Source organism: Myiozetetes cayanensis, unplaced genomic scaffold (assembly GCF_022539395.1).
Source record: "Myiozetetes cayanensis isolate MyiCay16 unplaced genomic scaffold, myiCay2020 scf1, whole genome shotgun sequence".
Taxonomy (NCBI): domain Eukaryota; kingdom Metazoa; phylum Chordata; class Aves; order Passeriformes; family Tyrannidae; genus Myiozetetes; species Myiozetetes cayanensis.
Window position 1 is genome coordinate 46,259,054 of NW_026086604.1, and position 139,364 is coordinate 46,398,417.

Consider the following 139,364-nt stretch of genomic DNA (forward strand, 5'->3'; position numbering starts at 1 on the left):
CTCCCTGATATCCTTCTCAGCCCCTTGGAATAACACACGTTTCGTGGTGGAGGGAGAAGCTCACCCCAGCCTGTACCTGAGGAGCAGTGAAAGACTATCCTAGGGCATCTGAAACTGGCATGAAAAGGCACATTTCCTATCTTTATCTACAAAATTAGTCCAGGATCAGCTCAAAGCTGGATCCTGGCCCCACATTCCTAATGCAGCATCGCTCCCAGAGGTACAGTCACAGAGCCACCTGGCCAGGTGCACCCTGCAGTTCAGTGACTGTCTGCTGTACTTTAATCAAAGAAGGTTGCTTTGGGTTTCACCAGCATTTTTGTGAAAAAATATTTGGTCTGCAAGACGTGCATGTAGTCCTCTGGCAGCTGTCAGCTCTGTGTAATGCCCGGCTTTTACTGACTTATGTGCAGAACTCGGCAAGGACCTGAGCTCTTATCCAAGGGCAGCGAAGCAGGAGCTAGCTTTAGAGACGTGGTGATAAAATAGAAAATTATGTACAAAGTAAAAGGGTCAAACCCCTAATCTGAAGTGTTCTAGTCAGCTTGCCATGTTGGGTTTTCCTCCCGGATCAGAGATAACCCCATTTCCAAAGAGTTTGGGAGACGTTGTTCGGCAGAGAGGAAAAAAAACCTTTAAAAAAGCCACTCATGAACCAAAAAGATCCCCCAACCCATAAAAACAAAAACAGAGTCAGTGACTCCAGAAAACAGCTCTCAGTCTGTCTGTTCCAGTCTGAAATAAAGTCATCCCTCTTAATTCCCAGCGCATATTGTTCCTACCAAAGAGCAAAACCTTAGGAGGAAATCACATCAGTGAAGGGAACGCCAGCTCCTTTGTACTATTTTTCAACCCTGCCTTGGGAGCCAATAATCTGTCATCCCTTGAATAAACAAGCACCTTATCATATCACAAACATTTATTTAACCCTTTTCTCCTGAGCTTTTACCAGCCAAGCAAAGTGGCTGGGGAGGGGTGTGGGTAGCCCTATCCCTAGACTGCTCTGGCAGAAAGGACAAATTTCCTGTGTATTACACCCAATCTGTAAAGTGTCAGGCTGCCCTTCTTCAGCCTCCATGAAAAGCAGCAGCTTGAATCCCTGCATTTCACATAGCACAATCAAATTTTCCTGTCCCTCCACTGTTCCATCCCTCCCCCGGTACATTAACGCCTCCCTCCCTGGAGACATACTCTTGATTCCATCTTAGGGTCCATCCAAATGGAGACAGATTTAATTTCTTGGAGGCTGGGGGGAGGAGGGGGGTGGCAAAGAGAGTGTTTACATTTCTTCTTTTAACAAGAGGCTGTGATGAACAGAGCTTTTGATTCCAAGTTGCAGAGGGTTTTTTTTTTTTTTTTTAAGAGATATTCTTTGACTCTGACATCATCAGAAAATGGAATCAGCAAAGTATGTGCATTTCCTCAGCTCCCACAATATCCATTTTCTCTCAGTGGATGTTTCTTGTTTTTCTTTTCCAGTGTTGCTCCCACACAATGGGGCCAATTTCTGTTCAGGACAAAGAAAATATAAACAGAGCATGGATTTGGAATATGAGCAAGGCCTCCAAGCTTACAGAAATTTTCAGCCATGGGGAAGAGCCATGCTATGTTAACCATCTGCCAATAAAGCCTGGTTAATCAAGTGTCCCCATTCACTTTGCTGGTGCCTCCAGAAGGCTGCAAATGCTGATGGGCAGGATTGGCACTACCTGTGAAATTCTTGATGTAGACTCTGTGGAGTCCCTGAGCATCTGAAGAGCATGCCTTGCAGGTGAGGTTGGCTGACTAAAGCATGCGGACAGGGAAAGCCTTTTCTCCTCTCTGCTGTAGGGTTTCATAAACATTGAGTTCACCAGGCAAAGTCTGGCCATCAGAGGAGAATAGCCCCACATGGAAGAGAGTCTTTTACTCCCCTTCCCGTGGGGCTTGGCATATTTGCCTAGAAGTTTGTGAACTAGTACATGATATGAAAAAAAATTACATTACTCTCCTCATGAAATAGAAGCTTCTCTTCCAAACAACTTGAGAAACATGTGCCTTGAGAGGTAGATAGTATTTTAGGAATATTATCTATGTTTGCTGCTTATGGGTAAACCACAGTTTGTGAGAGTGTCTCCTCATGCAGGTCCCCCAAGTGACCTGCTCGCACTGACCAGGACATCAGCCAGTCCCTGGAAGAGAAAGGCAGTTCACTGGGGGATGCCAGAGCCAAGCTCTGGGGTGTGCACCCTTGGGACAGGGCCAGGAGTAGGTCCCTGAGCAACCAGGGCATCTGAATTCTCATGGGTGAGTCTCTGTGACAGCAAGTCACCCAGGTCTGCATAAATGACAGCATCGAGCTGTGACAAACTGATTTACCCCAGAAGAGTTGATTTATGATGGGTGATAAAAAACAACTCCAATAAGGGCCTCATATCTCTGGACTCACTGACTGTAGCTCAGAAGCTGGTGGGAAATGCCCTGTGAAACATTTATCTAGATAAAATAATGTTCAGCCATCAGCAGATGAAATTCATTGACATCCTCTGAATCCACGGCCTGACACACCTTGTACCGAGTAGCAGACACACAAGTTGGCTTGTTAAGAGGCTGAAGTCTACAGACCAACTACTTTGCCCCCACCAAAATTACTTGGACTATGGTTCGGTTGGTCTACTCTGGATCTTCTCTGATATTACAAACTTGTCTGCTGAGATCAACAGTCTGGCATGAGAACCAACCCAGGGCAAAAGGAATAAACATAAGCAATCAACAACTTAACTTCCAAAGGGTGCTTTTATTAACAATATTGAAAAGGTGTCTTTTAGCTCTTCCCACTGCCTGACAACTAGCCTGTCCTCATGAACTATTTGAAAATTTTAGTTTTGCCTGGAGATTTTTGATTCAGATGCTTCCACTCATTAGCAAAATTAATGCCCTTGCAGTCAAGCAACATCCAGAGGAACCCTCAGCAAAGAGGGCAAACAAAAGCTTCACTTGAATGAAGTTGGGAGACGCCTACAGAGTGGATCCATTCATTCCAAGACTGTTTTCCATGATTTTAACACCATGGTAGCATTTACATTCATCATTGCTTTCAAGTCAGCTGGCTCAAATATCTGATTGGCAAATGCAAACATGGAGAGGAATTCTTAAAAAATATCCTGTGAGGTCACCAGATGACACCAAAAATTAATTCTAAAGAAAAGAAAAGAAAGCCTAGGATGGAGTGAGGATTTGGGCCTGGAGAAGAAATGGTAGACAGAAGCTGCAGAAAGATTGGGTGGAGTCTATCAAAGCTGGGTTCTGCTCCTGAAATGCTGGCAATTTAAAGGAGAAATGTTCTTCTTTTTCCATTGGAAGCTCCTCAGCCTCAAAACTCCAGAGTGGTTCATGATCACTAAACACTGCAACAGAATCAGTTCCAGAGCCAAATTCATGCTTAGCAAAATGCAAATTAACTTAACCTGATACTCTTAGGAAAAAAGTCAGCACTTATCAGAAGCTGAAGACATGCATTGGCTTGTCAAAGTCCTTCTCCCACCTGCAGCAGGGAGAAGCCAGGGAAAAGTTTTGATGCTAAAAGGAAAGCAGAGGGGAGTGCCTGGCTGGTGGACTGTGGTTTTACTTCAATTCTCACAGCCGTGCCTGCAGAGCCCCAGGATATACAGCACAGCTTCTTGCAACTACAGGGAGAAAGGATAAATGGATTATTTTGGAGTGATATGCATGTAGAACTCATGCCACTGGAGAATGCAGCCAGGCTATTTTTAATGTACTGCTTCATTTTGCACCTGCTACCATTACAGAGTTGGTTTTGTTCCATTAGAGCCACTTGTCTTGAGGAGTTTATAACTCCTATGAAATGTGTAGTTCTGGGCTGGATGCTCGTCCTTAGTTAAGGAACAAAGATTCTTATCATTAAAAACCAAAAGGTTAGCATGACAGCATTAAGAGTGTATGGAGGACAATTTTGAATAATTTTATGGGGTTTTCATAACTGTAATTCCTGAAGGTCAGTTTAATATAGCCTCCTTTATTCATACTGAAATGGAGAACACAGGCTGCAAGGACCTGCCCCTTAGGAGCTTGCAAAACCAAAATTGCGTGAAAAGTCATTCTCAAGTACTTAATCAGCCACAATATTTCAATAAAATTATGAAATAAGAGATAAGGAACCTCAGCCCTTTTTCCCCACTCCCACCGTGCAGAGGGCCAAGTGGAGCTCAGCATCTCTTTGAGAGGTAGGAGGCTGGTGCCTGGCGCGGAGCTGCATTGCCTTAGATCACACACTCCCAAATACCATCCTGGTGCAGTGCTGGGGAGGAAACTCACACCAGCAGCTTGCCAGGGCCTGCAAGGAAGGCAGATGTAGAAACACCATATTGCTTGCTGCTTGCCTTCTGCCACCATCTCTGACAAACACCAAAATTGTTATGGCTTAATTGTGCTCATATTGCAGCATGATCCCACTGAGAACACCTGGGGGCACACCAAAGCCCCTAAGACCCGGATGTTTGCAGCCTTCCGTGGTGTCTCCCCAGCTAATGCCAAGGCAAAGGCTCTGCAAATGCTGCCTGTGGCCCAGTCCTGTGCCACAAGTGTTCCTGTGTTCAAACAACAGCCATTTGAGTAGAGCTGTGCTCTCTCCACAAAGCATAGGTAGCAGTAAGATTACTATTTGCAGGTGTTTTCTTCCTGTCACGGAAAAGCTGCTAAATGGCTTTGAGACATGGGATACTTTACATTGCTATACCAGCAATGATCAGTTTGGGGAGAGTGGCCAGCACCTGCAAGTCACCTGCAGCACTGCAAAACACCCACCAAACCTGTTGGATATCTGGGCTTTTCAGACTCAGCTCCCCAGAGACCCTTCTCAGCCTAAACCCTGGCAATCTCAACGCTGTTTGCCTGCTTTCCTTTCCATGTTCAATCTCTTGACCAGGTTGTTTTGCAGTCAGGATAATAATGGTGAAGGTCTTATATATCACCTCCATTATTAATAGTCCTTATGAAGTCTCCCCATCCCACACATTCTTGTGTAAAACGAGGAACCAGGGAAGGCATGAAGGAGGGTAACAGTTTGGAGAGGCTGCTCAGCCCTGCACCTATGTCAACCAACTTCAGGGGGGAACCACACCCTAGATTCCCATGAAAACAAGGTCTGGGAGTGTTTTTGGCTCTGTGAGGTGCAGGAGAAGTCAGAAATAATGATGCAAAACTTCGGTGTTAAATATATTCAAGATGATGGGCCCAATGTCTTCATAAATCAAACCAAATCCCTAAATCCAGAGTTTTCTGAATTGAAGTAATGGGTTTGGGTCCTTTATCTATATTCACTTGGTCAGTAAAAGTGCATAATTTCCCCCCTGAATATTAATTCAATTAATTCAGACTCCTGGACCAAATTTATTTTGACAGCCTTTGCACACTTTCTCCTTGGCTTTCTGCAAATTCCTGACCAGTGGCTTTGCCAGCAGTCATCTCGCCTGGAGCAGAAGCACAAGTGCTTAACCAACTAATTGTAACTGTTTCTGTCAGGAAATCACAACTAATTACGCCAGCGATTGCAAGTTTGCACACATTTGAAGTTTGCAAACATTTCATCCAAAAAGTGTTAACCTAACGAGATGCCATGGACGCCTGCCAAAGGGGGCTGCAGGCTGCACTCCCACTGTATCCTAGTAAGGGAATCCTCACACTGCAGCAGTCCCGCTGGGAGGATCAGACACGGGCCACTGAGTCCTTCTTATCACGGCTGCCTGCCAAATTCTTCTTACGAATAAGTGTCACTTTGTGGTACCTCTATTTTCCTTCCCAATAAAATAATAATTTGGCAGTGCCTGAGATGATGATAGTAAATCAGTGTTAGACAGCAGAGGTTACCGATAAAATTCAACCTATTTATCAAGCCACGTCATTTTGCTATGTTAGCTGCAAGCGGGTGTAGGCTACTGTGCTCTTAAAGTAGTTTGTTTCAGAAAATGAAGTAGGTAATGTTCACATAAAAAGAGGGAAACATGACCTCTTTTCATCTCAGAAGGGAATTGCTGAGGGCTGATCTGCCTCTGTTGTGTTAACATTGCACACCAGGCTGAACCACAGCTACCTTGCCTTGTGTATCAGTGGGACCATCACCTGGACCAGCTACAGCCCACAGCAAGATAACGCAGACGGATATCCATTTCTCTTTCTATTATAGCAACACACTTTGCACCCCCCTGACATGAGCTGTTGCCCAGCACACTGGGGCATTTCGAGTCTTTCAGAATTTCAGGGACAAATCAGTATGGAGACCAGACAGTCCTGCCCAGGATCATCCTGCACATTTGCACTAGCAGCAGGTTTCTCTGTTGTGCTACTGAAGGACTGCAAGGATGAGTGTCCCCAAAGGTCTTGATCTCCATCTCCTTTCATCCGGTAGTGACATCCACCGGGTTGCTGCTGAACCCCCATCTTCATTATGGGATAACAACACCATGATGAAGATCCTATAAAAATTAACACATCAAGTCTAAATAATATGTGAAAATCATCCCCTCTGTGTGGATTTTAGGGTGTGGAAAAGAATGATTTTCCTTGAATTTGGGATTACAATTTTAATATGTATTCCCTCCTCTTCCGGTTATACCTTTATTTCACTTTTCCTTGCATTTTCCCACTGTATTGCAGTGCTTTTCAAAGATAGAACTTACAGGTTATCTTGAGAACAGACCACAGACTTGAAATCTGCCCTCTGTTTTCATAAAAGAGAAAATTTTTTAAGGAGGATAATCATATTCGGAAATGATGTGACTAAATGTTATCAGGTTGTCATGGTGATTGCAGTCTTTTAAAAAATGTCTGTATTGTGGTTCACTAATGAGCCATATATTAACTAAACCAAACAATATTTGTCTTTTCAAGTGTTACTCATATGCACTACTGAATTAAGTCTCCTTTTTTTCTGCTTTTGGAATACTGTTCTTTGTCTTATAAACACTGGAACTGAATTCAGGCAATAAACAAGGGCAGAGATAACTTTGTCACCTTTGCTATATTTCATATCACTGTGTCAAGCTGAGCCTCACATTAACCAGTCTGCAGCTGCACATATTGAGCATCACATTTCCAGCAAAATTACTTGTGTAAGGTAGAACTTCAGGCTTATAGTTTCTGACACTTGAAATTTAGTCAGTCTCAATTATAGTGCAATTCCCACCACATATCTCACCACCGCTGGGGTTTATGTTTTTTGTGTGACATGCAGAAGACAAGTTGGAACACTGAAGCAATGCCCGAGTCAGAATGGTTCTGAGTTCACCCCATCCCTACTAGGTCAAACCTTTAAATTTCACCTTTCAAGTCCCCTAGACTTCATGAGGCATCTGAAGGATCTTTCCTTCTTGTAAGTGGACATGGAAATGGCAGAGGTTAAAGTACATTTTGCACTCATGTACATGTCAAGGCATGGTTTGCATTTCAGAAACTCTTTGGACTTTAGTGTTCTTCCCAGCAGCTCTATTAAAACCTCTCACAGAGGGAATCTACCACAGTTCAGGAGGACGTGTTGGTTTTAGAGGGTCAGTGAGGTCACACCAGAGGGGAGATGTATGAAGGTAGATACCCTAAGAGAGACACTGAAAACCTTTGGGAGTCTGGAGGTCTTCCAGTCCTGAAACTGTGCCATCACAGGTTCAGGTTTGACCAAGACCTTCACTACCCTCTGAGCACTCTCCAAACCCTGCACTGACACTGGAAGTAGCTCCAAATGATGCATAGTATTAGGCGGAGCTGAGTCCTATCAACATGAATATCAATCATAAATCACATATTTGCAAAATTATTTCAGGTGGTACTCCATTATTTTACTGAAATGAAAGTCGTTTTTATGTTCCTGATTCTTTTGACACAAGCTAAGATGAAAATCCGAAGTCCTTCAGACTTTCCTGGAGCCTGTTCCTGCCCAAGATCTGCAGGAAATCCATGATTTTGGTTATGTCTCCTTGCAAAGCAAGTTTGTGTAGGGAATGAGAGAGGTAAAACCACATGACTCAGATGTTCTGTGCGGAAAAATGATATTATCATGCCCACTTAGCCCATACATTACATGTTCTTCCTCTGCAGTTCACACTAAGGTCTCACTGGCATTCCATTAGTTTTTCAAGTCTGCTAGAGAAAGACTACAGAAGTGGAGCCTAATGCCTAGCCATCGAATTAGTTAAGTCTTCCCAGGCATTTTGCAACTTTTGTTTATGGAGTTGTTTTATATGACTCATTCGCTTTATTTTTGTTCAATGAGTAATATTTGGTACTTGCACGTGCTTTTTATTTTTTGTAATGTGCACAGTTTGCTAACGCATCTTTTGAACACAGAATCTCCTGTTTCAGTTTTACTTAGACAGAAGCTAAACACATAAACCCTGCTATTAAAACTCATCATTAATTAATTATGCCTAACTACTCTCAACACAAGTTTTGTGTGTCGAAAGAGTATTCCTGGCTCTCCCCCTCTCCGCCATATTTCCCCTCCTTCCCCCCACCACTGCAAGCCTATATTTAGTTGGAGATTTCGGTCGATCTGCAATTCCCACTGCAAATTCCTTTCCATCATCAACTACAGCCAGAAGGTCCGAATAAGGGAAAGGTTTGTGCCTCAAGAGGCTTCCTGTTTCCCTGGATTTTCAGGTTTGCTACTGTTTGTAAAATGAGGCTGGTACTAGACTTTTCAGACTAAGTGGCTGCTAACCCATTCCTGTTCTGGCACTGGCATCAGGCTCGGGTGCAAAGCATTGTCTGGTTGATGGACCTTCCAGAAATATAGGCAGCGAAAGCAAGGAAAGCATGTCTGATCCTGAAATATTTCCAAAGCAAAGTGTCAGAGAGGATAATGCTGACAGGACTGGCAATCTCTCCAAGAAGGAGAATGAAGTAGAGGAGAGCAGCTTGTAAATCACTGCAAAGGAAAGTACAGCGTGGGGAGGGCTCTGTGCGTAGAGGACTGAAATGCTCAACCCTGCTTCAAATGCAGGCGGGGAAAACAGGAAGAAAAATATTGCATACTTGTGCTAGGTTTTCTCTAAGCTTTCCAGTAGTTCTTTTTCCATAATGCTTGCCCTCCTGGCCTTGGTCGTGTCCTACCCTGCAAGCTCCTTCTCCCTTGGCTTTAACCTAAAGTACAAAGAAGCAGTGGGACACAGCCTTTGCTTTTTCCAGGATCTGCGCTGCCCGGTCTAGGACGAGAGCCTTGCCTGGGGGCTCCGGAGACCAGGGTTCAACCACAAACACCCTGGGCAAAGCCTGCCACCTGCATGTCTTTTACTCACCTGGCTCCTAGGCATGTTGAGAGGACAAATAGTTTAAAGCTCATGAGATGCTGAAATATTATGGTCCCGGGAAGCTTGTTGTACTGGGATTAGTTGGGTTTGCCATTGAATTCCTCTCCTAAGATCTCCATTTTGCTAACTGATTTCACTGCAGTTCACATTCACGTTTTTACCCGCTGTTGAACTGTCAAAACATAACCAGTCTGGATACTTTCAGTTTCAGCTGTGTTTTAACACTCCAACATTTCTTAAAATGAAGCCAAACACTTGCCTACCTAGTTTGGATGATGTCAATGCATGTGTAAAATGAACGTGATAAGGAGTGTAATATGGTGTATGTCCAATAGCTGATTTTTTTTGCCAACCAAGAGAAACTAGATGACGGCATAGGAAAGTTATCCCTAGAAGAAGAATCAAAGTTGAGATGCAGCATAAAGATTAGCTGCACTTGCTCGCCTATAAAATGTTGCTTAGTGGTATTACATTCTTGTCACTAATTGTAATAATGACTCTAAGCCTGAACAGAAGCCAGAATATGTTGATGAAGTCTTTCATGGAATTCAGTAGGCTCAAGAACATACTCTATGTTTGTAATTTTTTTTTTGCCTTTGCCTAATATTTGTAGGCTTGAGGCCAGACTTCTCAGGTGTCTATCACAAGAAGCCAAATTCTCTATGAATGTCCCCGAAGGCTGACCCCAAGGGCTGCCATTCCACTGGCTCTAGCAGGAAAGGCCCTTTGAAATGATGATTCCAACTGTCAGACTTGTATTTTATTTTCACAGTGTGTACTGACTAAACAGGGCTGCCACTGGCTTCCATTTGTCTTCATATTTTCTACTTTCTGTCACAGTTCTGTTGTCTCTTGTGTCACCTGATGTTGCATAATCTATACCTCAGCGATGTGGTGTTGCCACATATAGATATATATATATGTGTATATACACAGAATATATATTTTCTGTTACATTTATTAAACTAAACAAACAGTTTTGAGATACATCTTATTTTTTAATTACATACTTGCAAATATCAAGCAATATTTTATCAAATGTCTTGTAACAGTAACAAGTATAGCTAATTGCCTTTGCTCTTGTTTTTGCCCCAAAGTTCCTGCTTTAGCAGAATATATTTATAGCAGATATGTAATAAGTGCACTGTGCTGATTGAAATATTGGATGTGTTTCAGTTGTTGTTAATGCTTTACTATTTATTTTCTTTATAAATTAGTGTCTCTGGAATTGGAGATATTGGAGATTCAGGCTGATGCAGCTACAGTGACTTCCTAATGTTCATTTCTCTTTTTATTATGTCTATATCTGCTGTGAAGGTTAAAAGACCTAGTATGAGGGATGGGCCCTTTCCAAAACGATGCAGCCAAACACTTTCAAATCATGGAGAAATTTGGTCCAGATTCAAATTTCACAGCTTGGACTTACCTCCACACTGAACTGAACCAACATCCAAGATACAAACAGCCTTGAACTCAGATCCCAGATAAGGATGTCATGTACAAATTCTTCCCTTAAATCTCAGATTCATGATCTTTTCAAAAAGGGGCTTTCCTAAATTTAGATATTATTTCCTATCTCCTTTCTGCAACTGCCTTTGGGTGGGAGGTTGCCATGTCCTCAGCTAAGCCAAGTGAACAGACCTGGTGCTAATCAGCTTCAGCACCAAGTCAGCAAAGTCACTTTGAGCTGCAGCAGAAGGTTAGTTGAGCCAGGTTGGTGGTTTTCCCGGTCGTGCTTTCCATTTGCCCGACCGGATGCTGATGTGGAAAGGGTAACCCCCAGTGCAGGGGCAGAGGATAAGGGCTTGTTTCATTAACTGCTTCAGCTAGACCTGCAAGAACGCCTCCACCTCCATGGTGCTCAAAACTATGCCACTGACTTACTCCAAAGCAGAGTTTTGTCCCGTCTGTAACTGACAGGGGACTGATTGACAAAGCCCAGTCTATTTGTATCCCTAAGTATATTCACATGGTTCCTTTGAGGATACTTTTTACATGAGTCAGTTTCTGCAAAAGGAAAAGCACTGGTTTCACCAAGAAAATACAAAAGTTTGTTTTTAATACCATAAAATGTCTCTCCACTTAATTATTTCTGAAGAGCTCAGACTTATTAATAAAGGGCCTAATGAGGAGCTGCCATAGCTGGCATGTCCCTGGGATCTCTCTTCACTTACAATTAAGTGGGTGGGATCAGGATGTGAGCTGATGGCATGACTGCCAGCATTGCTGTAAATTCCAGTTGCAATTTCTCTTTGACTTGTAACATTGCTTTTCCCAAAGAAGCCTGTCTGCTGTTTTGTTTTGTGTTTGGGCAGACTGGGGTGCTGTCTCTGGCTTTATGAGGAATGCTGAGGTGAAACAGACAGAACATCAGCTCCAGGGGAAAAAGAAATGGCCATTGCTTTGGCATAAGTCTCCTGCCTTTCATCAGCTAATGTCCTACCTCTGGTAAAGGGGCATTTTTTCCCACCCACTTTGGTCTTGATGGAAGCTGAAGGAAAACAAAACAGCTTGGTATATACCTGGTCTGTAGATCATTGTGTCCTTCTCCTACTTAGTAAATGTTTCTTTAATTGGCTTAGTTGGCCCTTCTCACCTTTCAGCACTTCAGGAATGACTCTTTGAAGAGAGCCATGTACAGAGATTTAGTTGACATTTAGTGACACCAGGCTCTGCAGTCTCCAAAATATGACTGATGTCACTTGTTATGTTCCCTTGGGTCTCTGGGGACAAAGTCACTCTTACCCTGAAGCATGCATTGACAATCTCAAGATAACACTTCTTTGACAGAGTCAGGGGCCCTGTTCCAGGGTCTAATGTAATCTCTAGAAAGTTTCCAATCTGGGTATTGTTTGTTATTTATATTCCTTATCTGGGGTTTGTGTTTGACTTTGTGTGATTTTAGTATGAAAAGCTGGTAATAAGAATAAAAATTCCTACCTTTTTCCGCTGGACGGGTGTGCTGGCAGGTCTGTGCCCAGATGCAAGAAACCTTGCTCAAGGTGAACAAATTCAAACAAACCTAGGAAAAATAATCAGAGCCTGTATTCTTATTTTGCAAACAAAGCCACTGGCACCAAGAAGACTGTGAATGAAACTGAGTTTTACTCTAACTACATGAATTTATCAAGACCACCTTATTGTGTAGATACCCTTCACAGGACCGGGAGAGGAGTTTGTAAGCAGACCAAGATGCTCTTTGGTTTGTCTTTCACCCTGAAGGGAGGACCAGTTTCATTGCCGCTTTATTTTGCTTTGATCCTTTACTAACTTCACTTTTGCTCGCCCGGACACAGACCAACAGTCCTGACTCGGACTCGCCTGTCGGGAGGGCACCCGAAGGAGCCGAGGGGCAGAGGGCGGCGGGGATGCCGCGGGCGCCCACCCGCGGCACGGCCCCGCGGGGCGAGGAGCGGAGGGGCAGCCGGCACACGGGGGCGCTCGGCCCCGGCATCCCCCGGCATCCGTATCGCTAGGCATCGCCAGGCATCGCCAGGCATCGTCCCGGCCCCGGTTGCCCCGCCCGAGCCGCCACGCTTCTCTGCCACCGACGACTTCGGTCTGATTTGTAAAGAGGAGTGAAATAATGGCCTGCCTCTTGAAGACCAAAGGTGCTTTTAAAGCACCTGATAAAATTCGGCTTCTATGCTGCATAGATGCAGCTGGAACTGCCCAGACGAGCCTGACCTTCCTCCCTGCCCGTGCGCACCGAAGGGCTTCGCCGGGAAGTCAGCGCTCAGGGCTGGCACTGCGGGAAGGAGGGGATGTGCAATGAGGAAACCCGGGAGAAGGAGGGGATGCGCAATGAGGAAGTTGTACTACAACAACAAGCCCATTTTTACTGCTTTAGTGCACTCTTTTAAATGTTAATTTAATCATCGAGGTTAATAATTTGTTGGTGGCAGTGAGAACTTGAAGAGGCAACACTATAGAAGTTTTTTATTCTTTTTTTCCCCTGTTTTACCTTTGATGAAACTGCAGGTTTCTAACTGCCATGCCCTGTCACTCTCTCCTCTGGGCTGTACCACAGCCTGAGTGCTCCCCTGTGGAAGCACGGCATTGGGCTCCAGTTCATGAGGAGCAATTAGTACCCCAAAACCACCAACCTCTCACCAAAACACCAGGAAGCAGCTGGAGGTCACTGTGAATCCACAGAACAGAAACCTAACTTTCTGTTTGAGAGCTTTCTCAAACAAAGTATTGGAGCAGCCTGGGATGAAAAGAAGGAAAAGGAAAGGAAATGGAAAAGGAAGACATTAAACAAAGTGATTTCCTGCCTCTCTTGGAAGACAGTTTAAAACTGGTTCTGTGTTGTAAAGTTTAAAATTGCCCTATTTTTTGTCTCTTGTGCAGAAGCCCAAGGTCTGCCTAAGTCAGAATATGAAGTAGTCTAGGTAATCTGGGTAATCTGAGGTAGCACTGACAACTGAGAGCAAGTATTAAAAATGGTTCTTGTGCCTGCTGCCCAGTGGGGCTCAGGTGGAATATTGTAAGGCAAGGGCACCTGGGTCATTGCTGTAAAGCAACATCATCTGAGCAGACATCCTTCCAAGTGAGTATCAGTTATACCTGGGAATGGTAATAAAAGCTTTCTATGTAAACACAAACCGTTCACACACACTCGTTCCTCACTCAGCCCACAGGAGATTTTGGGAAAGACAGGAGCAACTTGTTCCTGCCACCTTTGCTTGGGTGCTCCTCAGATCCAGGCAGCAACTCAGGCTGCAAGCAAGGAGATACCTGTGCCATACCATATGCTCAGGGTAAGGTCAAGGTTCCCAAGATATTCTGGGTCTCCAGCATATGGGCAGGCTATTGTACTGTTCGTGGGATGGAGGTCTGGACAGGATCTCTGACCTGCCCTGCCAGTGGATGTGGAGAAGTTGATCACCACTGATTTAAAGTCACGTGTCAGGTGTGAAAAATATGTCATGTGCATTGGATGACACGAAAACAAAGGAAATTGGTGCAGAATCAGAGGCACTGCAGTGCTTGTTTATGCTTGAGTCATGAATCAGTGCTCAGTGTCCCTGTGTAAAAAAAAGGAAGTACACATATATGCAATAACGAGATTTTGAAACAGACATGAGTGTGGACCTAAGCAAAAAGTAAAATGAAGTAAGAAGCAGGACCTGAGAGTGTGATGTTGTTTACTTAGTCAGAGATGGCATCTCCCCCATATTGAATTTCCAAGGCAAAAATCCTGCTGCAGTCTAAGTCTGGTCAGCTGCTTGTATATGACATTCCTCTTTTCCCCCCTGTGAAACAGAAATGGAAGGACTAGTGTCACTGGATGAACTGGTTGAGAATACAGAAATTACCACCAATTTCTTAGAGTTTTTTGTGGGGTGTCTTTTTCATGAACGTGCTTTTGTGTCACCTGAAATGGAGCAAGGCGGAGGACATAATAGTCATCAAGGCATTTAAGGAATCCAGACATTTGCAGGATTTACCAGCTGCTGGGATGTCTGTTGAGGTGCCAACGTATTGCCCACGGGTACAGAAGAGGCAGGTGGGCGTGTCAATACTTTTGCAGCTCAAGGTCTTAACTTCCCAAGTAAGTAGTCCAATAATAATTCTGTCACAGAAGCAGTTTGTATCCACTTAGGACAAGTCTGTGTGCCTAGTATAACTTACTTCTTGGTATTGCCCTGGCTGTCCATTCCCTGTCAATTCACAAGCATTAGGTTTGCATCTTCTTTCTTCCCAAAGCACCCAAGCTCAACATCTGGAGCTGATGTTGCACATGCAGTGCATAACTGGCCATGGTAGGTGAAAGTCCCTCTATTCCATATGAGTGTTAGACCTTTGTGTGCATGAGATGGACAGAAAATCCAGGCAAAGAAAATTTAATAGTGTCTTGGAGAAAAAGGAATTCCCACCGCTAAAACAGACTTTTTTCACAAGGAATTCAGGGTTGCCTCTCCCAGAGATAAACACATAAACTGGGAACATTCTTTCACTTGCCTATTGCCACATCAAAGAAGCAGCAGGAATGAATTCCTAGTTTAGTTCATGTTAAATTAAAATACATTCCAGTAAGGTGTCTCTGTGTGTAGTTTTAAAGTTGCAGTAATTCCACTGTTACTACAAAGACACTTCACTCATAAATAAACAAATTCCCAGCCTTGCTCCATTGCTTTCTATGGACACAACTGCCAAGGGTTGCATTTCCATCAGAAACACTCCTTATTACACTCTGTGATTGTTTCTGAAGAAATCTATTACTTATAGGATGTTGATCTTAGAAGGATTCTTTGCATTTTCTGGTAAACATAGCACATCATTCTTGTATGATCCTGCAATTAATGCTTGTAAATTGTTTGGGAGACAAACCAAGCTATCATTTTTAGGTGTTGTCACAATAACAATCTGTCATGTCAAAACACCATCAATTCCTCATCATGTACAAAGGGAAACTATGGAATTAATGTTAACACTGTTTGCTGAGCAGACCACCATCTTGATAGTTCATGAAGGGATGCTTTAAAGAAGCCTTTTAACATTGGCTTTTACAACATGGGATATGCCAGGAGGATTTACATTAGGGCTGAAGAAGCAGAGGGATCAGTTGTCCTCAGTGCCATATCTAGAATACGACAGCAGGCTGCATTGGTTAGTCTGGAAGCCATATATTTATTCAGGTTATAAAGGTTTAGTGAGGTCAGGAGCAGTCACCATTACTCATAGTGGAGGGAAGAAATGGGATGCTGAAGGGCCAGAAGTAAGTAGCAAAGAGATGTTGACTACTGCTTATGGGTTTTCTGTGTGTTAAGTCTACCATACACAGAGATGGATGGGCAGGCAGGGAAGTGAGGAGAAGCAGGACTCACTTCATACTGGTAGGTTCAGCTGAGACTCAAGCACTCAGCACATCCAGACTTAACGATGACTCTGAAGTTGACCTTATGATGCTGGCCTAGTCTGAGGTACTCAGGATCTGGTACTACTTCAGGGAAAACCATCAGAAGTAGCATTACCACTTATTCAAAATAGGTGTTCCTCTGTAATGGTACTTACCTCATGCATTTGTTATGTAGATGTTCCTTGTCTCAGAGTTCTCCTGCTTGTCTAAGTAGGCTCTTTCAGTCTTTCCTCAGATGAAGAGTACTCTATTCACTGATTGCCCTCCTTGCCTTTCTTGACCTTCCTTACTTTCAGTTCATCTTTCTGGGCTAGGAGAGGCAAAATGCATAGAAGGACTTTTTACTGAATTCCTACAAATGACTTGTTCAATAACAGGTGAAGGTTAATTTCAGTTAATACTTTATGATCTTGACCGTGAAATATGTCCCCAGTTGCAATTTAGAGGGGCAGTTATGTTTTCGCATCTCCACCACAATCTCAAAGCACTATCATCCTGGAAAACCTACCATCTTTGTCACTAAAACAGTCCTTTAGATGCAGCATTTGAAAGGCACTTACACACACTTAGGGGAAAATCATCAGTTCTGTTAGACATCTGGTGCTAAAGATGTAGAAGTCCTGTTTCCCTCTCTGTCCTCCTGGAGGAGGGGAGAAGGAACACGAGAGCATTGGATTAAGAAAGAGAGGTGAGCAGAAGGCCAGGGAAGCTTCAGTAACCTTCTGAAACTCCTGTAGGAAGCTCCCTGCCTATGGTCAGAATGAAAATATCAGAAGTGTTGGTGTCTCACCTGTCTGCTTTGTTCTCCATGTTGTGGAATTATATATGAAACTGCAGCCATGGGTCCAGAAAACCAGTGTATGGCAAGAGAGAAATGTGGTGAGTACTTCTGGGTACTGTCCCCTGCAGCAAGCAAATCCTTTCAGGTGTTAACTCTATATTGAATGGAGGACTGACCTGTATTTGTCCCACAGTCACTTTCTAAATATACAGTGCTGACAAGATTTTATTTTCAGTGTCTTATCTATGAGTAATTCATTTTCTGTGTCTTGGAAAAAGCATATTATTAATAGGCAACAATAGTGAGGGAGTGAATCATAGGGCACCAGACTAGGGCCAAGTTTGGACTATCAGCAGTCTAGTTTCTGCTCTTAGTTTCTACTCTACCCCAACATAGTCATGTAGGCAGTCGGGGTATCACCAAAAGAGTGATGCTGACAGCTAGCTAAGGCATACTGAAAAGTGTCAGCTGTAGAAGTGGTGAGGGTGGGCTTCAGCAGGAGCCAGAGCTTGTCATACCCACTTGCTTTTCATTCTTGTTGCTGTCTGTAGCCTGCGTCCACTCCATGTCACAGCATTTTTGCTGGGCTTAGCAGCAGCTGAGGACAAGGCTGTAAAGCCTGGTGCAGCTAAGCCGTTTGAGAAAGGGTCACTCCATCCCTTATACATCAAGCAGACCTGGGCTTTTTCATTTGCAGACTTCAAAAGTTGGTGGTTTCTTAGCATAACCTTGAAGACTCACAATGCTAGGGGTTGTTGAATCTGATGTTGAGAATGAGTTTAGAAACACAGCAAGCTAAAAAGATAGATGCATTCTGGCAGTTTATTTTGCTGGGGACCAAAATTATAACTGATGTGGACCCATAAAATTCTGTATCCTTCAGATGGGGAAGGGTTTCAAAATTATACAAGGATATATAGTTCTCCTAATGTGTTTTTAATCATCCAACTTTAAAGTCTTGGCAAATGGAAGACTGTTTGCCTGACAAACTATCAGATCTGTGACATCAGTAGGACTGAAGATATTCAATGAACTGGTCTATCAAACACATTTATAGAGTTACGAATAACATGCTATATATTACTTGGCAGGTTGAGAAGCAGAGTATAAAACCATGGGGGAGTGTCAGCTCTTGAGGAAAAGCAACCAATGAGCAGGAGCCAGCAGAGACCTCCATATGTGAGATAAGATAAACTTAGTCTCGGGAGCAAGAAGCGGAGCCAATTGAGAACCCAAGCAAGAGCTTAGGAAAGAAAGGAATTGCTCCATTAGGAGCTGTGCATACAAACTTTTAGATCCAGAAAGCTTTGAAAGGTCCCCAGGAACACAGGGTGAAGCCATGGAATTTTGATGTAGTTTTAAGCTTGAAGAAGGGTCAGCTGAACCAAGGAAGAATTTCAAATTTCCTGTTAACTGAATGGTTAACCAGATGCTAAGATCCAGAAATGCTGAGAATTTTTCAGAATCTCTGCTTTCTTTGCTTTGGGATTTCTTTGTGTTTTGGTGTGGGTTTTTTTGTTTGTTTGGGTTTTTTTTGTTTGTTTGTTTTTTTGTTTGTTTTTAAGGTCCTGGAAGTGTAGCTTTGGTTCATTTTAAGGCTCCAAAACACTAAATTAAAAGCTCATTATATTCCTCAAGTAAGCATCATGACTACGGAGTGAAACGGAGCTGGAAGCATGTGCCTCATGATACTTTTTTTTGTCATTTAGAGCTGACAGTCCTGACATTGAGACAGGCACTGCAGGTAATTGAAAATTATCAAAGCTTTTCAAATGCATGTTAAAAAAAGACTGGGTGCATTTGAGTCATCAGGGAGCTAAACTTTCAGGTCAGAAAAAAAAGAAGAGCTTAAGCCATCTGGGAATTTCAGATTCGGGGTCAGAACTGCATGAACCGTGGTGTGTTGTTGGGAATTTCTAGCTCAGCAAACTGTCTGGAGCCTGGAGGGAGTATCGGGGCCCGGCAGCAGAGAGGGCGTGAGGAGAGTGTGAGTCATCTGGGACTGCAGACAGGAGAGGGCAGCTGCCAAGTGAGTGGGTGCCCCTGGGGAGGTTTGCATTTTGCAGGTCTCCCACAGCTGAACTCAGCGGTGCTTGGTACAAGCAAGAGCACTTTCCTCTGCCTGAATGTTAATATTTCCCAGACACACAATGGGAACTGCACAGAAAAGTCCCCCACCTTGCCAGTTCTTAGGGCTTCATCCTGCAAACATTTATGTCAAAGTCACTGTTTATTGAGGTTGCTGGGTTTAACAAAGCTACTCCCTTGTCCATAGGAGGTGAGTTCTCCCAGCAAACCATATTCATTCCTGGTGGACTGACCTGGCTTCATGGCTGTTTAAATCAGAGATAAATGTTCCCTCTCCCTTCTGTGCTAAAAGATGTTTGTGATCATCTGGAACAACTGCATCCATTAAAGACAGCATAAGCCTCAGCTTTGAATATTTTCACCTTGTTTTCTATTATAACAATTTATCATCTTTGCCTGACTGTCACCACAATAACAGTATACCAGTTTATTCAATAAATATCTTCTCATTTTCCCGATGAGCACTCATTATTTAAGACTAGCAAGAAAACCTTTGCCTCCAATGACCGAAGGAGAATGTCTCCTTGTTTAATTACCATGTATAGTTAGCTGCATGGTGATTGGGATAAAATAATTCACTTTCTATTCCCAAAAGAGTTTTCCTAAGTGCCTTGACAGGCGAGGGGGAGGATGGCAGATGAGTGCAATCTCAAGAAGCACACTGTAGTGGAATCCAGCACTAGGAGCCAGATGGCAAGTTTGCACTGAATAGCACATTTTTTTTTAATAGCTGTGAAAGTTCTCTGTCTGCACGTGGCTTTGCTGAATGACAGCCGAGAGCACTTCTAATTTATCTGGTGTTACACTTAGGTTATTCCTTTAGAAGGTTTCCCTTCTTTTTCCCATAAGATCTGGGCCCAGTGTCAGTACCAAAGCTAATGTTTAAGTATCTGTGAGAGTTCAGAAAGCAAACAGGGCAAAGCTGTGGGAAGAGAAATGCTAAAAAAAATGAGAAGAGGAAAAATTAATTTAGGAGAGTGCTAACAGCAAGCAGCACCCCAGTCTTGCTCTGTACAACCCTCTGCAACATGGTTCTCTTGTGCGTGTCTCTTGCAACATCTGTTGTGTCTGTTGGGATTTGCATACACATTTCAAAGGATGGGAATGAGAACCTGAGATAGTCAATGATTTCTCACTATGCTTTAAAATTCAGTTCCACTAATAAACGCTGTGTAAAGAATGTTACCCTAGCAGTATACATAAGAATTTTATGTTAGCATGGTTCTCAGAGTTTCACTGTAGTATTAGAGTCCACTTGGAATCTAATGATTTCCATCCATAAAATGATGATTGCACCCCAGATTTTTAGTTTTCTGACTCCATTAAGACATAAAAACTCTCAAAACCCCTGTGAATTAACACGATCTGTACAAGTACAGTACGTTTGCAAATGCCCCTTTGAGTATGTAGAATCAAGTGTGGTGACAAATGGAAGACAACACAAACCTTGCTGCTGTCTTCAGGCAATCATCTGACTGGTAATGCTCTTCTGGGCAGGGGTGATGGCAGCATTTGTAAAGACTATGAAGAAAACACACAATTTAAGAAGCATGGGCTTATGCACTGTTCTATAAAGCAGTGAAGAAGGACTAGACTGAGACTTTCTTAGAACCAACAGATGCACTAAATCTCCCCTGGAGTGGGCATACATGTCACACATCCCTGGAAACTTGGCCTGTTGTGATAGTTGTGTATTGCTCTGAATGCTTCTGGTACATTCGTGGAGTTCCTCTGCCTGAAGTCAGACTTCCCATGCAGCTCCTGTGTCTTTGACCACAGAAGTCTGTGACACTTCTTTCAGTGGAGCAGAACCATGTGTTCCATCTTGCTCATGTAACCTGTCTGCACCTGGGAAATGAAGGCATGAATCCATCTTTGATAGCTGTTGTGCTTGGAGACCTGGTAACAGAGGTGTGACTCTAAATCACATCTCTTACCATGTGCCAAGCACATTTGTCAGCATGAACTACTAAGACTGGGAGAATTCAGAAACTTCTGGAATACAGTTTTGGAGTTACACCAACCAAAACAAAGTCCATGTGTCTCCTATTGTCTATCTCTGCAGCTTTGTATTCTCTCATTGAATACTGACTGCCCTGTTGTTACAGAAATTGGCACTAAAAGCAGATGGCATTCTTCTAAGCTGCCTACATATTTAAAACTTTATAAATGTAAAGGCCACTAAAAACCTGCAAGCAAAGCTTTGTCTTGTTGGTATAGTTGACACTGTACCTAGCCCAGCGGACCCCAAATCAAACCCGTGACATGCATCCAAAAATAGGAAAGAGCATCTTCAGACATAGCACTTCTGCTAAGATGTCTGTCTCATCTTAGATAGGGATACCTGCATCTATTTAAACAGTAGAATTCATCTTTTGCAAAAGGCTACCTTCAAAACAGGACTGCTAGTGTCATATCTGAGCCTCAGACATTGCTTTGGATTTCTGGGGGTCATCAATTCTACAAAGTCATCGCTATAACAGGCTGAAATAATTTTGCATTGCTTTTGCAGAATAATGCCTGTGGATAATGGGAGGTAAAAGATCTGTTTCTTCCAACATTTCAGGGTATATTTCAATGACACAAATCACTTCTGTTTCTCTTTTCACTTTTTTTTCAAGTTCTGTGTATTGTTCAAATTTTTGCTTCTCATCTTTACACATTTCCCATGGCAATGTGGATGAAAGAATTAAATAACAGGAATAATTTACTTTCTGTGCCCTTTCCAGCAGTCCTTTTCCTTATCTGTATCAACATTTTATTTTCCAGAATGATATTTAATTCTTCTAAGATGGGATTAGTTTTTCTTAAAAATAAAACAACTTTAACAACAACAGAAGAGATAATTGGATCAGCTCAGTGCAGATACACATGGTGATAGCCAGACTGATGATGACTTAAAATCATCTTTTTACTCTTCTTTTTGAAGACTGCATTTTTAAACTATTCTTCATTGACAATCAATAAATGATTTTCAGGTTGCTTGTCAAACATTCCCAATACAGATGTAGAAACAATCCCAAGCTGAGCCCAATAATTTTTCATGTCTGACACAAAACTTTCCTGAAGGATGTCCAGCCTTGATCTGGTGACATCAAACTTTGGAGTACTCACCATTTCCCAGAGTAAAGCATTCCCAGTGACTACTCACCCATGCTCTTGATAATTTGTTTCACTAACTCCAGATGATTTTAAAGCACTTTTTTTTTCTGATTTCCCAGATCAGCACAAAACCAATAGCCCAGCTCTTTCTGAGGCCTGACTTGATTCTCCTCTTGCACGTCTGAAATTTTGCATTTGAGACATAATTTATCATTTATAAATTGTCAGCTTCTTAACTAGTTGATTACACCTACAGCTCAGGTCTAACTACTTCTATTCTTGTTCAGGGGCACAAAAAAACCGCATCAAGATAAGTACCTTTGGAAATGTTTAAATGATCCTAATGTGTACGGCCAGAACTGCTCCACTTGCAGACAGAGATAATCTAGCTGTCATGGACTAATGAACTGTAACCTGGAATTCTGGTTGATCCTGTCACCCTTGGCCAAAATAGTCCAAGGAGGGACGTGACGCATGTTGAAATCTTGTTTTGAGAACTGGACATTCGGATATCTTCCAGGACTGCTCTCAAGGTTGTGTTGTACTCACAGTAGAATTGTTTGGAAGAATTTAGAAAAACTTAATGATGGAGGACTATTGCCTGGACTCTGATGTGAAAAAAACCCCACAACCTGTCCTAACTGCAGAGGCATTTCATACCCTTTGCAAAGAATCCCCTTGTGCCTGGGCTTCACTTGCTACAGCGTGAGATACCCTGTGGTTTACAGCTTACAGCCCTTCTACAGGATTACTTTTTTGCGTAAAATTAAGTATATACTTTTGCTTCATTTCCTTTTTCTGTTGTCTGTGTAACTGAATGTGGCAGGTTTTAGTGTTTGTTTGCCTGAAACTGTTTTTTAAAGAAGTGTTTTCTATTTATTTTAGTATTTCTTCCCCCAGGAAACAGTATTTGGAACCATCTGGCAAATAATATTTTAACAAGCATTAAGTTGCCGTCATTAAGACCACAGAGAGAAGCTGATGGAGGAGGGAAAAAAAGTGGCTGCAATGTGCCATCCTCTAATGCCATTTGTAACAACATGTATCCTGTCCTCGCTGAAAGGGTAATTCTCATGCTTCTCCACATGAAAACACAGGGAACGATGAGTTCAAATCAAACAAACTGTCATTGAATCACTGTAAGCCACTTAAAATTAGTGAAAACCGAGTTTAAGTCTAAATTCCCACCTGTTTGTTCTGGCACATCGCACAGAGAAGCGGCAGTGTGCCGTGCTTTTATCAGACCTCACTTTTTGCCAGCTTGCCTTACATGGAAGGTTGTCTGCAGCTGAAAAAACCATGCTGTGAAGCTGAGACAGGAGCTCTCAGTTTGGTAGGAAATGGCCCAAGAGTCAGCTCTAGGGCAATTTTGCTGCTTCCCGTGGCTGTAGGTACCTTCTGCTGCACAGACTACCTGTCATGTCAGGGAAGTTCACTAGCAGGAGACATCACCTCGGAGTACAGCTGATATGATATTTCCTTGCTTTCCACGAAGGAACGAAAATGTTTTAGCCAGTTAAAATGTTAAAACCAGCTTTAGACGTGAACAAAATTTTACAGGGAAAAATCAATGAGCTTGGGAGAAGAAGGATGCCATGCTCCGTGTGCTGGCATCTGTGGCCAACAGCCCAGATAACAACTTGGACAGAAATCTGGGTAGGAGCAGTTTCAGTGAGTAACTTACCATTTCTGGCAGGCCAGCTAAATCAAAAGTCACACCTCTTCAAGTAGGATTGTCGTTCAGAGAGATTGGAGCAACCCCGCGTTTAGCGCTGCCTGGGGCTGTTGTGGACATGCCAATCACTGCACACAGAGAGTATCAGCCAGCAGCTGTTTTTCTAGGTGCTTGAGAGCTGCCTGCCCTGAAAAGTACCAATTATCACCATTTAATGGGGCAATCTGGGGTGTCTAAAAAATACTGCACCAGTGATTAGGTCCTGCCAGACATTTCAAAGTAAAGACCCAGACCAGGGCACAAACGACTCACTTCAGACAATGCTGTCAGCAATCCCAAGTAACGATTGCCCTGACAAATGTTGCCAATGACAATAAAAGCAACCCGTTTGCCACCTCCAAAGTGCACAGGAGTTTTGTCGCCACCAACAATGGTACAACCGCTTTATGTTTCCATTCCGAGCCTAATGACACTGACAGCAGAGTAAAGAGTGATTAGGGTTAAGACAAAGTGTAAATGGTACAAAGAGAATTTTATTTAGCAATTTCACCAAAGCAATTAATTCATCAATTCATCAAAAAGTCAAGCTGAAGTTAATGCCTGAGCGTGCTTCTCAGCATCTTTTGGAAGTGGGAGTAAGTAAGCACGTCTATCTTTGAGGAAAACACTCCCATTTGTGGGATATGATCTCTGCAGAGAGCTCCCGAGCATGGAGTATGTGGCTGTCATTTCAAGGGATCTTTGTGCAACTGAGAGCTTCTCCACTTTCCAGCTGAGCACTCAGACTGGCTGTGCATCTGCAGGATGAAACACGGAGAAAATCTCTCACCCAGATCTGCAAAGGTGCCAGTACGCACTGGTATTGTGGATGCTGTTTTCTCCTACTTACAGCAGAACATACTTTATCTCAGCTACTGCTCTGAGATGTTGGTAGGCAGACGTGGAAAAGCGCAGTTTTTCTCTCCCTGTCTTTTGTGGGTTTTACCTTACAAAAGAGATGTGCCACACCGTATTTCTAAGGTTTGATTTTGATATGTGCTCAGTAAACACAGCGCAGTGATGTCATTTCAGCAACATAGAAGGCCATTATCACCCGTGCCGATTGCATATGATGACGTTATACATTACATAGCCTATCAGTGTCTTGCTGTGTGGTTTCTTCTGTCCTTAAATTCTATACACAGTTTGAATTGCATTCTCCCCTTCCCTGTTAGGAAGGAAATGCTCTAGGAGTCTTCAAAGCAAACATTTCCTAACCACTTCTGGCTGCCCTTCAGCAGCCGTTGAGTCAGGCCTTCAGTCCTTGAGCATCCGTACCTCACGTGGCACTTACAGGTCTGTGATTCTGCCACAGAGCTGCTCAAGGGGTGCTGCCCTGGGCTGTCTGCCAGCTCCACAGCCACAGGATACACAGTGCTGGGGATTCCAGCCTAGAGATACCCCCACCTCTGGATGCCAGGCAGTGCAGATGCAAAGGGACACAAAGGCTTATGCATCCTCAGGGAGCATGATTTTAGAACATCCAGGGCTGCAGAAAAGGCAGAGTTTTCTGTCTGTAAATTAATGCTCCCAGTGACCTTGCTATGCCAAGCAAGCTGTTAAACAGTGCATGATTTCACTTTCTGGTCTAAAGCACACATGCTGGTAGAACTGAGGCTGCATGTGGGCAGATCCCACTTGAATCAACACAAAGGAAGAAGAGGGAGGTGGGATCGCAGTGTAGGCATGGCTGGCAACGATGGGGATGCTCAGCAGTTCATCCTAAAGCTTAGTGAAACCATTGGATTGTTTACGTGGTAAAACTTTTTTTTTTGTTGGGTTACTGTGAAACACTCCCAACAATGTGAATAGCAGTTCCAAGCCAATAGTTATATTGAATAGCTTCGTGCCAGGGGAAAAAACAACGCGAAACTAAACAGTTTATACAGTTGTAATCAGGAAACGTTAAAATAAAATGGACACACAACAAACCTCAAGTTAGCTAGTGATTTTGCAATTGCCAAAGAATAAATTCAAACAATATAAAGGGGAAACGGTACGACAGCCCCTCTGCATCTGGCATTGATGTAAAGGAATGTGTTACTGGAAGGCAACTCTCTAAATGAGAGTTCGTACTTTTTCACTTATGCATTGAAAAGTTTATCATATTTCATATTTGACATATATTCACCTAATTTCAAAAAAAAATCACATCTAAAATGCTCCATTTTAATTTTTGATTGTCCTGTAATTTTTGTGTTCCATAAGCTATGTGCTGGTAGCTAGCCTTGGGAAAAGCCTTCTTAGTTCTTTACAATTTGCTTTGTGGCCAGCACAATAAGTCTGCCCACAAGACTTTCCACTGCCTGAAGAGTTCACACTAGTGACCCTTTCAGGAGAAACAGCCAGTAATTCCTAATCTAAGGACAGAAGTGATAGATGATCTGCTTGATGAGCCCAGTTCAATCACAATTTATTATATTGGAATTCACAATAACATACAAAATTAGGAGGAGGAAAAATGCACTCATTTATGTGAACTCTTCTTCCAAAACTCTAGAGATTAAAAACCAACAAATCTGTGGTTGTTCACTTTAAAAATACTGCTTGAGGAGGAGGAGGAAGATGAGTATTAGATCCAAGCAAAGAATTCATTGCAAATAATTTTTCCAGAAGGTCTGGCTAATTCTCTTTGCCAGTTTTGAGATTTTTAAGAACCTTTTTTCAAAATTATTTTCTTAAGAAACTTTGGTCTCTACAAATATTAGCAAACAGATAGTTATATGTGATTCCACTGCAGATCTGCCACTAGATTTTATTAGTTCTGGCTAGAGATTTGCTGCTGATTTCTCTGAGCCCAGGTTAGGAAAAAACTAAATATAGTCTTATTTTCATGTGATGGTCAGCCTAAGTAAATTAAAAATTGTCTTTCCATCAATAGCATCTTAAAAAATTTACTGTTTCAGACTTCTACTAATTAACTATTTGTTAAGCTATTAACATTGAATAAATACAAAAGCCACAAAAAAAGGTGAACACTTCTTATTTACCCAAGATAATTTTTAGGTATTCAGGCATCTCTGGTGATAAAAAAGAGGGCACATTGTTTCTGCACGATGTCATTCATGGATGCCCGGCATTGAAAAACTGACACCTTATCACTGCTGCAAAGGTATTTCGACTGTGGGATCACTCAGTGGGCTGAACAGTCTGACACCAAGAGTGGGATGTGCAGTAGCCAGGTTAGTAAAGTCACTCTCCATGCCCTGGAAGGGAAGGAAACCGTCTGGTCTTATAAAACAGATGTTTTAAAATCATACAATCTAGAAATTTCAGTATTAACAATTAATGTATTAGGGATGCTGGAATGACTGTTTATCCTTTAGGAAATCCTTCCATCAAAGGAATCACAAGTTTGGCCAGATGAGAACAGATCCTCCAAACTTGGAAATGGGCATTTCCTCCTGCACAGTTAGAGGACTACATTTTGAGATCTCCATTTATACTTATTTGGATAAAGGGAATAACATGAATTCAATAAAGACTTTTGGATTCCTGACTTTGTTCTGCCTAATTGATGAATTTTTTTCATAATTTATTTTTCTACGCAGATTGAAAGAATCCAGCTTTTCATCTATGGCTGAGAAATGTGGATTCCTAACTCCCTCACTACTTGATCATGATTTGGGCTCCAGGCCTGTTGGTCCCACGACTGCCATCACATTGCATACAAATGTATCTGAAGAATGAGGGCTAGATTCTCAGACACTGGAAAAATGATAACTTCATTTGACCTCTGACTTTTGACACCTACCAAGCAAAATTCTCTCTTTAGTTAAACAGCTGACTCCCTAAAATGGAGGCCTTGAAGACTATGAAATAACTCCAGATACACAGGTAGAACTGAAAGCAAAACTCCTTTGCAGTAGTAGCCTGCTATCTCACAGCCATGGATTTTCCACTTCTCACAACTGCATTATGTATGGAGACCAGTTAGAAACCTCTCAAGATTTGCTCTTGATACAAATTACTTCAGTTTGTCTGGGAAAAGACAGCATTCGAGATGAATAAAGCTCCCTGATTGAGCTCTCAGTGATTAATCACTGCAAGAGTGTGTGGGAGGAAGGAGCTGAATACTCTGACACAACCCTACCCAGCTACTGAGACGAACCGGGGGAACTGGAAAGAAAACAAGGGAACAAGGGGGTTTCTGCCCAAACTCTCATCCTGGAGATTTACGGAGAGGAGGTTTGAGGTATGAAAATGCCGAAGGACAAATAGGAAAGATTAGCCAACGCAATCTGGCTAATGTGTTTGCACTGTGGCACATGCCGTGTGTGCTCTTGGAAGGAGATCAGTTTTGCGGAGGGGAAGAGGCTGATGTTTGGTGTTTGCCAGCTTTGTATTAGCATATGAGCCAGCACCACTCAGCCCAGCAGCCTGACAGCAGGGCTGCTTGTCCCCACAGGTGGGAAAAAAGGAGTCCAGACCAGCGTCCATACACTTGGCCTCTGGGAATGGCCTTGATTACACCGACTGTGGCTGTTCCAGTGGCTTGGTGCACAGGAACCACTAGGAAGAGACAAAAGTAAACATTACCAAAGGCAAATAGAATAAGCCTGGGAGGCCTAAGATTTGGGTGGATGTCTGGAACAAAACAGCCTTTGGGACGTGGGATGTAGCAAAATTGGCTGAAGTCTCACCACAAAGGTTTGCGAGAACTCCCACTGCTGTATGGAGATTGCTGCCTTCTCCTGGTGAGCTGGGCAAAGCACAGCTGGAGAAACTAGCCCAGCAAAGCTGAGAGTCTTGTTCTGAAAGGCCTGGCTCTCTCAAACTCCTGTGCCCTTAACATTATCCATTTTCATATTTTGTATAAAAAAAGGATGACCTGCAAACCCACAGTGCTAAAATCAGTTGCAAGGACCTCACTGATTCTATTATTGCTACACAGAGAATATCCCATGAAGCTTCCTCCTCCCCCCTGCAAAAAATGACTAAGGAGAGGGAAACAACTAATACCTTCCAAGGCATCAAGGCAAGCAAAATGAAGAGGACTTTGGAAGAAGAAGGGTGTGGACATCTCTTGGTTACTAAAGTGCTGTTTTTCTGCCAGGGCAAACAGACAGAAGGGGGAAGTGGACGAGGGAAGTTTCTCTGCTGGAGCTCCCTGCTTGCTACAACTGCTCCCGGAGATAAGACGTGGATCAAGGGAGATAGCAGGCTTGGCTTGCCTCTGCTGGGCTCTGCGGGGCTCTGCTCTGCTGTACGGAGCCTGGCCAAGCTGAGCGCGTGCACAGCTCCTTGCGAGGAGTAACCCCACTGGCAGATGGACACCCTAGAGGATTTAAGAAAAAAAGTTGTAGCCATCTTTCCCAGATGTATTCTGGAGACGAGTGTTTTCCACAAACAGCCTTGCCTCACTCGGACTATCTGGGCTCCTCTGGAGAGCCCTGTTGAAGGCCAGGGCCTATCAGCTGTCCTGGCAGGAGTTTGGAATTGTGCTCCCAGGCAGTGCCGAGCCCCACACCTCTGGCTCATCATACTGTGCCCCTGGCGAGTCCGCCGGACCTGCCCTCACAACACAGCCCTCAGGCTGCCCAGTGCCCTCTGGGAGACTCTCACCCTCTCCCGTCTCCAGTGGTATTCTTCTACTGAGACTGTTTTTTGCTTTGTGAGAGATCAAAGGAGAATAAACATCTCCATCTTCCCTCCGAATATATCCAGCCTAATATGCATGGTATTTTTATTGTGGAAGGGAGCGATTTGTAAGAAGAAATGAAAATCTCCAGCGTGTCAGCTCATAGGAGCTAATGATGTTTACACAGACATACCACACTGATGGAATAGTCCCAACATCCCCTTCTCTGGGAGGGGGGAGGGGAGGAAAAAAAAAGGGGGGGGCGAGGGGAAAAAAAAAGGGGGGGGGCCAAAAAAAAAAGGAAAAAGAGAAAGGGAGAGACAGCGGAGAGAGGAGTGACCCACACTCCCCTCCCCCGGCTCTTTCCTGCGCAGCAACCTGTACTTGACCCTCCCGAGCCTGGCTCTGCTCAGCCTCCATCCCGCCCCGCCGGAGCCGCAGCGCTGATACCAGGCAGCTGATGCGCCGCCTCATCCAAAACACACACTTGGGGGAGGCGCACGCCCACGCCAAGCTTCGGGGGGGCTTGGGGGCCGGGGAGGGACGGCACCCACCTTCCCCAGTCCCGCCTGGCCGGGCCGGGGTGTGCTGGGCCGCCGCCGCTGTTTGCCAAGCACTACAAGTGGCGCGAGAAACGGGTCCACTTCAGGGTGGAAATATTTCAAATGCTTCGTGGGATGGAGTTGGGGGAGAGCCTGCCGGGCCAAAATTTGTGGGAGGAGGGACCGCCTGCCCCCGCGCCCTGCTCCCTCAGCCCCTCCCGGCCTGTCACCCCCGCTCCCTTCTGAAGTCCAAATTGACGCGCATTTGGGTGGGCTGGCTGGCGCACCTCGGGGACCGGGAGCTCTGGGCTCCACCGGTCCCTTTGCTTTCTCATCCCTTCGGCCCTCCATGCACCCATGGGTGCGTTAGATTATCTCTGTGAGGGCACATCCCAGTGGCTGTCAGCTTTCTTGGGCAAGGAGCATGGAAAGGGGTCCCTAAAAAACCGTACGTGCTTATAAAAGGCAAAGGAAACAGAAGGTGAAAGGTCTCAGAGTTTAAAAAAAAGTCCTCTATGAGTCAAATTTTCACATTCAGTCTTTCAGCCTTGCTAGTTCCAAGTTGTTGCTGTGTTGTCTAATCCCCGACATCCATATTTCTGCTGCTGCTCAAGGGTGAAGCAGAGAGCAGCTGATTAGCCTCTCTCTACCTGCCCTGTGTGTTTCCCTCTGTTTTTGTGTCGGGGAAGAACTATTACAATACATTTCTGTAAATCAAAAATTCTACTGTTAAATATATTTCTTTTATAATGCCTGTAATGTACACAGTTTCCTTGAGTTTTGCCACAGATTTTATAGAAAATCTTAATAGCAAAGCCTTTTTTTTCTCCTTATTTCTTGCTTTCTAGTTTGTGATTATTTTTTTTTCCCCAGTGCCTTTGTTTCCTGAAGTACAGGCTTGCTTCTAGGAACAGACCAGGTTGCTCTGGACTGACCTATTTCCCTCGGAGCTGATATGAAGACCCTGGCTGGGTCAGGGCACCAATGGAAATTTCAGGCTGTGCACAAAACAGCGAGGCTGCAGGAAAGCCAAAGTGACGATTTATTTTAAAAAAACACTATGGATAAAAGTGTGTGGAATAGCTCCTCAGCTGTGGAACTGCCAAACACTTACACAACTAAGGTAGCACTGATCAGTTTGTAAACCCCTGTCCCTGTTCACACGGTCACTTTTTGAATGGTGCTGCTGGTAGAGAAACTGATCCCAGAGCAGCTGGGGACTGGAGGGGATGTGTTTATACCCAAAGCCATGATGATTTTGTCTAGAAAGCACCTTTTATCTGAGCCTGCTCACAGTATGCATCGCAGTGTGGTTGTGAGATTAGCTGCTTTTCCACACTGAGAGCTGAGAAGGTTGCCAGTCTCCTAAGCTTTGGAGCTAGGTGTTAGTTATTTTTTTTTCTCTCTGGCAGCTTCTATAGAAAACACAGGTTTTAAACCCAGTCTCTGTCTTGAGTTTACTATTGTCTTAGTGCATCTCTAAAGATAGGACAAGTGAAATATGATGGAACAAATGGCCACAGAGGATCTTGCCGTGGTGTACCCAGTCGGTCCCCTCATATGGCCGAGTGCAAGCAGCTGTGAAAATAGATATTGAGGGAAACAAGTATTACCCAATTCACCTTATTTTCAGGATAAGGCTGAATGATTTTCTCTGAAATCAAGAAACTGTTCTCAGCATTCTGTGCTATATTTTTAAAACAGTGTTGCTGAAGGCTGGAAACCACATATCGTCATTTAATTCTGAAACATCACAGAATCACGGGGTGCTGAGTTTCAGCTGTGTGGGGGATGCAGCTGTGGCACCTTTAGTAGGCTGTCCAGTACTTTCTCTAATTTACCTGAACCAGTGCCTCTGCACGTATTTGCTGAGGAAAAGCTCCAGTCCCTGTCTCGGGACAAAAGACCAAACTCATCTGGTACTGCAAAAGAATGGAACTATTATTTTTCTGCTTGGGAAATATAAGCAAATGTGTGCCAAATACCCAGTTCTGTGATTCTAAGCATTATACTCATGAATGCCCTTACAGAAATAATGTGGTTACTGGTGTCCAGACCTCTGTCTGTGATTTAGTGTCCTGTAGCTGGGCTTTGCACTTCTCTACAGTTCCCCTTATCCATAAGCCTTCCAGTTTTTCAGATTTCTAAGCAAATACACTCCAGAGTGAAAAAATGTCGAGTAGTCCTATTTTGAAGGCAGCCCATCAGTAAAACCCACTCAACGTCAGATAATTTGAAGTGTGTTGATTTAAATCAGCTTCCAAGGCTCCTCATTCTCCCATCCTTAGATACACCACAGGGCATCTGTTTGTGTGCAGTGTCCCAGTGTTGTTCACCTCAACAGTGAATAGCCTTGATTTTGTGCTCCACTTTGAAGCTGGTAAAATCACTTACCTTTTCTCGTGTAAGACGACATCATCCTGAACAAGGTATAAGGAAACAAACAGACAGAAAGCTCCTTATTAGAGAAAAATGCTCATGCATCAAGTTTCTCTCCCATTTAAGACCTTATTTTCAGCGTGTAACCTGATGCTGGATGCTGCTTGGATTATTGTAATGGTTGCATACAAGATTGAGGAGTACTTTGTTTCTGCCCTCCCTCTTCCTAATTTTTCCCCATTTTTACCTCTCTCTTCTTTTTCTTTCAATGCAAGTTCAGAAGCTCAGTTGTAACTTATGTTGTTGACATTACATGTTTGCCAAGTTTGGGTATTACAGCACTCATGCAGCTCCAGTTTCATTCAGTTTTCCCTCTGTGCTTTATCCCTTTTATCTTTGGCCCTATTAATGTGATTGCCCTATGACAACAGTTGCTGGAAGACGTACAGGAGGGCTGGATCAACCCGTGTTTCCCGGTAGCTGCTGAATGAATGCTGCCTTCACATTGGTGCTGTATCCCTGCAGGAGAGAGCAGGGGAGCCTGTGCAGCTCTGCTCCTGGCAGGGAGATGTGTGTCTTCCTCAGGGAACTCAGCTGGTCTTGCTAAGGATACCCCAAAGCAGCCCGGCAAAGCAGACTTTTGCAGTTCATTGAATAGCAAATGGGCAGGTTTGTCTTCTATTTATTTCTCCTTTTATCCTGCTAGTGAGGGATCATCAACATGCAGACAGTATCTAACACTCCCAGATAAACTGCATCTGTACAGACTCATTCAGACACAGGCTATAAATACTCGCCGCCTGTGCACAGACTGCCGCCACGCTCCCTGGGTGCCTCTTCCAGGGCAGGCTTTCCAAAAGGTTTTTGGAAAGATCCTTCTGCAGTGCCCAGACCATGCTGCGATGAGACCTGAGAGCTGTGATTAGCAGCATGTGAATGCTGCTATGGCAGAGGCACCAACCACTTACCTTCTCCATTTTATACCTATATGGTGTCAGTGCTGTGATTTAAATAGGTTCCCTGTCAACTGGGACATAAATTACAGCCAGCACTCTGGCGCAGGACTCTGGGAGCCATTCAGGGCATTTCCCTTTCCAGAGATTTGTTTCCTCCAGAGCAACTCACTAAAGTAATGCCTTCCTCCTTCCCACTGCCCTCAACTTCATGTTAAAGACACTGTTAACCTGGTGCTGCCCTTCTCTTAACCCTGACATAGAAAAACGGAGCAGGATGCTAAGGAAGAGTTAAATAATTAATTCAGAGGTATCTAATTTTCCAAATCTTGCCTAATCCGGCTTTCCAGTTTAGCATTCATTTTCCCCACCCTTTGTATATACCAGTTTCAGCCCTTTATCTCTCCTACTTCTAAATATTTTACTGGGGTTTTGTTTTATACAGCTGAGAGGAATGCTGTTCTGATAAAACAGGGCTATAATCTCCTCAGGCTGCATTTCCTTAGTTCCCACTCTTCATCTGTAGCTTTTAAACAAAAAATCTTTACTAGATGAAAATAAAGACGGTGAATTTCAGTGGTACATTTAATAATTCATAAATCAAATGAAGTTCAAACAGGTTCAAAGTTTAAAAGTTTAAAAGTTTTGCTGAAGCTTTAAAGTTTAAACTGTCAGAGACTTTGACAAAAAACTTTTCCTGTCTGGAATATTTAAGATTGTTAAACCGTATTACATGCATGGCTATTGCTACATCTTTTCAACCATAAGTTGTCTTCTAAAAGAATATTAATTTTATGGGTTTTTTTAAACAACTAATACATATGCAGTATAAAGGATCATATTATTAAGGTAAAGAAGATCACAACTTTATAACCTGCATATTATACGAAGTTTTTTCAGGCCAACTTACTTTGGCCAGCAAGAAATCACTTGATTTATTAATGCTGCTATGAGCTAGAGGGGTAGGAAAGGTCTCCTTTTAATGGCTTGGCCATTAGAAAAGAAGAATTCAGGCGAGTGTACACAACTACAAAGTCTGAAAAGCATTAAGTTTTATGCATGATGTCCTTCCAAACTTTGGAAAACATTGAGGATCTGTTTCTGTTCTTGCTTACACCAGTATCAATATCAAAGTCTGAATGCCACCGAAAACAGAATGCCACTGAAACTAGTGAACTTGTATGTGATCTTGTTTATACTAACTTAATTTCCATAATGTATTCAAAGATCCCTTTATTCATGTTTTTATCATTCCCAAAGCATTTAAAATATTTTCAGAAATATATTAATTTCATTCATTGCATTTCTGAATGCAATTGCAGCTCTAAATGAGATTCTGTGAAAAAAATATGTTATAAATAGCACACTAGGCAGATGCTTGTACCTAAAAGGAGGAACAAATTTCCCTTGGGGAAAAACTGGCATGGCATCAGAGGAACCCCACCAACATCCAGTGGCTGAGCCCCAGGCTCAGCTGAGATGTAAGCACCATCAGTAAGCCTAGAATTTGACATCCTTCCTTCAGTAAAAATAACACACACTCTATCTGTCATTATTAACCTCTAAAATTAATTTAGTTTTCATGAATGAGCTCATGAAGTAAGCTGTTTGTTATGGTAAAAGCAGAAACATTAATGGCTCTAAATGGTTTTAACTGATAATAGTCTGATAGACGGGGCAAATGGAAATAGGCATCATAAGTTGCTTGGTTCCTAAAGGAATTAAGGATTGGAGAGAATAAAGTGAAGGAGAAAGGCAATCCATGGTTCTTCATGTAGCATACAGTGGCAGTAAGAAAGGTATGTCTCAGAGTTATTTTTGAGTCTCTAAAGCAGACCAGTTGCAATACTAAAAGTTCAGCAGAGAGCAGAGTCATGTTCTTCCATCAGTCAGGAATCCCGTACTCCTTCTAATAAGCACAGATTTTTTCCAGCGAGCAGTACGGAATGTTATGCACATGTTACAAGACTTGTCTTCGGCCTCTCAGACTGCCTTACCCTCACTGAAGTTAACAGTGAATAAAGGACAGTTTCCCAGCATCCTACTCCAGTGGATTTTCTGTCCCCTCCCACGCCCCCGGGCTCATTGGAATAGCATGTGAATTGTGGTGTGAATGAACTGCGATGAAGGCTTACAGTGTCATGTCATGTCTCATTTTTCCTGCCAGGAGATCAGTTACAAAAAGTCAACAAAGGGGAGATACAAAACCTGCCAAATAAAGTTATTTAAAAACATATTTGTGGTATAGTGTTCACACAATGGAATTAACAAACCTTAGCAAGCACTCAGGGCTAGGTGCCCACAAGTATATTTAACGGGTAGTAGTGGCAGAACCAAGAATGCAGCAGTTGGGGATTAAAACTGAACATATCATGAGGGAAGATGACTAGAACTTCCAAAGTACTGTCCAAAAATCCCTCCATCCTGAGCTGGAAGATGCCTGTAAGCAGAAGGTACTTGCATAAGGTGGATCCAAACCCTAACCCACCACCTTCCCCCTGCATCTAGAAGGTTTAGGTATCTGACTTCAGGTCAACTATAAGGTGCTGCTACCCCCACAGGGGACCTGTTGAACCTGTGTGCCTGCAGATTTTCAGTTATGAGTCTCTAGGATTAAGCAGCTGAATACATGTTTTCCCTTTCAAGATTTCAGGCTTAAAAGCTTCAGATCCTCCTGTTCATTTTGGAGATGTCACTTAAGCGTAATAACATGACTTGGCAGTGTCTTGCCCATAGTGAGCTTGATCTCATTTCTGTGATAGTTTAGCATCATCAACTTGGAACTGACTCACTTTGTTATCCTAAATGGCAAAGAATTGCTGAATGACCCTTTTATAACTTGCTGGGAAGAGGCAGTGGTCATCTTATGACAAGATTATAAATGAATTGCAAGTCATGATTTCTGTTACCTTAAGCACACAATGTAAACAGGTTGTATGGAGTTTTTATTTCAGGGACTGCTAACTGGTATGGCCAATGCTCCAGATGCTCCTTGCTCATTGTGCTAAATGGAAAGCCTCCACAAGCCCTGCAGCGAAGGGAAATCCAGCAGCCATACCAAGCAAACAATGCTACAAGATATTTATCCTCTGCTTAATTTTCAGGCCACAGCTCTTTGGGGACTGCTCCGCATTCTTCTGATGGCTTGCCTCTTTAGTACCCTCCCTGCTTGGCTCATCTAGGATGAAAAAGGGTTTTTTACTAAACAAAAACATGGGTAGGGCCACAGAGAAGGGACGTTTTCACCAAGTAGCGCTAAGATATCCTCTCTTGGTGGAAAAGGGAACCCTCATATTCATCTCTCAGATTACATCTTATTTGATTCCTGTGTTTAAAATTTTAGGCAACTTGTGTCCAAGGCTGAACCACTGTGGCAGATACAGTGCCAGAAAGCGTAGAAAGCATGGAAATAGCTCTACCTGTGAAGAAGTTCTGGCAACATCATTTGCAATTGTTACCAGCCTGGACGGGCATCTCAGACAGGTCAGGATACAGATCCAGTGAGGTCAGTGTTAACAGTTTAGGGATGAGTAAAAGGCTGACCCCAAGAACTGTTACACAAATGACTTTCTTTCAGCATGTTGGATGAGGAGACTAATCTTATCAATCTTGGAAGAACAAAGAAAGAAAGTAGCTTCCCTATGTGCTAGCCAGCACCCTGCTACCAGGCTGCAGAAAAGGGAAAGCAAACACCTGTTTGCTAGCCTTCAGGAGCACTCAGTTTCCTCTGGGAGGTGTTTTTCAAAGCCTGAAAGCTCCTTCTTCACATACTCCCTGCTTTTAATGATGGACTTGTCCATCTAACACGTGTGATGTTGCAGGGCATGCAGGAGGACAGGATCTAGCCCCCTCCTACTGGTATACTGTTCACTGCCTATTTGCAAAGCTTACCAGATCTGACAGATTTCAGCAGATCCTTTGCCTACATGCAGCAGTGGTTTTGCAATTGTTCCCAGTCACGGATGTAGAGAGAGCAGTGGGAGACTGAGAAGCCGAAGTGGCTCTTGAGCGGGTGTTTTGAGGAATTCTCCTCAAAGCTACTCTACTCACAGTCGCCGCCACTGGAGTGAGTCTGGGAATGTTCCCTGCGCCCAGGTAAGGAGCAGGAGGAGCTCAGCTTCGCACTTGATGCTGGAAAACTTCACAACGCTCAAATTTCAGCTGACTGCATGCGTTTAAAAGGGTTTCAGGATGGGACAGTTCAGAACTAATGAGGCTACTTTGGATGTCCCATGAACGGGTCCCATTACTCTAATGACCTAGCAGATATTGTCAATTAACTAAGAGGTATATGTGGTGCAGGCTTTGGAGTATTATAGTCTTTTCTGCATCACATCCCAAGCCAGAGCTGTGCCTTCTGACTACTTTTAATGAAGAGAATGTCTGAGGTCTTGTTTTGCAAATGTTTAGCCTGTTTTAATATAGGGGACCTTTGGGTTTTGAAGACAAAAGGAGAGAGGTTTCCTGGGAAGAGTTTTGATTTTACTGGCCTTCTGAAAGAAATTAAAAAAGGAAAAGAAATAAAGGAAATAAATTCTGCATTTTGTAACCACTGTACTTATGTGACAAAACCAAACAAAAACAAACCCCCCAAAATATTGAGAAAAAGCCATCAAATCTGAGACAAAGAAGAATGGATAGACATAGTTTTCTGGATCTGGCCCTCAACCACAATACAGCTTGGAGTGCCTTATTATACCAACTTATACTGTTGTATTTTAGCAAGGAAATTTACTGTAATGACATTAGGTTAGGGAGTTTTCTTATGGTATATTAATACTGTAGCAGAAACCTGCTCACACCCAAAGACCTCAATGTCACCAGATATAGGATGAAGCTGAATTAAGGAGGAAAAAACTGCAGAAAAAGGACCCACAGAACTTTTGTGTGTGCCTTACTAGACTGAGCCATCAGAGTGAATAAGGAGAAGGTGCCAATAATTAGGGCAAGTGTCTGAACTGTCCCACCAGAAACACCCTGGCCTGTTACCAAAGGGACTGATGCACAAGGAACAGCAGATATCTTGCTAATATCTTATGAAACCATCCTTTCTCAGCACAACATATCAGCTTTCAGAAATTGGCTACTGGACACCTCCTCCCTGAATTTCTCTAACCCTGCCCAGACCTGTAGACTTCATGCCTTCATTACATTCTCAGAGAAACAAGTGCCACCATTGCATTAAGGGTTTCTATAGGAGAAAAGGAATTCCTTTTGTTTGTTTGTTGATGAACTTTACACCGGATGTGTTTGACAAGGGGTTTGCACTGCCATCTGCCCAGGAGGTTTTGCTGACATGGAAGGGTGGGCAGGTCTCATCAGCGGCAGGGGGAGGCACCAGGACTGTGATATTCTGCCATTCTCCCTGTCCCCAGCCTTGGCCTCACACAAGCTCAGGAGGTGCTCCTCCAGCTCTCTGATAAGCTGCTTCGTGGAGCTGAACCAGCAGGATACTATTCAATTGATTTCATTTCTAACCTGGGAGAAGACTGGATGACCAAGGCCATCCAGTCTTAGGTCACAGTTTAGGCTGCTGTGGACATGTAACTTCATTTTAGAAACATGATAGCTGTTCCCATTTCACTTTTTTTATATCAGTCACTTTTCTGTAAACTAGTATCATCTCTCTCACGCTTGCCTGTGTTCCCACTGGGTGCAAATAGATTTCAAAACACAATTCTTCTGAAGATTGCTGGTTTAATCTCAGTGCAGTGCTGCCAATTATAATGACCTTTAGTCCCACATACTGAAGATAACCTCCTGAAATCAATGGGGTTCCCTGCAAAGTTATGCTCTCTACAGCATTATCAGGATCTTGCTTGCAAATTACACCAGCAACCCCAGGGTCCAGCTACCTTAGCTTGCTAAAGCAGGTGACACAAAACCAGGGACAAACCCTGGAGCTTATTGCAGCCTTTTCTGCCATCATCTACCACGTTCCCGATTTCCCCTCTGAGGAAAATCTGAAGGTGGGATGACAGCATGTGTAAGAAGATTTGAGGCAGTAGACTGTCCATTTCTGAGGGTAGGAAATAAAAAGCAGATAGTTCTCAGTCTGATTTTGAACCTGTAATGACATTCTTATCCTTTTCTCCATCTTCTAAATTATAAAAAGATAAAATCTGCTTTGGAGATAATCCCTTTTCCAAGCCACAGGGTGATTTCCTGTATCTTGGAATCTTTCTCTGCACTAACTTTGTGTCCTGGTGTTCAGGGCAGCTGAGTGGAGAGGAACTTCATGGACTCCAGGTATCAGAGATCCCTGCAAGCCTGTGTGTCCCAATAATCTGTCTCCTGCTTTTTGCAGGAGAGTTTTACCAGACCTTCTGGACCAGGGCCTGTGGTTTTGGAAGAGGAAACGTTATTTGTCTCATAATACAGACATCAAATACAAATAAGGGAGCTGCAGTTCCTGGCATGAGAGCTTTTTGTAGCAATTTACTATCCAACATCCTTATAATTAATGAGGGCTATAACCACTATTTTTAGTACAGCTAAAATGAGCTATAAGTTATTAGAGGGAGACGTGTTGTGTAATATGTGACTAATGTACCATTTTACCAAGAATTTGTATTACATTGCTGAAAATTGCAGGAAATGTCTTCCAGAGTATTCCAACTGCTCTGGATGCTCTTTGAAAGTACAGTAGAAAGCAATATTCAGCTTTGCTGGCCTGACTGGCTAATTAAGTCAAGACCTTCAGAAAATTAAATTACTATAATGTAAATTCAGTCCACATATTGCAAGAAAGAAGAGGCCAAATGTATTTCAGGTGTGATGAAATTGAAGTCATTGAAATTAATTGGGGCAAGAGGTGGAAAACGGAAATGGGAGAAGATTACCAAAGGCAGAATTGATGAAATAAGATGTTTCATTTAATGGGGTAATTAGCCTAGCCATTAAAGCCTGTCTAGGGAACAGAGGCCACAGGCCCCTGAGCCTGCGAGGTTAGGGCAGAAGTGGAGGAGGATGACACGATGGGCCATGAGGGGGAGGTAGTTGAAACCCATGCATGTAGTAGGAGAAAGTCACCATCTCAGAGTAGGGTTTTGTCTCTGCCACTGCTGAGGTAGCCAAGTATCTTATGTGATTTGCTTCTTATCTACCTTTGCTTAATTGCACTGTCACACATTATCCAGCATCAAAATCCTGTCTTGGAAAATGGAGATCCAGAATCTCTGTGTATTTGACACATCGTTTCAGTGTGCCAGTTTCCCAGATACATGCCCAAAAACCCTCAACAAAAACCTCCCTCTCACGCCCCCACACCCTCTCCACCAAGTAACAACCCCAAGTAACACCCTTCTTTCAAAAGAAGTAGTATAAAACTTTTTTTTCCCTTCTCTGGAATTGGGGCACATTCTTCCCTGCATAATGATGTTGTTTTCTTGTCTGGCAATGTTGTACACACTGTCACATCTATTTGCTATGCAATTCAATTCATAAAAGTCAGCAACCTGTTGAAGTGATTACCCATATTTGCTCAAGAGACGCCCAGTACTGGAATTGCAGGGAGAGTGCATTACAGGTTGGAGTTACAATATTGACCAGGATCTGGGGGGAAGCTTGTACAATCACATTAGCCATTCCTATTTATGACTCCTAAGCTAGTTAACCTTAATACAGCTACTCTTAAGAGATACAGATGGGAAGTAACTCTGTAAAAACTGCATACTGTATAAAGTTTATGTGCAATCAAGTTGAAGATGGAAAGATGGGGGAGTGGATCCTTGAGATGCAGATTACTTCAGCTGCTAGGCAGAAGCACTGGCGTTGGCTGGAACATCAAGTGTTCCAGCCCAGACAGCGACATGTTCTTGAGAGAGTGCTCCAGCAAGGAGTATAAGGTCACCAGCACTGGCTTGGTGCCTCACTGCCTGAAGGATTTTTGTCTGTGCCTGGAGAATTTTCATCTGCATCTTCTAGGCACTTCCCAGCAAAGTGGCATGATGTGAGGCACGTTGAGCACAGATGCAAGAGGCAAAACAGACAGGGAACCTATGTGACTTTTTCTTCACCAGAAAGTGAGACAAAGGTAAAAAGAGCCTGTATTCATTATGGAAGAAAAAAAAATTTCCCTGTGATGGAGCACAGCCCTCAGAACACAAAATGGACAATGGAAATGGCAGTGGGATTTTTCAAAGCACAAAAGTAACTTAGCAACATGTATTTATTTCCTGTTTTAGAAAAGGTGCTATGAAGGCATGAATTCCTGGGGGATGAATCATATATAAAAGACACACATTGTTTAGCTTTGAAATTGCGTGAGGAATGCCAATGAGATAATGCAGCACATGTTGTCCTCCATTCACAAAGACCTCACCTGTTGATCACCTAGCAGGTGTGCATCCAAATAGAAGATGAAGCTGGAAAGTCCTTGTGAAAGACCATTTTTTGTCTTTCCCCTCACACTTCTGTTAGTGGCACAAGTAGCAGGTATAGATACATCTTACAGAAAAGTAACTCCTGTCCAAGAGGTTATATTAGTACGTTAGAAAACTGAAGTTAGAGAGCTCCTCAGTGTTCCTAGTTTAATAAGCAATCATGTAATAACTTATTTCCGGGAGTCCAAAATCTAAAGAAGATGCTTTCTCTTTTCGTGGTAACTTTCAATTTTCAAAGCTGGCAATGCTTTTTCTGAAAAAAATTGAGTCCGAATGGGCATAGTTTTATGAGTTGCATTGATGACATTTATTGGTCAGCTATAAATGTGAGATCTTTAATGGTCCTGAGCAAGCTAAACTCTATAGCTCTGTCCATAAGCGTACAAATATTGTTCCACCTGTGTTGAAAGTTATTTATTGACACTTAGCAATTTATATGAGGTCATTGACCTTTAAAACGGGTCTCTTTTTGAAAATTTTATGGCCATGTTACATTGCATGACTAAAAATAATTAACTATCTACATTGTTTAATGACACTGCCAAACTACCAACAATAAGGTGAAACAGAAATATGAGACCTTGGAAAATTCTTCCTCCTGGTTACTGACCTTTTTTTTTTCTATTCCTGAGGGATTTGTATGGTCTAATAACTGAAGCACCCATGTTGCCTTCTAGTCTTTAATATATTTGTCCTCTGAACACCTTTATGAGAGAGCAAAAGGAGTTTTTTTTTCTTTCAACAAATGGATATCTGAGACATGGAGCAAATAGGAGTGGACATGACATGGCATGGATTGAATCATGAAATGCTGCTGGGGTTAGTATAGACAAGTAGGAAAACATTTTGGAAAACAGTTCTTGCAGCAAAATGGTCAAGTATGTAACTAGTTTTTCACCCCATAGGCAACACTCAAGCAACTGTTGATAATTCCTTATTGCTAAGTGTCTTGCTTTTCCTGTTGCAGTGATCATTAACACAAACAAATAAAAATCACCTGTCTACTCCTGCAGCTGTCTATAACTGGGAGTATCTGGGCACACCTTTAATTCTCTCCCATCATGTTGTCTATGGTATCATGATGGGAAAGTTCCCTGTGGCAAGCACTTGTAGGAGATTTCTGGAATAACCAAACACTGCCTGATGGATGAATTATGAAGGATGGAAGCACAGACAGGAATAAGGCTACGCTCAAGAATTTTAGCAATTGATAATGAATAAATATGATATCTGACAGTTGAGTGAGGGTGTGGAATAATACTCATTTCAATATCTCACAGATGGTTCAGCCTCATTAGCTGTCTTGAAATGCATGAGAAAGTGGGATCTTTTCATGTCCTCCCTTTCTCAGAGCTTTCTTTTATAAACTTGTCCTTAAAATAAAAATAGTAATTTGGTCTGTCTTTTTGATTTACCTTTTCACAGAATAAATAACCCGATCTCAAGTAACAAAGATTTATCCCTTCCCAACAGCTTCAGTCTCCCTATGTCTGGTGGAAGATGGGAGATGGTTCAGCCCAGGACAGGGCCACAAGCCAGGGCTTGGGAAAGAGGACTGAGAGTTTCCCTTGTGTCTTTTTTTTGCCTCAGATCCCAGGTCAGCCATATGACCATTTGTCAGTGGCTCTGTATCCAGTAAAAGAGCTCTGCAGCCATTTAGAAAATCAATTCTGAGGGTTTCTGGCTTGCTTAGTTCTCTGCAAGTTAATGTGTATGCAATTTCACAGCTGATTTCAACCCAAACCACTAATGATGGTAATAAATATCTTCCAATTTTATTAAGTCAGACATAATTAATTTTTCAAAGAAACAAGAGGAATGGGACAGATTAGATCTATGAATATATGAGATTAAATTCCTCTTTCACTTGTGGCTGTCCTGTTTGAGTATCAGAATTGGTGCCTGTGTACTACTGATTTAAGTGTACCTATTTATCAGTAAATTGAATACCTGTGCACATATATAATAGACCTCAGTACTTTTAAAAGCAGAGTTTGCCTTGTTCTCTCTCAGAGGAAATGGGAATTCATCACTCTGTTAGCACACGTCCCAGAGGCAGAGGCAAGCACTTTGCTTGGGGGCCACTCCTTGTTCTGCCTGTGCCCTTCAGCTGGAAAACACTTGCAAACTGAAACTTGCTCTTTCTGAGTTTAAGGGGAAGAAAATCCAGCCACAGGCTTTGCACATGTTCACAAGAAAAGCACAGCATTGCTCTGCCTGTAAAGCATGCTCTGAAGACAGCGTGTGTATGTTGTGGTGGGTATTAAAACTGAGTTTTGGATATTCTGGAGACACTCTGTGCCCCTGCCCTGCCAATGCCAGGAGTCTTTTCCCAGTGACTAGACACTACCTTACCTTAACCAAGAATGCTGTGTGGCAGTGTTGCAGATATCATACTCTCCTCCACACCAGCGTCCTGCCCAGGTCTGAGATTCCACTGCCTGCAAGAAATACATGAAATATTAAAATGCATAAGCAAATTCCTAGTGTAACTGTTGAAGCAGTCTGCATGACAGTAAGTTGGACCAACTGCTTTCAGATGAACTGGCGCTCTTATCATAAGTCATAACGTCACCAAGATATTTCATGGTCAAGATGATAATCATTTGAGCGTCACAGAAGAATGTGAGGCTTCTACAGTGGAGTCTAGACCATCCCCTGTCAAATCCATTTTGTCATCCCGAGTTGGAAGGACTTTTCATCCGCTTGCATTTTCCTTCAAACAATGACACTGTCTGAAGACTCTAGGTTGAGACCTTGAGCAGAAAAAAAAAAAAAAAAAAGGATGCCTCTAAAGGAAACTTATCCCAAGGGAGTTTGGTAGCAGATAAATATCATATTCTGAATATCTGCCCAGCCTCTTATAAGTTTTTATTATTTCAAATGTATTGAACTTACAGGAAGAAATGTTAGAAATTGTACAACTATTGGGGTCTTTTTCTATCTGTCTTCTTTTTAACTATTTTTTTGAAGTGACATATGCACAGTTTTGTATTACTGAAGTCCAAGAGTGCACTGATCCATTTGTGCCTGAGAATCCTTCAAGGTACTGTGCTGAATGCAGACTAGGTAACATTTGTGCAGCATGAGAAAAAAAAATGCAACTGTAAGGCTGATCACTCAAAAGACTGAATGTTTTGATCCTCTTCCTTCAGCATGAGCTGCTCTAGCCAAGAATATTAACCGAATAACAAAAGGGATGGCTGAAGGGGAAGTGCAAGATGAGGCTTAACATCCTCCAGACCTGAACGTACTTTCTGCAGCCGAAGCTATTGTTGCTAAAGTGACTGTTGTCAGTTCAGGGACTCAGGAGCCTTTATCTATGTTGCTTTGACTATATTGCTTGAAATTCAAGGCGAGTAAATTACTGGAGTTACAGTATGAAAAGAGTGTCTTGTAGTATGGGAACACTCCGAAGATGTTGTCATATGCATCCTAGTGAAGGTCCATATTTTTCTAGTTGTTAAGGATTCATTCCTTAACAGTGAGTGTCCCCTGAAAGCCCTGAATTTCACCCAGTCAGGCCATCAGACAGCCGTGCTGTTTGGAGGGGGGGAAGGAGCAGAGCAGCCAGCCTCACTGGCTTGTAGTGCCTGGGTCAGCTGAGCCTCAGGAGACTGCAGAGCAGAGAAAGTGTCTCTGCTTGCACACCCCACCATCACCATGGCACAACTGCATCTTTCTGCTTTCTGTGGGTAAACTCAAAGCCTTTGCTCAGGCCCAGATGCAAGTTCATCAGTGTTAGATGAAGTACCGAGTCAATGACTGGCCAGAGATCTGCCTGGTGTAATTGCCCTGGCATTGGACCACTCGGGTATTTGTCCCGGGGTGCACACATGACTGGCAGGCAGGGACCCGCTGGGACCCTGACTGTGATGTTGAATGCTCCTGGGGCTGCTCACAGACATGCTGAAATGGGAAAAAATGGTGACTCATTCAAATAATAGCTGGCCCTTTAGTCAGAAGAACCAGTTACCAGACACAAATAGGCAACCTAATGCATACACTTTTTTTTCACTACCCCCTTGCACAAAAGAAGCCATTTAAGGCTCAGAGAGTGTTTCCCACAAAGGCAGAGGGCAGTGGGTTAGTGGCTTCCTTCCTTAATGGGACGTGGACTGTGGGGCTCCTTCGGCTGTGTCGTGGCAGGGGGCAATGAAGGAAGGAAGCGGATAACACACAGCCATCCTGCACGCACCAAAGGGGCATGGGAGGAAGAGTTAGAGGTTGTGAGCTGGGAATATCTGGGTTGAAGAATAAAAGCCAGGTGATCTCCAGAAGGGGCTAGAGGTCCCCCCCACCACTGGTGCCACATCTGTGAGAATACACAGCAGCTGAGTGCCTCCTGCACCTCTTAGGCAGCACCTATCATCCTGCCATCCGGCCATCCTGCCTTCCAGCCATCCTGCTACCCTGTCACCCTGCCTCTGACATGAGCCAAAGGGACAGGCTGTTCAGTGAGTGGCAAGTGTGTTGTGATCAGAACAATCCAAACAGGAGATAGAGGGAGAAACTTCAAAATGAAGCTAAGTAGTCAACTGATACCCTCCTCCCTCCCAAAAATCTTTAAGGAAATAGTTGTATCCACACTGTTTTTCACCCTATCTGTGATTTTATACCCATTATCTGTCTTAAAAACAAGTAGTGGTGTCAGGTCAATGTATCATTTATTATCTTCTATACATAAACTTCTCTGTTCAGACTTACTATCAGATGAGCAGGAAGGAAGAAACAGTGGCTGGTTTTGGTGGGAATTTCCCAATATTACAGTTTGGTTTGTATTTTAATAATACAGAGACTTGGAAAAGTACTGTGCCTACAAAAACTGCAGTGAAAATCACAAATTGAGTATTATACCGGTATCTAATTACACTGAAATCTGAAGGAAATGATAGAACATCTAAGTAAGATGAAATCAACAATAAAACTCTCATTCACTCCTGTGGTATGCCTTTCTGAAAAAAATATACCAGATTAACTAAAGGATTAAAAGCAAAGATGAGGAAAAAAAAGAAAGTGGGTGAAAGTGGCAGCAAATGAACAAAAAAAAGGAAAGACAGTAAGCTCTTGTGCTTAAATAGAACCTTCCACTAGGCTACAGACTGGTGTAAGGTAGACCGAGAATACTTTTTTTTTTTTTTTAATTCATGTGTCTCATGGTTCAAAGACGAAACACTGGAAGCATCTGTGCTCTTTTCTGCCCTATTTAAATCACTTCGGGACAAATCCATTCCTGTTGTAAGTGGGTGTAACTCTGTACAAGCCAGTGGAGTTGCACCTGCTTACACTAAGGCAAAGTTTGACTCAGTTTGGATCCAAATTAACTCAGCATTTGGAAATAAAAATGAGAGGCTTGGCATATTCCTGTATTTCATCTGGAATCTCATAAAGCCTGAGATTAGTTTATCTAATAGATTTACAGCTTGAAAAATATTTTATTCTGCTATCAACTCAGTCCAAAACTCTCCCTTTCCCTGCTCCCTTCATCCTTCCTCCCTCCTCTCCCTGGTGGGGAGGATCGGTCCTGCCTTGGCCCATGTTGTCCTGTTGCAGCTGGGGAGCACAGCTAACAACAGCACATCCTTTATGATCTCCAAAGTGCTCCACAGGAGATGGTTCCTGTTGGTAAAGCTGGCCCTGCTGCACTCATCTGCCAGCTTCTCCTCAGACCATAAGGATGTGAGTGCCTGAGGAAAAGGAATGTTTCCTGTACCAGCACTGCCAATGACTGGGCCTGCAATATCTGGCATTACCAGGAAGGAGGAAGTCTGGTTTCCTCCCTTAATTACTAAAGAAGTGGTATAGAGTCTCACGTGGGGAGGACAGTTACATCTTTTTAATTTTTTTTTTTATTATTATTTTTGCAACTTAGTACACCTACATTTCTTTAGGAGTCATCAGGGACAAGTAGTTAAGCCTGAGAACTGATAAGTATTTAAAGGGATGTCTTGCAAATAAATGTAAGCACGAGGAAATGTCAAAGATCCTCCACAACAAGCCCACCCGTTCAGAAAAGGCCTGAGTAAATAGATAGCCTCTGCAATGTGTTGGGAAAGTCAACAAACTCGGGCTGTCTCATAGGAAGGGGGAAGTGAATCCCTGAATCAAAGATTCTCTCCTGAGGAGACCCTACCCACTACTCTGAGAAGTATAGAGTTACAGCCTTTTAATACAGTTTCTTGCTTAGCCCTCCAGAAAGAGTAGTCCAAAAACACCCTGGAGCCTAAGAGAATCTGGCTCAACAGAGGAGAGGAGCTTGTGTTATGCTTGGAAATGACCAGCAAGACAGATTAGTCTTTGCATTACACATTTGTTATGTTTGAACTTTGCCATATACGCATAGATAGGTGTATGATACCCCAGCCCTCAGGGATAACCAAGCGAGCACATTGTCGTGGTCCAGGAAGGGCTGTGAAACCATTGGTAACATTTGCAGATTTGGCAGATGGTAGGAAACACTGCTTGGAGAAGAGGATAAAAACATATGGCTCGGCCAGGAAGGTAGTGGTCTGTCTTGGATTAAGTACTTGCAGAATCACAGAATGGCTGGGGTTGGAAGGCACCTGTGCAGGTTTGGGCTGAGGTACAGTTAATTTTCTTCATAATATGGGGCTATAGTTTGGATTTGTGCTGGAAACAGTGTTGATAATTGACGGATGTTTCTGTTATTGCTGAGCAGTGCTTACACAACCTCAGGGCCTTTTTTCCTTTTCACCCCAGTGAGGAGACGTGGGATGCACAAGAAGCTGGGAGGGGATACAGCCTGGATAGGTGACCCTAACTGACCAGAGAGGTATCACAGACCATATAGTATCATGCTTAACCTATAGAGCTGGGGGAAAGGCTGACCAGGGGCAGCTGCTTGGAGGTTGGCTGTTCATCACTTGGTTGGTCTTGAGCAATTCGTTTTCATTTGTACCATTTGTCTTTCTTCTGTTTTATTTCACTCTCTCTCTCTTTTTTTTTTTTTTAATTTATCTTCCTTTTCATTACATTATTGCTATTTTTGTTGTTGTTATGTTATTATTATTAATATTATTATTGTTGTTACTAAATTGTTTTTACCTCAACCCATGAGTTTTCTCACTTTTACCCTTCCAGTTCTGTTCTCTCTTCTCCTGATGGGCAGAAAGTGAGTGAGCTCCTGGGTGGTGCTTAGTTGCCAGTTGGAGTTAAACCACAACAGTACCTCTGGAGGTGACCCGGAGCAAACCCTTGGCTCAAGCAGGGCCATCCCCAAGTCAGTTGCCCAGGACCATGCCCAGACAGCTTCTGATATCCCCAGGGTGACAGACCCCACAACCGACCTGCGCCAGTGCTTGATTAATACTGCCCTGGTAGAACCTCACAACCCAGCATCTCTTCATCTTTCAATCACAGGATTGCCATTTCAGCCACGTCTCAGCCTAGCAAGGGAACTGAGTTGCTGCCTTGCCTGTATGGGATAGCAGGTGGGTCACCTGATGGGTCAGAAAGGTGCTTATGCCACCACAGGGTACAGTGTCCCATTGCTTCCCATGTCAGCTTTGTATCACATGACTGTGCTGGTTATAGCTATCCAGAGCACAGCACAAAGCACGAAATTCAAAAGTTAATAATTTAGATTTTTCTCTATGTGGAAAGAAACTCAGCAGCAACTCAGAAGGAACATGATGATTTTAATTAATAGATGTGTTCCTGTCATCTCAGGACCATCAGAGCAGCATCTCATGGTAGATGTTTAAGAATTGTCATTACCACCAGACTTTTATCTCTTATGAAGAAAGTTCATGCTAGAGCATGCACATCTATAAGTGCAACTGCAGCCTCTACCCCTAATCTCCACTCGAATACGAGTCAGTCAAATGATCTACCTCATCTTTCTTGTATGCTTTTATCACTACATCGTTCTTACAAATACTCTTTTATTAAAACTTTTTTATCAAGCAGAGGACAGGAGCTTGTTGATAATGCTGTCCATGTCAGGATAAAACTGAACACGTTATTTGTAAAACGGTGAGGCTTAGCTTTTCTGAAGGAAGCTGTCAACAGCTGTCATGAAAGCTGTTTGAAAGAAACCGCTATTTGCCTGTAAAAATTTTGTCAGCAATGAAGAATCTACTTTAAAACCACAAATAACAATCAACTCACCTTCCAGTTCCTTCTAGAGTTTTCCTATTTAAAGCATACTGGATTAATTTCTAGCAGCAGGCAAAGAGCAGAGTTTGTTGCTTTGTGATCTTCTTTAGCTCGTTGTTGATTCAGAGAACACACCATCCAGACCAGGACACTGAGAACCAAGAAACCTTATATTAAAGCAGATGTAAATTCTTGTTTCATGAAAAGAAGTGGGAATTTTGCCATTTACTTCAAACTGCTCTGCTCTGATCTGTAAGAATTTGAATATAACCACAAAAATATAGCTCTAACACTTTGGACACCAAGGAGAACAAGATAAATTAATCGTCAACAGACGTGAGATATTACATATTTTTTGACTCTGTTTGGGATCTTTTGGAGCTGAGAACTTTGATAAGTATGCTTACTATTTTACTTTATCCAGGAAACAAGTTAGTTTTTCATTTTTCCTTCAAGTGTTCAGAAGTGATTTTTACACTCAGTAAGTCCACAATATGAAGGATGAGAAGTCAAGTCTGTTGTGGTGTACCTTGGACGAAAGATTAGCAAGGATCAGCAAAAAAAATTTAAGGAACATATCAGATTGTTTATTCTATGATAATTCATAACTGGAAGCTAACTTCTTCCATGAAGAAATCAAGAAGTACTTCTTCTTCTTATAAATGGTTTCTAGTATCGCTGAATTTTCCTGCTGTCACATGGACTGGTGGCAAGATCCAGCCAGTGTAACTCGCAACACAGATTAATTGTGTCATCTGATACATAAAATCTAGAAAAGAATTTGTTCATCTTGGCTTCTGATGACTTTTGTACTGGTCATGTCATTTAACTTGAGGTGGGTTTTTTTGTTTTTTATATTTCCCCAAGATACGAAAAGAACCATCAAGTTCCAGCTGTCTCTGGCACCCAGATTCCATTGAAGCCACTTATTTTCAAGTCTGGAATTTACCCAGAAAGCAGGAGTACTTTCGTCTTTCTTGCAGATGTCTGTGCGACAGGCCTATCAATCTGTACAGCTGATAGTGATTCCACATGCTTGTAAAAAGCTGCCTGTGGTAGTTACTTGCTTTGTTTTGACTAGCTCCATTACTAATTTTCTTTTGTCTCCCAGTCAGAGAAAAATAAAATTGCTGATAAACAATACTACAATGAAGTGTTCAGAGTTGTGAATTAAAGAAGCTGGAAGGGAGGGGGAAATAACAGAGGGTAATTATATATCTTTGACCTGAAGCAATAATAAATGTGAAGTCTGTATAATCATGGGTGATGTTTTTATATACGTGTCATATTTTAGATTGGTTTGGGAGAGAAACACATAAAATTGATTGGCTGGTGATGTGGCAGTAATTATGCAAATAGAGCAACTCAACCATAAAACACTTTAAAGGGGAGAAGGTAGTTCACTAACAAGTAAGCATAAAAAAATGTGGTTATTGCATCTGTCCTAATGCCCTGACTTCTCTCCTGCCAAAGCTTGAAAGGAATGGATGTTGTGTAACAAAATTAAGACTTTATAAAATGTCAGATGAAGGTCATAAATAACTTTTCCTTACAAAAAGCATGTCTTTAATTGTCAACTGTGTCTTTCTTACAGTTCTGTTCAGTCTTGGGCAAAGTTCAGTTTTATGAGACCAACCTTGTGCAGCAAACACACCTTTGCTCTGCTGCTTTACTGCAGCGTTAATGTTTCGTTTGCCTTTGGGGGCAGGGGAAGGTAAGGGCTGCTGCTGTTCTAGCCTTTCCCTTATGCTGCTCAAATGAGAACTCTGAGGTAATAGTTCATTGAATCATTCCATGAATTATTCTCAGTTCCTGCAATAGTAAGTAATGTCAGAGTGTTCCCTCACCGCCCACTACACAGTCCCTGCATTCTTCAGCTGCATGAGTCCTGGTGTAAAATGGTGGATGCTTGAGAAGGAGGGGAAAAAAGAAATTACACACTTTTTCACCCTGATCCTAAATGAAGCCTGAATAAAAATAGTCTGCTTTTGTGGGTTTTTTTTCCTTGCCACTCACTTGTGTCCAAGACGTTTTGACCCTATCCCAGGTCATATGTATCTCTATGTGTCATCATGACCTCAAACAAACTCAACCCCAGTCTGCATTTGCATGTCCCAAATGCCCACAGCCCTTCCTCAGCACGTGGACTGCGTGCTCCTGAGGGATCCAGGTTTTGAGGTATTAGAGGTAGCCATTTATCAGAAGGGGATTGACAAGGATCAGCTGTCCACAGTATCTTCAAAAGGTGACCTAGGAACTATCAAATGAAGCTAATGGCATCAAGGTTCATGGTAAGCCAAAGGTGGAGGTTGTTCTTGCAGCAGGTGCTAGACCTGTGCCGTTTCTTGTCGAAAGACACTGTGGATGCATGTGATTTACATCAGGGAGGAACAGGACAAGCTCTGGACAAGAGATTCGTTGCCAGCTAATATGTAAACAAACAGTAGGGGCTAGGCAAGTCCAAAACATTCTGAGCTGAAAAGTGTGTAAGAGAATTAAAAGAAAGCATACATACTTGTCCTGTTCCTATGCTTCCCATGCATGTAGCCAGTACTGGGCTGGAAGAATATTTGGTCTGAACCAGTACATTTGGATGGATGTTTCCCCTTTCCTCTACAATTAGACTGCTAAATGCTTTTTTGCCACCTAGATAGGATATAATAAATATATAAATAAGAGGCATTAAATATTGGACCTTTTAATCTCTCAAGTAGAAAATCACTCCTACCCCCATTATTTTACAACTAATTACAGAGACGAGTTGAAACCAAGACTGGAAAGGTGAAGGTGAGGAATCTCAGCTGCTCTCAGTGCTGTTATAAGGCAAGACCATAATCATGCTAAAAATGCTCGTGATTGTATAGTCCAATACTCAACATGAAACCAATAGATGTTGATTTCTGCCATGTGTAGAAACAGTGATTTTAATACTGTATAATGAGATCATTAGGTCACCAAGCAGCAAGCACCATGTCATGACGTGTAAAAGTCTATCTGCTCTGGGAAACCAGGAGCTCCTGCCCTGTACAGCTTTCATGGTGACAGTGCATATACATTTATTCTTTTTTTCTTATTTCATTATCATGCAGGTTCCTGGAGCCCTTGTCAGGCATGAGGTCACACAGCCAGCCAGCCAGCCACAAGGGTAACAACTTTCATGGCTCCAGTAAACACAGTAGCTCGGTGTTACCAGGTGAAATGCACAGGACTTGGTAAGGCCATGCCTTTTAGGCCTATTATTGTCATCTGCATTTAGTCCAGTGTCCATCTGGACTAACAGAGAATTAGCTTGGAAAGATGTATTTATTTTCTGACACCAACAACCAATATAGTCAGGACATAGTCCTTCAACACAGGACATCAGACATCAGACACCAAAGAAAAGGCGTCATTTCAGCCCATGTCCTGAAGCTAGTCCAAACACAGAAGCTAATTCCTGATGGAGTCATTTAGCACTTAAAGGTAGCTAGCAGGCAAGTGAGGAAAAAAAATGTCCATCTCTGATTTAAAAGCAATGTTTTAACCTGGCACAGCAGAAACAATAACCTGTTTCCCAAGTGGAGATCAGGTATGTTTATTTTACAGAAATATATGGGTTTGTGACAATCAAAAGCAGATGTTCATTAACAGGCAGGACATAGGTAGGTTTCCAAGGCATAAAGCATGAGGAGGGCAAAGAGGCAACATATTCAGTCTCCTGCCTTGCACCTGAATCTGACCAGCCCCTTAAACCGGTTTTCAATAATGTTTTTTTATTTTCACTCTTTTAAAGTAACAGCTACGCAGATGCTGTTTCTGCTAGCCTTGCAAAACACGTATTTCAGAGATCATTTTGTTTCCATTTCAGGATATTTCTCACTTGCTTGCCTTTAACTTGACCTGGGATCCAGAGCTAGATTTGAAATCTGATGGCTGAAGATGTGCAGAGCTGAGAGACTTCTTTTATAAACCCACTGCAACCTTCAGCCTGGAACTGAGTTTCTTCAGAGCCTGCACGTGCTCAGATCCCATGTTTGGTACAGAGGAATCCCTGTGGACATGTTACTCCTTATATAGCATTTTTGTGTCTCCTAACAGTTTGAAGCTCCCTGACTGGAGGTGAGTGATGTTGCATTAGACCAGGGCAACCTTATTTCAAGCAGGAACTGTCAGCAGAATCAGTGCAAGGTCAGCCACTCCACTTGTTCCTTTCAGGAAACTACTCCTCCTACAGACACCCTTACACTAAACAAACCACCTCAAATACATGTGCTGCAGCATTCCTCCATTCGCTGGCGTCATGAAGACTGGCAAAAACGCCATGGCAGCAAATGTTAGCAGACTTCCAGACCAAATCAAGTCCCATTTTCCCTTGTACAAGGACAACGCCAAGATAACTTGCCAGTTGGCTGCGTTTCTCTTCCCAAACAGTGTGACAGGGTATCAGCAAAACAAAAGTCTCAGGAGTGTTTCTGCCAGGGAAATTGACTGATGAAACTGGTAACTGGATCCAGTACAATGGCAGATGAATTATTTTTATCGACTGACCCTGAGTACGCCTATAAGATCATGGTTTCTAATTTTTGTCTACAAGGGTGTCTGAATCACAGTTCCAAATCAAAGTGGGGTCTACATATTGTAGATCAGTCACCTGAGTGCTTTAAAACTTAAAAAAAAAAGGCAAGAGAAACAGGGTGGATTTTGGCTTGTGAAAATTCCCCAAATGGCACACTTCCCTTCATCAAAAAGCCTGAGACATTTCTGTCCACCCACTCACGTGGTTCACACTCCCAGAACATGTGTGGTCTCGGACCACGAAGGCTGGTTGCCCACTAGACTAAATGTGGCCTATGAGTTATCCTCAGTGGAAATGCTCATAAGCCCACCTTGCAAAACAGCTCTGAAGGGGAAGGGACTCAGCTCCTTAGCTGCTGCATTTCAGGGATAATGGTCACAGTAGCAGAATCCTAGTCCTAACTCCTGCACAAACCTTCCAAACCTGTGCAGTTATACAACATGATACCACTGACATAAAGATAATAATATTGGCCATCTGAAGCAATAATAACCAGGCTGAGTCCTCACTCATCCACAGTGGTTCCTGGGTCCCTGGTACCCTGAGAGGGAGTTGGCAGAAAGAAGATGAGGGAAGGACTCCAGGCACTCTGGTGGGCCAAGGAGCTCCTCAACATCCCCCTATACAGGGTGCAGAGAAGTGTTTTGGAAAGGTCTGGGAGCAATGGGCATGTAGGTTCCACTCCTGGCACAGACCTTGAGGCCATATGAGTGGTTAGTAGGTCTATCACCCACATACATAGGGGATGCAGGAGCTGGAGTCTGAGCCATGGAGAGATCTCTGTATCCCTGGCTCTGCTCTGCTTCCAGTGCCTAATCCCTGCACTGCAGACCATGGGACAGGGCTAACAAAGTTAAAACAGGTATTTGACACCAAAAAAACTTACTTCACTATGTTATAGTAAGTCACACAGGGCAGTCTTTATTTCCTAGGCTCAGCATTCAGAGCAAACACACCGCTGTAATCTTTAGCAAATACATTTTTGCTTGCACAATAAATCTGTTCAGAAATCACACATTTCCATTCAAACTAGTCACTAAAGAGTCACGTGTTGGGGCCTATCTCTGCTTTGTGCTGACACTGCATGGGCAGTGAATCACGTGCCTTCATGAAAACATATCCCCAGTCTTGAGGCAGGGCTTGGCTCAGGGTCACATAAGACTCATCCATATTTCATATCATGTTTACTCTTCTTTCTTCACCAACCAGTCTTGAAATATGTCACTTCCGTGCCAGTAGACCAACACACACCACAAATACATGCCAAGTGGCTGTATCTATGCTGGGAAATAAAATGGGCCAGGGAACAATTAAAGGAGGAGTACTGCGAACGACAGCCTATGTCCCTCTAGCTAAGCTCTCACCCTCCAAAGCAGGGGGGCAGCAATCCAAGCCAGGAGCAGCCCCTGGCCCAGATGCTTTTCCCTAAACATGGACAGCAGTTGGGAAAGTGCTAGGTGGTCCCAACCAAAACTATGCCAAGAAGTCAGTAATATGAGCTGTCACACACCATTGCCTGTGTCCTGGCACTGGTGACTCCACCATCTGGGACACCGTCTGAGACCTAGAAGGTGCTCAGTAAATGTCTTCCCTATGAGTGACTCCTGTGAAATTTTAGGGAAACTACCGAGGCTTTCTAATCCCTGTTGATCCATAAAATGGGGATAACAAACCCCACTGTATATCTCAGCGGTGGAGGGAGGACAGAGCATTTTGCAGATTAAAAGTAATGGGAAAACATGAGAGCACCCTGGCTGTACAAGTAGGTTTATCCCATTGTGTTTGATAACTTTCATCTGGAGAGAGAGTTAATACTGATTTAAGTGAGTAACTCATAATCAGAACAGAACTTTGGCTATTGCTTTAAATTACAAATAAAGCCAGTCATCTGCACTGGAAATAGGCATCTTTGAGATAAAGAGTAATATATACCTTTAAAGTCTACAGTTAAAAATATTTTGCCATATTCTGAAACAAAGTGTTCTGCATTTTCTTATTGATATATATCCTTTTTTTTTTATTTCTTTCATTTGTGTGAGTGAAAGATTATTATCCATTCTATTTTTATGACCTACTTATTGCTGCTATGTGGAATCATATCACTACATGAACTTCAGTAAGACAGACAAAATTTTCTTGTACTGAAGAGTTTAATAAATGGGATGGAAAAAATTCAGGAAGTGGTTTTATTCAGTGCTGCGGATTTAAAGATTTTCCCAATTCCTCCACTGTCCAGAAAATACATGAGAGACAGACCTGTAGCTGGGAAGAAACAGAACAAAATACACAGGATGGAACAGAGAGGGAGAGGGAATAAAAAAGGGAAGGAGGGGAAGAAGGACGGAGCCAAAGCAAGTAAAAAAGAACAAACCACCTGGGGTGATGTTCCCTTACTCACTTATGCACCCACATGCCACTACAGCATTCACAAGCCAGCAGATCCACTGGATGCAAAGCACCCCTGATTTTCAGACTTCAGTGCTAAAGATCTTCCAAATTTTGCGGCCCATACATAGAGCTACATAGAGATGTATGTTTGGAATGCCTAGTTTACCTACAGACTTTCCAATCTACCTGGCCTTCCCCTTATACATTAGATTTCCATTAGATTTTGCAAATTCTGATGTATAAAAGACTTTCAAATGCATGTACTCGATGGGTGTGGGAAGCCATAAGTGTAAAACTGCATCTTCTGCTGCCATAAGTTCACAAAACTGCAGTGATGCTAGTAGATGGACAACGAACACTTGATAGCAGGTGAGGATCAGCTGCAAAACATGCTTTTCCATGTGGAAGAGTTAACTGGAAAGACGGTTAAAGAGCAGTATTCCATGACGTCAGTGGTGTTTATGACATGCCCTTTAATTACCCTTACCAGTAAATCAGTGTGTGCACTTTAGTACCACAAAGTAGGGTATACTTCAAAGAAAATAATCGCTCTGTTGATTGGCTAATGAATATGCTATCAGAGAACTCTAGGAGCCTTTTCACTGCTGCTCACTTTAAATAATAATGCTAATTAAAAACATACTGCAGGCCTCAAGTACACTGCTTAACTTTTCAGGACAGTGAATCTCTCACATTCATTCTTTCAGTTATCTGCTTTATTAGTAGAAGGATGCTGTCCTGCTCCCTGCCTACATGTTTAATTCAGAGGAGCACAATAGTACACACAGAATAGAGGAGTGAATCCGTTCTGTGATCTTATCTGCGTCTAGAAAATGAACCTCCCTTCTCCATAGGGCCAGGGAAGCCCTCTCAGGATGCAGACTGTCCAAACCTGCTGACTGAGACACAGTCTCGGTGTTCATGTATCAAGGGCCATCCTGCAGCTGAGTATGACAGCTAAAAAGTTCCTTTTTCCCCCATTTACCTGCTGATGAGGCTGAAGACAGCATAGCTGCTGAGGTTAGGTGATTAAGAGAGCTCAGATAGTCACTGCTATCACTTCCCACTGCTTTTACCTTGTCTGCTTCCATAGCTAAATCCCCTCTCCACTTAGAATGCTTTTACCTAAAAGATCCATTTAATCTGGGCTATAATTCCTTTACGCATTGCTAAACTCATACAGACTTTCTGGGCCAGGTTATGTCCTTCTGGAGGACTCTCTTTTGGGAGCAGTTGTCTTCAGGACAGCACGTAGCCACTGTGGCTGTGGGTGTCTGAAATATTCTCAGATGTAAGCTAGGGAAGTGCAGACCATGCCAAAATTACTGCAAAATTAATGCAACAAGAAGTCTAGCAAATCATAAATTTCCCTTAACTCCACTAAGAAGTTTGCTATCAATAGAAGATACAAAGCCTGGCTGTAATGAAAATTATTATTTTTTTTTAAACCAGATACTTTCAACTCACTAAATTAGAACAGCAAATTAAATATCTTCAGAAACTTCTGCTGAAAAGACTTGATCTTCTAATCACACTACATCCTGCTTTTTCTCTTGTGCTGCAGCTGTCCTTAATCTTAACTCTGAAATCTTCTCCCTGAAAAGGTATATTCCCACTGCTTTCTGTTGTAGTGCTTTTTATTAGCAGAGCTCCATCTGACCCTTACTACCTCTCTTCCTTCCCACCCGTGCTGAGTAGGTAGCACACACATTTTTTTCAAACACAGGGAGTACCCTTTAAACTGGCCCTTTTTGCTCAAAACTGAATTTCTGGGCCCAACGTGCAAGTTCTCTCAGCAGCATCCTAGATGAGCACTGCTCTCCTGCACCACCAGTTGGGTACTGGAGATGGGAGCAGGATATCTAAGGCCCCAACAGTGAAGGGTTGAGATATCCTCCCCCAGGTACAGGTGGTAGTCAGAGCTTCTGATGGCCAAGATTGCCTGATAGCTCTGGCACCTGGCAAGCATCTGAACCACAGCCTGGTTGGCTCAACTGTTTGAGAAAGCTGGCTGAAGCCTGCCCTGAATTCCTCTGCCTTTTACAAGGCTCCTCCCAATGACTGCAGCTTGATCTAAGTAGCTGCCTCATTAATTACAAAGGTGTCAAACTTGCCTTTGTTGCTAACACAGCTTTCACGTCAAACCAGGCTACTTGCTACTTTCCCACGTGCTTGCCTGCTTTAGCTGGCCATAATGTAGTGCTGGGCTTGTCTCTTTTAAAGGTTCCTTTTTAATTGGAGTTCACCTATGCCACTGAGCTCCGCGGAGTTCCACTCCCGACTGCAAGGGGAGCAAGAGCAGGGCTAGGGCTGGGAAGGACATGGAAGATGTCAGTGCAAATCTGTGGGAATAGAGAGGCTAGGTTAAGATTTATCAGAGCTGTGTACGGCTGAAACCTCAGAGTTAACATTTCACTCCCATACTCCCCATCAGTGGAGTACACTGACTCATGGGTAAAGCATCCTGACCACCTTTGAGGTTGCCCGGAACAGGAAAAGTAGAGTGTACACAAACACCATAGTGCCTCAGTACAGAACAGGTGTGAAATATGGGTTTCTTTCAGTTTTTCCCCAAGTTTTCTTACATGTGGCTCATTTCAGAAGTACTAATCCTTTGCTTTAGATAAGAAAGGGGTTTGCAGTGTGACAGATTTGACCCTGCTGCCCAATCCTGATGCAAGCGCTCCAGCTCACATCCCTAGCAACCTGCATAAGGGAAAACTGCACACCAAAAACTAATCCTGCATCGGGATCAGGACTGGTTTACAATGGAGAAAAGGTACAGCACACAGCTGTCAGTGCCTTTCCATGTCTTCCCTGATGAGCTTGGACACAGAGAAATGGTAAGACATCGGTATCTTGTTTACAAAGCCCGAATCTGCTGGAATCTGTGCTTAGTCTCTTACTTTTGCTGAAAACTGATCATGGAGGCTTAGAAAGACAAGCTGTTTTTCCTGAATTTCCTACTTATACCAAGCTTTCACTTAGTCCCAGGAATTTTATCACTACTCTGAGCAAAGCATAAGACTGGGTAAGAAAGTGGGAGCTCTAAAGATATCCTTTGCCTCCATCTGCCTAGAGCACATTTGATCCTAACAATGCTTTCTGAGAAGTTGCCTTTTTAAATTTTCTGGTAGTTCCTAAAGCTTACAGAGTAAAATTGTTTCATGCCTATTCTGAGTGATACCTTGAAGGTATCGCTTGGTGGTTGCAATAAGAATAAACATTTTATTGGTCAGACTTTTGAGCATTTTTTTCCTTTTATTGAAATTGTAATGCTATTTTCCGGTATCCAGGCTCTTACTTTGATCTGGGGAAAAAAAAAAAAAAAAAAAAAAGACATGTCAAAGTTCTTGGAAACTACAGGACATCACCTTCTTGTAAAGAAGGGAGTATTGCTGTCTTTGGGAGACTGTTTCAGGCTGAAAAGTTACTAATAGTTTAAAATAAAATAAACTTAAATGAACCTTGTGACATACTTCATTAACTCTGTGAAGAACAGAGGGTATGCCTTATTTCTTGTCCAAGTCACAAAAAGTCAAAGAGGTGCCCCAGGCCTGGTGTACACAGTGTTGGGACAGGTGGGTCTACACAGACCTCACGGGTGCTACTTTTTATCTCTGTCACTGATCTAGAGGTGGCCCATCATCCCAGCACTACTTGTGAATAAGCTTTGATTCAGGTAAAATGGAACAATCACAGGCAGTTGTGGATTATGGTAGAAAAAAAAAACAGAGACAAAAAGATCTAATTTTAACAAAATGTAGACACATGCACACGCACACACACACACACAGCACACACACACACACATATCGAAGATGGGGTTCCCCAGCTTGCCAGAGGTTCCTTCCATGTCCGGAGAAGGCGAGTTTCAGCTTCTTGGTCCTCAGGTACCTTAAGTCACAGTGAGCAGAGGCTGCCCATGAGCAGCTCCTCATGATGCTGCAGTTGAGGCACAGCAGACCTCCCCTCCATCAGGCCTCCTTCCCTCTCCCCTCCACGGGCCCCTGGCCAAATGCACACACCCTTTCCTGTCAGCAAGGCCACTCCTGGGAGGCATGTCTGCCAAGCTTGTGCAAAACCCCTTCAGAGTGGGAATGCTCACCGGGATCTGCCTGGCTGGTTTGGGGCTCCTCTCGACTGCAAAGGGATCAGATGAATGACCAGCCAAACAGACAAAGCTCATCCCCACCCTCTTGGGCCACAAGACTTGGTCCTCTGTAAGCAAGGCACAAAAAGCAGCATCATTTCAAGTGTTATTTATTCCCATGAGAGGAACAAGTAGAATTTAGATCCCAAGTGGGGTTCAATGCACTAACAGAAACCTCCCATCGCGCTGGTTTTTTGTGGTTTTTTTTTAAATTGCCACATTCATAAGATGACCCACATGCCTCTGTTCCTTCTTCAGGCTGTGGTCTTCACAGCATCAAAAGGTCACAGACTGAAGACCTGCAGACCTCAGTCTTCAGAGAAGGTTTCCTTCCTGCTTCTCCAAGAGCAGGGGCTGTTTAGCAGTCCCTGTCTGCGTGTCATGCCATAAGAGGGGACAGAACTTCATGTCTTCTTTGTTTAACTTCGAAACACTGTCTTTTCTTCTACAGAACTCAGGTTGTATTTAACAGGAAACAATAAAGATGTGGGACAGTTTTGGAGAGGAAGTAGGACGTTTTAGGTAGGCAAAAATATAAGTACTTATGCTGAAACTGGGTCAAAACAACACAGTGCTTACCACGGCTCTCAGGAAGAGTGCCATAGTTTTTTTAATAACAACAAAAATTCAAGATCTCAGCATTGGGTCTCATCCCAAAAAGTAATACGGTTTCAGACCAAATGGAAACTAATCCAGACCTATAAATCATGATGCAGCAGACGTAACCCACTCAGTCCTGAACCCAGTCACTTTTGGTCAGCTAAAGCTGGTCTTCCAGCCAGCTTTGTTGGGTTGGAAACAACAGATTGAGCACTCGTCTTCTTCCCTTGCTATCACTCCAATCACTAATTAGGTTTGCTGTTTCAGCTGAAGCTAAATGATGGTTTTAATTAATCCAGCTTCACCTTCTAGCCACTAGATCTTGTTACGTTTTTCTCTACAAAAGGTATCCTAGCACCTATCATTTACTCTCCATGAAGGGCCTTACTACATCAGTCTCATTTTAGTCTTCCTTTAGATATTCCAGGCAGACTGTGGTCTTTAAATTTATCAAGACCAGATATTTTCCCCAGTTCATGAACCATTTCAGTGGTTCTTTTCCCTACCTTTGCTAATTTTTAAACACACTTTTCAAATGCAGATGCCAGGTCTGGATGCAGCATTCCAAAGTAAAATTACCTCCTTACTCGAACTCACTGTTTTCCTGATTCTTTGTTCAAGGAGTACATTTGCACTTCTGGTTACAACATTGCTTTGACAACTCTTGTTTGACTGCGTATCCACCCAGGTAACTAAGTTTATAGGTCAATGGTTGGACTCGATGATCTTGAAAGTCTTTGCCAACCCAAATGATTCTGTGATTCTGTGAAATTCTACTCCCCTGTCCTACATATGATACCAACTTCCATCAGATATCTTTAAGGAAAGATTAAGAAGTGTTTCCAAAACACGTTACAAATACACAGTGAAGACCTCAAGCCTCTTGCAACATGTGGAGCAGAAGGCACGTGAAACTGCTCCTCAAGCCCTCGGTTTCCTTCTCGCTGGCCCACTGCAATAACCCTTGCCCTATATTTTAATACTGAATTCAGTGTGTTTGACACAACCCTGGAATGTCCAGTGTATACAGATTTAGGAACTGGAGGATCTGTGAGGAATGAAGTTCATGACAGCTGGATAAAGGAAGATCTGGAGCTGTGAGCACATAGGAAGAGTTGAAGTCCATTTCGGGTTTCTGTAGCCTACGCTAAACTAAGGCTCGCAATAGCAGGGGCAGAGTGTTAGTCCTAAATCTCTTCTGCTTCTCTTAGAAGCAGAAGTTAAATTACTTTTGTGCAGGAACAGACACTAAATGACCCAAGTTCTATACAGCAAATGTTACAGAGCTGATACATGGCTTTGTCTAGCAAAGACAAAGATGCAAAGACGGCAAGAAAACCAAAATCAGCTACTTGGGTCCTTTACTTCACACACAGATCCTTGCCCGCTGATCATTCACATGAAACAAAGTCCGCTTGCAGTTCTAGAAACAGCTAGGCACCTATTACTCACTTTGGGCAGCATCCAAGGCTGTTTTTTTTTGCTTAAACAACCAAAACCCAGCAGCTGTTGCACCCTGAAGTACCTCTACAGCACTCAAACCACGGCAGTATACACCCTCAATGCTGTGCTGAAAAATACCACTCTGGACCACAGTAGGGATTTCAACTTATTTCAAGCACTTTGAACAGAAAAAAACCCCACCAAATATGAGTGAGGGTGTCAGGAAGACAACTAAAACAGAATCTAGGACCTAGGGAATACTGGACGCCAGAGTAACACACGTGGCCAGGAGCAGTCTGATCTTGGGGGGCCACCCAAGAAAATTTGAGCCTTCAAGTATTGTTTAGTGGGGGACCCTGAAGCAAATGCTTTGGGACACTGTCTATTTAATTTTTACTCTTTTCAGAGAAAAGGTGCTAAAGTGACAAGTAGCCATATGCCTTCATTCCCCCCCCCCCCAAATGTCAATTCTGAAGTGTCATTACAGTACTAAAGAGATGTTCTGGGGTCACTCTGGCTTGTTCAGCCTCACTAGTAACCAAAATTCATGGTCAAACTCTTTGTTCTTTCTAAGCCCACCCCAGCCCAGGGCTGTGACTGAAGAGAAATGGGGATAAGAGAGGAAAGCACCTGACCATGCCATCTATCAATATCAGGGATACTGATGACGTATGAGCCACAGCAAAGTCCAGCTCACACCCAGAGCTATGCCAGCTCAGCAAGATTAAAATGCAAAACAAACAAACAAAAAAAAATAAAATAACAACAACCAAAAACAATCAATCAAACAAACAAAAACCCAAACCAAACCAAACCAAAAAAACCAACAAACCCAAAGAAACCTTTATTTCATCTACCAGTAGCAGCTCCAGCAATCAGTACACTTGGAGAGCAGTTTTGGTAAGAAGGGATGTACTCTTCTTACAATCTTTTTCTAGGTAAAATCATAACAAGGCACCTGGCTTTGAACTCAGCACCTATACAGTAGGGCAATGTGGTACTGTATCCCCCTTGACTCATATAGAGGATTGAAAACCTGACACCACTGCTTTTGGTCCAAGAAGAATACAGTATTCCATTCTTGATTTTTTTGTTGATAAAATATTGGAGGTTTTCTGCGGGTTTTTTTTCCCTAAAAGAGCATTTTCATGCTCAGATCTGAGAGGAAGTTTTACATGTCCACTGCAAGACTTACTATCTGCAGGAACCACCCTAAAACAGACCCTGGGTCAAGGTGGTGCTGAGAAGGGAGCAGGGCCTCCTAGGAGCGCTCTTAAATTGTGCCACAGGATTTCAAAGCAACGTGGCCTTCCACAGGCTGCCAGCGAGAGCATCAGCAACCAGCTGACTTTTTCTGCTGCGTCAGCAGCACAAAACTGGAACACGCTGGTCTAAACCTCCTGTTTTATGATAACTCCAAGAAACTCAGCTCTGACATACCCAGCAAGCACGAGTTAGGTGCTAGGCTCTTCAGAACTGGCACACCAAATTTCACCCCAGCAAGAAAAAGGGAAATAAAAAAGGATGTTGACCCTAGCTAAGGCTGAACACTCTGCAACACCACTTAGCAACAGCTTACTGGAAAATCACAATCACAAGTAAGAGAATTTTAGTCAATAAATGCTTCAAAAGGAAAGATATTCACCCTCTTCTCCACATCTGTTGCTTTTTAAACCCAGTGTTTCTGTGCACGGCTCATCTTGCACTTACATAGGTATTTAGTTTTGTAAATCACAAGATCCAAGGCCCCAGGGCCAGCAGGGCTGGGCTACCTGGTCACATCAACTCACAGGCAGCAAGGACATGAGCTAGCCCTGTACCGAGGGTGGCACGAGGGTCACTCCAGGAGGGGTGAGTCATCCCCACTCCTGGCTGGCCACAACAACCTAAACACCAGGTGAGGCTTGGCCTGACTCCTTCTTGGTATTTTCCTGCTGCGGCTGTGCAGCAGCATTCATTCCATGGTCCTCACAATACCTCCGGGGTAAGGAGGCAGCCTCAACTGTGAGGTTTGGAAAACCAAGGGGCAGATTCTTGGCTGGTACAAGTCAGCATAGCTTCACTGGAGGCCAAGGAGCTACCCCAATTTACCTAAACAACAGATCTGGCACAGAGAAGCAAAAAGATGCATTGCAGCCACTCCACAGGTCACAGAGTATGGAGGTTGGGCATCCTGGCTTCCCAGTCCAACAGTACTGGTGACATAGCTGGAAATGTCATACATGGCAGTAAGTCTTGCTCCAGTCAGCTGAGCAATGAAGAAAGAGGACCAGTCCTCAGAGCCAGCAAAAATTTTTCCACTTTCCTTAGTATCTAAAATTCACTGTCTTCTCTTTTCAGCAGCAGTGCCATCAGTTTTTGCTGCCCTTCACCTTTGGTCACCAGAGGATGCCAGAAGGCACACAAAGGCTCTGCCACCCAACAGTTGTGTCTGCAGAGGGTGACATTCTGATATTTGCTCACTCAGCACTGGGGTAGACCCTTTAGCTACGGTGTGAAGGCCAAGAAAAACCACAGTAGTTCTCACAGGGCACGGGCTCAGTTCCCCAGACTTTCATCAGAAAAACCTCACGTTTGCCCATACCAAGCTTATAGTCATAGGTGAAGGCCCTATTTTTTCATATTATCAGAGGGTATATTGAGGGAAGCTGCAGAAAAGCCACATACAGTGCAGACTTAGACAGAGCAGGCACTTCAGCTGGAGACCTTCCTTGCAGCTATCAGACATGCCGCCTGTATCGGGTACATTTCCAAAGCTTTTAATGTAGCTTAAAAATTGTGTTGGAGACAAAGGAGAAGGCACACTGTACAGGAAAAAAAATCCCAAAATGATACCCTTTTATTTTTAAAGCTCTGATGAAACAACTTTCAAATGACATCCCACTTAAAAACCAATGGAAACCAACCTAACTATGTGTCAGTCACACTATACAGATTGCATCTTACATTTTCAAGATGCCTAGATATCTTCTGTAGTATTTACAAATATATCAGTTAGGTAGTAAAGGTTCATTGCAATTTGTTTCTTTCCAGCACACTCTTATTCAATGGCAAAATAAGCCTTGGGGATGCATTTGGATTTTTGTACAACACTTCTGAGCAAATGGTTAGGGCAATTTTCCTGAGAGAAGGCTTGTTCTTTGAAACTCTTGCTTTAACAACTGGAAATACAGAAAGTGGATGCATTTTTGTTGCGCTAAAAAGCCTAAGGATGCGCCTAGTTAAGTTTTTCTTTTAAATTATTTACGTACCATTAAGTTAAAATGTTTACATTCATTCGTATAAAAACCGTTGTTAAATCTTATGCAAATGATTTAACACTGATTGCTGCAACGCAAATTGCACTTCTTTAAAAAAATTATTGTATATATGGAAGAAAAATATCTGATTGCTACCCTGTTTACAAATTTCGACTGACTCTATACAGTTCAGCCAGAAAATACGAACTTTCATAAATCTCAGTCACAGTGTACTTTAAAAGTTATATCGTAGTCTTGCAAAGTGAGTAAATATCTTAAACCAGAAAAAACCAACCCCAAAATCTCCTTAGCCAGCTGGACCTTGTGGGACTTGTACCAAACATTTTGATTTCTTCCAGGGGCATAGCTGGGCTCTGAGGAGCAGAGCAAGGCACACTGAAGACGGAGGGCAAAGGAGGAGAGAGGTCTGACGGGGTGAAGACATCAAATGTTCAGTGCAAGAAGTCTATGCCGACTCAAGCCACATGCACTTCTGACACTCATTAAAAAAGTATCTCACTATCTCTGGTAATTAAAGTCTTTGTTACTTCCTCCCCGACAATGATGGCTTCCACCAAATTCTTAGGGGAAAAGGTGATGAGAGAGTGAAAACAACTATGCAATCAGAAAGGCAGCGCTGCTGGGTAAGTCGAAGATGTATTTCTGGAATCTCTCAATAGGTCTAGGTCTATATGTTCTTTTTTTTTTTTTTTTTTTTTTTTTTTTTTTTTTTTTTTTATTTGTTTTGGGGGTTTTGTGGGTTTCTTTGAGATTGTAAGGCTGCATTAGCTATCCCCTGGTGGTCGTTTGCTTTCCCTATATTTTTCTTGCATAGATGAGGAACTGGATACTTTGGCAGAGCCTCTTTCAGAGGCTGAGAAACACCTCTGCCACCAAGGCTCAAAAACTATTTCAGAGGAATGGTCTTTGCCAGCACTCTTGCTGCCGCTGCGACCGCTCCACAGGAGAAACTGCGTGTGGACGTCCGGGGGCTGCCGCACAGCACCAGGATCCAGCTTCCCTCACACCGGGTCATGCCAGAGCCAGGGCACACCAGGGATCCTGTCTCACAGATGCTGTCACTTCGGCCGTGGAGCTCAGGCTGACTCCTGTGTACAGCCCATCTTGACCTGAATACTTAAGGTTGTTGCTGCTTTCAGGACTGGTGCTCTCTCCTGGGCCAGACATCACTGATGAGCTCACCTGGAGGAAGAGAACAAAGAGAGAGGCATTGAGCAGGTGAGCTTTGCATACATGGGTATGACTAAGAGCACAGTGGGCACAGGGCACAGCCATTATCCCAGGATTTCTGCAGAGAAACAGGGTTTGCCCTCTGCTTGCCCCGTGCCTCAAAATCCTGGGGGAAAAAAAAAAAAATCTCATCATCAGCCCAGTGACTGAGCCCTGTTGATGGGAGAGATATCTGCATTTGGAGAGGTGGAAAAGAAAGCATATGACAAGCAGAAAAACCTGGAAATCAGACCATGGTGAAGAAGCAAGTGTGTGTGTGTCCCGCTGCCCCCTACTGAAGAGACATAAGTGACAACACCAAAAATGTGATCTGGGAGTGGTGGCACCTATAGTTTTTCTTCCACGATGGGAGAAGCCTGATACATCCCAATTCTCCAGCAGATAGAACACCTCCTGGAAATCAGCCTTCTTTGGGTCCCTCAGACCTCGAAATGCCTAAAATCATTCTTCACCCTTCAAAATGCTAGCCACAAGCACTTCATCCCTGGACACTGAAGGAGATGCTCTTTAATCTCCGGTGGAGATAACATTATGCCTTGGAAGCAGGAGCCTTTTTGTTCCGCTGCCTATACAAGACAACATGCAAGGGAGCCCTGGTAGGCACGAAGATGAACCTCTGAACCGCACTGGAACCAGTCCATTTATTTTAACAGAGAAATGGAGAGTTACAAAGACAAAGGAACAATAATTTTTTCCATGAGGCTGAGCAGATCTACTAAAGAGGAAAAATTCACAGTGCCAGACAGAGAAGGGGCAACATTTTCACCTGATAAAGGAAATGTTTAAGAGCTGACTTCATGCAAAATTAACCCTTGGATATGTCAACTTGAAAACCTTAATTTACTTGTTAATGGATAGCCTTCGGATGAAATTCCTTAAAAAAAAAAAAAAAGCTATCCTAAACTGTGACTGCAGAAGCTTCCTGCCTGCTGTTTAAGTGAAAAGTATACATATTTAATCATTTTACAAGAGTAGAGCTCTTGGCTCTCCTGGAGCTGTGCCAAGCTAGCAGTCCTGACACAGGAAAAGCAAGGCTTCATTTATTCAAAGGTAATTTCCAAACGGTGCCATGCAGGGTTCTTTTTGCCATGTTTAACCCAGGGAAAACCTCACCTTTTGAAAGAGATTCTCACTGTTAGCAGTCATTTTTCTCCGAAATAACAGACTGCAATATTTTCTTTAGGTTTTCTTAAAATGACTGACAGCCACTACTCTTCCACCCAGCCATCAACCCCAGTCTCACTCCATTAGTCACTACCCAGAAATGCAGAGAAGGAAGGAAAAAATGCCTGTCCCCCAAAACCAGCCAAATAACTCTAAAAATTCTAAGAAATATGTTTTATCACTCTCTCTCTCTCTCAAATATACAATTGCCAATCAATGATGATGAATCTCTGTATCCTTTCCTTGTGACTGCATTGAGAATTCAGTGAGGCAGATTCCATGCCATGCTTTTCCTCTGGTTTTGGTCTTGCATCAGCCTAGCTTTTCAAGGTCTTTTTTTTATTTATTTCTAATACCACTTCTGTCAGCATAAAATACGTAATTTTTAACAGCTTCAGATTCATCTCCACACCTTGGAAGAAGGATTTAAATTAGTGTTGAGCAGTGTTTGCTCAACCTGAGCTAAAAATACTTAGAAGCTGCTTTGAAAGTTTCCCGTTTGCCCATGTTTGCCACTGTTGTTCCGGTAGGCAAATACCTTATCACTACCTGTTTTTTTTCCAGGCTTGGAAAGTGTAATTCACTCTTTTCCTGATTCAGCCCTATAAAGGTGGGGTGCATGGACCCACAGTTTCCACATGGGGTTATCAGGTACCCCTCCCTTCGGCACCCCAGAAGGGAGGACATGGACCCACGTCCTGTTTGAAGACTGCCCATCCCTGCCCAACCAAGGCCGGATCCTGGCTCTGTTGAGCCAGAACGGGCAGGACCTGGGCAGGACTGCCAGGCCTGGAAACCCCACCCCGGTAGCGTCATGACAAATCCAGGCAACTTGGGCAGCTCCCAAAGTGAGACATGGAAAACAAACTTTAGCTCATGAAAAGGACGTGACTGAATCACAGCTCTGTTCCTGAGCCTTCCTACCTCTGCTTTTACTTCTCCAGCTTTAAGCGATGAAAGATGACAGAAGTTTCACTTTGTTATTAGAGGACATTTGTCACCTGGGATAAATAAACTGAACAATGCTGCTGAAGTCAGCAAGATCTTCTAATTCAAAACAACTGTCTCTATCAGTAAAAAGGTAATGCATTTATTTTTATTGCTGAAATTTGATAATTAAAAAAGGTAATCAATTGACAGCTTCCTGAGGAAAAAATGAATGAAACCCATTGGAAAGACACTGCCTCCCAAACAAACCAGAAGGTTGTGTTTGTATCTGCAAAGGTTCTTCTTTTTACCCAACCAGCAGGAGCTGGTCATAAGTCATTCCCCAGGTAGGTTGTCCAGACCAGAGGTGGCCTTTCTGTAGAGGACCTGCCCACCACGTGCATAGGAAGACTTCTGCCAGAGCCACAGAGGGACTTAAGACCTGTAGATTGTACCCAAACCTGCTCTCAGCACCTTGGAGCCGAATTTATCCCCGCTAAAGCTGCTCCAGATCAAAACCAGGCTGCTCAGCCTGTGCTGGCCAGCACTTGGGGAACAGCATCAGCAACTCTGGCTGGAAGATTCCTGCTTTATTCTACCCACTCCTTTCTGCACTATCAAAGGAGGGAGAGAAGAGGGACTCTTTTCCCCCTGGCCTTCCCTCACACCTCCGCAGGCAAGAGGGAAATGCTCTGGGCAAGGACAGTTGGAGGGGGTGGCAAAGGGCCTTGATCCAAACCTTTGCTCTACCAGATAGAACTTTGCTCTATCCATTTCACAGGTTCAAAATGCTCTGTGCATTTTGGACATTACACTAAGTCTGTAATAAACAGAGTCTCAGCTGAGACTCTCTTCCTCCTCAGTTAGCCTAGTTTAGTTTTGCTACACTTAAATGATCACCATAGTCAGCCAAAACACATTTGCAAAGACTGCTTTTGCATATAAGGTGCTGTGCCAAATGGTGGAGTTCTTAATTTTCCAGCCTCAGCCTCCCTGCAATAACTGCCATCCTCATCAGGAGCACATTTTCCCAATACTGTCACTCCCTGGTTTCTGAAGAGCAAGTCTCAGCACTGCAAAATGACGGGGTTTTTTCTCATGTAACGACCCTCTTAGTACACAAAGTTGTCATTTCTCATTAGTCCAATTGATCCTTTTGTTTATACTGCAGACGTGTAAGTTTACACATCTTCTAATCTCTCCTTTGTATTATAGCAACATAAATCTGTGGTTAATACTTCATTAATTTCCTAAGGGAGGCAACTTCCAGCATGGCTTGGAAAACTGATGACCCCACTGCTGTCAAGGGCTGCATGAGTAACTGACTTTATTGCTTTGGCAGTAAAACAAAACCGAGCAAAAGGTATGTGTCCATATGCATATAGAATTTTGGGGTAGAAGCAAAAATACTTTTTCTTTGGTTTTCCCTACTGAAACAAAAAAGATGGATTGCTTCCTTCTGTTTCATACAAAAATGAAATGCTCTCTTTTGGATTCAAGTACACAGAGCAAAGAAAATTAATGACTCAGTGTATGAAACTGGGGGGAATAAAGAAGCTTCCCATTTTGTCCAGGAGTGAGGACTAATGCAGAAGGGGTAGGAGACCAAGAAAGATTTAAATGAGAATGTCAGATCTTCCACCATAATGCCGTGTCTACCACACTATTTGATATGACTGACATGTTCCTCATGCCTTCTCTTGATCTTATTCCACCTGGTTTAGATAAATATTTACTCATGCCAGGACTGAGGCACCGTGTTCCTATTTTCCAGGTGAAAGTCCTACCAACCAGGTTGGTGAGTCTTTCCTGTGGAAACTGTCCCAGCAGCTACAAAATTATTCTGTAACAACTGAAAACTTATCATCAGGTAATCTGAAGAGCCCTCAGACATTCAACTTCCCAATATCCGGGTGGCTAATATATTGTTTTAAGAGATCGAGTCTCTGGTTCATCCAGACTCTGGCACATACTGTATGGAGCCTGATTCCCCTGCATGACTGTCCTACATATGTGCTGCCTAAACAGCAGCTAACAGTACCACCTCTAACCAGATCACGAATCTTCTTCCGAAAACAAGAGAAAGTAAATGCAAGAGAAGCTGTCCAGATAATCCAGGGCCATCTGTCCAGTATTTTGGGGACAGTTAAAACGTTTTCCTCCTAGCTCACCACCTGCCGAGGCCATCTCACTCAGCTCTCTTACTTCCCACCCTAAAACACCGAAGAGCCAATCCTGAATCACTTCTCAAGGTAAACCTCCAAGGGAAGTAAGCTCTCGTTTTACCTCCTATGTTACTCTGTGGTGTGTGATTATGGTCCTTCTGAGAAAGCTCCAAACTGGAGGCGAAGGACACAGGAAAGATTTCTCAACGAAGAGCTCCCCTGGTGCTGCTGAGCCTTTCCTGACATCAGGCCTGGCTCAAGGAGCCTCCATGTCCTGCCATAAAAAGCAGATTTTACAGCAGGTTTCATACAGCCTTTTATCCTAATACGAGAATAAAGTCCTGCTGGTTATCATGGCTGTTGAGGCTCCTGCATGGAAATGGACAGGTTTGCACTACACATTGTGTCCTTTGTTTAGCAACTTATTTGGTGGAGCTTTTCTCTGTACAGTTTCAGCAGCATCAAAGGGAGACCAGGTATAGATGCAGATGCAGACTGTCTAAAACTTTCAGATCTTCTTTTTATGGGGTTGTAAGGCAACTTCATACATCGTGAAGCTGGATCCTTTCCATATTAGTAACACAGGACACCCAGTACTTATACTTCTTAAGAAAACAGAAATGGGCCTAAATCCTAGATCCAGATGTGAATTTGGCAAATAGCCCCTTTACAATGGGACAACAAAACGTCTCCTATCCAAACACTTCTACACTTTTGGATGTTTGAAATCAACTTTGCCCCCACAACAATTCATTAATCATATCTTTTAAATGTTTAAACTTCAGCTAGAACGTAAAATCAACATTTAAGGTTCTTGCTAATTTGTCTCAGAATTGGCATCATATAAGATTCCCTTCATGAAATGGATAGTCTCAAAGACATTGCCAAGAGTAATTGCTGCCCTTCTCTTTTTCTGCCCTCCCTTCTTTATTTTACTTTAACAGAGATAAAGAAAGGTAGGGCAAAAAGTGAATGTTACTGACACAAATGAATTCTGCTGAATTTCATTTCCATTAGATTTCTACATAACTAGAAACTTTTTTGGCAGACTCCCATAAAAGGCATAATAAATTGCCTTTGTACCAGTAGAGGAATTCGTTTTCTCTGTTTCATTTAGCAACGATATTGCTGTGAATTTCACAGAACAGTTTCTAAATCGTCATCGGATTTCTCTGCCTAATGTCAATTTGGCATTTTTCCCCTCTTCACAGAATAAAGGCTAGAGAAGTGAAAACAGAGCAAAACAAAAACCAGTTGCCATCCCTGTTGTGTAACATGGGGAATGAGCCAGGTTTGCTCTTCCAGCAGGTGCCCATGTTTCGGCAATGCCACCAGGACCACTGGCTGGAATCAATGATAGTCTTGTTAAAGTGACCAAATATTACAGAGACTGGATTCATCCATCTGAGGGTTTTTTCCCTCCTGACATAACCTGGAGAAGTTTATTCTCCTTGTGCATAGCCATTGCCTGTTCTAGGAATAATTACAAACCTTTAACCTACTGATGGATCAACTCAAAAGGGAAAAGAAAAAATAATCAAGGAAAACAGAAGTCTAGTAGAGTATCCGCTGCCTCACTCTAAAATGCTGGCACCTCTTTACTCATGACAACTTCAGTGGGCTTTATGAGTGCTCAGTCCCTTTCATAGGATTTAGGTCCATAAGACATTATTTTGCATCCTTTGCAGCCCAGTGATATCTGGGGCAATGGGATCCAGTCTTAACAGCCACATCTTTCTAATTTCAACCTCCAGTCTCCCCAGTCCTCACCTCTTTGAATTACAGATTCTTGAGCAAAGCCAGGAGCTCAAGCGAAGGATGTGCCTACGCCCACGACGGGTCCTGATAACTGCTCCTCTGCAAATCCTGTCTTCATTTACATAGATACGGGGCTGGGGTGCAGGGGTGGGAGATCAATAGCCCTTCACATAGTTTCGAAGGGAGTCAGGGGGATGCCCATATATTGGGTTGCTGCTGCCAATTCCCCTCTTCAGCGTGTGTCATAGCCTCTCTCCATTACTTCCTTTCATTTAAATTTTTCACAAGAGAGAGAGTATTTGCAAGTGCTTTGCATATGCAAGGCACATCTGATCAAATCATGGTGGGGAAAAGGCTGTGCAGGTTTTACTGTGCTGCCTGCTGGACACAAGGGGACAGATTTCCCTGGCTGTTGTGCAGGTGTCCTCTCCCAGTCTGATTTACTATGGAAAAATCAGGAAGAACTGAAGTCCTGGCACTGAGGATGCCATCTTGTAACTGAGAGCAACCTGAGGGTCCCTGGGAGTTGCTCTTAGCTGCTAACAGCTCTCAAGGAGCCTTTTGGCTCACAAACCACGACCCCACCCACTCTCCTCTGATACCCACAAATCTCCACACAGCAGAATCATATTAAATATGGTACTATTACGATTCTAACATAAAGATTATTAATAACATATTTTATATACTTTTCTAGGGAGAAGGACTACGGAGAGGAAGTCAGGTTTTAGCCAGCCAAGAAGGCAACAGCATAGTGGAAATGGGATCTCGCCTATACGGCCTCTCCATCCCCGGCAGCACGTGGTCGTGCTGCCACAGCCTACGCCGCTGCCTCGTGCTCAGCTGGGACTGTCCTTCCATTTCTATCCATTATATAAATCTCACCATATTGCTCAGGGTCACTAGTACTGCTTAAGGTAATGAAAGGAAAACTTAAGGAAAATTTGGCTACATTTTTTTCTTTGCAAATATTAGGGGAGAGCCTAAAATAGTGCATAGTAGTTCACTGGGGAAGTCTGGAACTCACTTCTGAAACTGAAACAGTTCACTTTTCATTTGGTCTTTCTCTTTTTTTGATGTGATCTGTTTATTTTATTGGATTGACAGTGTTTTCTCATGTCAAAGACAAGCCCTTTTAGTAATATCTTAGTCTCAAAGGATCCAAACCCCAAACCCAGTGTCCCTGAAATTGGGTGGCCCTGTCAGTCCACAAACAATCATATTTACTAAAAAATGGGTTTTTTCTTCCCCTTGTACAATGAAACTTTGTACATCAGAAATTAAACTATTGAAAGTAATTTGGATGTTGGGAACGCCAAGACATTGAAAAATAGTTATTATAAACAATGTCTTCATTTTATTAATAAAGGACTACAGAAATCCACATTAGGAAAGCTTCTCAAAAGAAATGATGTGCCAGATTAAGGGATACAGAAGGCCGAGAAGTGAGTGTGGATACAGATAAATATAGCCAAGGGGTTAGAAATTAATCTACATGAAGCTTCACAACTTTAGCAGTAGTATTTATCCCACACACTAACTGAGTGAAGAAAGGAAGTTTGAGATGGTTGGAGTACAAGATGTAAAATTAGGATAAAAACTAAAGCAGGGGGTGATCAGCAGTCCTCTGGTGCTGCTCTGGAGCTCGGTGCTGCCAGATGCTGAGCACCTGGCCCCTGAGGAGCCGTCTGCAGGGAGAGGGCTGAACCCCTGTGCACTGCAATCAGCAGGGCACTCCAGCCTGAATTCAACTGAGTCTGGACTGGGATTTAATCCCACATTTTAATTTTAAAAAAAGCTTTTATGATTCACTTCACACAGCAGGATAACATTTTGCTGGGGTTTGCCAGGTATTCAGGATTATACATAAAAATGCATATACATATATATATATACACATATACATATATATATTAAATAGCTTTTGAAAAACATGACATCAACAACAGTGCCTTGAACTATAAATGCTTATCATGTCATTTCAGAAAAAAAGGGGTACCTGCACAATTGTTTCTTGAAAGGATCGTCTGGGCATGATTTATTGTCTTCCCTCCAAAAAAAACCCTCTGAAATTAAAGAGCCTGAACATCTCGAAACAAAATGTCTGGGGTTAAGCTGTGTCTAACTTAATCATAAAAATTATATAGATCTTAATGAAGAGGTTTGTAAAGTACTTCAGCTTGTCGTTCTGTTTACAGTTATCTGTGATATCCTCTGAAAATCTTGTTCCAGTATCAGCTAACAAAACTGGAAAGTTTATTTAGATTATTGTTCTGCTAGATAAGATAAAAGCTGTGATAACATTGCACAGTGATCAGCCTGCTTACAGATACAGACACTCACCCCGGAGGCTGCAGTCTGTGCGCTGGGAGAAGCGGTTTTGCTACAGTCATCTGAGTTAGTAGAAGACGTGGATGTTGGAGTCATAGGAACTGCAGTAGTAGTGTTACCTGAAAGACGGGGAATTGGTATTAAAAAGAAATATTTTCTAGCCAGGGAAGAAACAAATCCCCAGAAAACAAACAAAAAAAAACCCCAAACAACTATAAACTATTGCAAGCTACACTTTCTTATCTTTTTATATTTACCAGAGCATGCCTTTGATTTATTTATGTTCTTAGGTTTTCGCTTCCTCGTCTGAATTCCTTCTTTTTTCATAGCAAGAGGTCGGGGAACCTGAAAAAATTAAATTTGCACACCAATCATGGAGTTGTACATGTACCCTAATAACAGAAGTCAAAATTCACTACAAGATCAAATATGTTGTTTGAAAACACCTCTATAGCAACTCAGTTTTTCCTATGACAGAGTGCAGATTTTATAGAAAGTTTGCATTTTATTTGGGCAAAGCAATGATTTGATTCAAGGGGAGTTTTAGCTGAATATATAAAATAGGGAAACTTCTTGATGTAAACTAGACAGAAAACCAATATACATTTAGGGAAAACCAGCATCATTTGGGAATAGGGCATAAGAAATTAAACTGGATGGGGTATATCTGATCCTTGATTCCTTATTCCAGTCAGTTAGGAATTATCTCCAGTGCCTGATTCTGGAAAGGAAGAATGCATATGAGAAGAAAAAACACTCCTCATCCTGTGGACCAGCTGCACAAACCAGATCATCACCAGTAAATATCTTCGGATGGAACCTTTAGGCCACAATCAACCTAGTAATTTTTCTTATAAGCACTTCTGCCACTAATACAGATTTACAGTTTCCAAATTTATCTTTATACTGATAAATTTATATGTGCTCAAAAATAAATTTTGTGTTCTGTGTCATCACAGTGATAATCATTATATAGAAAAAAAAATAGTTTAAAATATATTTTAACTTAATGATAACACCAGTGTGGGGAAAGACAATTCAGGTGCACGCTTACTATCACTATAATGTTTAAACCAGTGACATAATTTACTTTTTTCTTGAGGCCTAGACCACATCTCAATCACTTCTAACGCCCTTGCTCTTCCAACACTTTTTGCTTGACTGCAACGCAATCCACAGGGATCTCAGCTAAAACATACTCCACCACATTCGGGATAGAGCTTTTTTCTTCATCTTTTATTGCCTAACAAAGGTTGAAATTGCATTTAAAATTTTGCTGGCATAGCTATGGCTTGAATTACATTTGAAGTTTTGCTGGCATAAGTATAAAAAACTGTTTTATTGAAGGTTTAGGGTTTTTCTCCCCACTGAAGAGCTAGTTTAAATCCCAGTGTCAAAAAAGACCTCTGCTGCTCATCCAGAGGTGGTTACTTTATAAAAATCTGTTGAGAGACTACGATGGCAAACACATAACTTGTCTAAAGCATAGCATGCTAAAACGGTGTAAGTATTTTCTAATATCACACATTTTTCAGTTGGTTTATCCATCATTTTTTAACTCCACGGTACAAACCATGAGTCAAGACCACCAGCATCAACAGAAACATCTCCCCGACTTAAGGATGCTTAGTGCCAGCCCCCAAAGCCCCCAGGCACCTGCCAGCAGGAGGAAACCCCCTTCCCTAAAGGAGCACCAGAGCTGGCATGAAATCTCCCTCAGCAAAGCAGCCACTTACCCCATGGAGCTTCATGTAGAGGCCGCAGGCGTTGCAGACGGGCTCACCCTCCGCGTTCCTGCGCCACAGGGTGGTGGTCGTGGTGTGGCAGTTGGCACAGGACAAGCCCAGCCGCCGCGACGAAGGCTGGAGGTTAAGCACAGGCAAACACGTGCATGAGCAGGCAGGCAGGAGCAAATGGTTTATGTCTTTATGGCTTATAAAAAGTACTTTAACACATGGTGGGGATGGTACGAGATTTTTTCGGTGGTATCTTATCAGCAACATCCCAGAATTAGAACAGAATTATCCTCATTTCGGAGAGTGGAAAGCTGATGTGAAGAGTTTGCAGCCCCGGGCAGTCATGGCAGAGGCAAAATTCTTACTGGGGAGATGGTGACCCAGAGACCTGTGTTCAGACCTCCAGGCATTGATTCTTCTTCCAACAGGACAGCTAGGAAACATCTCCACTACAGCACCATCGAGCTGAGGAGAAGGCACATCACTCCCGTGCCACCCCTCCAACCACTTCAGTGCACTCTTCCCTGTGTGGTGGGTGAAGAGGTAGCTCTGATCCTGCAAGTGATGCTCCCAACTTATTGGAAAAAATCAGTCACTCGAATCACCTGCCTTCAGTGGCACTGCAGCTGGGAAAAACTTTCCTGGGAGTCCCAGGGGTAACATGTACAACAGCGTTATCTCTGTAAAAAGACCTTTTTATCATCACCCATCTTACCCTCACACAAAAAGCAACTTGCCTTGGGAGCGTGTTTTACAGAGCAGAGCTTCCCCTCAGCCAGCAGAAAAGCTGGAGGGTGACAACAAGGTCCCCACAGCAAACAAACCATTTATGACACTCTTCCGTGGAGTTTGGAGCCAAGATGAAGCAACCTTGCATCAGAAATAACCGTATAACCCAGAGCTTTATGGCCGCAGGCTGTATATCATAAGCGAAGGCAGTGCTCATAAACATGTGAAATGAAGGTGAATGGGTTATAAAAGTCCCTGTAACAAGTGATCTCTTTTACGTTCATCACAAGCAAAGAATTTCAGCTACATCATAAATCTAGCCTTTTTCAAAGTATCGCATTGTCAAAGAAAAATATAAAAAAATCTGTGCCTAGCTCTGTGTCTGGCAGCTGAACAAGTTTACATGGAGAAGTCAGTTTTAGAGGATTGCATTAATCTTATTCTGACTATAAAGCACCTATAACTGAAATTACTAACTTAAGGGTACAGTGCCCTTCCTCTTGAATCATTTACTGCTGGGTTGTTAGATGTAACTGGGTCACCTTTGATACCACAGATCTGCCTGCCACTTGGGAAACTGATAAAAATGTTTTGAGAACGAAGAATATTGCAGAGTAATAACTGAGTTTTTTTAATTTTATCTGTTTGAGTGTCTCTAGCAGTAAGCCATCATTTTACACTGCAGTTCAGAAAGAGCTCCAGATTAAATACAAATTTTGTAATCTGGAATAAGTAATCCATTATTAACTGCACTGGAAAAAAAAACCCAAACAAACAAAAAACCAAACCACCCAGTCAAGTGTAATATAGGCTGAAATAGACACATATAGTTTTTAATCTTAAAAATCCAAGTCTCATGAAAACAGAATTTTTGACCTCACTATTAAATACATATGCACGCAGTGGTCAAATCACACCCTTGATTCAATATGAGTTTTACATGCATCGAGTAAAAGAAAGCTGATCTTAACACATATCCTTCATTTTCTTTCTTTGCAAGTGAAATGCTGTCAGATGTTTCACTCCGTTAAATCTTTCCCTTTCCTATGCAGTCTGGTATAAATCTTCATATATTTTATTTCAATAGCTTTTGCTTATTCCCATATCTAAACAAACGGGGGATTTTGGCATGTTTTGAAGTTAAAATGACTTTCCTGTTGCAGGAATTTTATCAGAAACTTCGGGGCAATCTAAACATATTTAGCGTTTTCAAAACATTTTCCCTTCTCACCTACATACTTCCAACTGTATGAACACACAGTCACAGTTGATTTATAGTTATGGCCAAGGTACTCGGTAGGGACTGTTACGCAGAGCTATTTCAGAGTTATTCTGCTGAGGTGTCAGGCTGAAATGGGGCTGTAGTTTGACTCTGCTTTAGTCTCCTCACCCCACCCCTCCTCAAAAAAAGAAACAGAGAAATGCTGGAGCCGAGTATCAGCTACTCGAAATATGCCTTGGGCCAGGGTGCCACAGACAGTGGGGCTCTGATGCTTGACACAATCGGCAGATCTGGCCCCTCCGCTGCTGCTGCCTTTGTCGCCCGTGATAACACCTTGTGCCATGAAATTTACTGGACGACCCGCTAGAAAAAAAAGGGGCACCCAGCAGTAATTAGCCTCTGGCTGAAAGTTAAATTGACTCTTTGGCTTAAAGAAAGGTCCTTCAGCAGGGGCGGGTTGATTCCCGAGTGCTTATTGTCTGCTCGGATCATCGTGCGTTTTGTTTCCCCTCGCTCCTGTAAGGGCCTTAAATTCAAACGCTTGTGAAATAAAGAGCGGTGGGCGTTGTAACACAAGGGAAACAGTCACCGAGCGAAGCAGCTGGCGTGACTGAGAGGGGCTTGAAAGGCTGATGGGTTTGATACACTGTCTCCATACCCAGGGGTCCAAACATCAGCTTGGATTATACCGGCGTGATTTATTGTGGCTCGCTCGGTAACAGCCATTACCGAAGAGCGTATTCTTTCTCACTGCTGACCTCCACCCAGATTTGCTAAACATAATGTGCAGTTCCCGCTTGTTAAATTTTCTCCTTGCCTATTCAGTGCCAGCCTGGAGTTATAAACAGGGGTTCTGGTTTGTACTATTTATTTCCCCCCCTAGTTTTAGGAGTATATTTTTAGAAAAATTGCCGCTCATTTCTTAGGAGTAAAACAAAACAAAGGCTATTATCATTGTTTAAACAATTGGTTTTCTTTGAATTATATACAAAACTTGCTTACATTCCCAAGGATCGAGCTGTCAGCAAACAAAGCAGGTCTGGAGAAATTCCTAGCCCTCTGAACAAACATTTTCCAACCTTGATTTTCTTTTTTTTTTTTTGGAAATGCCCAACATCACCAGCACAAATTTCTTCCAAGTCACTTAAGCCCCCCTAACTGATGGGGTTCATAGCTCAAAAAGCCAGGCTGGCCCATGCCCCGTGTGCAGCTCACTCGGGAGGCAGAGGGAGATTTCGCCAGCGCAAGGCCTGGAGGTCCGCAGTGGTTCCCAGAGGGCTGCCAGCCCTTTCGCCCCTCATTAGGACCACTTTGGCCAGTTAAACTGGTCAGGAGCCCCACTCGGTTTTGAAGCCGAGGAGATCACCAGGCTAATACACTCTGATTGTTCTCCCACATCCTTGCCCCCTGTTTCTCCCTGGCTAGTGCTGACTGGGGATTCCTTGGGGCACAGCTCCTCTCACCCGCCTACTCCCCTCACTCCCCACTCACCACTCTCTTTTGGGGCTTGATGAGGGGCCGGCTGAGGCCGTTCATTTTTGTGTAGAGACCGCAGGCGTTGCACAGGTAGTTGCCGGTGCCGTCCCTCCTCCACAGCGGGGTCTGGATGGAGCCGCAGTTGACGCACTCTCGGCTCTCGGACAGGTCCTCCAGCAGCTCTGGGGGACAGAGGGGAGAGGTGGTGGGGCACGGCCGCAGGCGGGCGTGGAGCCCAGCGGAGCCCCGCGTAGCGCGGCCCCGGCCCCTCCGCGCCAAAGGACTGGCCCCGGGCGAGCAAGCAACCGGCGCTGTTCAGCCCTCGGAAAAGCAATTCCCTGGCAGTGACGGCAAACATGCGGTGATTTTTTACAAAATCCCTCCCTTCTTTTCCCCCCTTTTACCCCCCTCCCCTATTTATTTAGATGTACCATACTCGCTGCCGGCCTCGGCGCAGCCTTTGCTTTCCGAACCCCAGCGGAACCGGTGAGCCCCGGGACGGGCTGGGGGACACCGGCCCGCCGGAGCGGTCACTCCAGGCCCGCTTTGCACTCACGTCGGGGTTTGGCCCTTGTGAAAGCCGGTTGGCGTCCGCTCGAGGGGCGAAACCCCTGCCGTGGTGCCCACCGGGTGGAAGAGGAGGTGCGCTTGGCTTGTGAGGGGAGCAGAGAGGGGAGTTAGGTGCCTATCAGAATAGCCACTTGCAAGAGCCACCCTGGGAGCCGGATATAAGGAGTGGTCGTTTTGCCCAATATTCCCCAGGGTCGAAGCTGGGCAAGAACTTTTTTACCTCGACTCTTATTCTAAATGCCTCGCAACTAGTAAAGCTTTAAGTTTAGAGGCAGCGTTTGGGGCTCTGGTGTGCCGAGCGACGGGCAGTGAATACTTTGCCTCGGCTATTTGGTCAAATTCGAGCTGGTTGGTAGGAAACGGAGGAAATGGAAAAATACGCAGTATTCTGCCTCCTGCTTTCATAGGAACTGAGCACTGAGGGGAAAATAAGGTCTAAATGCACGGAAAAAGGAAAAAAAAAGAGAGAGAGAATCCACCTACAAAAGCTAACACCTTCACCCCTGCGAATCCTTGTTCTGATTCAACTCTCCATATTTCGGGGAGGGTGGAATAAACACGTTTTTTACATAGACCGTGTCACGTTGTGCAGAAATAATAAAAGGAGATGTTTGGATATTTACAGCATCTTTCGAATCGAAGTTGGGAAAGTTTGTTTCAGACTCAGAACTTCCTCACTCTTTTTTTTTTTTTTTCCATTTTTTTTTCTCCCTCCGCTACCTGCCTTAATTCATCATTGTGTTATTCTTTTACGTTTCTCAGTACAGTGAGAAAAGACCTTATAAACCTCGAGCAGCTTTGGAGACTGGGCTGAGGTGACACGGCGGGCATTGAGCTGAGAGAGAAATTGACTTTTGGCCCGCACCCACCCAAATACTTTTCTCTCCTCCCTTCGTTTGCAAATTATTAGGCGCTAAAGAGGGACGGGCACAAGCACAGTCCAGAGACCACAGTTCAACTGACATTGTCAGCTTGTAGCTCTTAGCACATCGCTAAGATTAATAAATCTTTGCACTAAAAGCGCCATAGAAGACTGTAATCAGGAAAATGCTTAAGGTTTCAAGGACGTTGGAAGTTAAACAGTTATTTGTCTCAGCTATTTGCTTTATAACATTGCCTTCGTACCTCCAGAAAGAAATTCTGCCATGACAATATTTCTCGGGCATTTAAATTTTTTTTTCTCTTACAGTGTAATACATTTCTCTTCAATGAAAACAAAATAGTTTTCATTTTAGATACTGTTTTAATGTCTATGAGTAACATTAAAAAAGCTTTGTCAAACTGTCTAATAGTTAGCCGTAAGAAATATATTTCGTCTACAATTTTCCTGACAATTTTCCTACAATTTTAAAAAGGGAGCACACGTGGCTTCGGCTTCGCTGGCGCGTTTTGCACTGCAGGATCAGAAAACTCGCGTGGCCCAGGAGCCGCGGACTGCTTCGCCCCACGTTACACCGCGATGCGGCTCCACTGACACCCTTTCCCTCATCGAAAGGTTGGCCAGCCCGCGTCCCACCGGCTCCCAGCACCGGAGAACGGAGGCACAAGAGCGGGAGAGAGACCCCCGGGAGCAGGGGAAGCTGGCGTGCTCCTCCTCGGCTGGCTTGGCACTCGTGCCCCAACCTCCTCAAGCGCCGGGCTCCTTACCTTCTCTTCCCCTTCTTATTCATCCTTCTCTCCCTTTCGTGAGATTCTCTAATCCCACGTCTCTCCCGGAAAAAAAAAAACCTCAACAACAAAAAACCCAACAACAAAGAAAACCCCAACAGATTTCTTTTTTCCTCCGTCACCTATTTATACACTTTAACTTTTGGAAATTGAGTTGGAAAACTCAACTTCCGTGTCGGCCTGAGACGCGGCTTCTCCTAGCACCACTACTTCTCTCTGTTATGTTATTAAACACCAAGTGGGAGGCTTAAAATACTTAAATCTACCGGGTATCATCGAGAGAAGGGAGGAGCATCAGGTAAAACCCTACAAAAGGGTAAAAAGCCATGGGGTAATTATACGCAACACTGCACTGAAAGAAAATCACGGTGTCTATAAAATATTCCCAACCTGGTGGGTAGTTTACGATTAAAGTGAGTGCTGATCAAATCTGTGTATGCGCGTGTGGATGTATATGCACATATACATAAATATATATACACAATATTTATGCATAATATATAAAATATGTATACATACACACACCTCTCTGTGCACCTTTATTTATATATACATACATATATTCTAAGGCTGAAGAAACTGCAATAATCGTTAATCTTTATAACTCTTAAATAAATTATCGCAGCTCAGCCTCCACTTCACCAATTAATTTAATGACCCCAAGAACTTCCCAGACTAAAATAAAAAATAAGGACGGGACACCTCGGAAGCGAAAGCAAAACTCCATCAGGAGGTGCTGCATTTTAACAGCAGTTTATAAACGAGATTTCCTAGTTCATATCCGAGGTTTTGCTTTGCTGCTTTTCTCTTTTAATGAAGCAGTGAAGTGTTTTGTATTCGAAATAATCCCAAATGGGTTAAGCGAACCCCTGTAATTTTCGTTTACGCTACAAAAAAAATCAGTTTGCCGTGAATTTGACACCATTTCTCGGCCAGATGACCACATTTAGGAAAAGGAGGAACGTAAGGATCTGGAAAAATTAAAAACTAGGTTTAAACCGGGATCTCTGGGTTTGTAGCCCCTATTGTCATACTCCAAACAACGCCGCTTTTGGGGGATGTGTTCCCCCCTAATCCAACACAAACGACACGAGTTTACCTTCACTCCAAAAATCCATGGTCTCGGGACTGCCATCCTGTCACAGCCACCAGGGCCACCCCACGCCGTCCCGCCTTGCCCGCGAACCCCGCGCTCCCCGGCCCCTCCGTGGCCCCTCCAGCGGGCAGCCCCGGCATGCGGCGACCCCTCCTGCCCTACCCTACCCCGCCCTTGCCCGCGACCCCGCCACGGGTCCTACCTGCGCTGGGTGCCCGGACGGGGATGGGGGCGGCCCGGCCCTGGAGGCAGTGCAGCATGGAGTTCTCGAAGGGCGCCGTGGGCCACGCGGGGGTGAGCTGCGGCCCCACGTAGGACGTGTAGGGCCCCGGATAGGAGCCATTGAGCGGCCGGGCCAGGGGGCTGTACTGGTCCCTGGCGCCCAGGCTGTTGCTGTAGGTGCCGGGCTCCCGGGAGGCCCCGTTGGCCACCGGCGGGCTGGGTGAATAGGGAAAGCGGCCCGAGGGGTGGGAGCCGCCGCCGGTGCTGTACGAGGGGCTTTCCGCGGCTGGCTGGGACCAGACGGCGTGGCCGCCGCCCGGGTGGCTTGGCTGGGCCGCCCCGCTGCCCTGGAGGTACGGCAGCGTGGGCAGCATGGAGCCCACGCGGGTCGTGGGCACGTACACGGGCGAGCTGGGTGTGGAGTGCATGAAGCCGCCCGGAGATCCGTCGTAAGGCGTGGGGCCCTGGGCGGCCGAGATGGCGAGGGTCTGGTACATCTCCTCGGGTTGCTCTGCGCCGAGGGCGCTCAGCTTGGGCCCGCGGCTGGACCAGATCAGCTTGTTGGTTTGGTCTAAGTCCGCGAAGAGCAGGATGTCCTCCCAGCTGAGCCGGCCGGAGGGGTGGGGGGCCCCGAAGTGCACGTAGGGGGCGAGCAGAGACCTGCCCTCGGCGGCGGGGGGCGGCGGAGGGGCCGGCCGGTGACTGTCGTCGGTCTCCGGCCGAGGAGTCTTGGAGGAGCCGCGTTCACCCTGGGAGCCGGAGGAGGACGAGGAGGAGGAGGGCGAAGGAGACGGGTGCGGTTCCCTGGTGGCGAAGGGGCAGGAGGGAACACCGGCGTCCGCAGCGCACCGCTTCACCGCGCACCAGCCGACTTCAGCCACGGCCATCCAGGTCCCCTTCTAGGCGCTGGGTGTGGATGGGGAAGAGGGAGGAGGGGAGGAGGAGGAGTGGAGGTGGGGGTCCGCAGGGCAGGGCGGGGAAGGAGGACACAGAATAGCAGGGAAGGGAAGAGAGAGAGAAACAATAATAACAAAGTTTGCAAACAGGACAGCACGTCTCCCTCCCGTAATGAGATTCATCAGGGCTTATCTGGACCCTCTGAGCGCTTAATCAGTCATGTCGCCTCGGTGCTGTTGTCCCTCCCCCCGGCAGTATGGGATCAGGCAGACCAGGGCAACACGGGCCGGGAGTCGCCAGTCCCGCAGGGCCAGGGTTGCGGCTCCGACGCCGCTCCCGCGCTGCGGGCGGGCTGCTCCCTTCTCCCTTCGCATCCCGGGCTGCGGATTTGAACATGAAGCACGCCGGGGAGAGGTGGGCGGGAGGGCGTGGGGAGAGAGGGGGGCGAGGGACATTTTTCCCTGTCTGTGCCGCAGCCCCTTCCTTGGCTGCTGTCGTTGTTATGATTATTTCAATGAATGAGTCATTTGACTCGGTTCCACCGAGAAAACAATTAGTAAGGCGATCCCTTTAAGGTTACTTCTCCGGAGAGCAATGTTAGCTTTTCCGCGCATCGCCTCGCTTGTTTGCTTATTTCCAGCCCAAGGTCACAGAAAGGAGGAGAAGGAGGAGGGAAAGGCACCCGGGAGACGGGAGATACGCACGGGCCAGGCGTCGAAGTGTGCGCCATGGGACACGGACCGAGGCAGGGGCCGGGCCGGGTGGGATGTGCCTGCCGCGGGTGCCGGTGCCAGCGGACAGTCCTGGATGAGGGCCTGCCCCAAGTCCGAGCATAACTCTCGGGGTTGACACCCGTTCCGAGTCGACCGGTCTCAGTTCGGAACCGCCGGCATGAGAGAGGCCGGACAGACAAACGGACACGGAGCGTCCGGTGCCCAGCCTCAGGGAGAAGGGGCAGAAAGCGAAAGGGGACGCGGAGAAGTGACAACAAGAGAAGCGGGCGGCGAGGCTCTCCGCTCTCGGCCCACCTCGGGGGTCTTCAGATAACCATAGGCACAAGAATACAGGACACACACAGAGCCCCCTCGCAGATAGGCACCAAATACGTCTCTCCCTCCTGCGAGGTAACTGGGAGATAAGGCTCCGGCAGATAAGGGCTCCAGGCACCGGCATCGGATGTTTGCCCACGGAGTCTCCCTCAGGCTCCCCCAGCCAGGCGCAGCCGCCGCCGCGCCGCGCTCCCCTCAGAGCGGTCGAGGGCGGAGAGGCAGGAGCAGAAGAGCGAGGAAGAACAAGGAAAATCGCGGCGAGGCAAGAAAAGAGAAGGAGGCCAAACCTGGTGCCGATGCCCCGCATGGGGCCGGGGCGCGGGGCCGCGGCGGGCGGTAAATCCAGTGCGGCGGGGGTGAGCGGCGGCGGAGAGTCCGGCGGCGGCGGCCGCCGGCTCATGTATAAAAAGGAGAGAGGAGGCGCCTCTCGCAGCCCTGCCGGAAAACTGCAGGCAGCCGGCCCTGATTGGGCTCAGCCAGCCCTAAACAAACACGGGACTCCGCAGGGGTGCCAGTCCCGGCGGCCAGCGGGCCCGCTGCCCCCCTGCCCCGGGGATGGGGTGCCCGCAGCTAGGGGGCTACGGACCCCTCCTCGGGGAGCGAGAAAGATTGTCCTCCCAGATGCCACAGTCTTTTATCTTACTTTTTTTTTTTTTTTTTTTTTTTTTTTTAACCTAGAAATAATACACAGTCTTCCCTCCTCCCCGGATAATATCTTCTTTATGCTGAATGTTCAACTTTTTTTTTTTTTTTTCTTCACGCCTCTCGGTATCGCAGCGAGCATCTCCTGGTAGCGGCCCGGAAGGATGTGTGCCAGGCTCTCGCCCCAAGCAACCAGGTCTCCCTCTCCCAAATCTCCCTATTTTTGCTCGTTAAAATAAGAGCTATTCGAGGGTAAAAAATGTGACTCCTCCTTGAGTTACCCCAATCGTCAGGTGAAGCCAAAGCAAGCTGTGGGATGTGTCCATCCCAGCAGCTGGCGGTAGGCATTTTCCCTCCGTTTCTTTCTTATCCCCCCCCCAGCCCTCTTATCTCAGCTGTGTACAAACTGATATGGTACTTAGCAGGAAAGTGACTGGAAATTAAAATAACTTCGTTCACCAGAGGTTATCAGCTGGATATCTGTCATCATCAGTTTGTACAGAAAGAGTCATCGGCGGCAAAAGGCTGTACTAGAGCAGAGCCCGGCTCTCGGCAGCCGGCAGGCACGAGCCCTCCCGACAGAAACCGAGCCCAAACCTGCTGATGCGCGGTGCTGTCGTTCCTGGGGTAGGCACAGCTTTTCTTTCCGTCTTTCCAGGCAAGGTGAACGGGAGGTGAAGAATTTGCGGTGCTGGGGTTACGGTAAAACTCTGGCTGTAGCCATCCACTCTGCCGGCGTGGGTGAACCGATCGTGACTTGGAAGTTTTATTGTGCGCGTTATTTTTTGTCGTATAGCGTGGCAGAGGTTTGGTCGGAAAATAATCAGTTTATCGATAAACCGTTTCTCTATTAAATTGTACGATTAAAGGTTATGCTTCTTTCTTGTCAGGTGTCTTTAAATAATATCGTTAAATAATATCGGTCATCCTGCCAGGTTGAAGTGATTTTATTCTCTTTTTACTTTTAGGTGTGTTTTAGTGGGTTCAATATTAAATAGAAAACAAGCTTTTGCAAGAGAGGGCAGGGATTTGTTGTCTCCCAGCGTCCGGCTCGTTTTCCGATCCCAACTTGCAACGTAAAACATTTTCCCATGGTTTTTGCCTGCAAATGCGCGACAAGAGCAGGAGAAACAGCGGGAATAGATGCTTACGCCGCTTCTCCCTAGCTTCGGTGCTGCCACTGCAAATTTGTGTGCTGAAAAACGCCGAGCTATCGGCTTTAAACCCTGCATTTCCTTTCAGTCATTTGGATACCTCTTCTCCATTTAAACCCGAGGGTATTTCAAACACGTGTAAGGGTGGATATACTGCGTGAAATACCGTGAGAGTTTATTTCAAGCGACCGGAACATGCCGGTGCCCATGTAACCCCAGGGTGAGGAGTGGGGACCTGCCCAAAAGTTGAGGGTGGCTGTGAAGAAGAATGGCCGAGCTGGCCTGGCAGGCGCCTCTTTCCCTTGTCTCCAAACTGACCCGTGTTTTACACTTCAGGCGCCTCCGTTTTTTCTTTTTTTCTTTTTTTTTTCTTTTTACCGCCGATTAGCCTGTTTACGTTATAGCCGGGCTACAAGTTTCATTTTATTTCCTCCGATAGTCACGATAAGAAAACCCTGCTTAAACTGGGACCGGCGTGGGAAACAGTTTCCAATCACCCCTTTCCTCTCCGTTTTGGGTTTGTTCTCGAACCGCTCAAATCATATAGTCTCCGGTTCCTAACTCTTCATTGCGTCTCTCCTTTCCCGAATCCCACTCTTCTGACGTAACTTTCACCCCGGGGCTCCGGGAGGCTCTCAGGTATCTCCTGCCCCGGGCCTGGGTTAGGCATCCGGGGGTGCACGTGCGGGAGCATTTTTGCGGGCGGGGGGATGCTCGTTGTGGGAACACATCGCTGGGGAGGTGGTGCCAGCAAGGTAACCATCTCTCCTGATGGTTGTGGCCAAAGAGGGAAGAAAGCAGATTGAGAAAAAAAAGAGAAAGTTTCGTATCCAATTAAGGCAAATTCCCTCGTGGGCACTTCAGCCTCCCAAAAAAGGGCTGGGGGAAAGACATGTGCAAGTGCAGAGCGGTTTCTCCTTCCCCCACTCCCGGGTCTCTGCAAACGTGATCCCTTTGCAGGGATGCATTAGGGAGGAGGGGCAGGCTGGGTCCGGCCGCATCCCCGTCGCCCCTCGGTCAGGGCAACCCCGGGAGCAGCGGGCATCGCCCGCCGTGTCAGGCTGCGATGCTCCTGAGGCCCTGGGGGCCCGGCGGGTTCGGGTGTGAGGCGGTACGAGGGGTCACCTCGGTGACTATCGCAGGTTGGAGTGTATTCTTTTCCGAGACGTGTTTATGTAACTTAATGTACTTTAGAAACTGCTGGGGAGTTTAGGCCGGGCTGATAAGCACAGCGGTTATTACGGGCGACGTGCCGGCACCTCTCCGCCTCTCTTCTCCCCTTCGCTTATCCGCACTACTTAAAATATACTTTTATCAAGGCCACCCCACGATACGGAGGGTTTCCATTCCCCAGCGGCTGTGACATTGAAGCGGACTTATCGATCGGGGCACCGGCAGCGCTCAGGCTCGCCCAGCCCGGCGGGGAGCTGCCGGCCGGCCGGCTCCGAGCAGAGCTCACGCCCCCGCCGCAGGCACCGCGGCCGAAGCCGGCGGGGCAATCCGCATCCACCGGGAAAGAGCATTCCAGAGGGACGGGGGCCTTTGACATCACCCATCATTTCCACCTCGGGCCGGGCGGGGCAGACGCATGGAACTCAGGGTAGTGGTTAGTCAAACTGAGCCCCAAAGCAGCAGCGTCCTGTACACACCACAGAAAGGGAGGGGGCGGGCATGGCGAACGTGCCCTTTGCAGTAGATCAGATGTGTCCAAAGGGGAAGGGGGACCCACAAATTCTCAAGTGTGAGGAGGGATTCTTTTTACTTTCTCCGAAACTCCTAGCGAAGGGCTGCCAGGTGCTCAGAGGCCGGGCTTGAACTCCAGCCTGTCTTGCTGGCCGCAGACAGCAGACTTTGGGCCCGGCGGCTGCCCCGGCCCTGGGCAGGACGCCCTGACCAGGTTCCGAGGACCATTCCCCGCTCCTGGTCGGTGGTTCGGCTCTCCCCTGGGTTGAAGCCGTGCCCGGCGGCGGGGAGTGGGGCAGAAGGTTATTCCCCACTGCAGTAAGCGGCCTCCCCGTCACTGGTGACCTTCTGACGCGTGCTTTTGGGTGATTTCCACGGTCTTTCAACCCTTGACGCTCAAATAAGCATCAGGCAGCAGAGAGCCTACACGGACATTTATGCAATAGGTGTCCAATAGGTGATTTGTTTTGTTTGTTGGTTTTTGGTTTTTTTGGGGGGAGGAGGTTTGTTGTGGTTTTGTTGTTGTTGTTGGGGTTTTTTTAGGTTTTTGGTGGTGGTGGTTTTGGGGTTTTGTTGTTTTTTGTGTGTTTTTTAATAATGATCTGCAGCTTCTTTTTATTTGCCCACCCTGCAGTATCCGAGGTCTGGCTGGTTAATGATTTCAACCTTTAAAAAAAAAAAAAAGAAAAGAAAAAAAAAAGAGAGAGATATTTAAATCAATAAAATGCGCGGAGGAGGCTCCTGTTGCTGCGTAACCTGACTCCCGGAGCCAGTGATCCGCGGTACTCGCACGCTGAGCCCCCGTGGGGCGCATAGGACTAAGGCGATGCCCTACAGCTCTCGGGGTGGCACACGGGAGGCAGACGGGACCCACGCAGCATCCAAAAAAATTTAGTTATGACTTAGATGCTTCTGTCCTAAGGGCGCATACGTGCTTTGTCTCTTTCCAAACACATACAGGGGGACTTGGAAAGCGAGTTAAGGATTAGTTGTACTGTTTCTCGGCAGTTTTAAAGGTTTTTAAGTGTCGGTGACTAAAATGGCCTAATTTTGACGCTTTTATCAACGGGCACCTCAATGCCCTTACTACGAAGCGTTGGACCTGTGTTGCACTTATGCCTTGTGGTGAAGAATACTATATCTATATATATATATATACTATATATATATATATAACACTATAATTGTAGCCACCTCTTTCTGCACACAACTGCAGAGAAAAATCAAGTACCTCGACTCTGTGTGTGGATCGGCTTCTTGCACACCGAGAGACAAGGCCAGAAGGAGAGGTCCCCACCCCGTGTCCCGCCGCCTCACCGAGGGGGACAGGACGGCGGGAGAGTGAGAGCCACCGCCCCCGCCTCCTGGGGCCGCGGGGCGGGAGCTCGGCGCCCTCCCCGGGCCGGAGCCATGGGGACTCTTAGGATCACTGTTTTTTCCTGCCTGGGTGCTGGGGAATTGTTTCAGGGCTTTCTTCTGCTGGATCTGACACGAAAAGCCCGGGGAAAGTGTCTGGGTCTTCTTGCTGCGAGAAGTCGTCGTGGGAGAGAGGGATGGGGAGGGACGCAGAGCACGGCAGAGCCGCGCTTCTCCCCAGCGCTTCAGCACCGGGCTTCTCTTCATCCTCCCCTGTTCCCTGTCACGGATGTTAGGCAATACCAAATCCGATCTGCAATTAGCTATCTTACCTCCACCCCTATCCCCACAGCACAGGTTGCAGAGACTTCATTCTTTCTCACTTAAAAAAAAAAATAAAGAAAAGAAAAAAGAAAAAAACTACACACCAAAAACTCCTCACACTCCACACAGGCAAAATCCACCGTCACCAACTGCTCCCTGGGACGGTTGTCACCCCTGCCGCACTCCGTGAAAGAAATCGTTTTATGCATCGAAACCTGCCATACATACCCACCCCCCCTTCCCCCCGGCTTAGTTGTCTTCTTACTTCTCTGCCCAGGAAATAAAACAACCAAACAGAACAGACAAAAATCTTCCAGTGAAATGTTTTCCACAGGACAAAATGAATGCGTCCTCCTGGAAGCATTTTTCGGGAGTAATTCTGTTTCCTGCGTGTCCGTGCTGAGCTCTGGCGGGGCCGCTCCGTTTCTCTTGGCATCGTGGCAGCCTCTCGCCTTCCTTTTTGTAACCGCTTTTCTCACCATTTATCTGCTTGACTGAAATGTCTGAGACCAACTGCAGAATAATAATAATAAAACTCCCAACAACGACATTCGCAATCTTAGCTAAGTAAATCGCGTCCCTCCATCCGAACTAATGATGTTTTCACTTGTTGCTTTCGTGAGAAATGCCAAAATTTGAGGACTTTGTTCCTGCTTGGAATGAAAGTTGATTTCTAAACGTTAAAATAATATCTTCCAGAGCGAGTCTGACCAGTTCTATAAATGAAAGCGCTACTGGATTGGAAAATCAAATCAAAACAACCACATCACAGAATCAGAGATTTCAGAGTTAGCAGATCGGGGTAATTAGATAGCCTATTAATAGCCTTGCTCCTCACTGCTATCAAAAGTAAGTGGATGACTCCTGCCTTCGGAAGGTATGCGTTAAGCATGCCACGGGAGGTAGGATGGAGACCAAGGAGATGGGGAGAGGTTTCCGACGAGACGTGTGGGGCCCCACCGACAGGCAGAATGGGTGTACCCTCCTTGGTTTTGCTTGTCATCCCCGCAGACCCTGGCTCTTCCCCTCGTTTGATAGATGGAGGTGTCGAAGGCAGCCGCGGAGGCAGTTCCCCGCCGGGCGGGTCGCATCCCCATCGGCCCGAAGATAAGCGATGCTGCTAATTCACCTCCGGGGACGCGACGCCGTCCTTCCCCTTTTGCTTTTCTTACCCTAGGTGTTAATGGCTTAGCGGAATAGCCTTCTATTTGCAGTTAAAAGTATAAATATATACGTTCGCCGTGGGAATACCGCAATTCCATTTCGTTCATGTAATCACTGGCAGTGTTTATCCATTTCGCTTAAGCCTCCAAGACCAAAGAGGGCGTGCAATTAAGTCGCACTTTTCAATTACTTTAGGAAAAGATTGGTTTTATGCAGCCGTTGTTGCTGCTCACATTGAATTTATAATTCAATATTAAAGGACACCAGTATTTGCAAACAATAAAAAGAACAACTAAAAAGCCGATTATCCCCAAAACTAGGTGCTTACAATGTACTGTTCCCCTGTCATTACTGACTGATTTTAAAAGGTCACAGATGACTGAATTTTTAGAAGTCCAACGACTTTCTTTTAATTCCACTTAGATGAGCAAGAAATAGTGTAGTCTGATATACAAAAGGCTTTTTTCATGCTGTTATTTCTTACATTTTTTTACATACAAACACTTCATTACCTAATTTCTTAAATTATATTTCTTAATGGACATAATAGTTTCAGTATTACACATGGAACACTGTAACAAAGTAGATAGGTGTAATTCTGATGTTACTCGGGTTTGAGGTTTGGGGGGGTGGGGGTTTTTTTGTATTCATAATGTGGATAGAGATAGCAGCCTTTTTCTGAAGTAACAATCCTCAGAGTAAATCAGTGTGATGGCAGGCTGTAGAGTGACTACTATTTCCAAGGGGTAAAAAAAAAGGACCTCCACACTTTCAGTAAACTCTGAAGATAATGCCATGCAACAGTATTACAGGATAACTTCAGAGGGTTGCTGCATCCATCAGTAACATGGGTGGTATCTGGATCATGCTTTTAGCGTTTGCCAATGACCATTAAACATAAGTTAAGCCACACACAACTTTATTATTCACCTGTGAAATAATGCAAAACCAAAAAAACCCCAAACAACCCAGTTTTACTATAAGTTCGCATATTATTTTCAGCAGTGTATTTGCATTGTAATGTTACTGTAGGTTGTTTTTTCTGATAGTGCATGTGAAACAGGGCTTACAAAGAAACCCTGCTTCTGTGCCTCTGCTCATTTCTCCAGATACTAGAAATGTCTAAGGCTACTCATTCAGCAGGAATTTGTCCCACGATAACTTAAGCATGAAGAGTCAGTGCCACAGACCTCCATGGAAATTCCTCATGAAGCAATAAACCTTGCTAATGGATCTGTTCTGAAGTTCACAACAAGAATTGCCACCTGGCCCTTCAAGTCATGGTTTTAACTAAACTAAGCTGGCTTTAAGCAGATTCTGTTAAAAACTCCAGGTGAATATTTGGTCAGCTAATGCCAAGTTTTCTGCTGTCACAGCTCGGAAGCTGTTGGTCCCAAACAAACCCAATCAGCACTAACTCAGCAGCTACCATAGTTCCTGTAATGAACTTAACAGTAAAGGTAATGTAGATGCTCTCTGTGATTTATGTCAGGCTCTGTCAGGTTTAACAGCACCTCTTTATGATGCAGATGTCGTGCTGTTGCATGGACACTAAAGATGACAGATCCAGCTCTATGTCCAGTACATCCTTATAAACTTACATTGTGTTTACTTCTGGGGCCCAGTAACCCCAGCAGAAAGGACAACAGCCAGCACTGACATCAGCGGCATCTCGTGGCACCACAGGTAAATCCAACAGAGGTGGGACTGTCAGAGCCTGGGAGTGCTGGGAGACGAAAACTCAGCAGTGCCTAGCTGGATTGAGGACTTTTCCCTCGCTACTTTCGGCTTTGCTCCAAGCACCCCATACATGACACCCTATGCAGTACCACTCCCCACAGATCCCCAGCTGGGCAGTAGTGACCACAGCTTTGTGTAGCACCACTTAAATGAAAGTGTTTCATCTTCTATACTAAGCCAAACTATTTGCCTCCAAAAAAAGCTCATATCAATCGCAACATTTCATTTTATCCAAAATAAAGTTTTTGTGCTGTTTTTGAATTATTTAACCCTTTAAAGAAAATCAACTTGGAATCAAATTAGCAACAAGGTTCATCTTGAGAGGGCAGACAAAGTGGTTTGCATTTTCCTCTCTCTTTCAGGTTGATAACAGGCTTACACCTGGGTAGGTAGGAAAGGTCTGTCATGTCTGGACCAGAAGCCAAGACCTCAGCTCCTCATCCCTGTTCAGCCACCAGAAACCACAGCAAAGCTTTTGTTTTGTGCTTGGTCAGCATGACACAGGCAAAGCAATAACCCCTGAACTGTCTGAAACTGCTGTCTGTACTCTGGGTTGAAATTTTAAAACCTTTTTTTTTTCTTTTTTTTTCTTTTTCCTTTTTTTTTTTTTTTTTTTCTGGAAAAGATAGAGTACAACACGAATATGTTTAAACATATTTCACTCATGGAACTGGGGAGGGGTATAATTCAACCTAAAACCAGAATTAATTCTATACTGTTATTTTAGTTCTTACTACCTATGAGAACAGTTCCTACTCATCTCACAAACTCTATCTGTGACCTGTGTTGTTTTCAAATCAATTTGGTTTTGCTTTTGATAGCTTCAACAGAATTGTTGAATGACATTTCCTTTAGAAGGAGTTTTCCAAAGAAATTAACCTAATTTCTGCTTGCAAGAAATGGAAACATGTTTTCCTTGTGCCTGCTTGGAACTACATGTACCTCTGAGGTCCAGAAGGTGACATATGTTTCACAAGTGTTTCCTTTAATAAGCATAGATAGGAGAAACTAATGATTGTGACCTGTAGCTACTGGAAGGTTAAAAATATTCTATACTGAACTATGCTAACCATAGCTCAGCATTTGGACCTGTGGAGCGTGGAGCTGGCTAGGTTGAGCCCATGGAGAGAACTGGAAAGCAAACAATTAAAGCTCAGCTGGAAAAGGAGGCCCTCTGAATTTAATGGGATTGGACCAAGTCAGCAGGACAAACCCTACAAGGGCTTGGCTGAATGCTAATGTGAGTATTTTTGGTTGAATTCTTGACATCGTCTGGTCCTTTTGGATACAGCCAGTGTTATTACAGTGAAGGTAGGATATGCTGGACATTTTGTTATGATTGGTGGTAGAATTGGAGAAAAATGGTAAGTGGATGGGAAGGGGAGAGAGTGATGGGGACAATCCTGTCCAAAGCTCTGTGACTGTAGCTAAGTAAACTGAAAAAATACAAAATATGGCCCCCAAATATCCTCTTCCTCAGCACAAGGAAGAAGTGCTGTCTTGGGTCCATACCCCCAAAGCAGGCACAAAGCTATGGCCAACAAACCTACTGGAGTTTCAGTGGCTCTGGCTCGCTCACAGGCTACCTTGGACCAACCCAACTCCTTGTACAAAAGCAGAATCCAGCACGCCTAGAATTGCACTTTACTAAGAGGAATAATGATGCATATCCTTTATGTTACTCAGCGTTACGATAATTCCCCATATCTGTCAGTCTGAATGTCAGAAACACACTGTGTAACAGATTAAATTATTTTATCAGTCCTCTATTTGGAAGGCAGAAACCTGCTGTGCAAAGCTCAAGAAGAAAATAAAATCTAGTGATGAAGGACCAGACTCCTGTGGGACTTTTGCTGGAGAAAGGCCCACAACAAGTTTACATGTTTAATTAGAATGCCGTAAAATGCAATTTCCTTTACATTATTACACTCCAATGTCAACCTTAGAATCACAAATTTGTTGAAAGCTGTGCAAAATAGTCTGTCTGTGGTTAGCTCTTGGTAATAAAAAAACGCAAAAATAAGTTTTTAAGGAAATATGTTAATAATTAAAAATAAATTTAGTGTTCTAAGTGAAGAGTACTGATGGCGCTAAAAAGGACAGTGAGTTAATTAGTCTTGTTGATGTCAGTTATTCATTTGTGGGCCATCAAACTATAAACCGAGGTACTTTATTGACTGCAATATTCACTGGATATGTGCCATATTATTCAAGCAAAACAATACACTGCAAAAACAATACAGAGAAGAGGTAATTTGTACAGAGTTCATGAGGCAATTATATTATCTAAATAAAAAACTGAGTCACTGTGCCCTTGGTTCTCTTTATTAAAAGAGAATTGAAGGATATACTAAACATGCTCAGAGTCTAGTAATTTAAATTTGAATCCTGCCCATACACCCAAGCACCCAGGAACTGGTGTGGTCCAGCACATGGATCATGAGTCCCGAAGAAGGACTTTGATGTGGGACTCAGGATACTACTTCATTTTCTGGTGTGCTGTAAATTAAACTACTGCCCCATTTTCCTGAGAAGAGCTTTGAAACTCACTCAATATCATAGAAAAACATTTACTAGTATTAATAACGCACACACACACAAAAGTACTTATTTCAAAAGAGGACAGCAGTTTGAAAGCTGTCTCTCTTTTACATGCTTTACTGGTGCAGAGCCTCTGGAGAAACGTAGCAGGAGCACTTGGATGCAAGTGGATGTGTTTCCTGTTCAAACAGAAGCAAATCACTGAGGTGCCTGAACAGAAGAGAGAACCAAGGCTTTGCATATGTCACTTACTTGCTCACAGAGAAGCTCATCAAAGCACAGAAATGACCACGGCCAAAACAAAAGTAAGTTGCTGAATTACTTTGTGAATTTCCAGATTGTAGTTGCACTACAACATGTTGAACCCTTTTCAAATGTTTTTCCTTAAACTTTCAATGCTGTTTAAGGAACATATAAGTATTTCATTTCTTGATCATGTAATGAACTTTATGAAATAAAATCTTATTTTTTTTTTAATCTCTTCTGATGTTTTTTATGCTCAGTTTACTGTGCATTTTGTATTTGAGTAGACTTTAATGCGTGACATCTAATCATACTATAGTAAATTGTGGAGGAGGAGGTTAGTATTCAGAATTATTATAAGGTGTATTTGTTTATAAAACAGGAAAAAACCTCAGTGTCTCTTTGTTTGTTTTTGTTAATAGTAATGCTGGCTTGCATATAATAATTTTTAAAATGAATGCTAAGAGGATCTAACAGACAGAATAGCAAATGGAGAGCCTGGGGTACCCAAGTCTGGTTTTGAATCAGGCAGGGAAGATATAATTCTGCTTATTGGAAGGTACAATTCTGTAGCACGTTGGCCTTGATGCAATCCTGGCTTAAGAAACCCTCTCCCTCCCCCAGGAGGGAATCTTCTGCCTGGAGGAGTCACTCCAGTGCCAGACAGTGCAGCAATCCACTGCCTTCTCCCAGTTGTGTTAATGAAATTCCTTGTGAGCCCACACTGGAAGAAAGACCATTGAAATGATTACAATTAAAAATAGCTCTCCCTCTCTTCCTCCCACAAAGAGTTTATTTTTAACTTCCATCACCTCAGTGCGCTGATTTAAGCACTGCTGTACACACAGTTGTTTTGGCATGACTGAGGAGGTGATAAACTGCAGGCCAGAGGTGGGAACAAACATCTGGGGCAGGAGCTGGTTGCAGCAGCTTAGCTGCCAAAGGCAATGTATCATGGGACTATGGTGTGATAGTTCATAGTATGAACTTAAACTTTGCCTTTCCTGTCTGTTTTCATAGCCATGAGGCATCTCTGCTCCAAATTCCTAGCACAGAAGTGCTGGACCAGTGTTGCTTTCCTACCCCAGCCTGGTTCATTTACATTAGAGATTTTCAGTCATGTGAGCTCTGTCCCTGGGAAATACAGTGCAAGTGAAGCCTCAGCTGAATCATGAGGCTTATATCCTTAAAGACATTTAGATGGCTAACTTTCAGTCCGTGGAAGGCTTAAGTGGACAGGGTTAGGAGCAGGCGTATGGTAAGTGACAACGCCTTGGACACAGGACAGAAGCCACCTAGGCTCACAGCCTTAAATGCTTTGCTTACATGCAAAGGATCAAGCTGTGTATGTGACTCAGGACTGAGTAAGAACTTCTGCCAGGTCATTTTGGCCAGGATTTAGGATTCTTCCATCTTTTCTTAAAGCACAGGCCATGACTCACTTGATGAAATCTTCTTTCTTATCTCTCCAACTTCCTGACATTTTATGGACCTCAGGCTGTGGTGGCCCTTTGATTTCTTCAGTCCCCTGCCTGTGATTTTTGTGTTTTGAGGACTTGAAAGCTACAACCCATTTTGAATTTTTGTTAACACCTATGTAAGCACTGGGGTGAACTTGCATAGACTTTAAGCATACAGGAAGTCAGATAATATCTAATCTTATACCCATTAGGGTAAAAGTGTGTCCCTAGCAGGTTATTAACCAATGCACTGTAGAGCAGACAACACAGTGCATCAGATAACCCATCCTACAGTTCCCTATATTAAAAACAATTATTTGACTGGTTCACATGTGCCAGCATCACAGCATGACATCATCTAGAACCCACTGAAGTCAGTGGAAGAAACACCAATTCAAGTAAGTTTGGAGGTCTCCTTTAATGCATCAGGTAACCTACCTCACATACACATCACAATCTGGCTTTTGAGCCTCCACCATGTTCACAAGCCTTTATTTTTCCTGCCAGCCTTAACCTAGACTAGGAAACCGGATGATTGTGTTAATCATGGTGACTGACACTTCTGGCAGATTTAAGAGTTCAGTGTCAAACCTTTCAATAAGAAGATCTTGTTTGCCAGTACAAGCATATGGCTTCTCTTCTGCTCCATGTGCACTGTTCCAGTCCTCCCTGAGGTCAGCAGACCTTCTTGTAATGCAAATAAATTTTAAATAATATGACATTGCCATGGCTGTAAAGGACCACTTCTGTGGCACTCTACTTTATCCTAATGTCATAAACAAAGTACCAAATGAAAAGTCAACCTTGAAAATCATCTAGCTCACAAAAGCATGATTTTGTGATGGAATGGAGTAGCCCAAGCATGGCTGGACCACAGAGACCTCCAATCTTTTAAGAACTCAATAGAGTTTTAGTCCATTGTCTACAGAGTTAGCCTTGGAACTATTTCTTCAAAGGGTCTTACTGATTTTGGTGACTTTACCTGTACTAGAGTGTTTTTCTGTTTATCTGTTAACCTCATTCATATCTTTTCTGTCCTCAATTCACAGACTGAACAACCTGTATGGAATATACAGAATCTACACACTCACTCTGGAGAGTGTGATACATGGCATGCAAAAAAATTTTTAAACCCCAGTGTATTTTCCTACCAATCCTTACATATCCACCAAGCTGAAAGTTATTTCAGAGAATACTGATGCTACTCATAAAAAGCCATTACTAAAGTCAGCCAAAATTTGAAGAAAAAAAACACCACAAAAAACCCCAGAAGGGCAGGCAGATAACTAATCCATTTTGGAGCTGTCAGGTTGTGACCTGTGATATGTTTTCACAGGAAAGGCAAAAATGAGGTTCTTTCCCAAATGAGGAACAATATGGTGATTTAAATAAAGAAGGATAAATGACGAACAGATAGTTCTGCCTGCACAGAAAACATTCCCAAGAAGAGGACTCATCTGACATAGTCATAGTGGATGGCTACAAACTGCCAGACAGTCAGTGTTGAATCTGAGCTCCCACTCCTGAACTCCCTGTCCTGGCTGCAGCTTGTGTAAAAGACTATAAGGAAGGAAAACCCATGGAATAATGAAGATGAATGCAATAAATATACCTGAGCCTGTCTACTTGTTCTAGTGGTTAGGGTCACTGCAGAAACACTGCAGGGCTTTAAGCAATTCTTAGTGATGAAGATTTATGAAGCCCTTTCAAAAACTTCATTAAGGGGTCAGAGAGATTTAAGTGGCCTTGCAAGCTCTGCGCTAAACCAAGAGATTCTCTTTGCAGAAACTCAGCCAAAGGCAGCAAGGGCAGAGCTGGCTTGCAAGGGCTCTTCACACACTCTGGCCTGGGAGGAACAATGCTGGGTACCCTATGTGTCTGGGCAGTACAGCATAATGCTGAAGTCCCAAGCAGGGTTGTGGCAACTACGATGGTTAAAGGAAGCTGCTTAGCAAAAGTATTTCCTCTGAATAGTGTTAAGGCCAGTGTACTCTGGTAAGCGAGCCAAGTCTGCATACACTGCTAGCATAACTTTCTTCTACCAGTTTCCCTTAGTTTGTCCAAAATATGGTAAAGCATTTTTTCGTAATTCAGACGTGTTTTCCTCCTTCTGATGGCAAGTACTGCCCAAACCTCATAAAATCATTGCCCAGAAACATACCTTCCCTACTGATGCCTCCAAGCAGTTGTTTAGGACTGTGATTATTTAGATATAAATAGCAGTGCTCATTAATCTAGCAATCACTCCCAGCTACGAAAATGCAAATTGGGTTGGCTTGTTTGTATTTTCGAGAGAGAGAAGGTGGTGGTGGTGGTGGTAGGTGGGAAAGGGAATGTTCCCCAGGTGCTGCTGTTTATCACCTTTTTGTCTCACTGTGAGCCAGGGAATGTTTCATCTGCACCCTGCAGAGCTTTGCTGGGCTCTGTTCCACCACCACTGAGGTGGGTGTGCATCACGCACATCTTGTAAAAGTGGTTCTTGGACTGACAGGTTGGGTCAACCCCATAAAAAAAGAATTCTGGACTTTTTTTTTTTGGTAGGTATACAGCAGAATAAGCTCTGGTAGCTGGCAAAGCCAGCAAATATTGACAGAAGAGATGAAGGCTGCTTTGATAGCTTCACAGGTAGAACTACCATTCCCTTTGGCTCGCTGAAGCTGCTGGGCCAGCAGGAAGCAGCCATGATGGAGCAGACCTCATGAGCTGTAACAAAATTTGGTGTAACCAAAGCAGCAAATCTACAAGAAGCTGTGTTTCAGCTGGACTGCCCACCTGAAGTGAACACCTTTTGCTAGGTGGCTTGTAACCCAATACATTGTGCCTCAGATGGAGTGTGGGAGGCAGTACACAGCCTTGGTGCCTAGCAAAGAGGAGAGGGCCTCCACTGGAGCTGAAAGGAAAGAAGGTAAAAAGAGAAGGACAGTACAGTATGGAGAAAGAGACCTGAAAAATCATGCAGCAAGAAGAGAAATGCTAGGCTGAACCCTTGAAGACCTCCCTCACCTCACATCCCATTCCTGGCAGCTGCCAGCAGCACATACTTACAGAAAACTCTCAAAAAATGCAGAATAAGGAAGCTCATCTACCTTTTTTTTTTAATTGTTATTATTATATCCAATATGCTAAGTACCTTTAAGTCTAAATGCCTTTAGCATCATGAATTGATGTGAGCACCTGAATTTTAGCAGTTTGTTGTTGGACAGAGAATTTAATAATGGAATCAATTTAACAACTAGTTTTCTTGATTTTAAGTGAGATTGTTCATACCAGTCTTCATTTAGGAACACACTTTTTGCATTCACAGAGCTTAAAACACCTGCTTTTTTACACTAAAGGGGAGGGATGGGGGGGAACCATGCCCTTATGAATTTGGCTTCTCAATGAGGTTTCATGGCAGAATGATTCAAGCCTGAGGTAGCCTCTACTAAGGGTTAAATTTACAAATGATGCAACATGTAACTCTCTGGGTGACAGCGCTATCTGGTACTACTTTAGCATCTATTAGAAATACAACACTGGCTATAGACTTTCCCAATTGAGCTGTAGCAATACTTCCCAAACACTTATTTGATAAATGATTCAATATTAATGAACAGCATAAGGAATTTTTATCTACCATTACCTCCATCCTGCAGTTTCTTACAGGAGCCTTACCTTGCTATCCTCATTTGAATACAATAATTTCTGGTGCATTCCTGAAGCTAGCAACAAAGTCAGGAGGTGTCTTCCCCTCTGCAGCAGCAAGCAGAGACTCAGGAGTGAGTGGATTAGGATTATGGCTGGCAGGAAGGAGAAGCCTCCCTCATGACAGTGAGTCACGAGATCTCAGCCTTGACAAGGAGAGCTACTACAGAAGAGCCAATTGTGTAATATCCCAAAGAAGAGCAATTAAGTGGTTTCATTGATAGGGCCTTTGCCTGAGCTACACACTACAAATAGCAACTTCATTCAGGCCATTTCAATGACACATGCTAGAGATAGGAAGATCCAAGATAATAATGTTTTGCCATGGCATTTTGGGAAACTGGGGATCAGGAATTTTTCCAGAATGGGAAGCTTGTTTTGCTCCCCGAAGACTTTGTTTTGATTTCAAGCACTGCCGACTGTGCACTGTTGTCGCATTGTTTAGATACCTTTTTTATTGCTCCCTTGATCGTAGGGCACAGGGAGATTTCTTCAGCAGACAAAGACTTTTCTGAGGCATATGCTATAACAGTGGAAGGAATCTACTCCAGAACTTCCACAAATACAGGGTTAGCTCACTGTATCTAAAAGTGGCTTTACATCAGGAGCATTGTTCTTGAATATCCAGTGGAAACTGGAGATACAGGGCAACAAAGGGAAGCAGTGGGCGGTTCAGGCACCCAGTGTCTGAGCTCCTGGGTGCCAGTGTCAGACCTGGGGGCTGACAGTTGCCTCCACAGCCCTGAGGTACAGCAAGTTTCATCTCTGTTGGTCATGTCTGGCTGCTACCCCTTGTGAGATGCTACAATGGCTCAGGTAGGAGAGCAAAGCTGTCCTGGGTCTGCTGTGTGTAAAGCGTCTGTCACTTCAAGAGGCAAATCCCTGACTTGTATGGTTTAGAGTAATAGCAACCTGGATGCTGTTATAGTAAAAGCATTTGAATGGCTTAATAACGGTGCCAGAAAACATACTACAGTGAAGTGTACCCTGATCCTTCATCTGCAGCCATATTCATAGTCTGCCAGAGTGGGAAATGTCTGAAGTGACAGGAATCCATGAATCAGGGGGCCATTTGCATTGTTGCTTGTTTTTCTTTTTTTTTTTTCCTTCATTTTCCACATGGAAAACAATATAGGTTATCATTAAACTTAGGGACTTTTGATGATCCTCAGTTAGCACTCCTAAATCTTCTGCTCACTTCAAGTTTGTGAGTGAAACAAAAGACAAACTGAAGCAGAATGCAGTCCTGAGTTTCCTTGAGCCAGCAGGAACTTTGCCAGCACTTGATTTTTTAAAATCTGGTTTCCTCTGCTAATTCAGTCATGCAAAATTAGCAGCCTCAAGAAGAAAAGGGTAACTGTGAGTGTGCTACTCCTGTTATGCCCAAAAGTGGGTTACATTTCCCATCAGCTCCCTCAAGCAAAACCTGCACACCTGTAAAGCATGGGGGGTTTTGGGTTTTTTTTTGGGTTTTTTTTGTCTCTCTCTGATGAGACTTTAGGGACACATGATCTGCAATGTTTGTTGCAAACCTTCTTTTGGACTTTGGCTGCTCTCATAGCTCTTACCTGGGGGCTGTCAGCCCAGCCACCGCATCTTCTTTCAGCAGAGAAGAAGGAGAACATTACTCTTTCCTTTCCCCTCCATGTGGCAAAAAGCCACAGGGAACCACAGAGCTGTGTCATCCTGAATTGCTGTGACCAATTTGCCAGGGAGCTTTTCCCACTGGAAGGCAAAAGTGGTGCGACTGCTTGTCTGCCTGTGCATGTACCCTGGGCTCTGTGTAGGAAATGGAGTTGGCAGAGCAGCTCCTGCTCAGCACAACACTGTGAGTGGTTCCCTTGTACCATCCTGGCTGCAGGGGATCATGGAGCACAAGCAGGAGTGAGAACATCTGGCAGTGGCAACAACCTAACACTGTCATACGGTCTCAGGTCCCACCTGCTGCATTGTCTGAAATGAAACTGAGTATTTCATGGCTGACTCATCCGATGAAGGAAAAAGTAAGTGGGTCTTCAGGTAGTGGGCTTCAAATATACAAATTAAGCTGCTGCAAAGAGAAAAAGAACATTTTGTCTCTGTTGGCAGATGAAAGGAAAAGGCAATGTTAAAGATCCACCAGAGAAAACTGGAGAATTGCCATCACCTGTGCTCTTAAAAGGAGGTCAAACACCCTAGGAGAAGGCAAGACATAGGAAAAAAAGGATTTGGTATCCCTCTGAGGTCCTTTCCAAGGGAATACCTCTCAGGCTCTGCAAATGTGTGATTATCCACATCTGTCAGTGGATAGTGCATTCACAAGGGAGAAAAGTTGCGTCCTTGATGAATCAAACAAATGATTCATTAAAAATCAGCAACCCAGTCCAGAAACAATCCACTGTCAATGGAGTCATGAAACCAAGAGGAGTTAAAAAACAAACAGCTGTGGCACAGCAATGAAATCCCCCAGCAATTAAAGCCCACCAATAAATATTGGCGAGTGCTGGAATGAACTTTTATATTTCTAGAAATTATTTTAGCCGTGGAAAATATAAACTGTCTCTTCCCTGCAGACCCAGCCAAAACTAATCAAAATACAAAGGAAATACCTCTGGGCTGCGATAAGGACTATGAATGTAGTTCTTTTACGTCTCCACTACCTAATAACAATAAGATGGACTGGTGGCACTGTTTTCAGCACAGAGATTAATAGTCAGGGAGAAACCGAGAAGGAGAAAGTACACTTTCAGTTTTCTTTCCGATGGCTAATTAAAAAGCCCATATCTGAGAGGAAACACTGTGGAAATGAGAGTTATTTGGATGTGCCTTCCCCACACACTATCACTCTGCTTTGTGAGGAATGCTTTATTAACGCTAATCTCATCCCTGTGCTTTGACAGAAGTTACAGTTTCCTTCCTTTGCAGCCGCTAAGGCTCAGTTCTATTACAGGGTTTGTTTAATGGGAGCTTTATTATTTTACTAAATTACCTCATCTTCTGGGAACAAACTTAACCTTGAACTACGAAGCTAAATGTCTTTTTAATGATGCAAGTCTGTTTGGAAATTGTTCTTTGATGACTCTAAATTTTCTTCATTCTGCATGTTTAATATGTGAAATATACACAAAAAAGTAATTAATTTCTGCAGGCTTTCCTGATTCGGTATTTAAAATAAATTTGCTGCAATTATTAAGGTTAAGACAAGAGGGAACAAACATTCTTAATAGTATTCAGGCACCAGAGAGCAGCCCCTTATAATCACTAGGGAACCCATCTTCAGTAAACTGGAAAACTATACAGTACTGATGCTTAAATATTCCATATTGAAATGTTTAAATTCTAAGATAATATAAATAAAACTCCTAGGTGCATTTTGGAATGGAGCCTTCTTGTGCTGTCATGAAACTTAATGAGAAACTGTGAGAAACAATGAGAAGCTACCATTAACCCAAATGAGAGTGTGAATTGATCCATACTTTGTAGTCAGACCAAATGAATGTGATTTTCTAGAAGTCTATGGTACGGTGGATCTCTCTGATTTCAGGGAAACAAGGCTTTGGCTACAGGGTGGTTGTCTGAGCACAGAGGGTGAAGCAGGGTACAGGGCTATTTTGTTAAGATCTGATGTACACTAGAGGAATTACTGTCTTGGTTCCCGGTTGATTCCCTCCCAAATGCCTCTGAGTTGCTGCAAACCCACACAAAAGACTTCTTGACTCTGGAAAAATGTGTGTCTATGTTTAGGGTGTGTGCAGTTTGGGTACTTCTGAGGCTGTATTGCCCAGAGGTCACCCTTGGGCTAAGCTGGGGGCAGTGTTTTTTGTTTGTGTGAGACTTGAGTGGGAAGAAATACATGAAAATCAAACAGAAATATGCTGTTTGCTAGTGGGGTAGACACACTGTGATGACTTATCTATTTAAGAATACTGTTAAAGCTTGTGAACTTCTTTCCACATCTCCATTCAGAAAAGTCCTGTACCTTCCTGAAGTAGGAGCAGAGGTCTGGGCACTGCCTCCCCTTCCTCATCAAGCTGTAAGACCCACACAGCCAGGCACAACCTCTCCAGTGCTTCCTGGAGAGGAGACACTGAGTTGCTCCAGACCTGCTGCATGTGTGTGCACACACATCCCTTGCCTGTCACCTGTGAAAAATGGTTCAGGCATCTGGGGTGGTTAGGGAATTAGCATTGGAAAGATTGATGCTTTGGGGAAACAGCAGTTTCGTCCCAGCCACTATATCTCCAAGTGAGAGGAGCCCTGAAAGAAATGGCAAATGTGTCAGGTTGCAATACCAGAATAGCTCATCTGGGGTGCCAAGAGGTTCCCAGGAGAAAAAGATACCAGGACCAAAGGAACAGGCTGGATAAGTTGCTCTGAGGGCTCCAGACAGCCCTTACCTGCATCAGGCTTCCAGCTTTGCCCCACACTGCTAAGGTATTAGAAGTAGAGTTGCTGTGAGCAGGTCACTTTTAGCATGATTTCTGTTCAGCCTTTCTCATCCTATGAAATAGTCCTGGCACATCTTGTGAAAACAAATTCTCTGACGACAGCCTCAGAATTGGCACTAGTTATTTCTTCTGTTGTTAGGCACCCGAAGTCAGCTACATATCATACAGAAGAAAAATCAATAGTTCTGATACCTGTTTTCCTGGTCCTGAGAAGTTGCAAAGCTCGTCTGAGCTCAGAGGAAGAGAACTGGATATTCTCATCAGATGATCCACTCTTCTACCATAATGCATCCCAATCACTCCAGATCAAACTTTTTATCCCTTTTTGGTGCCATGCCAGTAACACCACCTCTCATTCCCTTACTGTAGCTTTTTTATATAGACTTCTTCACTTACCCCAAGGAATGCTAGTTAGCTGACCTGAAAAGATCACAATCAACCAATTGCTTCTCCACCCACAAACTTTGTATTCCCTCCAGCACCCCCATTCCTGTAATAGTCTTGGGCTGCCACAGCGTTATGAGTCTCTGAAAAAGTCTCTTGCCCTGCTAAGCAGGAGGGCCAACTTTCCCCTAGGCAGACTTTCATAGGCATGTGTCAAAATCTTTTCCAGGCGAGAGCCATGGGGCAACATAACGCTGTGGGCATCAGAAAGCTGAGGAAGGAGGTCTGGCTCAATTAATTATTTGGGGATAGCAGCTATTTCACGTTACTTTCCAATGAGATGGGGATGATTTGGATGTGAACTGTGTTACAATGTCATTTAGTCATGTTAGTCTCAATGTACTCTGCCAATTTTCTTCCCCCAGCACCTGGGATTGCCCGGGAGCCTTATGCCAGTGCAGGTCCAAGGTGTCTCTGAACTGAGTAGGGAAAGAGCACTTGCCCCACCCAAGGGCTGACCTTGTGCCTTAAAAACTGCAGCTTGAGCACCTCTGCTTTATTCCATCTCTGACTGTAGTGTGAAGATAAAATGCCCTGCAAGAAGCCACTGAAAGTCTAAAGTCTGTATTTCCTGCAGATCTTTTACGTGCCAAGAATATATTTTCATATTTTCTTGTCTCTGGCTCTAGGGTTAGGGGCAAGTTTTACCACTGCAGTTTCATGGCATTGCTTGGAAATTCAGTTGACAGACAAGGTCCTGCTGTGCTACTAAACATAAACATTTCACCTTATTGTTGTGTTAAGCCTCGGATGGATTATTTTTTATCAATTTTTTTTTTCCCTAATGGGAATGCAAGCAGCTGAAGCCCAGTGAGAAAACATGAAAATAGATTTCTAGGAAAGTAACCGAAAGGGCTTTACCAGCACGACAAGTTGCTTATCAAGAACTATTTTAGGAACGTGAGGAAATGAAACTTTGATGAGAGAGTTCCAAGAGGGAAGATTTACTAGGGAGCTGAGGGTTCAAAGCAGGATGACAGCACAGCTATCAGGAAACCTTCTCTGCACCTGTTTCTCAACCAGCTGCCTAACCATACTCCCCCTCCTTTCTGCTGGCAGCTGAACAGCCGAGATCTGCATCCTCTTTTGTACTAATCCGCTCCACCGTCTGTCTGGAAATGTTTGCCAGTCAGTTCATCCCCTCCTCCTCCTGAGCACAGACATAAGACAGAGTTTCTGATTTTAATGCCCAGCTGTGCTCCAGAGACCCCATATAAATCCAAGTCACACTCTCAGAGAACAGGGTCTCAACATGCCTCAGTTTCCCATCTGTACAAGGGGAATACGTTACAGCTTTACTTCCTTCTTTGTACTGCCTCTATGCTATCTAGTGAGGCATCGGGCTCCTCAGGTTGGTAGATACTTCCTTCAGCTCCTTCCTATGTCCAGCATCTAATGCCAAATGAACCACCTCAGCTTCAGCTTACAGGTGCTGTCCTGGTTTAATGGTGCCTGAAGCACTACTATTATGGCCCATTGGTGCGAATTTACTGCAAATCAAAACTCGTTTAAGGATGATGATAAAGTGTAGTCTTCCCCTGTGCCACAGCTTTGCACATGGGCACTTTGTGAGGTCTCCTCTGAGCTGCATGGCTGAACCATTGGTTTCACAAGTGGTTTTGCCTTCCTCCTGCAGGCTCTTCCCCTGGAGAAGTGCCCAAAACTCTTACTTGTTGTGCCAGATCCCAGAACATTGCACTTCTGCCCCTGTGCCGTGACAAGCCAGCACGGATGCCCTTGCTGAAGTCAGCAGAGCACCGTACAGTATCTTGGTTTCACATGGCATTTCAGAGTCAGTTTAGCACGATGAAGCTAGACACCTTGGCACCAAAGAAGGCTCACATCCCCTTTTTGTGTCAGCAAGTGATTCTGTGTCTAGCTAAATGACAGTAACTGGGAACAATATCCATCTCGGCCAAAATCCAGCTCTATCCCAGATAGAATTGTTGACTTTCACTGGTCGCAGCATCAACCAGCCTTCCCCACTAGTCAGCTTTTAGGAAGGAATGGGATTGTGGAGCAAATAGCGCAACAGACTTCTTGTCAGCAAGCCTGAGACAGGGTGACAGAGCCTGCTGGTCCCAGGGGCATCCTCAGATGCTCTCCCCAGAGCTGCACAGTGGTATCCCAAGCTGCAGCGGGGGTGGACGCCGTGGTCGGCAAAGCCTGGGTCGATAAAACCTGGAAAGCCAACACGGCTGCAGAGCCTGCCTGCATGCGTCGTGGGGGAGATGCCTCTCTGATCTCTCATCACCCACACACACAGGGCATGCACTGGGCTGGTGGCAGGCTCAAGGCAGTGAAAACCACCCACAGCCCAGCACCTGTCTGCCTTCTTAGCAAAACTCGTGCTGTGAGGGGGATATTGATAGGTCTTTGGGCACCTGCTCCAATAAAGTCCAGGTTGGCTGCTTGAACGCTCTTGCTTGAGCCTTGTTCTTGCTTGATCCCACATTAGAGAGGGCTGCTGGGTTCCAGGCAGCACTAGAGGGGCTGATCCTGGGACATGACACATGGGAAGTGACTGAAGCCATGGTGGTGAAGAGTCATGAGCAGCTTGCAGAGGAAGGACCAATCCAGAGGGTCTGATGGTTTGTCCACTCCTCAGCCACGGTGCAGGGATGCCAGCACATCTCCGCTTTGGGGGGTGAGGACCTTGTGGAGACCTTCCTTTGAAGCATTGTTTTGACACTGTGCATCACAGAGACAGAGAGGGCAGAGCTGGCTCCCGCCTGAGCATGACCCAATGAGTCTAGGAAAAGACCTAGGGGACTTCTTTCAGAAAAGTGCTGTCCTCTCTGAGCTTGAACCATATCCCATAACGATGGATTTCAAATAAAGGATGACCCACTTAGATAGCTGAGGAGTCGGCATCAAATTCCCAAGCTTTTCCCTGACAGTGAGAAAATAACTTTTAATGTCTCATATATCAAGTTCATTACCTCCTTAAAGAAAATTATTCTTATTTTAACATCCATCCCTGAAATACTTTCTTCTGTGTGCGAGCAGTTTTAAGGACAGAGCTGTCTCAATCACATTAGGCTCCACTTTACATTGTTTCTTCTGCTCTTTTCCACCCATGTCCTCCCTTTGCTCACAGACCTTGCCCTGGTTGTTGGCTACTATAAGGATGGCAGGGGTGGAAAGAGTAGCTGATTGCAGATGAGAGGCAAGGTGTGGGCTATGCACTTGGAAAATTTGGTCAGATACGTATCTTTCAGTATATGAATGCCTCTGTGGTTTTCAGCAAACTGATGAGACTGTTGTTCCCATCACTGCTATTGTTGTTACTCAGGAGAACTGGAGGATTCATCCCAAGTACCAGACCTTTTGAATTAGGGAGAGAGGTACAGAGAGTACGCTACAAAAGCTTCCAGTAGGAGATGTATACATAGTGTACATGCACTCACACACCCGTGTATAGATGTCTCCTATCACTGTACAGCTCTCTAGGAAGCAGGACTGTGTTCTCAGTACCTGGCCACAGTGAACGTGTCTTCCGTGTCCCCACTGCGTTCACAGCCAGGAGGATCCCCTAAACTTTGGGGCCCTCATGACCAGTTTCCCCATATCTGATTGCGCAGTCAAGAGTTGGCTTTGGCTGATCTCTGCTTTGGGCATCTTTTCTGCCTGGACAGGGAGCTCAGCCTGGGCTGAGCCTGTTCCAAGGCACCACACTGATGTCTTTGATTACAGCAAGGCTGTGCTTCAAGCTGAAGAGAAAGACAGGATAGAGTGGATGTTGTGCATCCTCTGTAGAAAACTCCTGGGACAGTAAGACCAAGTCTTGAAGCTTTCACCCAACAAGCTTTGACCCCCTTGGAAAAGGTTGCCTTTTCCCTCTTTCCTTCCCCCTCCCTTAGCAAAACGGCTGAGCGTGTGCCAGTCCTGGGGCACCAGGACACCATGGCACTCTGCTGCAACCATCCTGTGACAGCCTGACAGGGCTGGTAGGTGTTTGGGGCCAAGAGGAAACCCAGCACCTTTGCACACTGGAGCCATTTACAATGACTTTTGTTGCTGATGGCACATGTTTGGTTGTGCTTGTTAAATCTTGTTAAACAGGAAACAGGTTTCGAGGCGAGAGGGTCCCTTAGAGTTCAAGCTCCCGCTTTCAAATGTTCTTACAAGATGCACAATTGGCACTGACTTACAGGAAATGTTTAATTGGAGTCGGAAGGCGCTGGCTCCACCGACCTTGTATTACATTCCTCTGTGTGCTCCTTTCACAATGATTTTCACCTATAGCTTAAATCACTGATTTATTTATACCAGCCAATGGTGAGTCCAACACCATCAAGGGGACGAGCAGAACGTGGATATGCAGTGAACTGAAGGGAGGAGCAAGCAGCAAGGAGTAGTCTTATAAAGGAGAAGGGGCTGCCGCAAACCCAAGAGTGACATATTTATGAGTCCAGTATCGGTTGCCTGCACTGATAAGCCACGGTCATTAAAGGAAGGAAAAGTCACCTTTGTGTATATAAAATATACAAGATTCATAGTCTGAAAAGACTTGACAGGAAAACATTAGGTAAATAAAGGATATCCCATAAAGCATAATGTGAAAATCAAATTACCTCAAAGGGAGGGAGGCTGTCTGTCCCAGCAGTGAAAGTGAGGAAAAATGAAATTCCTCTTTTCCACCTCAAAGCTGATTTGGCTTTAGGGTTTTGGGTGGATCTAGAAACATTGTTACTGATGTCTATAAAAAAAGCATTAAAGTCCATTACATTGGACTGGAAATGCTGCAGCTTCCCATAAATTTTCACTACATGCTCACAAGGTGGTGAGAAGCATGTTATTCATTGCTGCTCACAGTGGCCAAATAAAAGAAGTACTATTTCAAGGGTGAGTTGGACTTTCAACATTATTTCTAGTTTTCAGATCTCACCAGACTTTTTTTCACCTGATTTTGGGAGCTGTAGTTGTAAAACACTGGGAAAATTTTCTGTCCTCCTCCCCAGATTTTTCTTTTCTGGTGGGGGAAACAGATCCAGGATCCAAGTATTTTTGCTTTAACTGGTTGGTGCACCTCCAAAGCTGAGGAAATGTTGAAACATCAGGGAGAGGCAAAAGGAGGGAAATTGAAGGAGTTCACTTATTAAACTACTCAGCAAAAAAAATAATGGGGGGGGGGAAGGGGAGGAGAAGAGGTAGAAAAAGAAAAAGATAATCCAGTATTTAAAAACTTCTTAACTAAAAAAGGCTATTTTTTAAAAATTTGTTTTTACAGAATGAACCATTTCACAAGTAAGAGGTCTGTCTGCTAGAGGCTGTCCCCATGGAAGGCATACACAGCCCCTGCCTTGCAGACAGGTGGCCAACAGGTGAGCAAAGTATGGATGTGCAGCCTCAGCAGAAAAGTCCCTGCAGGTGCAGCCCTCGGTCCCTCCAAAGCTGATAACCCAAAGCCTCACTGATGCCCAGGGTCTTTGCAGTGTTTTTGATGGGGAGGAGCTGATTCAACCTGAGCCAAGCCAATCCCCTTTTTTATTTCAAACCTTTATCCTGAAGACGCAATCCCGCAGTGGTTAGGTAGATCTGAATGCAACTTGTAGCCATTATTAAGGTCTTACTGATTTTTTTCCCAGCAGAATTCACAGACCAACATCTATTTATAAATGTGACAGTCTACTTTATTTGTCCTGTGACAGTCTACTTTTTCGTCTATCTTAATGGAAGTCACTTCCCAGTGTGCTGTGGGATTTTGGAGGCATAACTCAAGCAAAGAGCTCAGCACCAGTTCCTTGGGTTTCTGTTGCCAGGGTCATGTGCCACAGTTGCTGATCCAATTGAAAACCATTTGATTGTGGTGCATCACACAAGTACAAGTCTCTCTGGTGCCCAGTGAGGGGCCCAGGAAAGAGAGGCCCTTATTCAGCACAGCCTGCTTTTTGCACTGGAGTTTGCATCACCACCTCTTCCCACCCACTTTTCCGTTTCAGATCTTCACAGGTCTGGGTCATGTTACAGCCACATCTCAATCTGCCTGAGAAGCCCTTCGCTCTCCAGGAGCTGACAGTGTCCTCTCCAGAGCATCTCCAGCCCTTCAGGGTACTGCATCAGGCAAAGTACTGAGTATTATTATGGGTGACCACTGAAGGGAAGAAAGGGACCAAGAAACTTATTCTGAGCAAACCGAATTGAATCATTGAGGGTGAAACTTCATTATGTTTGCAGACCAGTTGTCTACTGGCATCACTTTCGCCCACCAATACAACTATTAAAGGGTCACCATAAAGAGGTCACCTTCCATTTTCGAAATGTCCACATTATAGACGCACGGTGTTAAACTTAAAAGTTTCTTTTCCGAGTCAAAACAAACAGAGGGCTTTCTATCTTGGCAATCAGCATTGCTTCAGTGACCTCCATTGACCTGGTTTTTACCAGAAAACCTTGGTCTTCTGGAGCTGCCTTGTCCTTCCAAGTGTGTGGGAGGAGGTCCCTTATTTTTATCATATATTGTGAAATTGAAAGGTGCCTCTGAGCAAGGCAATCACTATCACAGCCAGGTTTGAACCTAGGAAACTGTGACTAACAAAACAATAAATCACTGATTTTCCACCTCTGGAAATACAATTTAGTCCAACTGTGTCACCTTTATCCACAGCCCTTGGGGACATTTCTTTATTTGTAAGGGGTTTACTTTCAAAACTCTGCATGTGATCCCCCATTAGATAAACAAGGTGAGATCCGGAAGAGAGATCGGTTTTGCAAGAAGCCTGCTAGATGAGGCAGCTTCATTTAATTTTTCTTTTAATCACACTTTGGCCCTTTGCTGATGTCTCAGCTCCCTCTCTAATAAATAACTGGTCCACATCACTAAACTGCTGCACATAACTCAGAGCAATTTGTTACTGTTGGCAATGTCTGTGCAGCAGGGGCCCAGGAACGGACCAGCATGGAAGCAGTAATACCTCCCACTCTTCAGGAACATGATTTCTGCTTGATTACAGAAGGGGTCATTGGTAGGACAATGCAAAGAAGGTCATATACAATTGCCTCCACAAAAATTGTATGTGCTGCAAGATACTCACATGAGCCGCTTTACCCAGGAGTATCTGACAGAAGAAATCAGTCCTGTGATATCAACACCACAGATGTGGCAGGACATTAAAAAAAATTAATACATATTCATAATAATGAGAACACAGTGAAAGTGTCTGAACACTTTATACAGCCCCAGTGGGCCCAGAGGGTAGTTTAAAATGCAGAAATTCCTCTAGAAACAATGATATAATAAATCCAGTAGGCCTAAGGTCCTTCCAAAGATAAGACTATAAACACAGTGTCCAAATACTTGGTGAGACTGTAACATTAAGAGTCATGTATAGTTTTAAAAAGATATGAGAAAGGACTAAATTTTTTTTTCCCTCAATCCCCATCTGTCTGCCTTTCATGAACACCGAGCAGTGCAAAGAGGGCACATTCTCATGGCACGGTTACTTGGATGGCACCCACCACAAAGTAATTATCTGGGAGTCAAGATGCAGGGAAAGAGGGAGTTTCAGAGTCCTGCCTGGAACAGGAGAGCTCAGCTGTCCTCTGCCTGCAAAAATGTTTGAGGGTTAGCTGAGGGTATGTGGCACTATGCACATGGGACACCTTTCTCTCTTCCCAGAAAGGTCATGAGGGCTGAGGAACAAGGAAAAGCAGCTCCTAGTCTTTGGAAGAAAACCCCTCATCCAAGTACATGCCAGTTGTTCCAGTTCAGCAGGGCCTTTCTCAGCTTTCCTTTGTCTACACACTTATCAGCATACAGTGTCTAATGCACCTTTCTCATTACAAACACCTTCCTTGGGAGCCCTTTTAGGTACACAACACGGAGAGAGAAAGCAGAGGGAACATTATTTCTGTACACACTCTGGTCTTCCATTGCCAATTAGCGAGTCTCTGTGGATGTTGGTACTTGAGCCTGGAAACCTTGGGGCTCGATGGAAGAACATCAAATGGAAGGTGAAAAATAGGTCAGCAGAACAACTGGAGGGCAACTGTGGTTTCTTTCTCAGGGCTGTAACATCTGGGCTTAGTGGCACCGTGTGCCAGTGCTTTCCAATTTCAAAGCTGTCTTATTTGTTTCTGTGGGAATTTCGGGGAAGTTTGTTATTTGCTGTTGGTTTTGTGTTTTTGTTTTGCTTTTTAACAAAGCACCTTCAGAAAGAGTATGCTTTCCAAAAAGACATTGTTTAAGGTAATAATACAAGAGGGAAAATGGAGGATGTGGGGTAAGGCAAGAAAGTAGCAAAGCAGACAGAATCTCCTCAGTTGCTCTCAGCACAAAAACATAGGGTTTGTTACTGATTAAAATTGAGAGATTGAAATTTTCAGACACATTTCATGGAAGACCATTTATTCGGGGAAAAAAACCCACCTCATTTTATTTCTTGAAATGTTATATTGTTGTTTAAGAGCATGTGAGAGCCAAGCAAGGAGGAATACCAAACTCCCAGAGCTCTCATGCAGAATGCAGAAAGATCTATGGCAAATTGGGTGTTGGCTATGACCTCACTGATCAAAATGATCAAAATACAGGCCGTTTCCTGAGGGAGTTAGGGAAACCTTGAATAAAAGCCACAGATTGCCCAGAACCCTCACTTACAGCCTCCACCACTTGCTCTTTGGCATAACTGGCTTGCCCATTTCTGAGGAGGCAGTCAACTGGAAGAGGAAAGTGGTACAACTCAAATTGGGGAAACTGAGGCAATTTGAGCTGCTTGGCTCCAAATGCAACAGGAGGCAGCAAAGGAAAGATGAGGGAGCAAGGAGGAGGGCCAGGGCTCAGACAAGTACAACATCCCACGGCTCCACTCTGTGAACACAAGAGCAGGCTTCCCTGCCCTGTATGCCACCAGTTTGGCAAATTCTGGAAAGGGTAAGAGCATAAAAGGTGGTCATGCTGGTGATGGACCCTTCCTACGTCAATCATCTGCAGAGGAGAATAACAAAAACCAAACCTGCTGCTTTCAGAATCAAGCAGAAAGATAAACTCTAATATCAGAAGGGGCAGGTGGAAGATCATCTCTTTCCCCATTCTTTTTAAGATTTTCCTTGATCAGTCGATAATTAATGCTAATATGTAGGTACCTCAAATAATGCACAAGGTTCAGATAGCCCCAATGATTACCAGTTAACTGTATGAAGGCAATAACAAGCTATTCATGAGAGGTTGATATTAAACTAAAATTACTAGTTTTACTTGCATAACTCTCATTAGTGACATCTTATTGGGCAAAAGGGCAAACCCAGGCAACTTGAGGTGAGAACAAAATTGACAAGATGGTGGCATTCACCTCATTCTGGATGTTTCACAAACATCTGGATACTTAAGAAGGTCTCACGAAGGAAGAATTTTGCAGGGTATCTCTCTGCCTTGTAACGCTTGCTGTAACACTCATCCTCTGCATTAGTCTCACAAAAATAAAGGAGCTACTCACACTCTTAAAAGTCATACACAGCTACTTGTCTTGCTGGATTAAGATCAAATCTCTTGAGTTTCTGAAAGGGAACTAAATGGAACTAAAAATCACAAGTTCTCATGTGATTTCCAGTATTTCCTATCTTGAGGCAGGCTACAAATCTTGCTTGAACATTTAATGGTGCTACACCTTGCAAGTTAATTCTGGTCAGACACAGCAGTGGCCTCCTTCATTAAAATGGAAAATAGTTCATGTGAGGTATCTGTGCACATTCAAACTTCAAGTTTCAATGTAAGCTTGGTTCAAGTCTGGGCTTTTAAATTAATTTTGCTTACTTATTTATTTTTAAGCTATATTAATTTGCCTTCTCTTAACATGATTTCTGACATGCTTGTCCTTTCCTGCTCTTGCCCGGCATTTCCAAAGCTGCTAAATCTGCCCCTTTTACCTGACTTATTTCTCTCTGGAAAGAATGAGCCCCTCCTCCTGCCTCCCCCTTATCCCTGTGTAAGTAACATCCATCACTGTATCAGCACCTGACTGAGCAGCACTAGGGAAGGGTCAAGGTATTATTTCCTACCCTTGACAGGTGTTATAACAACGTTGAACAACCTCAGCGTATAAAAGTTTCCATTCTCCAATCTGCTGTGCAGACTTTTCTTCTTTCTATTCCATCCTCCCTGGAGGTTTCTTGGCTCTGCTTGTGCCAAGTCAAAAAGCCACTCACACTTCTGCAAGTGAAAAAGCAAAAGACAGACTTTGCCCGCGTTGCACAGTGCCAAGAAGAGCCACTACAGACGAGAGCAACCTCAGGGGTCGTCTGTGATAGCCACGGGTGGCATTGCCCCTCGTGGGTCAGGCATTGTCTGAGGCACGATGCTGGGAAACCCCCCCACCAAGCAGGACCACGCTTGGACTGCAAGAGGAGACCCAGAAGTAAAAAACAACCACACAGAGACACAGGATGGCTACTCAGACACCAAACAGTTAGTCCTTGTCCAATCAACCCCTATGTGCACTTACAGAACTTCACTTATACAGGCAACATTATAACCAGAACTGGGAAACCAGCACTGCAATAGACTCTGGGCAGATAACAGAGAATTTGAACCATTGGGATGCCACTTTGGTTGCAACAGGTAAAAAAGTCAGAGGAGATAACAAAATGCCGGGGCTAAGTAGAAGCAGTAGTACAGGCATGCACAGCACTCTGGAGTGCTCTTCAGGGAGAGGTCAGATATTCTTCTCACTGCCTTCCTCCCTGTCCTGTTCTGCCTAGCATAAGTGTCCGGACTAAACTAGGTTAAATCAATCCTTGCAAATAAATCTCTATGGCCATCAATTAATCAGGACCATCAGCTGAAACAGAAAGTCTAACTTTCAAGTAAGTGGGATTATTTCCTCCCTTGGGACGCAGATGCTTAGATATTATTCAAAATTTCTCATTTTCTTACAAGATGTGTTTCCCATTATCTTCAGCATTCAAGATACAGTGCAGCAGGTCATTTGTCCAAGAAAAAGAGGAGCTCCTTGGAGGGTCTGCCTTTCAAGACTCTCCACTCCATGTGCACCTTTGCCTTTAGCAATGATATATTCTACCTTAATGCACATCAAGCAATTACTCCTGAGCACACCAGTGTCTGGGTACGAAGGTTGTGCCTGGTCTTAACCTCAGGAAATGTGAGGAAATTTATATATGCAGATAACAGTGTGTGGAGAAAGCATACAGGGGAGGTGAGAAACTGTATTTTAAAAAAACATTTAATATGGTTATATATTATTCTACATCCTCCATTTTGCATGGTTTGGGTAATTTTGTTGGGTGTTTTATTCCCCACAAAGAAGCACTGTGTATATAAGGAGTAACTTATTATATCTTGCATTCAGTTGCTGATGACCATTATGAAAAAGCTGCAGACTTCCAGCCTCAGAAGCAACCTAATAGTTAAAGATTGACTGGATCTGTTCAGAGGTAGATTGACAATATTTCTGGCATTCTGAGGCTGGCAAGCCAGCAGAGAAGATCCCAGCACTGCCCCAAGCATTAGTTATTTCAACTTTCCACTTGGACTCCTGCAGACTGAGAGGTGAAATAAATGACATTACGGCAACCTTTGCCCATCAGAGGCATTCCCCGAGCTGAAGAATCCTTGCAAAGACTGCCTTTTTAGAAAAAAAGAAATCATCAAATTAATTCCTTAATTGTGATTAGTTGTTTAACTTAGTTTGGCTATAATTCATAAAGTAAGTTTAGACATCTATCCAGCAGAAACATGCACAGCTTTTTTGACAGTGGCGCTGAATCTCCTTATGCACTGGCAAAAGTGCTTTCAAGTAAAACCCAGAAAGAAACTGCAAAAACAAGAATAAAATAATATCCTATGCAGAGGACAAAGAAAAGGCTAAAGTCAGCATTTTATCTGATAGACTGTCTTCAGGAAATGCCTGTGAAAACAGTTTTGGAAAGGAATAGCTGATCTGGCTGCAGATATTCTCTAAAATAAGAAAGGTGCAAAATCCTGGTGCCTTTTTTAAATTTTTTTTAACAAACAAAATAGTTCTCACCAGAAGAAAAGTATTCTGCCACCCCTCCAAGTCAGAGTGCCTGATTATGGGTAAAGTATTAGAAGATACAAAGTTGACGGGAGAAGAATTCATATACTTGTAAGAGCAAAAGGAAATAGCTCTGCATGAAAAATGAGGGAATGGAAAGGGAGACACAAACACAAAGGAGGCCACTATGATGTTGAAGTGTTTACCTAGTGAGGCTCTTTCTGAATCTCTGAGTGCCATCATCACAGTTTTCCTCATTCTCGGGATTTTTTATATGCTTTGTTTTGGTATTTTTTTTTTTAATTGACAGACAACTGCACCCATGAAAACCTGAACCCTGATCTACTCTGCTGTATACCTTCTCTTCTTCACTCACTCGATGGCATCTATTCTGCTGGAGAGAGAAACAGATGGAGAGCTGGCAGGTGTCATACTCCCGTTAAAGACAAGAAATACAGCTGAAAAGGTCTTTTAACTGTTACAACCTCCTGCCTGACCACTGCAGTTAACCAAAGCACTGTAAGTGTTGTTCCTAAAAACGAGCTCCCCTTCTTTCCTCCTATTCATCCTTATTCAAAACGTACATGCCTCTTGTAATGGCAGTGGAAGTGATCTCACCTTTTTCTGGGGGCAGAAGTTGAGTGCAATGCAAATGACACCCTAAACGCGTCTCCAGAAAACAAATGCACTGCACATGGGAGCCCTGACAGATGTACTCTGTCCTGAAACCTGGGAGCAGCATAAATAACCACTGTCAGCACCCCAAGTCCTGCAGCAACACTATCGTGGGGACACATTTGGTTGCAGGGGGATGCTGACACATAAGAGGGCATCATCTACTCCAGTTCATTCTTTATTCTCCATTTCTTTAAAGGCAGTGGGAGGCCCCTGGGGATGAGACATGGAGAGGTGCTCCTATGCCTGGAGCTGGAGGAGTGGTCCATAGGGGATCCTATGGACACTTGGCTGAAATGGCAGCTCAAAATTTCCCTCAATTGTGGTTTATGGTTTCTTGGGAGGAGGGGCTCTCAGTGGGGGACAAGGGAGCTGATGCTATAAAACAGACCATAAAGTCAAATGTCAACTTTTATGGCCAACATGAGTATTTGTAGGAGCATATTCCAGATTGCCCAGGCTGTTGCATAATGGGATGGCTCTTACTGAGCTGGGCAATAGTGGGATCATGAAGCAGCATAGTGAAAGAGGAAGATCTGCCATGTTACAGGCAAAACTGGGTCTGGGATCACAGTGGGTAGACTAAGATGGGTTTTTGGGGGCTGTAGAAGCACTTGCATTTTTGTTATCTGCAGCCAGTTGCCAATCTCCAGCTGTAATTACTGGGCTGCAGGTGAGGGAACCCTAAGCAATGCTCAATAGCTTTGGGAAAAACAAAGACCTCGGTAGGATCCTTCTACGGGGGAATCCTTCCCAGAGCCCCTGAAAGTGTCTGGTATATTAAATACTTGTAAGCTCAGGTACTGGATGAAACATGCCTGGAAATTGTACTATAGCAATGAAGTGGCAGCCTGCCATCCAAGTCAGCCACTTCAGCATCCATGTCTTCCTCTCATCTAGTGCCAGAATCAATCAGCCAAACCAGATTCTGATTTGCTATAGCTGTTACTGGCATGGAAATGGGAAGGGAAACATCCCAAACAATAACAGCAAAATTAATATCTCTTTAGAAACTGTTTAAGCAAACAGGCACAATAACCTAATCCAACCAAAAATAAAAAATGATGCCTCTGAACAGCAGCAAGTGGAAGATAAGAACTAGCCTTTATCAAGTCCAGAGGCCTCCTGGACAGAAGGAAAAACAAGTGGAAGATCAAATGGATTGTGGGTCAAGAAAAGCACTAGGCAAAGAGGTTTGAGCCAAACCACAGGACACATTTGTCAAGCTCTTAAAAAAATAGAAATGCAGGATCAAAGTAGGAGCACTTTGCAAATATTAACATTTGTCACCTACTTTTACTTTTGATGTACTTCATTTTGAAGACATTTTTCCCTTTTCTCTCTCTCTTTTTTTTTTTTTAAACAGGATAATCTAATCTTTCAGTACACACACTTGCCTCCTTCAAAAGAAACACAATGACAATATTACTGGAACATGGAAGACTTTAATAAGAACACATTAAAATAATCAACATATGGAAAATAAATAATAAAAGCATATTAAGCAGCAGTCCAGGGAAATGTTGTTGACACTGTTGTCAGATATTCTAATATAAAGGTGTTGGTAGTTCTCCCAACAAAATATAAATGAAACAACAACTCCTTGATTAACAGGATCAAAATATGGTTCAAAATGAAAAAAAAAAAAATAAAAAAAAAAAGCTTGAAAGCTTAATCAGGAGGATTTTCTGCTGTGTGTTTGTCCCTGCTACACCAGCCCTGCAGCTCATGTCCTTCACACAAAGACAGCGGAAGAATCCTAACTCACTGGTTGCTGATGTTTCTGCAAGATTGGGTTACAGTTTTCTTCCACCCTTCAGCCAGAAGGTTTTCATGTCTCCACTGACATCCCAAGCCCCAGGACTGTGGAGGGCTGGAGCAGCACTGAAGGACTTTCATCATGGGAGGACCTTCAGCATGTGCTGAGAGCAACCAACCTCCTGCACACTGAGGGACTGCAACCTCCTGCACGCTGCAGCCAAGGTATCGCTTTGCACGGCACAAGATACACAACAACAACAATGCCTCAGGCTGAATTTAGGAAATTCGGTAATTGTCAAGTGTGGTAAATAATCTTTAAAGCAAACACTCTCAAAGGCGAAGCGATAAAGTTCATTCCCCCACAACAAGGCAGTAGCAAGGAATACACTGAGGCTGTGGGCAGGGTTTCAAAGCAGCGCCATCACACTGGGTGAGATACTGCCGCCTGCTCCTGACGGGATTTCTGAGACTGCTGGCACCAGGGCGACAGGCCAGTAATCGTTAACAGGGGAAGTCTGTCTGGTGCCTGCTCTTTGTTCCAGCCCCACTTTCATATTTGAGAACCCTTATGGTATACTTTCTATTCACAGCAACATTTTAGCCTGTCGCAAGTGTGGCCCCAGTGATTATAGTTAGGCAAATACAGCAAGAACCCACACATGCTTGAGCCCTTCAAAGTATCTTTCCCCCCCCTGCTCAGTTTCCACTTGTTAATATTTGACTGAGTCTGTAGTTTGAACAAGTACTTCCCAAATATATTTCAGCTTTCAAAAAGAAAAAAAAGAAAAGCTACAGAACGTTTACGGTGTTCAGAGCATTTATGGCGGAAACTAGTTCTGCAAGTTCAGCCGTCTGTCCTGCCCATCCTTTCACAACTGTTCCCTTGTAAAACGCAGTCCCTCGCCTTACTGGGGAACTCACAACACTCCCGGCACCACATTCAGTTCCTGGATATCTCACCAGGATGACTTTGTGAAAACAGTAAAAGCAAGGAAGATGCTAGGAAGATATAGCTCAAGATGCTTACACCTGCAAGGAGGAAGGAGGCATTGAAATGCAGATAACAATCTCTCCAGGGATCCATCTGGACGAAGGACATACCCAAGTTGGGGATTGTGATCACCTCCACAGAAAGATGATGATGAGACACATGCTTCTGGCTACATGATAGTAATTGCAGTACTAGTAGGAACATCAGAGATGGGCCAATGTGATTATTACTCAGATTAACAAGTGGGATAATTACCATTACTAACTGTTATCCACATAAAAAAGCTTGAAAAGGGGATCCGTTCTTGCTATTCACTGTTGGAATTTCACAGAAGGTGGAATACACAGGGTCCCATTAACTCCAGCAGCTGCCCTTCCAAGCACTTTATGCAGTCTTAGCACAGGTGATTTAATATGATTCTACACAAAGATTTCTTCATTCTGATTTTGGCAATATAAACCATTTTAAAGAGGATATCAATGACACCATTCTGATAGAAGCTTTAACTATTGTTCTTATGGGATTTTTTTTCCACCTTTTTTAATCTCCTTAATCTTATGACTGGACAAATGTGAAATCAGAGAATTTTACAAACCCAGTTTCTTTTTTTTTTTTCGGTCATGCACATACATCAATCCTGGATTTCTTATTTCCATACATAAGACTATTCCCTGTACGGTGATATTGTTTGTCCACCAAGATTGGCAAACAACAACACTGCAATATTAATACCAAGGCAGCCCATTTTCCCTTTGAAGAAAAGCTCTTCTTTAAAAATAAGCTTTATGATATGTGTAAATAATTGAGTGTTCTTAGAAATTATAGGTATTTTTTAACATGAAAATACATTATTGTAATAACCATATGACCCCACACTAGCCCTTCAGACATCCTGGGTGAAGGCACAGTTTTGTTGAGGTGAGTTCTGTGTGGACAATTAAATAAATATCAAATTTTCCATTTTTTTCTTCCCATTCTTCTCACAAGCCCTAGACGCTGCCTCTCCATCTCTGTCATTTCACTGACTGTAGATGTTAATGTCACCTCTCCATCATGTCTCCTCTGTTACCCTTTCTTCCAGGTGCCCCTTTACTTTTGTAGAGCCTTATTCCACCTGTATTTTCTAATCTTCTAGTTTGCCACTGGGCAATCACAGTTGGAGCTGTCTAATTTTCTCCCTGGAAGACACCATTTTTATTGTATCTCATGGGAAGATCACAGCTTTTCCTTCAGTAATAACATCCCACCAGCTCAAGCAGGTATGCAGAGGCAACCTGGTCTATGGGGTCTATGGGTGCTGCCGAACAACCTCTGTTTGTAACACTTCTTCCTCCTGAAAATGCAGCCAGGAAGCAGTTTGCATTTTCAAAGTGTAAATCAGGCTCGTATCTTGGATGCAACTGGTACAGATGGAGCATAGTCAGTTTAAATCAGGTCATAAAGTGAAAACTAAATAATGAATGAGCCCAGAAAATCAGCTTGGCAAAACTCCACCACAATGATTTGTTTTCCAAAGTGCAGCTGATTTACAGATTTGAGGCCTTCATTGGTGCTCTCTAGGTTTAAAGCAAGATATTTCAACAAAAATTATAGCTGAAGAGCTGTTCTGCTAATCCAGGAAATGATGTGAGGGTGACAGTAAATGCTCAAGGTATGTGTGAGAGGGGTATATCCCAGCTGGTACTGTTACATCTCTACACAAAGCAGCCAAACAAGCAGAGTTCCTGAATTTATTGGCTTTCCAGGCCCCTGCCCTGCCTGTGGGCCCAGAGTTGCTCCACTACCCCAATGGGTGGGGGTTTAGCTGTATTCCCACAAATTCCCACCGAAAAGGCACTGTTTGGATGGAACGGGCACAGGGAGGTATGGCTGGTTCTGTTGTACCTCCCATCTACACACCACCAAAACCACCCCCTCCCACGAGGGCACAGGAAAGCCTTCAAGAGTAAACCACGAGTAACAACCCTTGAAGGAAACAAATGCTAAACTGGGCGTTTCCTTGGGCCTGCTGCAGTTTCTCTTAATGAAAGGAGAAGATCTCCACTTGCTAGCTCCTATCTGCTTTCCACCACTAGCTTTAACTTGGATCGAATTCTTGAGAGAGGAACAGTAAGTTCTTGGAGAGACTGACCTATTACACCGTAATGGAAGTTTTATTCCCAAACAAACTGGAAAGTGACTCTATTTTGATGACAGAAGCACTGGTAGCTGACACCCAGCGGAATACCTGGCTGCTGACCTGCCAGCTGTGGGAAAGTGGCTACAGGCATTTAGGAGCTCTCCAGGATGGATAATTTTTTTTTCTGAAGCATGCAATTAGATGATGGCAATTTAAACTAACGTAAGACACAACAAAGTGTCCATCAGAGATTATATAAGCAGTACAGCCCTATTAATTTCAGTGTCCTGAGCATAAGGATCTATATCCACCACATCAAAAAGCAAAATAAAAGCAAGAGGCAAACTCAGTAGGATGGACTGTGCCCTCACTTCAACTCCTATGCTGCACTTCAATCCTCTGGTATAGGGATGTGATTAAGGGGGTCGATTTGTCTTTTAGGTGAGGTGACATTGTCTAGGAAAGTGATGGGGTTGTTTATTAACAGCTTCCTCACAAATTGAAGTGGAAAAAAGTGTTCATTAAACTTTCAAGCTTCTAAAGTTAGGAAGACAGACGCAACCCATTGTTGATGTGAAGAATGGAAAGAGAGACCCTTCCACTTCTGGGAGAAAGGTGGCTTTGTTTCTAGCACACCTGGACTCTAGGAATTTTGAAGAAATGGAGATTTCAAACTATTAATTTACCAGGACCTATGGAAAGAGAAGCTTAAAAGTTCTGCCAACAATATTCTCATAACCGGAAATACCGACAGTTATCAAACCACCCCCAGGAAGCTGGGAAAGGTTTTAAGAAGAAGAGCTTTTACAGGACAGAAATTGGGAGGAGACACGCTCAAGTTACCCAGAAATGACTTGGCTGCAAGAGGGGCTAGTCAGAAATGTAAATTCGGGGTTAAAGGCATGAGATTTTCAAAGGGTCGTCATGATGTCTTGCACACCACCACCTGGACCTTTGCAGCATGTAGATTTTGGTGGTGTACAACCAGCAGTGTATGGGGCATCCTCTCCAACAAAGCAATACAGACAGCTGGGTGTTGCAGAAAGCCCTGTCCTGATGCCAGGATGTCCCCACACAGTAAGGAGGGGGCAGTAATGCTGGGGGGCAACCAGGAAACATGGCCCTGGCTAGTCCAGCTGGGCAAACAGGGCTGGACCTCTACCCTCTGTACCACCCAGCGTCTGCCCAGTAAGACACTGAGAGGTTCCTTTTTCAGTTTTTTCTTTAAAAAAATAAAATGTTTCATTTTTTCATTACTTTTTCCTTGCTTCACTTTCTAGCCCTGGCTTCTTTCACTCTTCAAGTTCTTCTTCTTGAAGAAGACTTTCTCCATGACTTTCTTTTTCTGACAAACAGAAGTGTAGAAATGTCAGAAGAATAATAGAAAATTCTCCAAGAATTCTTTTTTTTCTGAAGACAAATTCTGAAATTTCTTATCTTTATTTTCATTTATAGATTTTTGAGCTGACTGTTTTCTACATCTGTAAAGTAGCCTTGGAAAGACTTGATAGCTCTTAAGGGCATGTGAAACCAAACTCACTGTCCTGAGACTTAAAATCCTCAGAAGGACAGCATTCAGCAATGCAAAGCATGAGACTATTACTTCTTGTATTTGTGCATCATTGTTATCTACTCAAAACTGTAGCTGAAGGAGAGACAGGGAAAACCACAGGGCTGATTTCATGTGGCAACCAGAGAAAATTTTCAATTGCCTTTATGTGGATAATATTATTTTTTCATCAATGTTTCCAGGAAAATATAAGGTGACAGCATGGCACTGTACACGCCATTCACACAGAGTAGCAAGTTGGTAGCATGAGCAGAAGTTTGGGTGCTGCGGCTTTTTTTCGCAAGTGCTTTACTTTTTCTTTTTTTTTTTTTTTTTTTTTTTTTTTCCCAATAGACCTGGGCAAAGTTTTGTGTAATTTTCCAGTGACCTTGATTATGCAATTGGGTATGACTGCTGCCCTAGACAACATGAAAGATGCCACTTTCATCAGGTGGCAGGCAGCCCTAGCCAGGAGAGGGACACCCTGAGGGCTCCCAGCAGTGCCAGAGGCAGATGGCTCTCCAGCCTGCCTTGTTTAATGAACTTCTCTTGGGGAAGCTCTTATTGCTCCATCTCTGTGTTTTTGAAGGGGGAAGTTACAGAGCTGGCAATCATAAAGTACACATATCTACAGTATATCCTCATGTAGATGATGATATCAACTTCAAATCAACTGAATCTGTTTTATTTCCTCTTCCAAATGGAGAGAGGAAGGTCCCAACCCAGAAACAGCGCGTGCTTAATTCCAACCAGGAGCTCAAACCCCTCTGAAGTCAAAGGGTTAAATTCATTCCCCTTTGAAATCAGAAATGGCAACCCTTCACCTGAACGGGGCCAGTTCTTCCTCCCAGTGCTAAACCCTTTGATGAATCCACACTGTAACGCCTAAACGAGGTGCAAAGCAACATCAACTCTTCCCAGGTCCCTCCCTGAGGCAGGCACAACCCTTTTGAGCCAGGCTGGAGCCAGAGCTGGGACATGGCTCCTCCACCCTTTCTCCTGTAAACCATCAGGACTCTCAGGTAAGAAACACCACTCTCAGTCAGTCCTGGCTCCTCTCCGCAGCCTGACCATGGGCAGACAGTAAAGACTGATGACCCTGCAGAGGCAATGGGGTGAGAGGAGCAGAAGTGATGTTCCCCCAAACTGTCTCAGGAGTCTCTGATCTTGCTTGATAGACCTCCTTACCAACCTTACAGGTACAGGAGGAAACCAACTACAGTCTCAAATTGCAAAAATACACCTAACATTACCCAGAAACCCTCCCATCACAGCCAAATTCAATTTTACCATAATTCAACCCTTCCCCCAAAGACAGATGAAAGCCACCTACACCCAGTGTTTCAGGTGGTTGAATATTAGTTATTTCTGTGGTAGGATCTGGAAAACTAACCTGTGAGAGGTTTCTACCTGTTCCTCTTTGAATACGCCTCTCTTTTTGGTCCCTTTTCCACAATTTCTTTTCCCTGCAAGCCTGGGAGGGAGATTTTAGCAAGTAGGTGATCTATCTCCCAAAAGCTCTTGATACAGTAAGACAGAAAAGAATGAAAATTGCCCATTAATCCCATTAATCCTTGGGTTTCAGAATTTTTTTGCATCAAGAATTTTCTGATCAAAACAGTTCATTTTCAAAACACCTTTTTTTTTTTTTTTTTTTCCCTCCTTTCCAAAAAGGTAGAAAATTGAGTGAAAAATAAGAAGGAAGAAAAAGAAAAGATAAGCTCTGGTCAATCAAGCCCCGGGTCTCTTGTCTCCAGTTTGTGATACGTTTTATGATCTCAGACACAACAGATTGTGAGCCTGCAATGTTTGGAAATAGTAGATGATTAAACCTTCTGGCCAGGTGTAAATGCAACCTTTGTCTTCTGATGACTGTGTGAGAATTACCTTCCTTCTCAAAGTCCCTGGCTGGCCCTGGTGTCTCCGCTGTTGCAAACACCCCTGCTCGGAGCTACAATCACAATGTGCTTCCACTTTATTTCTCATCTATCCACAGGCACCAACACAATCCATATCATTCCAACTGTCCTGAGACAGGGGGCAAGAAAATGCTGAGCAAGCTACTAAAAATTTGAAAGATTCTGCCCTGTGAGTTTTTCTACTTCTTCTCCCAGGGGGATTTTGTACCAGGTAAATAATAAAAAATGTGTAATGATTGACTAGGCTTTTAAACCTGAGCTGAAGGTAAGTTTGCCTTGCTGTTCCAGTTAAATATTCCCACTAGCCCCCTTCTCTTTCTCCAGTCGATCATGCCACAAAGTCCTATTCAGGCTGATGCATTCTTTATTCTTTAGAAATTTGGGCAACAATCAAATCTGACCTTTAGAGCCATAAACAAATTAAATTGTTTCACAACTAAATAATATGAAACAATATTGAATAGCTGGGCTTCCGCTGAGTTTCCTCTTAAAGAGAAAGAAGCCCCGAAACAGCACAGACATGAGAGATAGAGGGAGAGAGATGGAGGACAAGGCACGCTGATACTTCACAAGGCAATGAGATGGTGAAGCCATGGGGTTTGGCTTGGGACTGACAGGCGTCAGCACTGTGGAAGATACTGTGGGAGGTGTTTATTTCTATTTCCTCTTCTGGGAGCAGAGGGTTCCTCAAGAGCCATACCCCACTGCAATCCTGCTGATGCACAGACAGCAGTGCCAGTGGTGCCTTGGGCTCTGGCTGCGGTTCAAGGTGGAACCCAAAGGTGGCCAAAGTGGCCTCAGTGCCACTGGGTTGGAAACTATTTCTCCTCTCCACTGTTTGCCTGAACTTTGGCTGCATGCAGTCCAGCCTTCCTGCACACACAGCACCTGATGCCACACGCGGTCCTGCTGACACAGGTGAGGGGCAGGGCTGTGTCACCCACTGTCAACTTTGCAGGGACATCCTTGAGAGCAGGGTCGCAGGGCTCTTCCCCTGGTTTGGGTGCATGCAGGAAGCCGACAGCCCTCGAAATGGCAAGAAGTGAGCCCTCTTTGCAGAGATGCTGTAGGGTTCAGAGCATTTGTGGAGCATCGCTGGAATGTAAAGCATCTGGGCCCGATGTGGAGATGTGATAAGGTTTCTTGCTGTCCTTAAAAACACTATGAAGTGGCCAGGTAGGGATTCCCCTGGCAAAGGGGGATTCCCCGCCTAGTACCAAGAAGATCCCAGTTGCCAGTGAGGCTGTGGGACCACCACAGACAGCCCAGCCTCAGGCCCTCGGGGAGATCCCCTGTGATCCCCTCTTCTGTGGGTGGCACCCAGGCGCCTGCTCACCCTGTTGCCCCTGCAAGGGGACACCCCAACTGCGAAGAGGCCACCCCTCTCCTCCCTTGCCTGTGCAATCATTTATGCAGTTTTTGCACAAAAGCACCAGACAGAGAAAGAGACAGAACAATAAGGGTTGCCAATGCCAGCTGCACAGTACAGCAGCTATACTGGGAGAGTGGGACCCACAGGCCCCTCGCTCAGACACTGACACCATGGCCGTGGCCAGCAGAGGCATCCCTGTGCCCCTGGATGCTCATCAATGCAACAATGGGCACCATCAGCATCTGCAGCAGCACAGGGACCCTCCCCAGGGATGGTGCACTTCTCTGCCATGCCGGTAACTGAGCCTGGGGAAATTCACTGTCCTTGTCCCCACTGCATGGAGCAGCTCCAGGCTGAAGAAGCAGTCACAGACTGCGTGCCAGGGACACCTGAGCACTGTGTTGGTGTGACCTGTGCCTAAACAGCAGCACTTTGAGATCAGCTCACTCACTTACTTACACTTAAGTGATATAGAGAGATCCAAAACCGCGATTCTTTCTTCCCGTATGTGATGTCTGCACACAGGACACAAGCAACAATCTGTTTATAGGAGATGTATGAACAACACTCATAGCTGCTGCTTTTCTCCTAGGCTGGAGACTCAGCTACAGATGTGCTGTGGACGCCTAAACTGCCATTACTGTCACCGATATGAAAAGCTTCTAATTATCTATAGGTTTATGTCATTTACAAAGCAGAGGCAAAAGTCATGAAGCACATTTGGATGCCTTAATTAACTTGAAGAATTATGAAGCCGTGTCGGTAACTGAAATATAGTTTTGCCTTTTGTAAACCATTTGACATAAGAATGATGAGTCTAAGAATTAAATGTAGGAATACATCTAAATATTTACACTATGTTCATTACACCAGTATCTGAGTGTATGTTCATTTTGTAACCTCCACTTTTGCATCTGTTAATACTAGTTTGCTCTGTAACACCGTGTAAGCCACTGCACGGTGCCATGGGTGCCCTTCTAGAGGGACAGACCCGGTTATAGGATGATTCAGGGGAAAGCCCTTTCTCTGGGCAATGTATTTCCCCTCTTGTTGCAAGATTTGCTGAGGCTTCAAAACCAGGACATGGGAGTGAACAGACTCCTGACCTAAACCCCTACCTTGTGTAGCCCCAACAAACTGAACCTCCTCATGTCGTATTTCAAAGTCCTCTGACACAAACACAGCTCCAAGCCACCTCATTTCATTACAGCAAGGAATTGCTGTGGCCGGGATCCAGTAGGTGCCGTCATCAAAATGCTGACAGAAACTGAGGTTAAGGGGACTAAATGTTTCACTCATAACAAAGCCAATGTAATGTGCTTTTTTTAATGATTTTTTTTTCCACTTAAAATGTTAATAAATAAAGTGAAGAACACCAATTTTGGGCAACAAAGACAACAATATTGATTTTGAAAAGTTCAAAACAGAACTTGTGTCCTGACATTTTGCTCCTAAAATATATTTACTAGTTAATAAATTGTTATCCAGAATAGTCCATCTAATTCTACATTTATTATAATAAAAAGCAATGTAAGTAATTATACACCTTCACACACTCACACAGGAATATACTTTTTTTTTTCCCCATGGAACAGAACTGCAAGTGCTGCAGGCCGCATTTTTGACCAAAGGGTGTTTTAGAGCTTTTGTATTAGAAAGGTAAACAACTTGAACTGGTATTTCTAATTTTTCCTTAACTAGACACCATGACACTTGCCCTTTGCCCCATTCCAGAAGATCTCTTACTGTCAGCAACTTCAAGGAGGTGGTCCCATCAGAGGCTTTCCCTCAGCATCCTCTGTTCTGCCTTCCCAGCCCATGTCTTCTGTCACCCCAACCACTAGACAGGGTGTGATCAAAATCTCAGTGAGTGACAGCTCACAAAATGGACTGGCATTAGTCATTTAAAGCTGTCACTTTGTTTCTACTAAGCTATTGAAAAAAAGATATTGTCATTTCCCTGAATGCATTTCTTTCCCCTACACACACACACACACACTAATGTCACCAGTCAGTGCCCTAAGCATGGCACTGGACAGTAACAGTTCCTGTGCCATCCTTTTTGAAGAATGAGTTTTGCTTTGCAAGGGACAATTTAATTTTGCCAGCAGGGTGAAGAGGAGGAGAGCCATCCTGGTCTTGGCAGATGCATTCCCTGGGGAGTGAGTGGGAGATGTGGGCCACTCTGCTGGAAGCAGAGCCTGGGAGAGCCAGTTTAGGTGAGACAGGAGTTTGCCCCCTTGACACGTGTTGGCACGTGGCTGGGGAGCCCAGCATGGGTAGCCCAGTCTCCTTGCTCAGGGTGGGCTTGCCTTTCCACTGCAGCGACATCTCTCACCTCCATCTCCTTATCTCATAGCAGTTCTGGTTACTGGGACTCAGCCCCAGACTGTTTCATGCTATTCCTGTTTCATCCACCTGCTGTTATCTTCTGCTGTTCTTCAGAAATTACTGCCAAATTATGCTGCTCTTTTTTTTTTTACCTCTCCATCATTAATTTCTTTTCTAGGGTGGAGAGCTTCCCAGATCACCCTCCACCCACTTACACACATGCATGCACACACACACACTTTATAGAAAGTGTTTACTTATGCGGGGGCAATAGTTTAAAAGGTAAATGAAATAGAGGACGCAGCCTGGATTGGCTTAGCAACACAAACAGTGCCAGCAGGTAAAGGGCCCAGGCCTGTTCTTTCCCACCTCAGAATTGTTTTAAAATGACACCCCTTCATAATTAATTGTACAGCACCTGATTAGTCACTATTGACAGACCTAGAGCCAATTCACTCCGGTTTTTTTCTTCTTCTTCTTCTTTTTTTTTTTTTTTTTTTTTTTCATCTGGCTGGGGAGAAAATATGAAGTGCCTGCAGCCACACACACAGTATAGGTACTGGTAATTACATCAGGCAGCTGAGCAATTAGAGCTGGTAGTAACAGCTCAGGAGCTGGAGGCTACAGTAGCAGGATCACAGCCAACCTTAGCCTTTAATATGAAAATGAAGAAAGGAAGCAACAAATCCAATAAACCCCAGAAGTCAAACAAAGCCAACTGGGAGTTCGGTTGCTGGTAAGCTGAAGGAAGAAATGGGTCTGATAAAGCCGGGTGCTTCTTCTGCTTCTCTGGTCTCTCTCCTGGATGGGAAGGATTAAACTAATCAGGAGGCAGTCCCAATCCACCCAAGTGAGAAGGCAACCCCAGTGGCAGAAAATGTGTTTGTGCTTTATTAGCAATGGAGTTGGGTCAGAAGGAGTGGGTTTGTATCCCTTTCCACTTGCAGGTATCTGTGAATGCTTTGCAAAGCAAATGAGTTTGCTCCAGGATAGGGCAAGGACACATCACACTAGGGGAAGGTACAGGCAGCCCTTGCTCATGTTGATCTAAAATACCATCATCTTGCTGGAAGCTTTGAAAGAACAAAGTCAGTCTCCAGTACCAGGAATGCAGTTGAGGTCCTCCATCTCCAGATCTCCACCAGCCCACTTCCAGACACGCTGCTTTCATGCACCTCAGTCAGCCTGGTATCAGTTCTACTCAGCCGTTGTACAATCCAGTAAAGCCGAGTCCTGCCACTGTGCAAACACTTTACTCTCAAAGAAGAGGATCTGTACAAGACCTTAGCCAACTTCAGAGCACTTCTGAGTAAGGTATTAAGCCAATATCAGTGCCTACATAGGTGCTTGCTCCAGTGTGAGTTAATCAGTTTAAACCCATACCTTTAGGTAAATACTTGTGTGGAGGCAGACAATGGCTTGGGATTTGACCAAAGCTCAGTGAATACAATGTGAATGAATGTGTGCTCTGAATAAATAAATAATTAAAGACACACATAATTAGGACTCCTCTGTGGCCACTCATCTTATAGATGAGGTACTGTACGCAGAAAGTTTTGGGGTCAGCTCTAAAGCAGATTACATGAATTTATCAAGGGATCTGTTGTTCTGGAAGCTGAGTTGTTCATCAGGAACATTTTGCTTGGGAAAAAACTCTCCTGCATGGAAAGGCTACGTATAGCCTGTATTGAAACTTCTTAAACATGGCTGATTTTCAATCTGAGCTGTAGTGACTTCCAAACTTAGACCCCAAAGCAGAGGAGACGGCAGAGCAGAGATCCCACAGCTGACCCATATGAACTGCTTGACGCCAGGAGGAGTCCAAGCCACCTTGAGTCCAAGGTACAAATCCCTGCTAAACATGCCTAGCCCTGGAGTAGGTTATTAGAATGGTCTGCAGAGGACCACGGAGTTACTTTCTCAGTTTAAATCAGTATAAAATGCAGCATATGGTTAGTAGATGTTGCACCAGTTAAATAAGAACCATATTTATAGTTACAGTTTAGGGTTCAGTTCTCTTTGGAAGAATGTAAATACTGTACCAGTGAATGCCCATAGAGCATATAGATGAATCCTGGAATCAGGAACATACCACAGAATGACAGAATCAATTAGGTTGGAAAAGACCTCTGAGATCCCCTTTGCCAGAACACCACCTTGTCAATTAGTCCACAGCACTAAGTGCCACGCCCAGTCGTTTCTTGAACACCTCCAGGGATGGTGACTTCACCACCTCCCTGAGCAGTCCATTTCAAAGCTTAACAACACCTCCTGTGAAGAAATTCCTCCTGTTATCCAGCCTGAACCTTCCCTGGCACAGCTTGAGGCTATGTTGTCTTCTTGTCCTATCACTTGTAACTTAGGAGGAGAGGCTGACTCCCACCTTGCTACAATCACTTTCCAGGTAGTTGTAGAGTGATAAGATCCCCCCTGAGCCTCCTTTCCTCCAAGCTAAGCAACCCCAGCACGCTCAGCTGTGAGGAAGAACTGTCTGAGGGTGGCAGGGCAGTGCATTCAGCCTGAGTGCTTTAGGCCCGGCACTGAGGAAATATTGGCAAACGTGGATGGTCTGAGCATGGGATACACCTTTTAAACCTTTGTGGGAGTCCCACCTTGATCATCAGGGAAGACCTACCAGTGAGTTTGTACTCCTAGAGTTATTTATCCCTGACATTCTCATGCTGGCTCTGGCTGTATTTTTCCAGCTTTTGAATTTGGAGGAATGTGAAGAGGAAAGAAGAGAAGGAGACTAAGAGGTGATTTTACCTCCACAGGTTGGAAGCTATACTTATGTACAAGAGATGTGTCTGTACCCTTATCAGCAGATACACATTAGCCATAGGGTTATCTGCGTTTAATAGCTCTTACAGATTTGAATTATTGTTCTTTCTCATTAGTAAGTGGCTAGAAATTATCATTTCTATTCTGCAGATTATTGTACCATTGCAGAATTTTCTACCGTTATGACACTAAAGAGTAAACCTCAATTGCTACCTTATTTTAAATTACAGAACAGATATTTTGGAGAGCTTTGTTGGGACAATTCCAGGAAACTTCACTTTACCAAAGATGATGACTTGGTAGTTGAATAGGACCTAGAGCTACTTAGAGCAAAATACTGAAATAACAGATTTTAATTTCATCCTCTGCATGAAATGCAGAAGACTTAGTGATTTGTTTCAGTATATTCAGTCCCATCAGAACTGGAATTCTTTCTGTATGAAACGTTTAGAAATTTCAGAAGGAGTAACTATTCCACTCGAGATTTAATATATCCTGAAGTTATACCAAGCATCACTGTTGCTATTTTGCATACTTTTTAATTCTCTTTTTACTTTGCCTGTGAGCATTAGCCAAGAGGGAGGACCCAGAGGAAGATCATTCAAAAGACTTGGTAATCCATGAATAAACTACCTCTGTCTAGGAGAAACTATAAATTTTGCCACAGCAGTCCAGCTCTCACTGTCAGGATGCTTCACAGTACTCCCACAGCATATCGTTATTCCAGAGGACCTTTAATTCCGGGCAGCTTTTGCTTGTTTTTCAGTACATATTTGACAGGGTGTTTGTTCAAACTGTGGAATGATACTCTGAAGACACCTACACACAGGTAGCATTTGCTCTTTATGGTTTGCATCTTCTACTGTCTTCAAGCAATTGAGTAAAGATAGAGACACTGCACCATGATACCAGGGCAACCTGCCACAAGTTGTCTCTGATAAGTCTGTTATCAGATAAGCAGCGTGTTGATCTAAGAACCTGTCACAAAGGGAAAATGTGTTAGACAGCTTATTTCCAAGGAAAACTTGATCAGTTTGAAACTTGGCAATCTCCTTCCAGCACCAGTCAAGACCTAGTGAAAGAAAAGAAAAGAAACCCAATAGAAAATAATAGAAAATAAAAAGAAACTCAAAAGAAAATAATGTACCTTGAGAATTCTTGTTACAAGAAAGAGCTCTGCCTCTGTCCCTACTGCTTCTGGTAGGATGGTAAGGATGTAATGGGGTCTTCCCCCACCAAGAAGGGGCAGGGGAGTGAAAACAGTGCTAGCGGATTATGGCTCTTGGTCTGGTGTCCACACTTCCAAAAACACCAAAAAAAAAAAAATGGAGAATGTGTGGGAAAATACAGATCAAAGGCAGCATCTCTCAGTCACTGTTCTGCTTTTTAAAAGAAGGCTGAGTTGTCTTGTTGATGGTACAAATTCATTCAGAAGGAAACAGTATCATGTAGTAAGCCCCACTCAGTTTTGGTAGGGAAAGACACAAAATAAAGAGCTGGAAGTTGGAGCCAGATTTAAAAAAAAAAAAAAAAGAAAAAGTGCTGTGAGAACTGAGACCTACATTCTTCCCAGTGAAGCATGAGCAGAATGCCAGCAAGCTGCCAGGCTCAGCAGAGGGATGAAATGCAGGGAGGAACTGTGTGGACAGCATGAGGTGGGAGACCGATAGAACTGTGCTCTGGTGCCTTCCAGCCGTCACAAATAACATAGGAAGGACTAAACCCACTAACACTTGTGTTTAGTTGTTCCTGTCAGTAGGCATGTGTTACACAATTTTTTCATCTTTCACAATCATTTCTATTTCTGTAGGAAAATGTTTGGAACCTCAAAAACATCTTTATCCACTTACTTCAGTGCACATATAATTTTTCATGGGGGAGACCACCCCCCTTCACTTGCTAATCCCTCAGCTTTCCCAGATTGTTGCATTCCCAGATGCTAAACACTAATCACCAAGCAGGGAGGCATGTACAACCACCAAAAATAGATCTTTTACATCCTACATTATGTGATGACAAATGACTTGCCATTAATGAATTTCATCAGGACTAGCAGGGTGGGGGTCACAGGTGTGGTTTTCAGAAATCCTAGCAGCAGTTGTTTGAGGTCCAACAGCCACAGAGACACCAGCAAGAGTGCCTGCAATGGTCAGACCAGAGAAGAGTTTGTCCAGAAGACAGAGTCATGAAGAGGTGCAAGAGACAGTGTGGCCTGAGGTCAGTTTAGGCTGACATTGCTTGAACAAATCCAAACTGTACAAAAGACTTTTTGATTTAGAGTGGTTTTCCCTCCTTTCCTCCTGTTGTTTTTTGAGGCCTCTTCACCCATAATATGCCTTATCCTTTGATTTTCCACAGTTCTCTCAGTCCATAGTTCCCCTTTCCATCCCTGGCCTATTACTTCTCCAATGCTTAAGAAGTAAACTTCAAGCAGAGGCAGCATTGGTGGGATCATTGCAAGTTAGCCCCCCAGAAAGTCAGTTTGGTGCTGGCCCTACATTTCCTGAGGGTGGTATGGGGTCACATCTTGGTGCTTTCAGTAGCACCATTGATGATGCCACGCTTCCCTGGCTGGATGTCCTGCAGCTTGTCAGACCAAGGGGCAGTGGCAGAAGCTTCCCGCTGCGTTCATACAGAGATGCTTATTTCTTCAGCCCCATCACCCTGCCTCGCCAAGAAACATCCTCCCTAGCCAGGCATCCCATATTATGACTAAGGCAGAAGGCCACAGGTTTAGTCAGTTTGTGTACAGTTTGCAATTATTCAGCTGTTTTAATGAGAAGAAAGACCTTGAGGCCTGTGATGTCAGAGATAAGAAAGTGTGGAAAGCAGCAGATGTGTGACCTTGCGGCTCTCGTATTGCTTTCTCCTTTGTTGTGTGTGCTGCAGCTCTTCAAGGTTTTGATACCAGGAAGGGGTGAGGGGAAGGTGAGATGCAGGTTTCACAGTAACTCCAACTCCTGGCTCATGGAGCAACTCCCTGGCTTTTAATACAAGCCACTCTTGGTAACTTAAATCCAGCAGCTGCTCAAGAGTTGTGGTGTTGTAGGCTGCAGCCCTATCCAGCACCTGGGTATTTGTTCTCATCGGTAAGTTGGGATAAAAGTTCCCAGTATGCAGTATCTTCCTGGACAGAGAAGTTTTCCAAAACAGAAATGCCAGTTCATGAACGCTGGGAGCCTTTTTCACACAGTACTCCATCTCCAAACACATGAATATGATTGACTAAAACATTTCAGTTTCATGTGAGTTTGTGCCTTTGGCCTAATAGGGAGAGCTGCACTGTGAGAACTGGTGTCAGCAAACAAGCATAGGTGCCTAAATCAAACCTCCACAGTCCCACAGGCACCTAGGTACAAAGGCTGGGTGCTTTACTTTTCTGCCTGGGTGCCATTATGCCCTTCAGACCTCTGGGATGCACTTGGCTTCTTAAGGCACGGCCAGGCTGAGTTGCAAAACACCCAAACCCTATGGCTGTCTGTGCCAGGGTGTTCTCCCATCTCTCTTGCCAGCAGCACCTTCTCTTCTGAGCACAGTCTGGAGGTGGGGTAGCTGCTGTCTCATGTGTCTTCAAGTAAACTAGAAAAATACAGCTTTGATGCAAAACTGGTTGGATAATGTTGTCCAAGGAGCAGCTGTTGGTGGTTCATTGTCAAAAAGGGGAAATATACGGAGAGGAGGGTACACAAGGCTTGTATCAGCTCTACCCGGCATCATTTGTCAGAGCATGAGAGAACACAGAGTGTGTCAGCAAATCTGGCAGATGTAGGCATTTGGGAAAGAGAATTGGAGTTTAAAATTTAAGAAAAGGGAAAAAAGGGGGGAAAGAGTCATTGTTTTGATGATTAGAGAAAGGGTGTGACAAAACTCGGTGGAGAAGAGTGCAAGAATCTTCAACTAGACAGAAATAACCAAGCTGAAATGGCTGGTTAAGAAGCAGTCCAGCATAAAAGACTCTAAATCACACTGTTACCAAAACCAAAAACAATAAAGCAAACATCATGTTGGAAGGGAATAATAAGCAACATTGCTCATACAAAGAAATGGCCCTTTTGCTCAGTGCAGCCATGGTATATGCTACTGCTGTTATAGGGTGGCCACTTTTGGGCAATGCATTTCAGGAAAGATGTGGACCTTCTGGAGAGAGTCCAGAAACAGCAGAGGTCTGGGAAATGCAACCTGCATGGCAAGGCAGAAAGAACTGGGCAGCCTAGGCCAGAAACAAACAACTGAGGGGGATGCAGTAGCAATCCTCAGATACACAGAACAGCTCACAGATGAAGACAGGAAATGTCTGCTCCCCTGTTCTTAATTGACAGGGACAAAAACCTTAATAATGGTAAGGGGGACCCTTAAGAGCAATGTAAGAACACTTTTCACAACACAGGGTGCGTATAGTTGGTCCCTTCTTGGGCAGAGGGATGCTTCTGGAGATCCATTCCAATCCCTCCATCCATTTCTGTACTCCAGACATAGGATCCCTCACCTGCAGGCAGGCGGTCACCCATACCTACCCAGTGTCAAATAAACATCCTCACCACCGGCCTTCAGGCCTGGCTCCCTTTGAAATTATTCCACTTTCCACAGAAGGAC

At 44.0% G+C, this 139,364-nt stretch overlaps 1 protein-coding gene and 1 long non-coding RNA gene across 3 annotated transcripts; one reads left to right on the forward strand and one right to left on the reverse strand.

The window, feature by feature from the left end:
• Positions 1–65,749: 65,749 nt before the first annotated feature.
• GATA6 (GATA binding protein 6) lies at positions 65,750–86,819 on the reverse strand. The gene is made up of 7 exons (XM_050320108.1): positions 86,730–86,819; positions 84,477–85,402; positions 80,956–81,122; positions 77,514–77,639; positions 76,035–76,122; positions 75,790–75,896; positions 65,750–67,384 (listed from the first exon to the last, which is right to left on the reverse strand). Exons 2-7 carry the CDS (start codon positions 85,381–85,383, stop codon positions 67,214–67,216), a joined length of 1,566 nt encoding a protein of 521 aa, XP_050176065.1. The 5' UTR covers positions 85,384–85,402; positions 86,730–86,819; the 3' UTR covers positions 65,750–67,213.
• Positions 86,820–87,473: 654 nt separating this feature from the next.
• On the forward strand, positions 87,474–121,623 carry LOC126646015 (uncharacterized). 2 transcript variants are annotated; one of them, XR_007630212.1, is made up of 5 exons: positions 87,474–87,711; positions 97,175–97,351; positions 112,538–112,631; positions 119,584–119,792; positions 121,315–121,623. It is a non-coding gene; the product is annotated as an uncharacterized LOC126646015 (long non-coding RNA). The 2 variants fall into 2 exon arrangements; XR_007630211.1 differs by lacking the exon at positions 97,175–97,351 and having other exon boundaries at positions 87,528–87,711.
• The last annotated feature ends 17,741 nt before the right edge of the window (positions 121,624–139,364 follow it).

Bases quoted from the DNA above. Each gene is read 5' to 3' on its own strand.
- GATA6 (XM_050320108.1), bottom strand. From the start codon at position 85,383: ATGGCCGTGGCTGAAGTCGGCTGGTGCGCGGTGAAGCGGTGCGCTGCG. The intron at 77,640-80,955 runs GTGAGTGGGGAG...CTTAACCTCCAG, and splicing joins TCAAGCCCCAAAAGAGAGTG to CCTTCGTCGCGGCGGCTGGG. The intron at 75,897-76,034 runs GTAAATATAAAA...CCCGTCTTTCAG, and splicing joins TAAATCAAAGGCATGCTCTG to GTAACACTACTACTGCAGTT.